The 144,179-nt window shown below is 32.9% G+C and overlaps 1 protein-coding gene across 8 annotated transcripts; it reads left to right on the top strand.

Moving 5' to 3' along the window:
• Positions 1 to 23,900: 23,900 nt before the first annotated feature.
• LOC114329731 (outer dense fiber protein 3) lies at positions 23,901 to 141,928 on the top strand. Of its 8 annotated transcripts, XM_028278921.2 has the most exons (10): positions 23,901 to 24,069; positions 71,321 to 71,436; positions 90,821 to 90,949; positions 97,036 to 97,212; positions 98,926 to 99,024; positions 99,224 to 99,322; positions 100,246 to 100,344; positions 113,272 to 113,376; positions 119,381 to 119,619; positions 141,463 to 141,928. In XM_028278921.2, exons 2-10 carry the CDS (start codon positions 71,328 to 71,330, stop codon positions 141,529 to 141,531), a joined length of 1,125 nt encoding a protein of 374 aa, XP_028134722.1. In that variant the 5' UTR covers positions 23,901 to 24,069; positions 71,321 to 71,327; the 3' UTR covers positions 141,532 to 141,928. The 8 variants fall into 8 exon arrangements, with proteins under 8 accessions (XP_028134722.1, XP_028134724.1, XP_028134723.1 ...); XM_028278923.2 differs by lacking the exon at positions 99,224 to 99,322; XM_028278922.2 differs by lacking the exon at positions 100,246 to 100,344.
• Positions 141,929 to 144,179: the final 2,251 nt, after the last annotated feature.

The raw sequence follows: 144,179 nt of genomic DNA, 5'->3' as shown, positions 1-144,179 counted from the left end.
GACTTTAAGGAAAAATCCCGAAACAGGTCGATTTTTATTTTTAAGTTATGATATTGTGGCATATATGATATACTAGTGACGTCATCCATCTGGACGTGATGACGTAATCGATGATTTTTTTAAATGAGAATAGGGGTCGTGTGCTAGCTCATTTGAAAAGTTCTTCAATTCTCTATTCAGTAATATAAACATTTACATAATTATTTATACAGGGTGTCCAAAAAAATTTTATTAAATTAAATTATTTGACAAAAAAATAAGTAGAAGGACACCCTGTATAAATAATTATGTAAATGTTTACATTACTGAATAGAGAATTGAAGAACCTGTCAAATGAGATACCACACGATCCCTATTCTCATTTAAAAAAATCATCGATTACGTCATCACGCCCAGACGGATGACGTCACTAGTATACCATATATGCCACAATATCATAACTTAAAAATAAAAATCGACCTGTTTCGGGATTTTTCCTTAAAGTCGTCGGTTTACGAAATAGCGAATTTATTCCTTTCATTTGCACCATACTGTCGGTGGAAAATAGTGTCGAGCACGCTTGATTAGCAATTAAAAAAAATAGGAGTTTTGAATATTGTATTGCAAAAAACTCTTCGGGATTTCATCAATCGATGTTTAAAGAATATCTACCTACCTTGGCAACATTCAAATTTTCAGTTTTTCACATAGTTTTTGAGGGTTAAAAATGGCCGATTTCGCAATTTTTCAATTTTTAATCGCTTATATGTCAAAAACTGTCATTTTTAGAGAAAAGTCACTAAAGACCTTTTCTGTTTGGAATGATCCAAAAAACCTAAAAAAACTTTTTTCCATGAAAAAAAAAATAATTTTAGGAAAAAAACAAAAAAAAACGTTTAAAAAATTTTTGACCACTTTTTGGTCCTGGCAACATGCAAATTTGTTAAAAGGAGTCCTTTTTGAGTAAGATTGTGCAAAAAATCTGAATTAGAATATTTTTCCTAGCGGATGCGCAGTGGCTTTCTGGACTACAACACACCAGACACTTTTTGACTGTTAACAATCTGACATCTATTAAATTGGCAATTTCTCATAACCTACTTTAGAGTTCTATATTAAACTAAGCAGAAAATGAGGATTTATTGATGAAAAATGTGGATATGTGTTAACGTATCTAACTTTTTGAAGTTATACTTCTTTAGGCGCGATTGAGGGTGAAATTTTATGAATCTGCGCGCATGCGCACACAGAAAGTATGGAGTTCGTTACTCAATGTTTTAATTTATATATGTATCAGTCCAAAAAGGTGTGGAAAGGATATATTAGTGTTTTTAAATATATTTTTCTATAAACGTGTTAAAAATGCAATTTATAGCACTCTATAGGAGCGCTAAAAATGCTACTTTAAAGCACCAGTGCTTTAAAAATTTTAAGGCACTGCAGTTAAAAGTGAATTGTCAAATTGTGAAACGTCAAAATATTTATATTTCATTTTAGGTGGTTCAAAAAGGTGGTTTAAAAGGTTTTTTAAATTTAATTTAAACTGTATTATTGCATTTTTAACACGTTTGTAGAAAAAAAATATTAAAATTTGTTAGAATATACAAAAATAAAAGTAGATGTTATTCTACAGTTGTTATGATTTACGTATTGACAGTATAGGCAGTTTTGATGTAATGTCAAGAAAAATATAAAAATGGAATGTCAGTCAAGTTCAAGTAAAAGTTTTTGTAGGTATTGTCCTGTAATTGAGAATGAATAACTTATAATTGTTGATATATAAGACGTTTGCAGAGAAATTATTGTATGATATAGGTGTTAAAAAGTACATTTTTACGGCACTCATGTGAATTGCAGAATGAGCGAAGCGAATCTTTCACATACGTGCCTTAAAATTGTGCTTTTAACATTTATATCATAAATAACTATTATTATAATTTTTGTGTATTTGGACTTGTCTACCTCGGGAATAAGATAATAAGTAACATTTAAAATTTTTTATAATTCACTTCGTATGTTTGTCACTATGTCTGAGAAATCTTGTAGCCCGTATAAACAAAAGGGTATAGCTCAGTGGTAGAGCGTTGGGCTGGAGATCAAGAGGTCCCCGGTTCAAATCCTGGTGTTTTCTAATCTTTTTTTAATTTTTGGTATTGTTTTAATAACAATTTTTGGAAAGTAGTAAGTAAAAATTAATTTAATCTTTAAATAAAATACAAATAAACTGTCCGAAAGTATATTTATTTCATTGAAATCATATTTAGAAGTATAACTTCTTACGTGCGTACAAAGTACACACATTCATTTTTTTATTATCCAACATAAGCAAATGAATTAAAAAAGAAAATGTTAATAAAGCCTAGGGCTATAATTGAGTTTTAATTTCAATATTTTATATGTGCTAGAATATTCCAAAGGGTGTTCCGAACTTTAAGGAAGAAACACAGTGTGATTGTAACACCCGGTATAACATGACATTTACCTGTCTAGCAACAATATTATTACATCGATTTTCTTAAATAATAAGGCTATAACATACTAAAAAATCACTCATATAGGACAACAGGTTTAGGAAATTCGAGACATCTAACACGTCCCATTTTTAAGGTGCTCCGTTAATTTTGCCGCTGTGTGTATATACACTCACGGGCCCAAAATTCCGCCAATAATTTTGTTTCTGGGTTTTGGGCTGATTTGGTTTCATACTCCTTTTGTATTATCTCGGAGGCATCCCTAAGATTTTGTTTTTTGAATTATCCGAATATCCATTTTCTTGTAAAAGCTGTAAATAAAAACACTGATTTGAAGGTTCATTTAATTAAACTTAACAACACAAAACAAAATTAACAACAAAACAATTCAATAGCGGGTATGTCCACCTCTCGCAGCAACGACTGCTCTCAATCTGTTTGACATCGAATAAATAAGGTGTGTTATACTTGCATGGGGAATAGCGCGATATTCCTCTACAAGGGCTATAACTGTGGGTATATTTTTTTATACCAAATTTTCTGGAAGCCTAGGATGATGGCGAATAGCTATTTTCAATTCATCCCATAATTGCTCGATCGGATTGAGATCTGGGCTGCATGGGGGCCATTCTAATCTCATCAATTCAATCTCTATTTAAGATATTTATGTTTATGAGTCAATAAGTGTTTTTATTTAGAAAAATTGCGCAGCTCCTACAAGAAAAGAGATGTTTGGATAATTTCAAAAACAAAATAATACGAAAGGATTATGAAACAAAATCAGCTCTTCAATTTTTCCGCAGAAGTTAGGAGAAAATACAACGCTTCCATTCAGCCCCGCATAATGCCATCTAAAGAAATTTTTTTGTTACCGGAATTACCTATATCAAAAGATGTCAATACATGTACCTACAAACTAATGCAAGAATCTTGAAAATCGGAGTAAAAATAATAAAGTTATAAGTTGTCAAACTTAATCAAAAATTTTTAGTGGCGGAATTTTGTGCCGGTGAGTGTATATTTAAGTAACAATCTTTTACAGAAAATATTTAATTAGAAGAATCATTTATCTTGACTTATAATATGTTCATTTTTGACATAGAAATATTCTGTTCTCTTCCAATTTAGTACAGTCATCAGAAACGAAAATGCAGATGAACTTTTAAAAATCATACAAACAAGCTGAATTTTGTGTAGAATGTCAACTTTGGGACCCCAAAAAGATGCAAAAATGTTTACCACTCCTTCCCGACCTTTCCCTAAACCGTAGAAGGAACATTTTTCAAACAAGACTTACAGTTGAGTTAATGTTGAATAAAAATGTTCATTAGAACTTTTTATGCAGAATGAACCGTTCTCTCAGAAACAACGCTTGAAGTGACCGGCGATTCGGTTCCCTTCTTCACGTAGGTTTATACAAGCTATTCGCACTTTGCAGAAGACCAAACCATGTTTTATGGTAGTACCTATTTGCTGCCGTTAGCGTTCTTACGTCCAATATGTAGCTAGTTTTCTGTTAGTTATCTAAAGTAGCACAATAAAAACATTTTAGTTTTATTTAAGGTTTATAAAGGTTTTATTGTGGTAAAGAAGAAGATCATGGTTTTAAAGTTACCTTATAGATATACTGCCAAAACTTTAAAACTGTTAAGCATTTGTCACTAGTTTAAGGGCCGGTTGTTCGAACGCTAATCAACAAAATTATCATTATCAAATATTTAATTACTGTCACCAAACTGTCAATGTCAACTTTGTTTGGGTTGCTGAAAACATAATTAATTAAAATTATGAGATTTATTATCAATTATGTTAATAATTATTGTTATATTAATTGATTATAGTCTCAGAATTGTAATCAATTACGTTTTTAACAACCCAACCAAAGTTGACATTGACAGTTTTGACAGTAATTAAATATTTGATAGTGATCATTGTTGATTAGCGTTCGAACAACCGGCCCTTAATGTATCTAATAAGAGTATCAAATAAGACTAATTAATCTTAATAGATAATTTGTCTTATTGTAGTTTTAAAATGGTATTCTCAGTACACTTTAAAACTAATAAGTTTTATAATGAACTTCCGGACTGTTTGGTTTTATTAGATTCTAGTTTGCGACCTTTTAGTTTTATTGCACTTTTAAAGATTCTCCTAATATAACTAATAAAACCTATTATTAAAACTACTTGATCTAAAGACTATTATGTCAGTAAAACATATGCCTTAAAACTATTTTTTTAGTTTTCGTTAAAGTTGCTTTCTTAAAAGCAATTAGTAGGCTATATTAAAACCAAACGCTCTTGACTGAATCAATTTCGTTATCGTAAAGACTAAACTATGCTTCTTCTTAGAAACAATAAATATAAACTCATCCCCTCTTCTTTTATGTACAAAATTGTCGGCCATTTGTTTTAGGGCGAAACAGTGGTGTAGTGTGTTGTAAAAAGTGGAAGTACAGTTAGTATGGAAAAAATAAGTCGCAAGTACTTACAATATAAACGAACTGGTCATTTTAAAAGAAAAATACAACACACACAGCACTACGACGCCTCGATTTTAGGTTAGATTTACATTAAAACCGAGTGGCATTATTGACAGCAGCATTAAAACTAAACGGTTTTAATTCCAAGGCAACCTTGCTTTTATGTAGAATATATGCTCTTGGAAAAGTATAAAATTAAACCGTTTGATCTTAACAATTCTCGGTCGATAGACTAAATAGTTCTATTTTGATTTCGGCCATATTACTTTCTGGAGATACTGAAAGCCATGATAGATTACAATAAAAGGCTTATATAAAAATTATAAATAAGCGACTTAAAGACATAAATTCAATTTATTTTAACATTAAAACATTAAAATTGTAGATAAAATTATTTTTCTTTCAAATTAATACTTTTCGGATTTAAATTTTTTCTATTTATTTTTATTTTTGAATCGCCAAAAGTCAGAAATTTTACGGCGCGTGAGTTAAATATTTAGACCTATGTATTTTTGTTAACATTATCAATAAAGTTTGGTGCGCAAGTGTTTTTCTATCTTGACAGTCCGAAATAACCAAATACTTTTTATTATTTTATGGTTACAAATACGTAATACGTATCAACCTATCATAACACATGTAAAAAAATTGTTGGCCTATATGGAAGTATATGGGTTTAAAGAATCATTTAATAAGGTAAATTGTCTTTTACAAGGTAAATTTGTCAAAAGTCTCCATTAATACCTTTTTAAGTTTGCTATAAAACTGCCTGCACTTAAAGTGTCTTTTAACATGGTTTTAAAAGCACCTTTACAGCAGCTTTAAAACCAGTTGCTTAAGAAAACAAAGTTTTAGGAACGTTTTGATTTTTGGTTTTATTGACGTCTATCAGAGTGGGCCCTTTTATGCCGAAAGCGGTTTTATTGTAACCTTAAGGTTTACTTAAAAACCAAATAGTTTTAATTTTAGTTTTACTCTACAGTTTTAAAGCATCCTTAAAAGACTTAATAAACCCGTTCGGTGCTACTTGGGTATGTTATTACAAAGTAGACCACGTTTGGCTTCTGATGTTGTTAAAAATGTTTATTTAAGATACGGTTGAATGTTCGTATATATGAATTTTACAAATAACAGGCAGGTACCCAGCACAGCTATTTATTAAATCTTGCCCAAGTACTTCCGTTTTCAGATCATCATTAGGGACAGTTCGCCAAAAAAAGCTCTCCAGCACATCCTGGAATGCCGTAGATATTTACTTAAAACCCTGGATTACTCGCTTAGCAAAATGTTACATGAACGGTCGCGTGGGATTCACTTGTGTCCCAGGATAAATCAGGTCTAAAATATATATTCAATTGCTGAAGTTTGTTTTATAAAATATTTATTAGATTATTTCATTCATAGAGATTCTGGCCAATAGAAAGCTACAAGAATAAAAATTACAGCGGCAATTTTTTTCGATAATTTTCCGTCGTCAAGTTTTACGTCGGATGCCCTTCGTTGCTACGTAAAAATGAATATTCAGTGACATTAATGACAATTAATGTTTTACAACTTGTCAAATAGAACACCTGAATAGGTTTAGCAAATATTCAGGCAAATATATCAATAAAATATTAATTGAAATGATTTAAAAAAACAGTTTTGTTCATCAAATAATCTTACCGAATTACATTCGAGGTCTTAAAAATTATCCTCTGTTATTGTTTTGCTGTATTTGTTTTGCCTCGTGACACTTTGACATAATTTCACTCCTCTTCGGGTCGTGAAATTAAAACTGTCAAAGTGTCACTCGAGATACAAATCGATAATTTTAGAGCACTCGTGTAATTACAACTGAAAACTTTATATGTATTTTGTTAAAAGCGAATAACTACATTTCAAACATTAAAGTTGTATAAAATGGTAACCATATCATTTACCTTCTTTTGTTGCGCACTTTAAGCAGACGACCGGTGATTCTTCGTAGATTCAATTATTGCAGAGGGAACAATAGACACTTGTTTTTTGTCTCTTTTACGAGAACATAATAATAATAATATATAGCATCGACCATTTCCTGTTTTTGTCCCCTTTGGTTGAGGTGTACGTGTAATGAAAAGAAATCTCCATCATCTTTATCTGGATCTGCTACTCTGAGTACTTCTTCCTCTTCTAGCTCTTTGTACCATGCCACCCATTTTTCCGGATCCCCATTTTTCGGTATGCACTTCACCAAAGTCTTGAGTAAACTGTCCGGAAAGCTTACCTAGAAGCTGCTGTAGCACATGCACACACACACATGCACTATAGAAGAACACATTCGCGGTTTTCCGGTAAGTGCTGCAGGCGGGTACTGCAGGGTTAAAAATAATAATACATACTACAAATAAACACACTGGACGAAGGACAAACATATAAAATTAATTGATCGGGGACTACATTTTTGGCGTTTGGACGTAAAATGATTCTGGTTAATAATTTAACGGAAATATTCAAGCGATATCTGACAAAAAAAAATCTTTTTCTTGGACACAACTTCGAATTTTGCGTGGTTTTCTTTTCAGGTTCCTATCGGTTCTGGATGCTGGCGACCATTATAGCAATTCGCAACTTATTGACTGCTGTTGCAAACGATTCTCTGGTTATCATACTAGCCCAGTCGGGATAGCATTTGACCTTGCATTAGAAGCTGCCCCAAATTTTATTTTGTCAATCTTTAGAGGGGGTCAATAGTAGTGGAAATTTAAAATCTTGACTGAATTTCACCGTTGCGTTAGCCGCCATCTTAATTTTAAACGAGAACCGTTTTTGCTCAATATCTCCGCCATTTTCGACTTTTCGATAAAAAGTGTAGATACTAAAATTGTTGAAAATAAGACTTTCTATAATTTCATGTATTATATTTTTTTTCGTGCGGTCTATATTTTCCGAGTTATGGGGGAAAACACTGACAGTTAGAGCCTAATTATTGAATTATTGAATTATCTCGTTTATTATTAGTTTTACAATAAACATGTACGTGTACAAAAACAAAGAGAATTAAATTTTGAACAACTCTGATCTCCTTAATTTTTTTGATAAAATCAATATTTAAAGTAGTACGTACGCCGTAAAGGTGCGAGGGTAAGACCTGATTGATTTTATAGCAATTGTTTTTGTTCAATATCTCCGCCATTTTCAACTTTTCGACAAAAAGTGGAAGGACTGATATAGTTGAAATTACGATTTACTACAATTTTTTGAGAAAACCAGGGGCGGCGGGTCTACGAGGGGGGATGGGGAAATTCTCCCCAACAGGGTCCAAAATTTAAAAAAATTGTTGGAATATAAAAATATATATATATATGCTGACAAGCAACTTAAAATATCGATAGACAAATTCAACCAATAAAACCCGCTAGTTAATAAAATGAAGTGAACTTAATGCATAATATAAGATATTATTTATGTCTTTTTTGTACTTAGTTTGGTTGGTGTTTCATTGGAAGTTTCAAAAATTGTATAAAATATTATTCTCTTTATTTTTGTTTATGTACAATTATGTCGTAAAGTTAATAATAAATGAGACAATTCAATAATTATGCTTCCCCTCCGCTTCCAATATTTCCCCCCTTAACTCGGAAAATATTGATCGAATAAAAAAATTGTGCAATAGAATATGTACGAAATTGCATTTCCAAAAATTTTATTTCCTGCCGTTTTTGTCGAAAAGTTGAAAATGGCGGATATATTAAGCAATAAACGGTTCTATTTTAAAATCAATATGGCGGCTAATGCAACCGCGGAATTCAGTCGCGATTTTAAATTTACACTACACTTGATCTCTTCTAATAAATAGAATTATAAAATTTGGGGCAGCTCGGAAACAAGATTCAATTCAATAATTAAGCTCCCCCGCCACTTTTTACTATTTTCCCACTTATCTCGGAAAATATCAACCGCATGAAACAAATTGTTAAAAATAAATTGTAGGAAATCATATTTGGAACAATTTTAGTTGAAAACGGCGTAGATATTAAACAAAAACAATTGCTATAAAATCAATTGGTTCTTACGCTCGCGCAATTACCGAATACGTACTACCTTAAATATTAATTTTAGCAAAAAAATGAAAGAGATCAAAATTGTGTAGAATTGAGTTCTCCCTATTTTTGTATAGGTACATTTTTGTCGTAAAACTAATAATAAACGAGATAATTTAATAATTATGCTCCAACTGTCACTATTTTCCGCCATAACTCAGAAAATATCTACCGCAGGAAAAAATTGTAATAACAGAAATTATAGAAAATAGCATTTTCAACAATTTTGGTTGGTATATTGTTTGTTGAGAAGTTGAAAATGGCGGAGATATTGAGCAAAAGCGGTTCTCGTTTAAAATCAAGATGGCGGCTAATGCAACGGCGGAATTCAGTCGAGATTTTAAATTTACACTACTATTGTCCCCTTCTACAGATCAGAAAAATAAAATTTGGGGCAGCTCCTAATGCAAGGTTAGGCCTGTTATTCGTCTAACAGTCTAACCCGACTGGACTATACATATATTTTTGTTTGAAGCTAGGAAATTCTTCATGGGCCGCTTTTTCGTTCGTTTCTCATAACGTGACCCAGAAATACCACCTTGCGTGTTCTAATGGTGTTCCTAATATCTAGCACTCTTTTCTCATGATTACGAAACTGTCTTTTATTCCATTACAGTTTCTTGTTTGTTTTAATAGTTTATAAACGGCCAATAGAGATAATGTTAGTAAGGTATACTTGACCCATTTCTTTTTAATTTGAAAAACAACTAACAGGAATTAATACCTTGCGTGGGAGCAATAACATATTGATTGATATTATGAGTGAAAATGAACGGCAGTAGCATTTCATCAGCTAATTTTGTAAAAAATTAAAGAATTAAGGTCAGTATAGAGAATTTCTTAAAATAGTACATTGAAAATGCTGTTTATATATGAAATAACAAATTTTAGTTTTTACCTATTAGACCTATACATTTATAAACGAAGACTTTGATAGATTTTGTCAAGCTTAAATTAGACACGATCAGCATTTTAACTTCTTCTTTTTGATATGATAATGATTGCTTACGATAGTTTAGTGCTAATTCAAAATTATTTTGCCTGTGAGAACATCCTAAGTGTTCCTTACTTACTTACTTAGTCCTAAGCCTTTCTACCTTTAGGTGTAAGACTGCCTAAGTGTTTAAAATTGTATTTAATTTTTATCTTAACTCATCATCATCATCAACAGCTATTCCATCCATCGTTGGAAGTAAGCCTGTCTTAGGTGTGTCCATTCATATCTCTTTGCTGCTTTTTCCATCCATTCGTGGCCAGACATTTGCTTGATGTTATCAGTCCATTTTGTTTGAGGTGTGCCTCTACTTCTTTTGCTTGCCCTTGGTCGCCACTCGAGAATTCGCTTTGTCTAACGGTTGTCTTCCATTCTTCTTATGTGTCCTACCCAGTTCCATTTTGATATGGTAATCTTCTGGATCACATCTGTTACTTTTGTTCGTCATCTTATCTCTTCATTGGCCTTGAGATCACTGAGCTTAATGTTAATGTGTGTTAATGTTGAGCATTTTGTTGAGTCACTTCAAGTTTGTGGACTCTGTTGTTAAAAGCCCAAGTTTCAGTTCCGTATGTCAGAACTGGCAACACGTACTGTAATCTGGGCTGATTATCGGAGAATAGACCATTTTTGGGAAAAGTTATTTACCAGCAATTTTATTGCTGGAATCGAATCTTATGATGGTATATATTAATAATATAGGTATGCAAAGTCCGCAGATAGTGTGCTACTTTTTTTATAAACAAAATGGAGCCCGAAAATCGTGTTTTTTTCAATTTTTGCTATATAACTCCAAAGATTTTAATTTTACACCAAAAACACCCAAATAAAAATTCACCAAAATTAAATTCTGCATAGAGACGTGTTTTTCCCGATTCACTTCGACGAAAACTTTTCCCGGAAAAAGCGGGTTTTTCCAACAAAATCTTTAATTTTCAACTAAAATTTTAGATAAGTAATTGTTAATCAATAATTAAATAAACTTGGTAATATAAAATCCCTTTTTGCATATACTATAATTCCAGAAGCCGATGGAAATTGAATGAACCGTTTAGCAACAATTGAATTGTTAATTAAAAATTTACGGTCACTATAATAACGACAATAATAATGGTGCATAAGAATAACTATGATTTTTTCATAAAAATGCACTATACCTATCTAATGTACTTTACAGAATTGAAATTGGACTATTTAAGCGGCCTCGGGAATATTTTAAAATTATAAAGAATTTTTTGGCTTATAAAGAAATAGAATATCTCGGGAAATATTAAACTAAATTAAATTGTAAAAACGGTATTCGAAAAATAGCGGCAGGACTCTTATTTTAAAAGAAAAACGTTTAATTATGATGAGTAGTTCCTGAGATACAACCGGTCAAAGTTGACCGGAATTTACGACAAAGATATAAACAATAGGATCATAATTTTCAAACCATCACCTTTTTATTTTTGTCCTCTTTCTTCACACTAATTATCCTTAAAATACTCATAACATATATTATTATAATAAAAACTATCGATAATACGCGTGAAAATTGCCAAAAATAGCAAAATTCCAATCAAAAATTAGGTTGGAGAAAATGTAACACTCAAAGTTCAAAATCGGTATACGTTAAAAAAATGCATTTTCTCGGCTTCCCATGGAGCAATTTCCTTCATTCTTTTTTGTTCCCAAGTAACTCGAGTAGAGCCATCGAACTAACGCATTATTAAATGTCAAACTTGCTTTTGTTTTGTTATAATAAATTAATTTATTTATTATAACACAAAATTTTAATTTCTTTAAATAAAAATTGTTTAAATAATTATACAGCTTTCAAATGAGAATATTTATGTTTTTAACTTTAAACGGTACCCTTGTACAGTCGGTTTGCTAAACTCAGACGAAACTGGCTAGATATTTTAGTCGATAATTTTTTTGTTTTTTGCCAACTTTGCAAAAAATGGCAAAATTACTAACTATTTAGTGATTATTAACTATTTAGTAATTATTTTTTGCACATTTTACGGAATTTTGCTATTTTTGGAAATTTTCACACGTATTATCGATAGTTTTTATTATAATAATATATGTTATAAGTATTTTAAAGATATGAAAATTAGTGTGGAGAAAGAGGACAAAAACAAAAAGGTGATGGTTTGAAAATTATGATCCTATTGTTTATATCTTTGCCGTAAATTCCGGTCAAATTTGACCGGTTGTATCTCAGGAACCACTCGTAATAGTTGAACGATTTTTCTTTTAAAAGAAGCGTCCGGCCGTTGAATTTCGAATACCGTTTTCATAATTTAATTTAGTTTAATATTTCCCGAAATATTCTATTTGTTTATAAGCCAAAAAAATGTTTAAAATTTTAAAATATTGCTGAGGCAGCTTAAATATTCCAATTTAATTCTGTAAAGTACATTTAATAGGTATAGTGTATTTTTATGAAAAAATTATAGTTATTCTTATGCATCATAATTTTTGTCGTTATTATAGCGACCGTAAATTTTTAATTAACAATTCAATTGTTACTAAACTGTTCATTCAATTTCCATCGGCTTCTGGAATTATAATCTATACGAAAAGAGCTTTTACATTACCAAGTTATTTAATTATTGATTAACAATTACTTATCTAAAATTTTAGTTAAAATTAAAGATTTTGTTGGAAAAACTTGCTTTTCCGGGGAAAGTTTTCGTCTAAATGAACCGAAAAAAACACGTCTCTATGCAGAATTTAATTGCGGTGAATTTTTATTTGGGTGTTTTTGGTGTAAAGTTAAAATATTTGGAGTTATAGAGCAAAAATTGAAAAAAACACGATTTTCGGGCGCCATTTTGTTTATAAAAAAAGTAGCACACCATCTGCGGACTTTGCATACCTATATTATTAATACATACAATAATAAGATTCGATTTCAGCAATAAAGTTGCTGGTAAATAACTTTTCCTTGTATTTTGCTAATTAGCCCAGAGTACTGATCGAACCTTTTTGCCTTTAAAATATTTGGTAAGTTTGATTTAAATACTGTTTGTAATCGAATAAATGCTGCCCATGCTAACGAACAACTTCTATTTAAATCAGCCTTATGTCTGTGGTTTGTGAGCTTTATGAGCTTATAGTGTATCAGTAGGGTACTCGTTTGAGTGTAGACTCCCGCCTTCTTTCTTCGGGTTTTAGGCAAAGATCTTATACAAAGATCTCTTCTTGACATATCTCTGGTTTTAGGTCGGTAACAGGTGTATTGAGCTACTCGATCCACCCAAAAGTACCGCAGATGGATATAAAGAAGGATAATTGAGAGACATGAGATTTTTCGGTGCTGTGAGGTTATTATCAATGATGTCGAATGACCATTGGACTAATCAATGCTACTGTTATGTCGATAAGATTTATGTATGCTGTTTTAAATGGACTAACCACATGGCATCATACCGTTTTGTGTGGAAATTGTCCTTAAGTATGGTTTTAAGATTAGATCTTAAAACTGCTGATAACATACGAACTCATACACAATTTTCGATATATACCAAATAATCAATAGACATTTTAATGTGCTAAAAGTATTGTTTATATTTGTGTTTTATCTCAATGTAAAAATATCAACTTGTATTGACCAAATGCTGAAAATTAACTCATGAACCATTTGTACGATGATAATTTTGGCTAAGATAATTATTATTATCGCACAGTATGTGAACGGTATGCTTTTGCTTTATTTTTTAAATAAGTTGTTGATTTAATTATGCATATTATGTATTATTTAATTTTTGGAATAATCATAATTTACAATATTTAAAAGAGGAAATGTCAAGGTTAACTACTCCAGTATCAGTAAAAAAGAGTATAAATAAAGCTTATTGTGTAATGATACATACATAATTGAAAACTAAAAATGTGTAAACAATAATCTCAATTTAAAAATGAACTTAATCTTGTTCTGATTCTCTCACTAGCTAAGACATTTTCGACTTTCAGCTGCAATAATTTATGATGTGCTGATTGCTCTATTATTCAAAGGCAATTGCCTAATTTCACTTATATTTATCTCATTGTATTTCTGCATTTTTCTAATCCCTTCAATCACTTTCAAGTTTTTTTTACAATTTACTCTCCCTCTACGTAAGACCCCGCCATCCACTCTCTCAAGCAACTTCTTAAGACAATTCTTAATAGAATCAAGCATAAATGTGAAGAGGCAATGGGAAATCAACAATCCGGTTTCAGAGAGGGATTGGGAACAAGGTAAGCTTTGTTCTCAATGCTTACATTACTTCAACGATCATGGGAAGTACAGAAACCAATTTACGTCTGCTTTATAGATTTTTCGAAGGCGTAAGGCGTTTGATAGGGTTCAACATGATAGGCTGTTTGAATATCTAGAAATGATTGGAATATATGATAATGATCTGAGACTTTTAAAACATCTATATTGGAATCAAGAAACTTCTATTCTGGTAGATGGCAAAGAGAAAGACAAAATTTGCATTCAAAGAGGTGTCAGACAGGGTTGTGTGTTATCCCCAACTTTGTTTAACGTATACTTAGAAATAATTTTTAACGAAGCCTTGGAAGGGCAATGTCGAGTTCGAATCGGAGGAGAAACTACTAACAACATGAGATATGCAGACGACACCGCGATCATGGCTGAAAGTATCGAAGATCTTCAATTCCTTATAGATCAAATCACTAGAGAATGCTCCAATAACGGACTTGGCATAAATACAACAAAGACACAGTTACTTGTGGTTAGCAAACAAGACGTCGGCCCTATGCAACTAATTGTCAGTAATGAACCTTTAACAAAAGTTAACCAGTTTAAATATCTAGGATGTTGGATAAACGAGACACTAAATCCGGATAAAGAAATTAAAACTCGTATAGAAATTGCAAGAGGAACATTTATGAAACTTAAATCTGTTCCGAGCAACTCTCAGCTGAATTTACAACTAAGAATCAAGTTCCTAAAATGTTATGTGTATCCTGTATTACTGTATGGATGTGAAACCTGGATCATGAAGGTTAACATAATGAACAAATTAGAAGCCTTCGAGATGTGGTCATATCGTAGAATGTTCAGAATATCTTGGGTTCAACGCATTTCAAACAGAGAAGTTTTAAACAGAGTAGGTCAAGGCAATGGTGACTTAATCAAGATGATAAAAAAGAAAAAACTTGAATATCTCGGGCATATACCCTACAACAAAAAACAAAAAAATTACCTACTAAAATCACTAGCCAGTTGTGTCTGAGTTTAGCGAACCGACTATAATAACAATTTTTATTTTATAACAAATGGAACAGTCCATTTATCATTAAATACTCCCATTGAAGGGGAGGCCGTATGTGTACTCGTATAAACCTTTTTAAAATTGTTAATAAAGTATTGCTTTCAAAATATACTCAAATTGTATTTTTGAACATCGTATTAATTTTATATATTTATTAAATTCACTATCAAATGTTATTGATATTTTATTAATACTTTATTTAAAATATAGTTTGACATTCAGGAAGTGTCAAACTCAAATAATGTAAATAACTTATGCTTTGCTTAACAAATTCAGATGAAAAAATTAGCCTACTTACTATTTAGCAACGATTTCAGCTGACGTTTAGTGAGTCGGCAGAAAATAAAAGGATTGTGACGTCACATTTTAGACTTTGAGGTCGATTATCTCGAAGACGGTTAGAGATATCGAAATTCCGTTTTCAGATTTGGATTCAGAAGGTAAAACTACATAAGAATCCATTAATAAATCTGCTCTAAGTGTTGCAGAAACGGCAACGCAATAACACACAAACTTTGCGAATTTATAAACGAAAAGTTTTCGTTGAAAAAATCTTAAAAATATTAAGTGTAAATAGAATTGAAGTATTGGAAATATGTATGTATTCATAAACGGATGCTGAAGATACTTTGGACCGTAAATAAAACTAATAAGGAAGTACTAAGGAGAGTCAACAAAGATAGAGAACTACAATAAGTACTGCTAAAGACCAGAAAATGTCTTATCTGGGACATAAGGTGACGGTAAACCGATAAAAACCACTAGGTATAACTTATCCTTAAAGACAAAATAGAGGGCCATAGAAGTGCAGAAAGAAAACAAGTCTCTTGGTTAAAAACATTCGTGAATGGACTCGGATATCAAATGCAGGACAAAATAATTATTCTATGTTTCAGAAGATCGAGAAGTCTTCGCAATGGTGATCGCCAACGTCGGATAATTCTGATATAGCACATGCACGTGAATAATAAGAAGCTAATCATCGAAATACTGTCATATTTGGCAAATTTGTGTTAAAAAAAAGGTTGTAGGTATGTACATAGTTTTTCCAAGTGTCTAATCAGAATCGAGAGCTTTGTTATGTTTATTCTTCAAACGAATTTCTTCTTTTGATAGGGTTTTTTGTAGTCTATATTAGAGACTACGTTCCTATATTTTGTTTTACCAGAAAATATTAAGTACAATTCTTACATTACGAAACATTTATTGACGAACAATTAAAATTATTTTACACCAAGTTGTTTCCCCAATGAACAAATTAAAATTTTCAATCTATTTGTTTGTTTCCAATCTAGTTGCATTATTATACCTACCATATTATACGATATTTATTATATTTAAATTAATTCCTAATATTTTTTCGGTTTCCTCCATCCTTTAGCCCACACGCCAATTACCAACCGATACCTACAACTATTGTCTATAATTTTGAAGGCCGATTTACTCTAGAAATATTTATGATCAGGTGTCATGTGGTCTGTTTGTTGATCTTATGAGATTAATACTAGAATTGGAAAAAAACGATAATTTATTATTTCACCAGATATACAATCTGTAACCATGCGAGATATTATTTGGTGGTATCGAGACTAACACATTAAAACAGATATTTTTTATTTTAAAATTCCGTTTTTACAATATTAATATATCTTTGGAAGCAAGCATTTAAAATAATCTTCTATCCATTATTTAATTTGCTTTATAACGAAAACAGCTACACGTCACTAATCAAAAACACAGAACAAAAAGATACAGAAAAATTCAAGCTTAGGTAGAGGAGTAAGACAAGGAGACAATATTTCACCAAAATTGTTCACAACAGCTCTAGAGTCAATATTTAAGAACACTCAATGGCAAGATATGGGCATCAATATAGATGGAGAAAGATAAAAAAATCATCTGAGGTTTGCGGATGATGTTGTATTAATCGCAGAGTACTTACAGGATACAGTTTTTATGATACATTCGCTTAAAACTCGGTCTGAGAGGGCAGAATTAAAAAGAAACTTTGAGAAAATTAAACTTATGAGAATATTGGTAATGAGTGGAAATATAACTATTGGCAGTAATACCATATAGTCCGTTCTTTAACGGCAAAATATTGCAAAACCTCTAAATTTTAAAGAACCGCTTGGATTGGCATCAAATTTGACATACACGTAGCTAAAAAGTCAAAGAAAAAAAGTGATACGGTGCCGATATGTGCTTTTGCCCTCTTGGGGGTGAAAAAATATTCATGCGAAAATTACCCCCTAATTAGTATCTCAAATGAACTTAATTGTTACGACTTCACAAGTTTTTTGACTCGTGTATGTATTGCTTATATGATCTGTAAGTTTCATCGGTTCAAAGTCATTATTTTTGAAAGGGCTGTAGTTAAAAGGGGTTGAACGAGTCACTAATCATGAATGTATGCAAATGTAGGAACACCAAATCTTAATCAATTTTTGTATAACAGAAAAACAAAAAAATACATAATATTCAGAAAAGCAATGCTGACTTTTTTTTGTTTTTAGAGATTTTTGGTATCTCTAACAATTTTTATGTTATTTTGAAATAAAGCATATTTTTCAAAATTAAATTTTTTAAAAATTTTACTTTAAAACCAAATTTTTTTAAAGATAAGCACTTTGAATCGATGAAACTTACAGATCATATAAACACAACATAAGTAAAATAGTTTGTGGAGCGGTAACGATTAATTTCATTTAAGTTGCTAATTAGGGGGTGGTCTTCCCGATTTTTTTTGCCAAAACAAAAGGGACCAACTTTATTTTGAGCGTAACTTGCTTAAATTTAATGCTAGAAACTTTTTGTAAAAACAGAAATAAAGCTACTAGTGCAGTCACTGAAGGTTTTCACCTCCGATTTCGTTGAACCTCCATCGATTTTCATGAAAATTGGTGAGTAATTAGAGGATACCTCAGAGAACAAAGGTGACATGATGCCAACTTGCGCTTTTACCCTGGGGGTGGCTGCCACCCCTTCTCGGGGGTGAAAATTATTTTATTAAAAATAATACCGTAAGTCGATAGAGGGACAAATTATAAGCAAAATTTGTTATATAAAGTTATTAAAATAAATCAACACTTTTTGAGTTATTAAAGACCAAAGATTTTATTTTTTCGTAAAAAAATACATGTTTTAAATCGGTTTTTCACGTACAAATCAAAAACTATAAGCTTTTACAAAAAAGTTATTATTACTGAAATTTAAAATAATAAAAAATTGAATACATTCCTCACATAAAGAACTAAACTAATGTTAGTTCAAAGTGGGTTATTGGCAATTGAATGTGTATTTTTTTCGACGAGTACTCAAATCTAAATATTTAAGCTTTAATAACGGGAAAACGATGCAATGTATAAAATATTCCTGCCTGACATTTGCCAAAGTACTTCAGAATACCTATCAAATGAGCTTCAGAACAAGGTAATAGCGTCAAAATTAAGCAAGTTAAAATGAAAATAAAAGAACCGTTTCGAATTTTTTAGGAAAAAGTGAAAAATAAAACATACGCCATTTCCACAAAAATTAAAATTTACCGTAATCTTTACAAGAACTTCTTTATATTAGCATAGGTAATATTTTCGATAATTTTTACCGGTTTAGAATGCATATTTTTGAAAAAAAGATATAATTTAAAAAAACATCATTTTTAAAATTATTGTAATTCTCATATTCTTTTGATAATAACTCCAAAAATACTCAATATACGTAAAAAATTATATCTAACCAAATTTTAGTTTTCTCTGTGCCAAATATTTTACCTGTTTTACTATTTCTATAGGGTAAAAAATAACCGAGATAGAAACGTTTCAATCTTAAATTTTGCTGTGGGAACCATGCAACCGGGGTTATTTAACCTTTTATTTTTAAAAAAGTAAGAGATTTAAAAGATTAGATTCAACGTGCTTTAATAGCACTTGGAATGAACTTTCAAACAGTTTTTAGATGAACCTGATATCGTAAACACGAACAGAGTTAGAAAAAAAAAACAATAAAATTTTTTGGAAAAATGTTTAAAAGATAAATTTTAAAAAAATGTTGGAGCATAAATTTTAAGGCTATCAACATGTTCGGGGGCTCATTTAATAGATATTTTTAAGTACTTTGATAAATGTTTAATAAGTTTATGTTATAAAATGCATCAATTTCCCGTTATTTCAGCTTGAATACTTCGAGTTTTTTACTCGCCGAAAAAAATATACATTCAATTACCTATAACTCACTTTTAGTTAACATTAAAAGGTTTTTGTAGTAAACGGTTTATTTCATTTTTTATTAGCTTCAATCTTGATAATAATAACTTTTTTGTAAAAACTTACACTTTTTCAGTTATTGATGAAAAATTGGTTAAAAACATGCATTTTTCTCAAGAAAAATTAAAATCTTTGATCTTTAATAACTCAAAAAGTTTTGATTTATTTTAATAACTTTATATAACAAATTTTGCTTGAAATTTGTCCCTCTATCGAATTATGGGGTTATTTTTAATAAAATAATTTTCGCCCCCGAGAAGGGGTGGCATCCACCCCCAGGGTAAAGGCGCAAGTTGGCACCATATCACCTTTGTTCCTTGAGATATCCTCTAACCACTCACCAATTTTCATGCAAATCGATGGAGATTCAACGAAATCGGAGGTAATAGCTCATATCCACCTTCAGTGACTCCACTATACGTCTACTATAAAAATGTTCTGACGCGCCCCTGGACGAGAAGTTATGTTACCCAGTTTTCTTCCATGTTTCCCTAAAATTTTCCTGCTTTAGTTTTAGTATAAACATATTTATAGATATAAAAAAAAATATTAAAAAAATAATAATAAACAAAAAAAATATAAAGAAAAATAATAATAAACAAAAAAATATATATTATATAATAATGTACGCAAAGCTTTGCTTTGCACGAAACTGAAAAAGGTATAAACGGGCACCGGCTAAATAACATCAGGTATGCAGATGACACCATAGTATTTGCGGACAACCTAGAAGACCTACAAGTCCTCATGAACAAAATCACGTATTACAGTCAACAATATGGACTCAATATAAACGTAAAGAAGACAAAGCTTATGATAATTAACAAGAAAAAGATAACAGAAGGTCAACTCTACAACAACCAAACCCCTGTAGAAAGAGTGAGGCACTACAACAATCTCGGCACCATAATAAATGAAGAATGGACCAACAACTAAGAGATAAGGGCGCGCATCGGAAAAGCTAGCTGAACCTTCAACCGTATGGGGGCCTTTTCCAAGAGCCGCAACCTTTCTCTTGATATAAAAGTAAGAATGCTGAGATGCTACGTCTTCTCTGTCCTTTTTTATGGTGTTGAATCCTGGACCTTGAAAGAAGATATGTGCTGAAAATTGGAAGCATTTGAGATGTGGATATATCGGAGAATTCTTAAATTCCCATGGAATGATCGGGTCACAAATGAGGAGGTCCTTAAAATAATGAGGAAGAACCGACACGTACTAACCACCATTAGATCCGAAAGTTGGAATACTTTGGACACATTATGCGAAATGAATTCAGATAATATGCCCTCCTACAAGGAAGAAGAAGGACATCCTGGTTAAATAACCTCAGAACCTGGTTCAACACAACATCTGTGCAGATTTTCCGCGTTGCTGCAGATAATGTGAAGATTTCCATGATGATCGCCAACATTCGTCACGGATAGGCACATCAAGAAGAAGAAAGTGAAGTTTCCAGTGTGGCGGGCTGCTTAAAGTGAACTACAGTAAAAGCAAAACAATGAGCCAGGAGCAGACAAATATAACCGTACAAAACCGTACCATAGAAACTGTTGAACAATATCAATACCATACCAGTAGCAAGCAAACAGTGGACTGGATTGGCTCAGTGTAGAGAAAGACGGAAGCAATTGGGAGATATCTACATTCAGGAGTGGATGCAAGATGGTTCATGAAGAAGAAAAAGAAGAAGTATATACTTATGAAGACCCACTTTATGGTTATAGCAAGATAAGCAATAGAGCAATGGTTAAAAATTTTAGAACAAACTGATAACATAAATTATTGCAGGTGATCCTTTGTAAGCAGGGCCGCGTTTAGGTAAATTGACGCCCTAGGCAATTCTCTAGTAGCCGCCCTTCAAACATGTACCATTTTTGCAAAAAAAATTGCAGAAATTCTTATTTCAATAAGAATACACTAAAAATGGATTTAAACTACGATGTTTATATAACTATAACAGAAAAAATTATCATTCCAGTTTGATCACAGCATAGACATCTTTTCAAAAAAAAAATTTTTCTTGACAAAATCGATAATTTTTATAACACGTTTTTGCGTCAAACATGATGGGAAGTTATTTTTAATTCTTGACATTTTCGAAAATGACTTTTCAGCGGACATGTTGGCAACTTGGATGCACAAATAAATGTGCAAAGCAATGTCAAAATTAGGGAAAATATCTTTCAATCCACATAATGCAGTTACTGCAGATTTTCACCTCCGATTTCATTGAACCTCCATCGATTTTCATGAAAATTGGTGAGTAGTTAGACGATACCTCAAGGAATAAAGGCGACATGATGCCAACTTGTCCTTTTACCGTTATGGTGGATGCCACCCCTTCTCGGGGGTGAATTTTTTTTAATAATACCATAAATCGATAGAGACAAATTCTATGCAAAATTTGTTATATACAGTTATTATTATAAATCAATACTTTTTGAGTTATTAAATATCAAAAATTTTATTTTTTCGTAATAAAATGCATGTTTTAAAGCTGTTTTTCACGTATAACTCAAAAACTATAAGCTTTTAAAAACAAGTTATTATTACCAAAATTGAATATAATTAAAAGCTGAATACACTCCTTACTTAAAGAACTAAACTAATGTTAATTCAAAGTGAGTTATGGGTAATTGAATGTATATTTTTTCGACGAGTACTCAAATCTAAGTATTTAAGCTTAAATAAGGGGAAAACGATGTATTTTATAAAATATACCTGCTCAGCACTTGTCAAAGTACTTCGGAGTACCTATCAAATGAGCTGCAGTAGAAGTTAATAGCATCACAATTATTAAGCAAGTTATGATGAAAATAAGAGAAGCCTTTAGAACTTTTTAAGAAAAAGTGAAAAATAAAACATACGCCATTTCCACAAAAATGTATAGTAATCCTTAGAAGAATTTCTTTATATTAGCAAAAGTAATGATTTCAACAATTTTGAACGGTTTAGAATGCATATTTTTGAAAAAAAGTTGAAATTAAAAAAAAATCAGAATTTTTAAGATTATCGTAGTTTTAATTTTCTTTTGATAATAACTCCAAAAATACTCAATATACGTAAAAAGTGATATAAACCAAATTTTAGTTTTTTCTGTACCAAATATTTTACCTTTCCACTATTTCTGTAGGGTAAAAAATAACCGTGATAGAAACATTTAAACTAAAATTTTGCTGCGAGAACCATGTAACCGGGGACATTTAACCTTTTATTTTTAAAAAGTAAGGGGTTCAAAACATTAAATTCAACGTGGTTTAATAGCCATGAAAATTAACTTTCAAATAGTTTTTAGGCAAACCTGATATCGCAAAAATTAACGGAGTTATTAAAAAAAACAATAAATTTTTTGGAAAAATTTTTAAAAGATAAATTTTGAAAAATATTTTGTGCATAAATTTTAATGCTATCAACTTGTTCGAGGGCTCATTTGATAGATATTTCTAAGTGCTTTGACAAATGTTTAAGAAGGTTATGTTTTATATAAAATGCATCATTTTCCCGTTATTTAAGCTTGAATACTTAGATTTGGGTACTCGTCGAAAAAAAAAAAATATACCTACATTCAATTACCTATAACTCACTTTAAGTTAACATTTTGTGAAATCTTATAGTTTTTGAGTTATTTATGAAAAATTGGTTAAAAACATGCATTTTTCTCACCAAAAATTAAAATATTTGTGTAATAAAATTTTAATAACTTTATGTAACAAATTTTGTTTAGAATTTGTCCCTCTTTCTAATTCTGGGGATATTTTTAATAGAATAATTTTCACCCCCGAGAAGGGGTGGTAACCACCCCAGCAAGTTGACACCGTATCACCTTTGTTCCTTGAGATATCCTCTAACCACTCACCAATTTTCATGAAAATCGATGGAGGTTCAGCGAAATCGGAGGTAATAGCTCATATTCACCTTCAGTGACTGCACTAACTCTTCTTTAAATATTATGATATGTCAATTGGTGATTTTATTGTGGTATTCAGACGACGTTTTAAGTGAATGCATTCATGTATGAATGTAACTACACTTTATAACGCTCAACAACATTTTTGTTGTTTTTAAAGCAGATTCCTTAAAAATCCTTAAATTTGGTAAATATTTTGAATAAATAATTAAATATAAATCTACCAAACACAGATTTCGTTTACCTATAATTTAATTTTTATTTCTTGTTACAAAAATATCTTTAATAACATTCTTCTCGCATATGGTTATATTGTTTATCATAAATTCACTGAAACTACCTTTCTTAACGGTAAAGCCCTCCTTGATATGTCATATTTCCAAAGGTGAAACTCTTTACCGCGTAGGAGTTCGAAAAAATCGAATCAAGCTGAAGACTTCATAAATGGTCAGACAAACAAGTTATCCTTTGCACGAGTGACTACGCATCGTCCTGGTGGGGACTCAAGTCGCGAGTTTCGTCCTTACACCGCCAAATTCAACCAGTATTCGATTGATTTTGCACGAGGTTGTACATAGTGCTCATACTTTAATTTTTATTTTTGGAATATACATCACTAAAACAAATCGTAAGTTTTAATTTTTTTTTTATCTAAATGAGTGTTATTTTTAGAATAATATATTATTTATGAATAGTAAAAATACAAAATTACAATAAATTAAAAAATCTATATAAATCTGATAAATATTTTAATTTTACGAGAGAAATTATAATTTTCGGAAAAAAACATAATTGAAAACTAGGTATTTAAGGGGGTAGGCGTAAAATTTCGGCTCAAACGTTTTTTAAGTGCATTCATTTTTTTTTGAATCCTGAGAAAACTAATTATTTTTTAAAAGTATTTTTGAAAATTTTAAACGGAGAATGAAAGAGTGCGTTATTACCGAGGGCCGAAAGTCACTGAAACCTTCTATAATGTTTATTTTAATAAGTTACAGGGGTGAAAAAAAATTAGTGTGACTTTTAATTTCAAATATCTCATTTAAAAGGAACTTTTTGTTCATTCTAAGGGACTTTCAGCCCTCAGCAATCATGTAATCTTTCATTCTGCGTTTAAAATTTTCAAAAATATAAATTAGTTTTCTCAGGATTTCAAAAAGAAAGAGTGCATTTAAAAAGCAATAAACCGCCGAAATTTTGGGGCCTACGCCCTTAAAGCAAAACTACTTTATATTAATTTAGAGCTTAACCTTTTCAATTTTGTACGATTATTTTCAAAAATTACCAAACAATTTTTTCATGTTGTTGCTATATCCTATTGATGGTTTAATTATTGTACCTTTATCTATTGATGGTTTCTTCCTGTTGGTGTCCAATCCGTAACGAATGTTGGCGATCACCATGGAAATTTTAATCTCATCTGTAGCAGCACTGAAATGGTGCACAGATGTTGTGTTGAACCAGGTTCTGAGGTTCTTTAACCAGCATATTCTTCTTCTTCCTGGACCTCGTTTTCCAAATATGTATTTTCCTTGTAGGATGGTGTGCAGGATTTCATACCTGGGTTAATTTCGCATAATTTGTTTCGAGATTTTATGGTAATCAGTACCTATCTCTCGGTATTTCCTCATTTTTTTAAGGACCTCTTCATTGATGACCCGGTCAGTACATGAGTTTTAAGTATTCGCCGATATAGCCGCATCTCAAATGCTTCCAATTTTCTGCGCATATCCTCGTTCAAGATCCACGACTCAACATCATAAAAAATGGCAAGAACAGAGAAGACAAAGCATCGTAGTGAGCGGTTGTGGTGCTTGATGAATACACTTTTTTGATTGTGAAGGGGATTAGACTGACCAATATATTAACAGTAACCTCTCTTCCTGACCCATACTGGCTCCACTAGTTTCTTTTTTTATCCGTCTGCTGTTTCTGACTCTTCTATCATGCAGTGCCCTTTAATTTTTTCTCCACTATATATTTTAATTTCTTTTTGTAGCATGCTCTTTGCTTTATCAATTTATTTTCCTGTCTAATTACTCAATTGTTGTGAGCTATTGTGTTTACGCATAATTAAACTGAATGTCGGCTATAGCGTATGTGCCTTGGAGCTTTTTCATCCTTTTATTCACATCTTCAATCTTCTGTGAGCAAGAGACTCTTTCATCATCATCAATAGTGCTATATTAAATCCCGGATCTTTCCAAGTCAATTTGGCCCATCAGCCCCATCTATTGCGGACCTTTGTCAGTTTCTTGCACCTATTTTTCTGGCATCTTTGTCCACACCATCCTTTCATATAAGTTTTGGCCTATATCTTTGTCTACTTCCTACCGGCTCCGACATAAGGATTCGCCTAGGAGGCTTGTTCTGTTGTGATCTTGTTAGATGTTCTTAGTCTTTCTATTTTTATGAAAGTTATGAAGTCTTTACCATCAGATATCTGTTTGTATTTGTGGTTTATTTCATAGTTGTAACTTCTACATTAAATACCGTTTTCACAATATTCCTCTCAGCATTAATTGTTTAAATATGGGTAAAAGGTTTTCATTTGTTTTATAAAAGGTTCATGTTTCGGATCCAAATGTCAGCACTGGCAGTATAAGTATTTTGTATATTGTTATTTTTTTGTGGCTTAAGTTAGAAAGACCCTTTATTGTATTTAAATTTCTCTTGACTCTCGCTCAGATTTTAATGAAACCTCGTCTTCTTAGCCTTCTTGATCTTCACCAACTTTGTTTTGCTTGAGCCTAAGTCTGGGTAAGGGTACATAACTTTTTTGTACAGAAAGTCTCTACTGTCTTTACTAAGTCTGGCTATTGGGTACAAGAACCAATTATTGGGCCAATTTATCTTCTATGAAAGGACAAGTTTCTGTGATCAACGTAAAATAGGCTGCCACGGATTTCCTGCATTCTCCCACATACAGCGGTGATATTTTTGGCGGATCTTGTGCCTCGTCGACGAACGGATGTTAGTTGATTGACCCGTGTTGAGCTGGCCCCCCCACTTGCAAAAATTAAAAAACAAATAGCCCTGATTTATGAGCTATTTATGAGCTTTCATATTCCACAAACTAAAAATTTTGAGCTCGTTCCACTGAGCAGGAATTTAATACTTTAGTGCGGGGGGGGGGGGGGGGGCTGAGCAGCTTAAAAAGCTTAAAGCTTACTTAAAAATAGGAATATTGAATCGGTTTTTGCGGCAGAATTTCGAGCTATTTATGAGCTCTTGAAATTATATAGTTTCGATTTTTGAGCTCATCCCCTTCACCCCCAAACAACCCTTTAATTTATTTAACTTAAGAGAAAAATGCTGAGAGAACTTAAAATATATCGTATTGCGGATATAATTCCTATAGCTTATATACTCTAAGAATAAACTATTAAATCACGTGCATTTCGATTATTGAGCTACAACCCCTTCGCAAGAAAACCACCCTATCTTCCCGGCTTAAGAGACAGTTGTACTTAAATGCATTCAATTAATTATTTGGCGACTACATATCATTTAATAATTTATAAGCTTCCACATTACGCGCATTTAGATTAGTAAATTGCAATTTATTTTGTATAGTGCAGTCACTGAAGGTAAAAATCAACGATTACCTTCAATTTCGGTAAACCTTCATCGATTTTCACGAAAATTGGTCAGTGGTTAGAGGATACCTCAAGAAACAAAGGTGATATGGTACGACCTTGCGCCTTTACCCTGAGGGTGGATACCGCCCCTTCTCGGGGTTGAAAATTATTGTATAAAAAATAACTGCATAAATCTATAAAAGAACAAATTATAAACAAAATTTATTATATAAAGTTATTAAAATAAGTCAATACTTTTTAAGTTATTAAAGATCAAAAATTTTAATTATTCGTGAAAAAAATGCATGTTTTGAAGCGGTTTTTCGTAAATCACTGAAAAACTGTAAGTTTTTACAAAAAAGTTAATAGTACTTTAATTCGTATAGCTTATATTCTAAGAATAAACTATTAAATCACGCGCCTTTCGATTATTGAGCTACAACCCCTTCGCAAGAAAACCATCCCATATTCCCGGCTTAAGAGAGAGTTGTACTTTTTAATTTGCTCATAATTTAAATTATTTATTTGGCGATTAGATATCGTTTAATAATTTATGAGCTCGCAAAATATACGCATCTCAATTATTGAATTGCCAGTTTCTTTCTATAGTGCAGTCACTGAAGGTAAAAATCAACTATGACCTTCAATTTCGGTAAATCTCCATTCATTTTCACGAAAATTGGTAAGCGGATTTTAATGCTATCAACTTTTTCCGGAGTTCATTTTTGATAGGTATTTCTAAGTACTTTGATAAGTATTTAGTACCTAAGTGTTATAAAATGTATCTCTTTCCCGTTATTTAAGCTTGAATCCTTAGATTTGAACAGTCGCAGAAAAAATATACATTTAATTACCAATAAGTTACTTTAAATTAACATTAAAGGGTTTTTCAAGTAAGCAATTTATTATATTTTTTATTAGCTTCAATTTTAGTGATGAAAACTTTTTTGTGAAAACTTACAGTTTTTGAGTTACTTATGAAAAATCGCTTTAAAGCATGCATTTTCTTTCACAAAAATTAAAATATTTGATCTTTAATAACTCAAAAAGTATTGATTTATTAATAACATTATATAACAAATTTTTCTTAGATTTTGTCCCTCTCTCGGTTTGTGGGGTTACTTTTAATAAAGTAATTTTCACCCCCGAGAAGGGGTGACATATACCCCAGGCTAAAACCGCAAGTTGCTATTGTCAATTCGTGAAAATGAATGGAGATTTACCGAAATCGAAAGTCATAGTTGATTTTTACCTTCAGTGACTGCACTATAGAAAGAAAATGGCAATTCAATAATTGAAATGCGTATATTTTGCGAGCTCATAAATTAGTAAACGATATGTAGTCGCCAAATAATTAATTTAAATTATTTTAAGTACAACTCTCTCTTAAGCCGGGAATATGGGATGGTTTTCTTGCGAAGGGGTTGTAGCTCTATAATCTAAAGGCGCGTGATTTAACAGTTTATTCTTAGAATATAAGCTATACGAATTAAACTACTATTAACTTTTTTGTAACAACTTACAATTTTTCAGTGATTTACGAAAAGCCGCTTCAAAACATGCATTTTTTTCACGAATAATTAAAATCTTTGATCTTTAATAACTTAAAAAGTATTGACTTATTTTAATAACTTTATATAATAAATTTTGCTTTTAATTTTTTCTTTTATTGATTTGTGCAGTTATTTTTTATAAAATAATTTTCACCCCCGAGAAGGGGCGGTATCCACCCTCAGGGTAAAGGCGCAAGGTCACCTTTGTTTCTTGACGTATCCTCTAACCACTGACCAATTTTCGTGAAAATCGATGAAGGTTCACCGAAATTGAAGGTAATCGTTGATTTTTACCTTCAGTGACTGCACTATACAAAATAAATTGCAATTTACTGATCTAAATGCGCGTAATTTGGAAGCTTATAAATTATTAAATGATATGTAGTCGCCAAATAATTAATTTAATGCATTTTAAGTACAACTTTCTCTTAAGCCGGGAAGATAAGGTGGTTTTCTTGCGAAGGGGTTGTAGCTCAATAATCTAAATGCACGTGATTTAATAGTTTATTCTTAGAGTATATAAGCTATAGGAATTATATCCGCAATATAATATATTTTAAGTTTTCTCAGCAGTTTTCTCTTAAGTTAAATCAATTAAAGGGTTGTTTGGGGGTGAAGGGGATGAGCTCAAAAATCGAAACTGTATAATTTCAAGAGCCTATAAATAGCTCGTAATTCTGCCGCAAAAACCGATTCAATACTCCTATTTTTAAGTAGTGGGGGGCTGACTCAGCTCCCCCACTAAAGTATTAAATTCCTGCTCAGTGGAAGGAGCTCAAAATTTTTAGTTTACGGAATATGAAAGCTCATAAATAGCTCATAAATCAGGGCTATTTGTTTTTTGATTTTTGCAAGTGGGGGGGGGGGCAGCTCAACACGGGTAGTTGATTGCTTTACCGAACCAATAGACTTAAATTTATTCAACATCTTTTGAATCGTCCTTTTATGACCGATTATGACGATCGTAAAATGGGCAAAGCATGCGAAAAGTCATATTTGTAGGTAATTAGGTAAAACAGACTGCATAAATAACAAACAATTTGGCAGATGTAGCTTAAACAATATGCCCGCTTCTTACTAATGTGCCTTGTCCGTTCCGAATGTTGGCAATAATTAATATGGTTATTCTGACTTTGTTTAGGGCAGATCTGAATAGTTCGGGAGATGACCATCCGAACCATTGCCGCAAATTTTAAAGGCTCGAGTATCTCCTCCTCTCTGGATCCCTTGTCTGATGTCTAATTTTCCTAGAATAATTATATATATAATTTGTTGTTACTCCTTAAAGGAGCATAGGGCATCCACGAAGCTTCTCCATTGGACTCTGTCTCTGGCCATAGCTACTACCTCTCCCCAGATCTTTCTCATACCTTTGTAGTCAGCTTCAATTGTTCTTTTCCAGGTCGTTGCGGGTCGTCCTTGCTTTCTTCGTCCTACTACTGTCCATTTTAGAGCTTTCTTTGTTATGTCTGCGTTGTTATTCCTCAGGGTGTGTCCCAGACAATTCCATCTTTTCCTTTTAATTGCAATTTCAATTGCCTCTTGTTTGGTTTTCTTCCAGAGTTCTTGATTTGTTATGATATTGGGCCAATATACTTTCAAAATTTTTCGAGGGTACCTGTTTACAAATACTTGAGGTTTTTTGACAGTTCCGTCTGTTATTGCTCAGGTCTCGCAGCCATACAATAATACTGTTTTAACATTACTATTAATAGTCTTATTTTGGTATTTGGACTAATTTGTGTTGACCTCCATATATTTGCGGGTGTTCCAAATGATTGTTGTGCTTTTCTAATTCGATGTTTAATGTCTGCCTCGATACCACCATGTATACGCCAACTATATAAGTACTTCATAGGTAGCAAAATTCTTGTACCTGTTTTAATTCTTCTTGATTGATATATAATTTTTCCTGTCGGAATTGACCTATTCTTATCTCTACCGTCTTATCGACATTTATTTGGAGACCAATTTCTCCCGCCTCTTTCTCCAGTTTACTTAGCATGTTCTTCATAGCATCTATTGTATATGACACCAGGCATATTATCATCATCTTGTTGCTATAGCCCTTAGAGGGCCTCGACCTTCTTAAGCTTTCTACGCAATTCTGTTCTGTTCCTTGCTTGCATTTTCCAGTTGCCGACTCCGATTTTCTCGGCATCTTATGTTACCCCGTCCATCCACCTCAGCTTTGGTCTACCCCGTCTTCTCATTCCCAAGAGTTGCGCTGTTAGATTCTTTTTTATCATGTTCGATTCAGGTTCGATTCAGATTCATGTCCTGCCCACTGCAGGCATATATCATCTGCGTATTCCATATCGACCAGTTTTTTACTATCTAAGTAGTTCCAAGGAATTCCGTTTTTTCTATCTATGGTTTTTTGTAAAATGTAGTTGAGACATATATTAAGGAGTGATGAGAGTATACAGCCTTGCTTTACCCGCTTGTCTATTTCTATTTTGTCAGTCATTTGAACCTTATCTAATACCTGGAATAATTGTATTATTATAATGATCTTAGGTGGAATTTTAGCGTTGCTTAAAATGTTCCAAAGAGCTATGTGTTTTATGCTATTAAACCCTTTGGCAAAGTCTACAAACGATTGAATAATTAGCCCAAGTAATCTATATTTACTGTGCCTCATAACTTGACCAAACTATTCCAAGTTTCTTTTCTTTATAGGTATTTCTACCTCTCTCTCCTTACTACTATCCAGCGTAGTACCTCTTCATTGGTAACGTGCTCGGTCCAGGATATACGTAATTTGCGTCGGTAAACCCATATTTCGAAAGCCTCTACTTCTTCTTCTTCTTCTTATTAACTCAGACGAGACTCGTTAGTTTCTGGCACATGGCCATAAGACCTTTGTACCAAACTCTGTTCTTCTCCTTTTTTTTTATTTATAATGGCTTTGGCTTAGACAATTAGCCAGACTATTTGTTTTTGTATGGTATTACAATAACAATTAATTTAATCATCTAAGCATACTTATAATCTAAATTTACAGTGTGTTATAATATTCATGGATACATTTTTCAATTTTGTGTGATATGTTTACAATTATTTTTAATTTTATTACCTAAGCCTATTTAAAATTTAAATTTACAGGACGTTACATATTTGTAACGAGATTTTAACGTCTGCTGATTATTTAAAAAAATAATTTCATTTAAATTAATAGGTAAAGGGCAATTTAGATCAACTAACTCTTTATACATTATTTTAGTATTTTGTCTGTACTGTCCACACTCCAATATGAGGTGCTGTATCTTCTCCTTAAACTCTAATAAGTCCTGTGGCCTCAACGAAGGCCAACAGTTTTCTTATTGGTAGTTGTAGGATCTCTTCTGGTTCAAACCTCATTTGACCAGTGAAGTCCTGCCTTACATCACATAGCACACTGCAATCGCATAGTATGTGTATGGTAGTCTCGTCTTCCATTTCGCACTTTCTGCACCAAGGTTCATTCACCTTTCCTAGTTTGTATAGGTGATTTCTTAAGCGGCAATGTCCAGTCACCATTTCAGTGACCGTTTTGATCTCTCGTTTTTTGAGGTTCATCAAATTGTTCGAGAGTTTTTTATTAATATTCTTGATTATTTTTTTAGTCTCGATTTGCCCTTGAGTGGTTCTCCATTTATTTTGATGGTCCTTTATCAGCCATTTCTAAACCTCGTTTTTCGTAGCATCTTTAGTGATAACACAGAAAGTTTCTGGGTCTTCAAAAGTTTCTCTCGAGCCTTGTTTCGCTGACATATCTGCCCGTTCGTTCCCATGCACCACTTCACGACCCAGTACCCACATTAAATACACTTTATTGCCTTTTTCCAGGTTATTGAAGAGATCTTTGCGGTTTCTCACCATTTTTGATTTGGTGAGAGGGTTCTTTACAGCTAGAATAGCAGATTGGCTATCTGTGTAAATGATGATTCTCTTAACTTTAGGGTCTTCATTAATAGTTTCATCAATGCAGGCCACCAAAGCAAAAACTTCAGCCTGGAACACCGTAGTATGTTGACCTAGACTGTAAGATTTATTGTAGTTACACGTTTGCCCAAAGACTCCTGATCCAGTACCATGGGCCGTATTAGATCCATCAGTGAACCATATTAAGTCTCCATTAATATTTGGGACTTTTTGTTCTCTAGATGGTATAATTGTGTTAATCTTCTCAGTGAAGGGTAGTTCTGGTGTCATCATATCTGAGTTCATCATAAAGATGGATTCCTCAAGTATAGTCCCAGTAGTATTTGTGTGGCTATTCAATACATAATTCGGCCTCCAAGTATTGTTTGCTTTGAGTCTCAGGATGGTCATAAAGGCTACCCCCGAAATATATAATTCCAGCGGAGGGAGACCTGTGATAGCCTCTAATGAAGCCGTTCCTATACTATTCAAGGCTCCTGTTATATTTAGAAGCGCTTGTCTGTGTAGGGTGATGACAGTGGTCACACAAGATTGCAAAGCCGTCTTTTTCCACCAGAGTACTGACCCATAAGTGACTGTCGGTCGTATCACTGATGTGTATAACCAACAGACCATCTTTGGTTTCAATCCCCAGGTTTTACCTACAACTCGTCTGCAGTTCCAGAAGAGTCGCTTAGCCCTCTTGGTTATATTGCTAATATGAGTATTCCAATTGTGTTTCGAATCCAGGGTTACCCCTAGATACTTAACCTCATTGGTTCTTTCCAGTACCTCTCCAAATAATTTCAGCTCCTTCAGTCCAGTAAGCTTCCTCTTATTTGTAGCCTCTACTTTCCTCTACTTTCTTCATTAATGTTGCGGTCATTGGCTACGCCTCCATTCCATATAACAAAACCACTACAAATTACCAAAGTTCGGAAATCCTTATTGGAAGACTTGTGATGTTCCTATATTGTAAATGCTACCAAATTTGTTGTTATTGTGGCAACTAGTGTCCATATTTAATAAGTTTTTGTTAAAATTTTTAATTCTGGTTGAAATTCCAGAGACCCCAGACCATAGTTAAATCCTGTATAATAATGTTTGAAAAATATCTGATCTATTAGTCCCTCCATTGCCACTTTAAAAATTAATTAATATTTTATGTTTTAACTCTGTGTTTAATACTTTTATTGATTATTTTTAATTCAAAATGAGTGCATACATTTTATATTATATCAGAAAACGCCCACGGATCGCATTTGTTATTTAGAAACTAATAGAAACTGAAATATTCCAGCAATAAACAATAATTTAAACAAATAAGTATACATAATTCTTTATTAATAACAGTATCATTTTAAGTATAACCTTGAGATTGTTGGTTGATCCAGTAATTATGCAGAAAACTGGAACGATTATAAAACAAATCTACGTGACTTGCATTTGTAGCCCCAGTTGGCGCCGCGTAAGTAGTGAAAGTATGTGTTGGTAATTACATAGTCTTTGTGTTATAGTATCTCAATGAAATACTAAGTAGCCAAAAATTCAATTAAAAATTATAAAAATGGACTCCGCTATTAACTTTACATCTTTTGGAAGATAAAATATAAGAAAGCAACCGGCCAATGATTTAGAAATTACGAATATTGTCTCTACGTGCCCCTTTTGGAGGGATTATATTGGACATTAAGAAGCTTGTGATATTTCAGGACGTTTTCGTTGATGTTTTTCTTAAACATTATAAGAAATTGTTAGACGAAGATCGACCAGAATATTTTCATTTTCAGCTGAACAAAAATACGTAAGCAAGAGAAATACCTATACAGGAATGAAACTGTAGATAAGTAACTTCATAATTACGGTACCATATATTACAAATATATTAAAAGAAGTAAAAAATGTCAGTATCAGGAAATGTTTTCAGATATTTGGTCAAATATAAACCAAATGTGTTTTGGGAATGAACTACAAAGCTTTTTAATAAATGTTTATGCGAAGGTTACGATTGTTCACAGATTGAATCCCAGACGATTGAAAGTAAACGTATGCAACCTCAATACACAAAAAGGGAGATACAAAGTTTCTGCTAACTACAGAAGCATTATTAGCCTTAAAAGCGATGTAGTATGGCCGCATAATCAAATAGATAATGAAAAACAATAGAAGAGGAAGATGAGAAACGTCGTTTCAGGGTGGTCATATCGTGTCTAGATGGAAAATCGCCAATTATGGAAAACCATTTTGTTTTGGGATATAAAAAGTACCTTTATAGAAATGAAAACAGTTTAATGTTATGACAAATCAGTGATACATTTTTATGTAGTAATTGAAAGCCTTCTATTAAATATCTTAATTAACAAAAAAATCGAACAAAAAAACAAAATCCCAAATGAGTAACCAAATATGGAATAGGTACCCATATATGGAATATAGGCATAAACCAACATATCAATAACAAAAATAGACGTAAACATCTGAGATCAAATAAACTTAAATAAGAAAATTTTGAAAAATGAAAGAAGTAGCTTAATTCACTTGCAGACATCACAGATACATGCATGAAACTCTGGACCAGCACAAGCATAATGTGCCCACACATTATGCACTTAATCCACTATTCCTTAATTAGGCACCATCGACTGTCCATATTTAGATTTGTACATTAGTTCAAACTTGTATCAACATTTCTTCAAGTCGTAATGTTTTAATTACAGAAGGTCATAAAATATCACAATAAAGGTACTATCGAATAACTCAATAGCATAACAGGTGTGTATTCCTGCATAATAACCAATAATATTCGTTGAATATATATACCTTTGAAATTTTCTGCGAGACGATAAAACAAAACGCGCCTGCCAGACACGTATCGTTCGCGCATCTGACACAGAGGTGTGAATACGATAATAAAGAGAGCGACTGAAATAGAAGATGGTCTTGTAGTGAGCTTCCAACTTATATTTTCGGAGAAATCAAGAAATTTCATATTAAGACACTATTCCATATTTGGTTATTTTCCATATATTAAAATTTGTATATTGAATGGGTTACATATGTGAGTCCATATTAAATGTAGTAATGAAACACAGACTTACTCACAATCATTTAATTATACTTTGACGACCGGTTTCGATGTCTACATTATACAGATCATCTTCAGGTCGGCGTTACAAGTAGTTAAATGCTACAATAAATAAAACCAGAGTTAGAACATTATCTGGTTGCACAAGTGTTAACAAAAAGCCAAATTCGAAAAATTTTTTTTGAAATAAAGGTTTTCAACTGTTGACATTTTAGAATATTAATACCTACAAATGCACACCTATGAGTTAAAATGCTCATAAGCATATATGAGCAAATGGGTGCATGTAGTTTGTGAATATGTGTTGAAATTTAAATTATTAACAATTAAAAACAAATTAAACCATTAAGCAAACTTAAATATGCATCCAAACTCAAAATAGTAATAACAAATAGATAGTAATATTGTTCAAACCTACTTACATGCCGTTACAAGGGATGCGTTGCCACTTAGTTGTTATCATATTAATTCGTCCAACTTATGCTAATTGGTTTGCTGGTAGGGTTATACGGTAAACAACCGTATAACCCTACCAGCAAACCAATTAGCATAAGTTGGACGAATTAATATGATAACAACTAAGTGGCAACGCATGCGGTAAACAACCGTATAACCCTACCAGCAAACCAATTAGCATAAGTTGGACGAATTAATATGATAACAACTAAGTGGCAACGCATGGCAGATATTTGGTCAGATATTTGGCCTTGGCAACGCATCCCTTGTAACGGCATGTAAGTAGGTTTGAACAATATTACTATCTATTTGTTATTACTATTTTGAGTTTGGATGCATATTTAAGTTTGCTTAATGGTTTAATTTGTTTTTAATTGTTAATAATTTAAATTTCAACACATATTCACAAACTACATGCACCCATTTGCTCATATATGCTTATGAGCATTTTAACTCATAGGTGTGCATTTGTAGGTATCAATATTCTGAAATGTCAACAGTTGAAAACCTTTATTTCAAAAAATTTTTTTCGAATTTGGCTTTCTGTTAACACTTGTGCAACCAGATAATGTTCTAACTCTGGTTTTCTTTATTGTAGCATTTAACTACTTGTAACGCCGACCTGAAGATGATCTGTATAATGTAGAGATCGAAACCGGTCGTCAAAGTATAATTAAATGATTGTGAGTAAGTCTGTGTTTCATTACTACATTAAAATTTGTCTTAAGGGAAATATTTGAAAGACGTTCAGTAAGAAGTAGCTTGTGTTCATCGATATTCAAAAGTCTATAGTCATTCATAATTATATCATTAACTTTGTCGGTCCTGTGCCACTATTTCCCATTATCATACTCCCATTTTCTCCAGATCTTCTGTGACTGCATCTTTTCACCGTTTTCTAGGCCGTCCTACAGACCTTCTCCCATCTGATCTTCTCCAATACACATGGTTTATAGACGATTGTTGTTACTGCATATCACATGTCCTGCCCATGGCCCATCTTAGTCTACTGGCCTTTTATATCTCACTAGGGGAGAGTTGGATAAAACGGGATAGTCGGATAAACGGGATCCCTAGCCTAGAGACCCAGCTAGTGCTGCTATCAATCAGACAACGACGAAAAGTTGTTCTCAGTCGTCATTTTAACATTCGCAGTTCGTTTAACCTCGATGCCACTATTTGACGAAAAGTTGTTGTGGTTAGAATTTCTTGACTCTATTTTTTGGTACTTTGTACTTTTAAGTGCGTTGTTTTCTACATTATATTGCCTACATATCTAAAAATATAGTTCCGCTGACTATTACATTTAATTAAGCATTCATTAACGAATATTCTCATGTGTAGTCTATCTAATTTTACTTTTACGTTTTAGTCCAGGGCGCATCTGTTTTGAGATGGACGTTGAGAGGTGACTCAAATTATTTTGCAGAAATTGCTTGAAAATAAATCAAATAATAATATTTGAGTTATCCTCCCTCTCAAAAAGGTCCGGAACATTGTTTAAATAAAAATATGTAAAAAAATGAAAGAAAAATTCGATGTTTTTCTTCGTTTTTTGATTATAACTTTAAAAGTATTCATTTCCGAGAAAAGTTGTACTGACATATAAGTTGCGTAATTAAATTTCCTACAATATAAAATTGGTTGAAAATTTAAAAAATAGTCATCCTAGTTGCAAAATAGCAATAATTGCGAAAAATCCATACAAAAACAAGTATTCGCATTTTACGTTTTTCAACCATTCATGCTACACTTAGGACCTTCATATTTCACCCAGAAAAACTTTATGACACATTCAAACAATACTGTAAATTTCATTAAGATCGGTTTAATCAATTCTGCAAAATAAATTTTGCAATCCAGCTTTCGCAAAAAATATTCATTTTTTCAAAATGTTACAGGACTGAAAATAAAGCAGATAGCAAGTTGAAATTTTTTTTGCTTATAGAAGTGTACTGTACCTTTTATTTGCAGTATGCAAAATGGAAATCGATTAATTACCACGGCGTCCGGAAATTTTTTAAATAAACATTAATTTTTGGTGCTACGCGCAGGACAGCGGTGTTCGATTCACACAAGTTGATTTCCACCAAAATTTTTTACAATTTTTATCTAATATATTATTTTCTTACTCTATATTTTGTTGTACTTTAATATTTTAATTCCACAAAAATCAAACTAATTTTATTATTGTTTGTGAAATATTGTTTAAACAATTGCATATGTTTAAATATAATAAACTTTTATTCTCTAAGTTAAAATATATGAACAAAGAAAGTTTTTGCTAATAAAAGTGTTATTTCAAATGACAAAGTATGTGTTTTTATTTTGCAATAAACAAATTTATTTATTTATATCGAAATGTAATAAAAATTAAAATGTATCAATCATTATCAAAGGTCATTGGAATGCCCAATCAGGGCAAACTATCCGCTGTCCTGCGCGTAGCACCAATAATTAATGTTTATTTAAACAAAATCCTGACGCCGTGGTGTTAATTGATTTTAATTTTGCAAAATTGAAAATGAAAGGTACAGTACACTTCTATACGCAAAAAAAAATTTCAACTTGCTATCTGCTTTATTTTCCGTCCTGTAACATTTTGAAAAAATGAATTTTTTTTGCGAAAGCCGGATTGCAAAATTTATTTTGCAAAATCTGTTAAACCGATCTTAATGAAATTTACGATATTGTTTTACTGTATCATAAAGTTTTTTTGGGTGAAACATGAAGGTCCTAAGTGTAGCATAAAAGGTTGAAAAACGTAAAATGCGAATACTTGTTTTTGTATTTTTTTTGCAATTATTGCTATTTTGCAACAAGGGTGACTATTTTTTAAACTTTTGACCAATTCAGTATTGTAGGAAATTTAATTATGCAACTTTTATCTTAGTACAACTTTTCTCGGAAATGAACACTTTTAAAGTTATAATCAAAAAACGAAGAAAAAAATCGAATTTTTCCTTAATTTTTTGACATTTTGATTATTTAAACAATGTTCCGGACCTTTTTGAGAGGGAGGATAACTTAAATATTATTATTTGATTTATTTCCAAGCAAATTCTGCAAAAAAATTTGAGTCACCTCTCAACGTCCAAATGTAGTAATATTTTTACAGATCGGCCCTGGTCTATTTAGGCAAGAGCCATTTTTGTTTTGAAAAAGTCGTTGGACAGAGTTGGACAAAACGGGACAATTATAAGTTGGATACAATGGGATACAGTTTCTTATGTCCCGTTTTATCCACCTATTTATTTGTTGGCCTATTCATTTTTGAAATAGCGATATGAAGCGTGTTCTCATGCCGCAGAAAAGAATAACATATTTTAATGTGACTTTTGTTCTGACATGCGTACCTAGTCTTAAATAAAAGGTCTTATTTCCCATTTTGCAATAAAACATAAAAACGCCTATTTTTAAGTTTCTGTAAATTTTGCTTGGCAGTCTTATGTCTACTTACTTATACTTTTTAGATAATTTTATACAAAAAATTAAATACAGTGCACCTATACCGTTTTATCCAACCGTGGTATGCTAAAACGGGATGTAGGACTTTATTAAATATTTTTTTACTATTCTCCAGTCATTAAAAATAGCTAAAAATATGTTTTTTGTGTGCTTCAATAAATGTTATACCCATAAAAAATAATAATATGATAATTTCTTTAACATATTTTCCGTAGTAAAAATAAATAAGAATGGTATTCCGTTTTGTCCAACTCTCCCCTACATGTTTTCCTTTCCGAAGAGAGACTCTAACTCGTTATTGTATCTGCGCCTCCATTCGTTTGTCATGCTATCTCTGCAAGGGCCACATATTACTCGAAAGATTTTACGTTTAATACCGGCACTTTATTTACTTACTTTTTCATTAGCGTCCATGTTTTACTTCCATACGTGACTCCATGTCGTATTATGGTATTGTACATCTGGATTTTTGCACATCGGGAGAAGTTTTGATATCATTGGATTTTGCGTTCCATAGAAAGATCCCTTTCCTGTCATTATTAGAGTTACAACTTCTCGCTTTACTTTGTTGTCCACTTCCAATTTCTTAAAAGCTCGAGAAAATATCGTTAACTTTAATATCGACTGTGCTACTGTATTTACGTCATCGGCAAAGGCGATATAATAATATGATAATATCAGCAGAAAAAACCAAATGTATTTCAACATCTAAATACCCACTACGATGTAAAATCGAATTTGATGGGAAAATAATAAAGCAGGAAGCAAGGTTTAGATATCTAGGAATAGATGTAACCAGGTACGAAGATGTTGAAGAGGAAGTACGACAACAAAGCTTAAAAGCAAGTAACGCGGCGGAATCTCTTCATGACACAATCTGGAAAAACAAACACCTAAGACAAGACACAAAAGCAAGAATCTATAAAGCAGCAATACCTATATTTACATACACGGCGGAGACAAGACCTGGCACATCTAAAACGAGACGACGACTAGAAACAACAGAGATGAAAATACTCCGACGAATATTAGGTAAAAGTCTGTTGGATAGGGAGAAAAGCGAAAACATAAGAAGATCATGCAATGTAGAAGACATAAATGGATGGGTGACAAAACGGAAGCAGGAGTGGAACGAACACATTAGTAGAATGGCAGAGGATATGATAGTACGAATAGCACGAGATAAGTCACCAAATGGACGAAGAAGTATTGGCAGACCAAGAAAAATATGGTGCGATAATTTAAACAATTTAGGAGTCTAATATTGAAGAAGAAACAGGCTTAAAGCCTACATACAAGAAGGAAGAAGAAGGCAAAGGCGAGAAAAATCTTTGCTCCCCGAGCAGCTATGTCTGGTTTGATTTCCAGATCATTTTTTCGTATGACATATATTTTTCTAAGGCCAGGTTAAACAATAATGAGGATAGCGGATCTTGTTGTCTCTTGACTTGTCTTGTCTTGTCTTGAGTTACTTACACACATTTGCGTTAGTGCAGCTAGTTTCTTAGGTATGACAAGGTCAACTATTGCATTCCATAGTTTTGGACGATTAATTGAATCATCAGTATGTTTGCCTGTTTGACATAAAGAAGTATAATTCTACAAGTTAATAGCTTCAGAACAATTATTGCTAAAAAAGGATATTAAATGGAAAAAAAGCAAAAAATCATATTTTTTTTCTAGTTATTTATTTATCTATTATTTATAACTAACTACTATTACCGTTTTCTTCCAATTATTATCTTTGTTACACATGTAAAAACATAAATCCAGGTATTATCCTTTTTATTCTATTAACCTACTTAAATTCTTTAAACCATGTAGTGGAATGCATAACTATATCGTTCAACAACTCTATAGTGGTATCGATTATTTTATTGTATAGCTGTCCATGTTTCACGATGCGGATGTTATAAGGTTTTTGCGACAGAAATTGATTTGGTACCTGGCACGTGAGTAACTGAAATAACTGGATAATTTTCAGGCAAATCTCCAATATTTTAACAAGTATTGGTATTTCCCTATTTCAGTATTTTATACAGTGTGTAGAATATAACAAATGGTAATCTAAAGAAGGTATATCTCAATTATTATTTTATATCGTTCAGGCTATCGTACATAATAAACTTTTTTGGATTTCAACTTGTATAGGTAGGTGCACACCACTTCAGATCAAATTCATAACACCGAAATAGTGAAATCCCCGAAATAAGATACAATTAGCTCACCTATATTTTCCAGATATTGTTTAAGCATTTGACGGAATATATAACCAATGCTAAGTAAGCCATATAAAATATTTCCTCTGAAACTTGTTGAAATATTGCCGTCACCCTTATACCAGCGAGTTAAATTAGGAAATTATTATTTTAGACTCAAACCAATAAACGCAGGAAAAAGCATACGTTTAGATACGTTTTTTGATAATACAGCAGTTTTCGAGTTTGAAAAATTGAGGCAGAATCAACAGCCGCCCTCAAAATGCAGTTAATATTGACGCTAGTCAAAAACAGGCGCATAAAATTACATAATAAATTTACTAACAAAAAATAAATTATCTTTCAACTTGTGTAACTAATATAGCATTGTTTCGAAAAAGAAAACAGCAAAAACCAAGGTTTCTTCTTCTTCTACGGCACTACAGCCCAAATTGAGCCTTGGCCTCCTTTATTTTTTGCCTCCACTCTTGTTAGTTGTCTGTGGCTGTTCTTCTCCATACACGGACTCCTAAAAGGGCTTGTGCGTCGCTGTTTACTGTGTCTTCCTAGCGCTTTCTTGGCTTTCCAACCGGTCTCCTTCCCTGCATTCTAGCATTCAGTGCTCTTTTTGGTAGCCTATCCTGTCCCATTCTTATCACATGTCCGGCCCATTGCCATCTTTGTATTCTAATGAAGTCTGACAGGGGTGCTTCCTTATAAAGTTGATAAAGTTCGTTGCTGTATCGACTTATGAAGATTCCGTTTTCCCTCAGAGGTCCTAGTATTCTCCTCAGTACTTTCCTTTCGAATGTGTCGAGTTTGTTTTTGGATGTTTCTTTCAGGACTCAGGCTTCACTGCCATAGCATGTTATTGGTCGAATTAAAGTTTCATAGATTCTCATCTTTGTATTTCGGTGGACACTTTTAGACCGAAATATATGGGAGAGGGCAACATAAGCTCTGCTTGGCTGCATTACTCTGTTCCGTATTTCTCCATCTTCTGATCCGTCGGCATATACTTCTAATCCCAAGTATGTAAACTTTCCAACCGTTTCAATGTCATGTTCATGTATAATGTTTTGTGGGACTATATTTCTTCTCGTCTGAGTCATTACTTTTGTTTTTTCTGTGTTAATTTCCAGACCTAGCATTTTTGTTTGTGTTTTTAACTGCGTATATTTCCTGTGCTCCTGTTGATGTCCTACCCATAATATTAATATCATCGACATAAGCATGCAGCCAGTTGAATCGTTCGGTTGGTCAGTAGGTTTCCTCGTCCAATTTGCATTTGCTTAACCGCATACTCCAGTGCCAGGATAAACAACGTTGGGGCCAGTCCATCTCCCTGCTTTAGTCCCTGCGAAATTTTGATAAAGTCTGTCCGACAGTGTCCGATGGTTTTGTATTCGTACACATGCCTGAGTTTCATCCATTGTGGCTTTAATGAGTCTTATTAGCTTGTGTGGTATTGCCAATTCAGCCAATATATAGTATAGTTTGTTCCTTTTGACTGAGTCGTATACCTGTTTGAAGTCTACAAACACGTAGTGAACATCAATATCGTGTTCCCATGATTTGCTCAAGATCTGTTTGACTGTAAATATTTGATCCAGTGTCGATCTTCTCCGTCGGAAGCCCGTCGGGCTTCCCAAGCTTTACCAAGGTTTACATCAAGACAAGAAACTCGACTGGAAAAAATATGAGAAATAATAAGAAATATAAAGTATACCTACCTACATGGTTGTGATGTAGGCACCCGAAGCTTCCCATCCAGAACAATGTACTGATTAATAAAAAGATTTTGAAGTCGGTCTGAAGTAATGCCATATAATTATGTACGGGGCTATACCAAAGAGCAATTATAGATATGTACCTGATAAAGTTTTAGAGTGAATATTAAAGAATATTGTATGTTCGTTGCACAACGTCCGGGCACAACGATTTATTTATAGGCGTCCTCCTATCTAGTCCAAATAAAATTAAGAAAGTCACTAAGTTACATGAAGAGAGTTTCCAAAATTTTCTCAACTTCAAGAAAACTAAACCGTTTATAATAAGTTTTTGCAACTAAGGAGTTAATATAAGGCAAATACAGTGCTGAGTATTGTAGCCACAAGGAATTGAGCAGTTACTAAAAAGTAGATTTAGTGTTGTGCAGTGCAGCTACAAGAAAGAAGTGAGCAATTTAGGTAAACAAACAACGATTAACCACAAGTGACCGAGGTAATTTTGAAAACTACGTTTATTCCCATTGCTAATAAAAAGCTGACGTGTATATATATAAGATATATACATACAATATTTACTCAATTTAGAAAAAGTTTCAAGACATAAGTTGAACCTATTTGATCTCACAAAACCAACTGAAAATGCAAATATTAGTCCAGGGTAATAAGGTTTTCTCCATGACACTCGAGCAGCCAGGGTTCTGAAGCGTTTTTAGACAGGTAATACCTATAAGAGCAAATTGTAACTATTTCCTGCGTAGGATCTGGCGGGCATTTTTATTTATAATAAACAACTAAGTGTCAAAAAATGTCATTTTTCCCTTTTTTTTCAAATCAATGGAAAACAGTGAAACTTATGGTTCTTTTAGTACAAATATCTTTGATATTATGGAAAAAGCTTTAAAATGACGTATTACAAAGTTTGATATACTCATTTATTGTTAAAATAATTGCGAAAAAAGGTCGGAATTGCAAAAAAAATTAATTTCTCAATATCTATTGCAAAAATTAGTGTACAGCTTTGAAATTTTTGTCATATAAGGGCTCTTTGGTGCTTAATATGTGATAAAAGTTTCAAAGCGATTCATTCAATTGTTTAAATTTTATTCAAATTGTTTACCGCAGAGAGCATTTTTTTTGCAATAACATAAGTCAGAAAAAAATGACGTTAGAACCATTCCACAGGTGCCAAATGAAAGAGCATGAGCTATATTTTCAACTTGGTTTAAAAAAAGCGAATAAAAAATGCATTTATTAGTAATAAATAATTATGCAAAAGTATCGTAAATCTTTCCTTTTAAACTTTTTATTTTGTTATATAAGAAATTATATATATTTATTACAATTTTTTATCAATTATGATATAAATAACATTACTTGGTAGTTGTGCACTTAAAGCAGGGTAAAAAAGTTAATTATTTTGGAAAAAGTTATTCAAAAAGTTTATAAGGAAAGATTTACGATACTTTTGCATAATTATTTATTATTAAAAAATGCATTTTTTTATTCGCTTTTTTTAAACCAAGTTAAAAATGTAGCTCATGCTCTTTCATTTGACACCTGCGGAATGGTTCTAACGTCATTTTTTTTCTGACTTATGTTATTGCAAAAAATGCTCTCTGGGATAAACAATTTGAATAAAATTTAAACAATTGAATGAATCGCTTTGAAATTTTTATCACATATTAAGCACCAAAGAACCCTCACTTGACAAAAATTTCAAAGCTGTACACTAATTTTTACAATAGATATTGCAAAAATATTTTTTTTTGCAATTCCGGCCTTTTTTCGCAATTATATTAACAATAAATGAGTATATCAAACTTTGTAATATGTCATTTTAAAGCTTTTTCCATAGTCTCAAAGATATTTGTACTAAGAAATCATAAGTTTCACTGTTTTCCATTGATTTGAAAAAAAGGAAAAATGCCATTTTTGACAGTTCTTCTTCTTCAGGTGCCGTCCTCGTTCCGAAGTTTGGCTATCATCAAGGCTATGCGTATTTTTGATACCGTAGATCTAAATAATTGGCAGCTGCTGCACTTGTACCAATCTCTTAAATTCTTAAACCATGAGTGTTTTCTTCTGCCAATGGATCTTTTACCTATTATTTTTCCCTGAATAATTAATTGTAGTAGCTGGTACTTTTGTCCCCTCATTATATGTCCCAAGTATTGCAGTTTGCGCTTTTTAATAGTAAGCGCAAGTTCTTTTTCTTTCTGCATCCTTCGCAACACTTCCATGTTTGTCACTCTCTCTGTCCACGATATTCTCAGTATCCTGCGGTACATCCACATCTCGAATGCTTCTATTTTCCTTGTATCGATCTTTTTCAGTGTCCAAGCTTCCATTCCATAGAAAATAACTGACAGCACGTAACATCTCATCAGGCGAATTTTAAGATTTAAACTTAGCTCTCTTCCGCATAAAACTGTTTTCATTTTGGTAAAAGTAGCTGTAGCTTTTTCTATTCTGATCTTGATATCTTCAGAGTTGTCGTTGTTTTCATTAATCACAGTTCCCAGGTAATTATATTTTCTAACACGCTCAATTCTTTGATCATGTACGGTTATGTCAGAAAAATTTTGTGGAGATTTCGACACCATCATTATTTTTGTTTTTTTGATGTTAAGTGATAAACCGAACTTTTCGCTGCACTCTACTATTCTGTTTATCAGTGTTTGGAGATCTTCCGGGGTTTCTGCTATTAATACTGTGTCAACAGCGTATCTCAAATTGTTTATTAAAGTGCCATTTATTCTAACTCCTATATCTTGGTCAGCAAGGGCTCTGTTTATAATATCTTATGAATATAAGTTAAACAAGGTTGGTGAAAGTATGCATCCCTGCCTTACGCCTTTTTTGATCTCGAGTTCCTCGGTTGTTTCCCGTTCTACTCTAATATTCGCCTTCTGGTTATAGTAAATATTGAAAATAATTCTGAGGTCCCTTTTATCCAAGTTTTTCTCTACCAACAGTCTCATCAGGTGTTCGTGGCGAACTTTATCGAACGCCTTGTTGTAGTCAATAAAGCACATATATATATCCTGGTTAACATCCAGGTATCTTTGGCACATGATATTAAGTGCAAATAGTGCTTCCCTTGTTCCAAGCCCGTTTCGAAACCCGAACTGAGTATCACTGATGTCAGCGTCTAGTTTTTTGTGAATTCTTGTATGTATCACTTTAAGAAATACTTTTAGTGTGTGTCCCATTAAGCTTATTGTGCGATGGTCGGTGCACAGTTTTGCGTTTGTTTTCTTTGGAATAGTCACAAAAGTTGACAGAAGCCAGTCCTTAGGTATTTCTCCCGTTTTATAAATGCAGTTAAAGAGGTCAACCAAAACATTTACTGTTTCATCTTCCACAAGCTTAAGAAGTTCCGATAACAGTTAATTGTTTATAAATAAAAATGGCCGCCAGATCCTACGCAGGAAATAGTTACAATTTGTTCCTATAGGTATTACTTGTTGAAAAAACGCTTCAGTACCCTGGCTGCTGAAGTGTCACGAACAGGGTATATTTTTGTCTTATTACCCTGGCCTATATGTACAGACTATAAACTTCATGTCATCAGTAGAGAGCAATTTTTTTTATTAAAAATCTAAACTCTGGTTATACCACTCAAATTCGGTCACATATTACCAATTTTCAATTCTTCTTTGACTTAAATTACTCAAGTATACTTACATTCTAAGAGCTTAACCCTATTATGTCCTCTTATTTAACATCTTCTCACTATGGTGAACATACAACACCTGTTTTAACCGTAGTTGTGCCCTAGTTAACACTTTACACCAACTTAAGTAATTTTCTTCATTTTTGAGTTTTCTTTTTAGCCCCGTGTTATAGAGTATAGAGGAGCTGAATGGCCTCGATGTTTACGCCTGTGGAACAGTTTTGTTACGTGCGGTGGCTGCCTGCCATCTTGCTAACTGTATGTACGTCGCCCATCTCAAGGTCCTTGTAAAGGTCGACATTTCTGATGTACCAAGAAACATCAACGATGTTCCATAATACTTTATTCTGGAGTCTCTGGATGATCTTGATATTACTTGAATTGGCACAGCTCTAGAGTTGGCAATGGCAACCATACATTCGTACTAGTCTCAGTATTTGTTTGTATAATAGTTGTTTGGTATGCATTGAGAATGCTGAATAATTTATTCCCATTAGTCAATATATTTTCTTGCAACTGATAGCTAATTTTCCTTTTAAAATAGGCTTTCCACCATAGGCGTAACCAGGATAATCCTAAGGGGGGGTTACATATACTGGAAGGTCTCCGAGGGGCATGGTGATAAGCGTATAGAGCACAAAGTACATCCCAATGGGGGGTTATAACCCCAAACCCTCCCTGGTTACGCCTATGCTTTCCAGCAAAGCCTTCCATCAAGTGTGATATAAAGTATTTTGCGGAAGATACGTACCTATAGATTGGGGTTTTATTTATTCTAATTAGAGTTTGAGTTTTTTATTTACAAAATTAACGAGAACTGAGGTAAATTCATTTAGTTTGCTACTTCATTTTTATCCAACCTATGGATGTTATTTTTGACAATACAGCTTTTCTTTGGTCTTTCTCTACTACCTACTCATCCTAGAAACTTGCAAATCGCCAATTTTTTATATAGAGTGATTAACGACTCAACGATGAATATGTAAGAACCATCTTAACCTTTGCTTCTACCTCTGTATTTCCCCATTACTTTGTAACACCGAAGAACTAAAAACTATTATTTTTTATCAATCGCTCCCATACCTATTCTACTACTAGTTGTTATTCCCTCACATATTATTATGGCTCTCCCAATCTTTACGTATTCACTGGTATCTCCTTTGTTTCTTTATTCCTGAATTTGTCCATCAGCTATCTTGAATAAAATCAAGTGATTATTTTATAAATGTTTGTAAATACCTACATACAGGGTGATTGATTAGTAGGGTAAAACTCAATAGCTCCGCTATAGTAATAGATAGCAATAAAAGTTAATAACAAAAATTTTAGCCACCTTTGAGCTCCATATTACAAAATTAGTTAGAATGTTACAGGGTGTTCGATAACACAATGACAGACCAAACTTATGTTTTTTTAAATGGAACACCCTATATTTTAATTTAAATTCGAAATTCTGTTAACTTCTTCATCACAAAAATATAAAGGTTTGCTATGTTATACTGGGTATTTACAAAGTTATAACCAATTTTATATGAAAATCGTAACAAGTTTAACTCCCTGTATAAATAAAAATAAGCAAAACAACAATGGTTTATTAATGCCATATTTTTTAGCGTATTGTCAAAATTTTCAAGAATGGTCGATATTGCTAATTTTCTTTATATCAAATACAGGGTGAGTCAAAACGCAAGTACATTATTTTCTCAGCAATTTTAAATGGAACACCCTGTATTTTATATTACTATTGAAAAGTACCATTACCGTACTTTAATTTTTAGACAACATTCCCTATGTCTAAATTTATTAGTTTTCGAGATATTTTCATTTTTCAATGGACCAGTAGCGTGGCCACCCAAATCACCAGAATTTAATAAATTGGACTGATTTTTTTGGGGTTACGTTAATAATGAAGTTTATAAAATACCTCCAGCAACAAGGGATGAGGTGAAAAATAGAATACAAAGTGTATTTCGACGTGTTAATTTACAAATGCTCCGTAGAGTAAGTAGCTCATTCAATGATCGTTTTTAGGAGTATATAAATGTGTTAGGAGATAATTTTGAACACCTTATGTAATTAAATATTAAAAATATTTTATTAAAAGTAGCTTCTAATTTTTTAAAACATTTTTTTTGCAAAATGTATTACTGATTAATTATGTTTTGTTCTTCATTTGTTACATTGTTATATTTATACATACAAAAGTAGTGTTTAATTGTCTTCACAAAATATTGTATTTTGTGTTTGTGTGTTTTTTTGTAAAATTTATTACTAATTTTCTTTGTTTATTTGTTGCATTTACATAAAAAGATAGTTTTTAATTGTTTCAAAAATGTTGCATGTAGTGGTTGTGTTTTGGTTTGTAAAATGTATTAGGTACTAATAAATTATTTTTATTTCTTTATTTGCTACAGTGTTACATTGATTACCGGATTGATAATCGGTAATCTTCAATTGTCAATTCAGTTATGGCTTACTTAAAATTTAGATAAATTTAAACACCTAAAATAACTTGCTCTGAAAAATGAAAATATCTCGAAAACTAATAAATTTGGACATAGGGAATGTTATATAAAAATTAAAGTACGTTAATGTTACTTTTCAATAATGATATAAAATACAGGGTGTTCGATTTAACATTACTGAGAAAATAATGTACTTGCGTTTTGATTCACCCTGTATTTGATATAAAGAAAATTAGCAATATCAGTAATTCTTAAAAATTTTGACAATAAATAAAAAATATGGCATTAATAAACCATTGCTGTTGTGCTTATTTTTATTTATACAGGGAGTTGAACTTGTTACGATTTTCATACAAAATTGGTTATAACCTTGTAAATACCCTGTATAACATTACAAACCTTTATATTTTTGTGATGGAGAAGTTAACAGGATTTTGAATATAAAATAAAATATGGGGTGTTCCATTTAAAAAAACAAAAGTTAGGTCTGCCACTGTGTTATCGAACACCCTGTAACATTCTAACTAATTTTGTAATATGAAGCTCAAAGGTGGCTAAAATTTTTTTTATTAACTTTTATTGCTATCTATTACTATAGCGGAGCTATTGAGCTTTACCCTACTAATCAATCACCCTGTATAAATTGTCCAGAAATATCTTCAAAATATTTTGATCATTGAGATATGTTTAGATTGTGATCTGAAACGTTCATTGCCAATGTAGAAAGTGATCAAATCGTAATTTAAAACATCCAAAGTGAAGGTCAGAAGTGGTTGAAGAAGGTAACGTGAATAATATACCGTTAAAACTAAATTTTAAAAAAGATTTGTATACAGTTAGATTATAATATTTTCTACACATGTATGATTATATTAATATGAAGATATGCACTCACTTGGATATATGACTGAACTGTTCTTAAACCATTTACTTGTTGTTGTTTTTTTTTCAAAAATATTGAAAAACAAAGTCGCAAAAGCAACTGAAGGTTTCAGAAAAATTAATTTGAATGCCACAAAAGTACCAAAATCATTGTTTAATACCGTAATCAGATATTTAACGTGTTGGAAAAAGAAGATATCTACAATATTGTAGCAGTAATACAAGTAACACTTAACAGCATTAGAAAGATACAATAAACTATACTTACACTTATTAATTCTAAGGCGAGACGTGTAAGAATCGAATATTGGACACAATTTATTTAAGATCTGTGAGAGAAGAAGAAGGAACCAATGATGAAGTCAGCCTAGAAGTAACAAAAGAAGAGATCGGGAATACGATATGTAAATTAAGAAAGAGTGGCACCAGAAGCACAAAGGTATATCAAATAAAATACCACAAGCACATCGGACATATACCGTCGAATATCAATAGGTCAGCTACGATTTTATCCATTATGTCGTCTAATATCGATAGGTCAGCTACGATTTTATCCATTATGCCTTTGAGAGTACCGAAACATAAAACCAATGAGAATAAAATACGTGAAAACATTGAGGTTTCTATATAAATCTGTGTGAACATTGAATTTTCTTTCGTACAGAAAATTGCACTTACTGCGATTATTTTATCCCTTAATGCCATTTTATAAAAATCGTCAGTTTAATCTCCCTGTTGCTTATGTCTGGACCGTCAACTACTTTTTGTCATAATTTGGTAATCATTTGTCATTGTAATAACAACAAGGGAAATTTTGTAACCTAAATAATAATTTGGTGTCTATAAATATGTATCAATGTATTTAACGATATCTAATGCTCACACATTTATGAGTGTCTAAAGATAGAAACCTATGAATAAGTGTAATCTCTAGTATATTTTGTTGCCTGCCAGTATTCGCTCCTTTACTTTTTCACTTCTATTATTTTTGCCATTTACAGTTACTCCCAAAGATTTCATTTGTTGAAATCTCTCAAAAGTGTGTTTTCTATCTTGATTTCTTTCGTCTTGTTATCTTTTCTTCTAGAGCAAAGTAGATATTTTATTTTTCCTTCCTTCGTTAATTTCTAGACCTCTTTTCCGTTCTTCATTTGAGAGGGTTGTTACTGTTTCTTTTAATCTTTCCTTGTCTCTTCTCATAAGAATTATGTCATCTGAATAATATGCTACTATTTGTATTGAGGAGAGGGCTATAATATTTGATGATGAATAGTGTTGTTGACAAAAAATCGCCTTGTCGTACTCCTGTTTCTATTGCAATTGATTTTGTGCTAATTTCTTCTGTTGTTATTTTAGCTCGAAATCCATCCAGTCATTTTTGGTAATCTGATAAGCTTTGCCGAAAAAAGCTAATACAGTCGGAAAAATGAAAGAATACCCATGTACGAACATATAAAACACGCTGTATTTTCCTGTCACCGTGTCACAAAGAAAATTGTCCAGTGCAAATACATGTAACAATAATTATTACATGTACTTGCGCTGGCCAATTTTTTGTGTGACACGGTTACAGGAAAATACAGCGTGTTTTATATGTTCGTTCACAGTGGCGTGCTGGCCATATAAATGAATCGGTGCAATCACCGAGAGGCCGCGGCCTCTTGAGGCCGGTCAAATAGGTTTTAGCACAAAAAATTTAAGATGTAACAAAAAAAATATTTTTTAATTTCGAAAACAATTATTTACATAAATTATTGCTATATAAATTATATTGTACATAAATTATTGCTACAGATAATATTTATTTTCATACATACAAGTAGTATATTTATGATTTTCCAATTTTCTTCAAACATCTAAATCTAAAATATGTACTCTGCAGAATAAAAAATGGAAAAACGTCTTGCAAATTTTTGACCGAATTATTGGAAGTATCGAAAAACGATTTGTCTTGGTCATGACGATTTGATCAAGACAAATCATTTTATGATAATATAAGCACTCTACATCTTAGAAATTTTGATAAAATGAAAAATGGTATATGTACCTTTAACGTCATTTAAATCATTTACTGAAAAATTAAAAAAACATTATCATATCATATTATCTGCGACTGCAATTAGAGAAGAACTTCTGGATTTTCTGATAAATTGATTGTATTAAAAAATAGGATTTTGCAAAATACTGAAATTATTTAGTGATGAATATGTTCAGTCTACAGAAAACATGAAGGATGATATTATTAATCTAAGTGATAATGAGCATGAAGTAACACATGAAAGTGTTGTTAATATCGTGAAAATTCACCTCCGTGTGGTACTAAAAATTGTAAAGATTGTATAGCTTGCTGTTACGCTGTTTTGCATAAGTAAAACGTATATTAGTGTGCTTATCCAAATTTAAATATAGTACAAATATTGTACATATATAAGCATTTATTCACTCTTTTAGTGACACAAGTATCTTGCTAAAAAAGCTTGTAAACGTTGAAATACATAAAAAATTGGTTAAGAAGTACCTACTTTAACACAAGATCACTTGGAAACATTTATGCTAATAGTTATAGAAAAAAAGTATTAGCTTTGTATGAGCTTAAAAATGATGAAATAACGTACGAATTTGCTCAAAGATCTATTTTAATGCGGAAATTATTGATCGAGAGCTATGTAACTATTTTATAAAATAATTGCAAAATAATGTTTAGATTATTGCGTTTAAGTGTTATTTTAAATATTGTTACATTAAAGTATTTGCACTATACTTGAATTTGTACTATCTTGTATTATTGATTTACTAAAATTCAACTAAAAAATTCTCAAAACAGAAGGTAAAATGAGGATGGGAGGCCGCTTTTCTATAAAATCACCGGACCGCTTGAAACGTTCCAGCACGCCACTGTTCGTTCATGGGTATTCTTTCATTTTTCCTACTGTAATAATAGCTGAGCAATTAATAGATAAAGAAATAGCGCCAACATAAAAACAGCGATTTGGATGAGTTAGTGTGAACGGTCAACAAATAGAAAGATTAAAAATATACATCTTGGTACGAACATCAATGAACATTGGGACCATTCCCTAGAAAGAAATCAAATGCAGGATAGACAAAGCCAGATCTGCATTTCAAAAAATGGCTAGGGTATTCAAATGTCATGATTTATCAATACCCATAAAAAGCAGGTTACTACGATGTTATATCTTTCCTATGCTGCTATACGGAGTTGGAGACTCTCACAGACGCCACCTGTAAGAAAATTGACGTTTTGGAAATGTGGCTTTATCCTCGAAACCTGAAGATATCTTATACCGACCACGTTACTAATCAGGGCGTTTGGCTGAGAATGCAAAAAGAGAAAAAGCTGTTAACCACGATAAAAAGAGCCAAAATCGAATACCTCGGCCACATCATGAGGAACAGCGAAATATATGGACTGCTGCAACTGATCTTGCAGAGAAAAGTTGAAGAAAAACGGGAACCAGGAAGGCGAAGGATTTCCTGGCTGAAAAATCTACGTACGTGTTTAAACACAAAAACCACAAATCTTTTCAGAGGAACAGTGGGCAACGTACAGATTCCCATGATGGTCGCCAACATCCGAAACAGACCGGCACTACAAGAAGAAGAACATTAAAAAATATCATTTTTCTACAACCACTATTCAAAGTGCACTTTTCTGCACGGTTTTATGTTAGCAAACTTGACATTTTCTCACAGTATAAGATATTTGACATTAGTGTGCAGAAAAGTGACGTTTCTGTGCCGCAAAGTGACGTTTCTGTGCCGCAAAGTTCTTTTCTGCACAGTTGACTACCTCATTCTGAGTAACGTTATATTCTGTTTACATCCGTGGACTACCGCATTCTGAGTAACGTTATATTCTGTTTACATCCGTGGTTAAACTTTAGACAAATATATAACCTATAAGACAATTATTATATTTAACTATAGCATAGAAACTAAATTATGGATGTTACAACTGTTATATTTTACAATTTTATTCTTATTAAACATTTTATAATTATCAAATAACCAATAAGGATTTAGCAACCTGTGCAAGAGACGTCGAATGAAGTAGGTTTTGTGTAAATCCGTGACTGCATAAATATAATGTCAATAATGTGTAATAATTGTTTAAATTTAAACAAATTAAGGCAATGCATTAATTTTTTCACTGATTTCTGTGCAATTTATTTAGGTATAAGGAATTTAAATTTATTAGTAGGTATTAATTAAATACAGTTTAAAATTTATCACATAGGTACCTATTATAATTAATCGTCGTTTGGAAATTGTGATTTTTATTTTTAGGAAAAACTGTGCTTGTAGAAAAAGTATAGTGTGAAACACGTGCAGAAAGGTAATTTCTCACTCGTTTGAATTGCGGCACTCGCTTGTGCTCGTACCGCAACTTTTCAAACTCGTGAGAAATTAGTACCTTTCTGCACTTGTTGCACAATATACTATTCTTATTGATATTCAAAAAATGTAAATATTATTTTTATCCTTAACCTTCTTCTTCTTAACGTGCCCTATCAAGTCCCCTTGACGTTGGCGATTAACATGGCGAAACTGTCTCTGTCTCGAGCTATTCTAAATAGGTGTTCTGCTTTCTTTATTCCTGTCCACTCCCGGATATTCTTCAACCAAGAGGCCTGCTTTCTACCAATTCCTCTGCGTCCTTCGATTTTACCCATCATAATAAGTTAAAGAATATTATACCGGTATCCCCTTACTACGTGTCCAAAATAGGCCATCTTTCTATATTTGATGTTATCAAGCAGCTCGCGGGTAGCATTTGCTCTCTTAAGGACTGCCACATTTGTCAGCATAGCCGTCCATGGTATTTTTAGAATACGTCTGTGCAGCCACATTTCAAAGGCCTCCAAACGGTTAATGGTGGATATTTTTAATGTCCATGCTTCGACGTCATACAAGAGGACTGACCAAATGTAGCATTTAATCATGCGCTTTCGAAGTTGAAGTTGCAAGGTATTATTACAGAAGAATGACCTCATTTTTAAAAATGTCGTGCGGGCTATCTCGATTCTACATTTTATCTCTTTATCTGGATCTAGTTGTTCAGTAATATGGCAACCAAGATATTTAAAACTGGGTACTCTTTGAATCATATGACCATCAACATATAACCGTGAATTTTGATGGGCCAGACGGCTAAATACCATGTACTTTGTTTTTGAACAGTTTATTTTTAGGCCAAACTCTCTTCCCACTCTATCAATGGCAGTTAAAAGGTGTTCCATTAAAAGGTGTTAAAATGTAATCCATTCATATCATCACTTAAAATAACTGTATCGTCTGCATATCTGATTGTATTTATCAGAATTCCATTAACCTTCACACCCCATTCCAAATTATGCAGCGCTTCCTTAAATATTCTATCTGAATACAAATTGAACAACAGTGGGGACAGTATACAACCCTGTCTGACGCCTCTTTGTATTTTGCATATTTCTGTTGATTTTCCATTTATGCAAGCTGTCGCTGTTTGACGCCAGTATAATTTTTCTATGATTCGTACATCTTGACTATCAACTCCTTTATCCTTTAGTATTTTAATTAATTTGTGATATTGTACTCGATCAAAGGCCTTCTCATAGTCAATAAATACAGCAAAGACGTCTTTCCTTTGATCTCGGCATTTCTGCAATAACACATTTAGTGCAAAGAGTGCGTCCCGGGTTCCCAGTCCATTTCTGAAGCCAAATTGTGTTTCATCCTGGTCTTCTTCACATTTATCTCTGATTCTACTGTGGATGATACGTAGAAAGATTTTCAAGGTGTGGCTCATAAGGCTTATCATTCTATAGTCGCTACAGTTTTTCGGACGTTGTTTATTTGGTAGGGTTATGAATTCGGACTTTAACCAATCTTCAGGGATATCACCAGTCGAATAAACATCATTGAAAAGTTTAACTAGTGTTCCAATGTTTTCCTCATTTATGAGCTTCAACATTTCTGTAGGTATGTTGTCGGGACCAACGGCTTTCTTGTTTTTTGCCAATTTTATAGCATGTTGTATTTCTGATTTTAGTATTTCTGGTCCTTCACCTTCATCTAAAGTGTCCAGTTCTTCGGGTCTATCATCATTATACAGTTCATTTATATAATTATACCAGGTAGTTCGGATTTCGTGTTCGTCTATTATCATTTTTCCCGACGAATCGGTTATAGTATGTGGAGTTTTCTTATAATAAAGACCAGCTATTTCTCTAACTTTTTTAAACATATTAAACGTATTATGTTTTTCATTCAACTTTTCTAATTCCTTGCATTTATCCTCCATCCATTCTTCTTTAGCTACCTTTATTTTTTGTTTAATTAGTTTTTGTTTTTCTTTGTATTCTGTTATCCTTAACCACTTTGATTAAAATTTGTTCAAATTTATGTTCTTAATTTGGCAGGTAGGTACGTCTATGATACAAATATGCAAATATGGACCAATCTATTACAGCACAGGTTAATGGGTTTTTTAAGTTGACACTAAGCGGTGATCACCTCTAAAAATAGTTATGCCATAACAATTGAATCCAAACGACTCAAATTTGAAAATATTAAATGCCTACATGGTTCGAGTTGATATATAGGATTTGTTTAATCGGGTTTTTATGTTTGTGGGTGTCGTAATTGCCATATAACTATTACAATAAAAATATAACCAGTTTTGACGACGATAAAATTGGCACAAGTGGCAAAAATTTAAGATTCCTATTTAACAATAAAAAAAGATATCAATAAGGAACTTTAAAGGCCGTTGGTAAGATATTATTTTCAAGACACTGTAATTCTATTTATACTAGTTTTTAAATTGTAAAATTCTGCTTATTTCTTAAAGAATTCATTTTGAAATTTAAATTATACGAAGGTGTTTACTTAGGTGTTAATTAAAATATTTTCTTCTTCTTCTTCGTCTTCTTCTTCTTCTTCTTCTTCTTATTCTTCTTCTTCAGTTTTACCCAATCTGAATTTTCTCAGACGTTTTCGTCCTCCACAGCACTCTATTTTCTGAGTCACCTTCTCTGAAGTCTCTATCTATCATAGCATTTCCTATGTAAGTTTTCCATCTTATAGCAGGTCTTCCTCTCTCTCTTTTTCCCTACGGGTCTCAGTCCAAGATTCTTTTCGTCGGCCACCTGTGTTCTTCAACAGCACAACAGAGAGAGTCAACGGAGAGTCAACAAGAGCTGCACAACTAGCCACACACGAATTCGACGGTTATCACTATTTAAACAGATTCTGGTCTCGTCTGAAAAAAGCACAAAATTCCAAAACTGTTGGGGGAGCTGTATGTGTTCTTAAGCCCACTGGTGGCGGTCCAAAACATGTCTAGGTTGTAGCTGAGGAACTCTTATTGGTCGAAGACTCCTTAAACCTGAGTCTAAAATTCTTCTTCTTATTGTAGCCAACGATACTCTGACTCCTGTAGCATGCCTGAATTTTCATTGGAGGGCTGGTACAGACATAGAATAATTTATATGGATAAAAATTCTGATATATCCATTCCGTCGATCATTGGTAACTCGGGGTCTACCAGACCGAGCTCTATTCCGTATCGAGTTTGTCCCCAGGAACCTATTGCATATCCGTGAGACATCACTCTGAGAAACACCCACTCTTTCCACCACGAACCGCTGTGAATGGCCTTCTTCAACTAAATCGATAATTCTTATACGGTCCAACTCAGAAATTAAAGTACGATTCATTTTTATTAACGTTTTCAAAAATTTCTCCAGAATAAATTTTTCAAATGTTTACACCTTGTATAAATGGGTATTCAAATAAAATAAAAAACCAAAAAGGTATATTTTCTATAAAAAAAGGCCCATTAAATATGTGATAAAGATACGGATTTATAAAAGCGTAAACATCGTGAATACGAGGGGTACTTTTGAAACTATGTGTAGTATTACGAGGATTACAACAAAATTATAAAATATGGTGCAAGCTCTAGTCTTCTAGAAACGGCGCAAAGAGTCCAATGGTGGATACTTAATTCTGAATAAAGATAATAAGAATTCACCAAAGCTCAAGGCTATCCATTAAGAGCTAGATTAGAAAACTAGAATTTCATTGGACCATCAATTTTATCAACTGGTGTTCTACAAGGTTAGATAACAAGTTATTTCCTAAATTCTTCTATGCACACCACTCAAATGATTCCAATATTTGTATTGATTTTGCGTTCAAGGTTCAAGCTTCTATTTCACAAAACAAAGTGGAAAAAACATAGCACCTCGCCAAGTCAACTCCCAGCTAGAACTTTAAATGTCATCTGCAGAGCACTCTCCTTATTTTGTTGAAGTTTGCCCAGAGTCTTTTCTGTCCTGATTTTAATTTACTGGCAGTAATCACGTGTGGAGGTAGTAATTATTCCCAGATATGTATATTATTCCACTCCGTTATATTGGTTTAATAGAAATGGGCGCACCAATGCACCTGGTGACACTTATTAAAAATCTGTACCAGTCCAATATAGCGACAGTACGACTAGATCATAAGTTCTCAAACCAATTCAAGACCGAGAGGGGTGTTAGACAAGAATGCGTGTTGTTACTTGACTTATTCAACATTTATGGTGAACATGTCATGAGAATGGCTTTAGAAGGATGGGTTGGTGGAGTAACAGTAGCTGGTAGGAAAATCTCCAATTTAAGATTTGCTGATGACACTACACTTATAGCAACAAATGAGCAAGAAATGTTTGATCTGCTGCGAAGAGTTGAGTACGAAAGCAATAAAGTTGGTCTAAAAATCAATAAAGCTAAGACAAAAATAATGGTGGTCGACAGATTTGACACTATTCAACTGACTAACATGTTACAAGAATACCAGATAGTAAACACCTTTGTCTATCTCGGGTCTAGTATAACTAAAGAGGGTAAGTGTGAAGCAGAAGTTTGGAGACGTATTGTTATGGCAAAAAATGCGATGAGTCGCCTAACTAAAGTTTGGAAACACAGATCTATCTCTCAAAATATCAAGATGACACTGGTGAATGCCCTTGTGTTCTCAATATTTCTATTCGAAGCAGAGACTTGGACACTTCGCGCATGCGAGCGCCAAAAAATTGATGCCTTTGAGATGTGGTGCTGGAGAAGAATGCTGCGCATACCTTGGACAGCTCATAGGACAATCGTTTCCATTCTAAACCAACTCAAGATTAAAAAAAGGCTGTCCAAAATATGTCTGCAACGAATACTGCAATTCTTTGGTCACGTGGTTCGCAGAGGTGACGACAGTTTGGAGAGATTAATTGTTTCTGGAATCGTTCCGGGGAGAAGCTCAAGAGGACGATCACAAACTAGATGATCCGACCAAATAAAGAATTCAGCTTTAAACTCATTCTGCGAAGCTCTTAGAGCAGCTGAAGATAGAGACCAATGGAGAAACATTATTAGAAATATTGGAAGAAATTACGATCCTCAGTAATGGGGAAACGACAAGAGAGCGAGATATTGGTTCCATTTATTAGAAGATTATCGTTGTTTTTTGAGTATCTGACATTCTTACAGATGTTTTCTTTTTTACTTTTAGTGTAAAACCGCATACTTATCAATACTTTTCTATTCTGGTCAGCAGTCTCTGAAAATCTTCAATATTTCCGCTGATATGATAGTATCATCCGCAAATCCGCATTGTCTAACGTTGTTAATGGTAACTTCATTTACCTTTATTCCGGTTGCTTCGCCATCAAGAGCATTTTCAGGATCTCTTCGGAGTAAGCATTAAAAACGATTGGCGATAATACGTATCCTTGTTTCACCTTACATTTAATTTCAATTTGTTTTGAAAGTTGTTCATTATTGCGCACTTTCGTTTTCTGCTTATATTATACATTCTATATGATTATAAGGTTATCATTATCTATAGCCTGTCTTAATTGCCTATCACCTTTGAATAAAAAAAGATGATGTCATGCCTAGGACTTGGCGAAATCCAAATCATGTTTTATTAATTATCCAGTTTATGATATATTATACCTATACCAAACATTTATGGTATGTATGTTATAGTCAAAGCCCGAATTTCAGGCACACCTAGGTTTGACTAGACAATCCTCAGGTCTGACTGACGGTCTTAGTCAAAGACCGAAATAAATTACAGTTTCGGCCTTTGACTAGTCAAACCTAGGAGAGACTAAGTTGGTCAGGCAAAGGTCGAAATTTAATTTTATGAAATCGGGGTTTGACTAGTCAAACCCCGATCAGCTATTAAAATGTCGTAAATTGTGAAATTAGGTTTAATACAACATCATTTTTTAATTGTAATGTTTATTATTGTTATATTGTCGTAATTAAAATAAAAAAAAATAGTGTTTATTCTCGCATGTTGAGGCATTATGGCATTTAGAGTTGCACAATACGTTAGACCTTTTACACTTACATGGTTTTGAAAAGCACTTCTTATTGCAGTGGTATTTTATAAATCCTTGTCCTTCAAATTTAGAATCTTTTGTGCTAATTTTTCTTAGGCTAATTTTTCTCAGAGACAGCTTAACGTCTGGAACATCTTCGGAATTAGGAAAATTCTCCTCGTATTCTCTTATTGGATTTCTTTAAAAAAGTGTGTTTATTGTTCCGTATTTCGTACAAACTCTATATAAACCGTCAATTATTTGTTTTATCTTGTATGATACCCAAAATATTTCAAGCATCTCCTTGGCACGCGTTCGAGCATGCGTTGTGCACAGACAGAAAAGATTAAAATAAAAATAAAGGATATGCGATTGAAGGTCTTCATGCCTAGGCTAATGCTATGAAACAAATAAAGTAAAAAAAATGTCCTCCAATTTCGATCGGAAAAACTGTACCAATACCTATCCCCAGCTTTGATAGAGCCAATGAACATGCTCGAAATATTTTGAGTAGCATACAAGATAAAACAATTGACGGTTTATATAGAGTTGGTACGAAATACGGAACAATAAACACATTTTCTTGAAGAAATCAGATAAGAGAATGCAAAGAGAAATTTCCTAATTTCGAATATTATGTTCCAGACGTTAAGCTGTCCCTACCTGTAAGAGAAATTAGTACAAAAGATTCTAAATTTGGAGGACAAGGATTTATAAAATGCTACTGCAGTAAGAACTGCTCTTTCGTAAAACAAACTGGGAAGCATATCAAGCAGACATAGAATATAGCTTAGGCAGGATTAACGGGAAGATAAGGCATACATTGGACCTAGACATGGCTGCCGAACAATTTCAAGAGATTGTCACGTCAGCGTTCGAAGACAACTGTCCGGAGATAGTCAGGAATTCCAACAGGAAAGTTCCCTGGTGGAATCATAATCTTGCAAATCAAAGGACAGAGGTTAGACGAAAATTTAATTTCGCCAAAAGGTCAGGCGAGTGGGGCGATTATCGCAAAGCTCTGACTGACTACAATAAGGAACTGAGAAGGGCAAAAAGATAATCGTGGAGAAGGCATTGTGAAGAGATAGAAGGGACTTCAGAAATGGCAAGGCTCCATAAAGTTCTCTCAAAGGACCCTCAGATAAGTATTCCCTCGCTCCAAAAAGAGTCAGGTGAATACACTCAGAATGGTGAAGACACCCTGAAAGAGCTTTTCAGGGTGCACTTTCCTGAGTCTGAGACAAAACTGATACCACTAGACACATGGCAAACCGGACTGGATATCATGAATTATGGTTCTAGGGAAAACTGGCATGTGGCAAAAGAAGTTATAAACCAGGACAAAATCAAATGGGCAATAAACTCATTCGAGCCATATAAATCACCGGGTCCGGACGGGATTTATCCAATACTTCTACAGAAGGGAAACGACCTTCTTTTCAAAAAATTGTGTAAGATACTGCAGGCTAGTTTAGGGCTGGGTACATACCAAAAGCATGGAGGCTGATAAGGGTGGCTTTTATACCCAAACCTGGCAAAATCGGACAGGAAAGGGCCAAGTCTCTGCGGCCATTAAGTCTGATGTCATTCGTACTGAAGACCTTAGAAAAACTGCTCGATAGGCATATCAGGGATGGTGTATTGGTTGAAAGTCCGATACATCGGGGACAATATGCATATCGAGCGGGAGTCTCCACAGAAACGGCACTGCACCATCTTGTACAGAGAGTGGAGTACGTTCTAGAAAACCAAGAGGTGATGTTGGGTGCATTTCTCGATATTGAGGGAGCATTTGACAACACCTCTTACGAAGCGATCACAAGGGCGATCCGTCTAAAAGGAATAGACGAAACAAGCTGTAGATGGATAGACTGCATGCTGAGAAGCCGTGTGATATATGCTACGTTGCTAGGGGATACAGTGTCAGCTCAGGTAGCCAGAGGCTGCCCACAGGGGGGAGTCTTATCTCCTCTATTGTGGAATCTGGTCATGGATGGCCTGATAGCTAGACTCGACAACGATAGGCATCACGTCCTGGGCTATGCGGATGACCTAGTCATCTTAGCCCACGGAAAATTTAATGGTACAGTCAGAGATCGAATGCAACAGGCTCTGACAGTAGTTACAGAATGGACTTCAAATGTAGGGCTTAACATCAGTCCTCTAAAGTCCAAAATCATGAAATTTACTAAAAGAAGGAATTCAGAGGAATTGGGTCCTCTAAGTCTAAATGGTATACATTTAAATCTGGTGAGTGAAGTAAAGTATCTCGGGATAATATTAGACTCAAGAATTACTTGGAATCAGCAGATAGAAAGAATAACGAAGAGAGCGGTATCTACGTTAATGGTAGCCAGACGTACTCATGGAAAAATGTGGGGTTTGAGACCAGACATGGTATATTGGACTTATAACATGGTAGTAAAACTCACAATTACATATGCATCAGTGGTATGGTGGCCAAAAGTGCAGCAAAAAAGTGCCATCATCAAATTAAGCAAGGTGCAAAGACTTGCTTGTCTCGGGATCACGGGGGCTATGAGGGGCACACCTACGGCAGCTATGGAGGCACTACTGGATCTCCCTCCTGTACATATAACAATAAGAGGTGAGGCGAGAATGGGCTATTATAGACTGCGAGAAAACCTGAGCAACGTACCAGTTAAATCAGGACATAGTAAAATAACGAATGAAATTAATGATGCCGAATGGATGATGATTTATGACCATATGACATCAAGATATATGCCTGAAGTACCTTTTCAAGTGGACATTTGCCCACGAGACGAATGGGACAGAGGAAACTCTCGACCCAGACTGCAGGGTTGCACCTGGTATACGGACGGGTCTAAAACTGCAGACGGTTCGGGCGCAGGAATATTCTATAGTGGTGGAAATTTCAACATTTCTATTCCACTGGGAGAATGTACCTCCGTATTTCAGACAGAGATTTTTGCAATCTTGCAGTGTGCAAGAGAAAACAACCTGAGGGCATTCGAACTGCAGCGGGTTAACATATGCACAGATAGCCAAGCAGCCATTGGGGCTCTTATAAGCCCTAAGGTGAACTCTAGGCTGGTGTGGGAATGTCGACAAGAACTTGATAGACTGGCACAACATAACAGTGTTATACTGGTATGGGTTCCAGGTCATCGGGGCATATACGGCAATGAAAGAGCTGATGCACTTGCCAAGAGAGCATCAGCTACAAAATACCTGGGTCCAGAGCCGGCCGTGGGAGTGCCAAAAAGCACCGTCCGTGAACGAAAAAAAGCCTGGATCCGAAGCCAACACAACTCACACTGGGAGAGTGTACCCGGTCAAACACATGGCAAGATGTATATCGGACGGACATGTGCTAGTAGAGCTGAGTTACTGCTGAAAACAAGCAGGAATCAGCTCAGAGTCATAACAGGTTTCCTCACTGGACATGCGCCAGTTAAGGGTCACCTGCATACAATGGGGCTGTTTCATGGAGACTTGAGCTGCAGACTCTGTAACAGAGAACCTGAAACAGTCAACCATATTTTGCATGACTGTGAGGCATTGGATCGGAGGCGGCAAACACTTTTCGGAGACATCGAAATGACTCCAAAATTATATGGCACCCACCCACTAGACCTGTACAAGCTGGTACAGGGTTTCAGAATTCTGGAATGGGTTTCATAAACAATGGAAGATGTACAATAAGCCAAGTGGCTGCAGTACAACCGGTTCACAACAGACGGCTTCCAGGGAAAAAAAAAAAAGAACTGCTCTTTCATATTACGTAAGTGTAAAAGGTCTAACGTATTGTGCAACTCTAAATGCCATAATGCCCCAACGTGTGACAATAAACACTAATTTTTTTATTTTAATTACGACAATATAAAAATAGTCAACATTAACAAAAATGACGTTTTATTAAACCAAATCTAACAAATTACGACATTTTAATATCTGATCGGGGTTTGACGAGTCTAGGTTTGACTGTAATTTATTTCGGGCTTTGACTAAGACCGTCAGTCAGACCTGAGGATTGCCTAGTCAAATCTAGGAGTGCCTGAAATTCGGGCTTTGACTATAACATATATACTAACTTTTTGGTAGAGTTCGTAACGAGGTTGTTTTGCAGAAGATGGGAAAAATTACGGAAGTGGTCAAAACAGTCAATAATCGCAAACTGGAATATCATGACCATGTTAGGCCTCACCCAGAGAGATATAATATAACATAGGTACTTAATTTAATAATACAAGGCACTATAGTAGGAAGGAGAGGGACTAGGTCGACGAAGAACGTCATGGCTTAGAAACCTGAGGGAATTGCTTCCTTTTTTTGAGCTGTCGTCAACAAAACTTGTATAGCCAATTTGAGAGCAACGTACGATAATCGAGCATGGCATAGGAAGAAGATGATAACTTGTAGTAATAATTGTAGCACATGGGATATAAGCTGATGGTGCGGTAACCATCACATTCTCTTGCGTTTTTCTTTTTGGGGAGATAAATCAAGATCGACGTCTACCAGTTTTTGGATAGTATGCCCAAACTATGACTTTGGTTAAAGAGTGTCACGACCTGGTTATGTTGTCATGGGAGGCTTTGCATGCCGCTTGATGTACGATGAACGGCTCATCATCAACGGGTATCATTTTGTTTTCACCCAATTTTGAAAAAATGTGAAAACTTTCAATTATCCACGTCCGTCTGTCTGTCTGTCTATCTGTCTGTTTGCCTGTCTGTCTGTGAACACAACTCCTCCGTCATTATACGTGGTAGAATGACAAATGAGGTGTCAAATGAAATCTTATAATCCAAGGATGGTACTAAAGGTGAGAAATTTGATCTAGGCTGTCGGTCTGTCTGTCCGTCCGACCACGAATATAACTCCTCGGTCATTATACCAGGTATAATGACAAATGAGGTGTCAAATGAAAGCTTATATTCCAAGGATGGTACTAAAGGTGATAATTTTGGCCTAGGACTTCCGGTTTTAGAAATGCAACCAGAAGTACTGTTTTAAAGTCAGCGGAATAGTACAAGTGATATATTATTCGACGCGCTTTCGCAAGACGAAAACAAATATATACTTCCGGTTTCATGACTGTCTGTCCGTCTGTTTGTCCATCTGCGAATACAACTCATCCGTTATTAATACAGATAGAATGAAAAATGAGATGTCGAATGAAAGCTTATACTCCAAGGATGGTGTTAAATATGAGAAATTTGTCATCAGACTTCCGGTTTTAGAGTTGCAACCGTAACCTACTGTTTTAAACTCGAAAATAGTATAAGCGATATATCATTCGACGTGCCTTAGCAAGATGAAAACAAATGTAAAATTGTGGTTTTTATATAATTTCCGGTTAAAAAGTTCTGACCAGAAGTGCCATTATAGTCGCAGAAATAGTACATGTAACACATCAATCGAAGCGTATTGAAAAGTTGAGCTTGAATCTTTAAGTCCGGTTTTGAAGTCGTTTCTGTTTAAATAATGATGAACCAAAGTTTGGTAAAAATGACTCAAAATTAGTAAAATCGTATATCAATCGACGCAAAGTTACACGAAGAGTTCAAATATCGACTTCCAGTTCTATTTTCGATTACTTTGGGTGAAAGAAAACCTAGGACCTACGAAGTCCAATTACTTGTTTATAAATGAAAGTCATATCGTTTGATTGATAAAAAATATACAAATTTATCATGGTCATATATTGGTCAATATTTATATCTCGAAAAGGTTAATATATAGAAAATTAAACGCTTGTATAATGAAAGTACTTTTAAGTCGAATATTGTTGGGAGAAATGGGAAGTCCCAGATCAAAACAATAAATCTTAAACTTCTCGTAGACTCACTTTCTGGTAACATCCTTAATATCTCCCTTTTACAATTTATAAAGCAAGGAGACAACGAATAAAGAAGACGAAAGGGGCTCTAAAATATGCAGTCACATTCTGTCTATTCGTCTAGGAGAAAATTCCAACGAAAGTTGATCCCGTATACTCAAAATATGAGTAAAATGAAATATTAAAAAACAGCTTATGTTTCATTTCGGTTCAGAAGTGATCCACCATCTCATACGTAGGTACGTTTTTGTCTCCCCAGACGTCTTCAGTGGGGCTATGAACACCTCTGAATCGAATATTGTTTCGGTAATTTTCAAATTTGATTAGATTATCTATTATTTATGAGTATGTCCGCTGAGCAACTTCCGTCCACAATACAGACAATAAAGAAAAGCATACCGTCTTTGTGTATGTAGCGTGTAAAAATAGTCATTTCCTTATTTGAAAACATTCTACATTCTGCATATATATGATTTAAATATCTTTGATCTTTGCATTAAATTAAGAATGTTTACTTAGTAGTATTGTTGCTATATACACAAAGTTCTTTTAAAACTAGTTTTTGCAAGGATTTTCTAAGAATTTAGTATGAAGTCATACGCTTGGTCTTATATAATAAAAAAAATATGAATTATTAATACCTAATGTGGTAATAAATCGTTTAAAACTTGAGATAACGTGTTAAATGGATAACAACTGTTTATATACTTATTTTTTATTTATAAAAATCCATGGGTTTCAAAATTATCATATTTTTTAAAATTATTTTTTTAAAATTTAATACTGATTTTTACTTTATCGTACTATATACGTAGTATAGTATAATAGATAAAGTTATAGGATCGTGCAAAAAAATTTTTTTCAGATTTCACTTTTTTTTCGACGTTTTGAGTCCCGCTAAGTCTAAAAAGCAAATAAAAAAAAAACATGTCGGAAGTATGATACATGCGTATACATACGTACACATACGTACGTACGTACGTATGTCGCCACCGCCCAGCAAAAACTACCGGACCGATTTTGATGAAATTCGGTATGAGTAAGTTTAAGAGAATTTTGTCGAGAAACTAAGCTTTAAAAAAACCTCTCAAGGGGGGGCCGAAATAGGGGAGTTATTTTTGCAAATTTTTACCGAAATGAATGAAATTCAACTCAAAGTAAGCTCATCGATAGGTAAATAAAAATACGGAATTTGACATTTCCAAATTCAAAATGGCGGCCAACATGGCCGACCGCCCACCCGACACATTTCGCTCCCTATCTAAAAACTTGTTTAAGATAAGTTTAATTTGAAAACGTCGTTATATAGCCTAAAGATGGGGCTATAAGAGGAATGTTATCGTTTTTCAGAAAAAGTTACGGGTTGCCTATATTTAAGGGGTCAAAATTTGACATAAATTTGAACTAGATTTTCTCAAAAATGGCTCCAAAGAATTTTTTTATTTTTTGATACGTTTTTGATATCCTATCGGTAAATGGAATGATAGTCAAATTTCTTAACTCCCTATAGGAGGCGAGTTATGAATTTTTTATTAAAAAATGTTTGAGTGCCCGTAACTTCCTTCATAATAGAAACTTAAATTTTAAATTTTGCAGACATATATGGTACTTTATTATCTATTATCACAATAAATTTTACCAAAAATATGGCTTCCGGTTGAACCGGAAATGAATAAAAAATCTTAATTTTTTAGATGCGCCCTGTATATTTTTACATATTTTGAAAGAATGCAAAATTACCTTTCCAATGACATAAAATTCGTTGCTGTACCTCAAAAACTCGAAAAGTTACGGTAAATAGAAATTTTGCTATAATCTTAAGTGTGTCCTCTCTCACGCGATCATAGCAGAGCATTATTGTAGGGCAGTCAATGAGGGTATTTGGCTCCGAATTCCATCCTACTACATTGATGTACTTGATATTTTCACAGTAAGTAGGGAATAGCTCAAGAAACAAAATCTACCCTATATGCTATGGCGCTTTTATCTTGGGGCGGTTCCCACTTCTTCAAGGGGGTGGAAAATTTGTTGGTCAAAATAAGCACGGAAGTGGCTAAAGAACCTATGTCTAAGCAAAAACTGGTCTATACTTTTTTTTGAGAACTCAATAATTTTTGAGTTATGCGTAGTTGAAAATTGGCCATTTTCATTGAAAAATGACACCTTTTCCGACGGATTTTTTGTGAATACCTTAAAAACTATGCATCGAACTAAAAACACTATATAAAACATTATTTAGATTATAAATAATAAAGAGATTCGTTCCTTCGTAAATGTTCTATTTATAATACAAAAAGAGATATGGTAGCTGAAAATAGTTTGTTTTTTGGTGCATGCTCAAATTTGAAAGTTTGAAAAGGCCTTTACAACGAGCACCGTTAAATGTCGGTTACATACAAATTAAGCGAGATATGGTGTAAAAAAATATATGACTAATGTACTGTAAGGAAAAATGAAAAGTATATACATTTAACTCCCCATCCAACATAATTTAAATGTATTGTTTTTCTTTTGCAATACCTTTTAATATAGTGTTACTTCTACTTTCAAAAAGTTGAACGAGTTTAAAATGAATGGTTTTTGTAGAAAATGTGATCAAATTATAGAATGAATTTTTAAATTTTCTTAAAAATCTTCCTTTTTCTCCACGTAATTCGAAAATAAAAATATTTCACCCCTAAGAAGTGGTGGGAACCGCCCCCATGATAAAAGCGCCATAGTATATAGGATTGACTTTGAATTAGGAGAATGGGCTAGTCCCAAAATTTCCTTAAAACCCATGCAGTAGGATAGAATTCGGAGATAATATCTTGACTGGCATAATCGAAATAGAATGAAATGTAAATAATGTAAACTATTAATTTCTCAGAAAAATGAACTAATTTGAAATTCTAAAATATCAAAATAACGAGTAACTTTGTTATTTTTATAGAATGCCAGTATCTAGCACCATAACGATAATAGATCGGTACGATAAAGTTCTCGGGCGACCCTTCCGTAAAGCGTTTTTTGTTACTAGGTAATTTCAGCTTAATGTTTTCAGTGCGTCTTATTGTTCTAAATTTTTATAAGAATATTTTTAGTTCGCTAGATTTGACTTTTTGTTTATGGATCTGCCTTCCGTAGACATCTTTCACCACATTGGCTAGGACAGCTTGACAGCCAGAAGTTCTTGGCTGTCAACAGTCAATCAACAGTCCGTTATGAGTTTGCGTGTATTGATCTGTTAATGCTTTCATACCTATAGATTTTTTTTTCGAATGCAATTTTCTTTGTATTTTTGTGATAAATGATTAACAGAATTTGCTACAGGCTGCGTGTTTCTGTTTATCAACTTTTTCTTGTCTTCACAGTCCTTCATTTTCTATACCAACTATTTTTATTTATGTTTTTAGCAATTTTTTTTCCGGTGTTTGTTAACGACATATTTGATTTTATAATTCTTTCAATTCTGTTGTGTTTCTTTTTTCTAGTAGTACATATTAACGGACATGTCTTTCAATAATATTATTTCCACAATTATTGATGTTACCAACTCCCTATCATTTTAAAAAAAATTCATTACGTACTCTTTATACTTGTAGTGAAACCTACAAGATTTAGGGTAAAAAAATCATCCTTTAATTCTAGACCTCTTCTTCTTTCTGTGTAAACAAGACTCTGTTTGTTTTTTAATGTGTCTCTAGTCAGTTATCGTTTCATCGTTTTCGTGGTTCTTTCCACTAATCGGCTTCTTATTGAGGAACCGCCTCTCGCCGCCTTTACTACTCTATTTGTTGTTATATTATGACTTATAGGATCGCTTCATTATATTCTTCTCTTTCTTATCCACTCATTGATGTTCCCCACCTTGCATCACCGTCATATCTGTACCTTTAGTTCTGTCCCATAGTGTCTTACCATCTGCATCGATTTTTGTAAGGATTTTCATATCTGCTATTCCTAGCATTTTTTTGTCCTGTCTTTGTCAGGTCTTGTTTTTGCCGCATATGTTATTATTGGTCTGATGACTGTTTTTCTGTGTAACTCTGCCTTTTATCTCTTTACCGATATTTTTATTTCTCCATATTGTTTCATTGAAGCATCTGCGGCTCTGTTTGCTCTATTTACTTGATCTTCCACTTCCGTTTCGAGCTTTCCGTAGCTAGATAATGTGATGCCTAGATATTTAAATTCTACCACTTGTTCTATTATCTGACCGTCCGGCTTTAATTTACACCTAAGTAGATTTGCTTTTATAAACATGTATTTTGTCTTTTTTCGAAAAATGAACATAATATGTTAAAGTTTCTGGTGGTTATATTATGTTGGTTCAGCGATAAATAAAGAAAATGTTGACATGTTTTTAGTTTTTATAATATTTCTACTTTATATTTTCAAGAGTTTTTTAAAATATGTATGTCCCAAATGCCAAAATGTCATTCTCTCGATAATACAATTAAAATAGATATACATATTTTAAAATTTAGAATTTTAGAAGTGATACTTTTTTTGATACGTAATTGTTTTTATTTACTGATGAAAGAATAAAACAGTATCAATCAATTTTGCTTTCCGCATTATGGTTTTTAAAAATTAATAATTTATTCGTTTGCGTTGGAAACGTATTTGGTGATTATGTTACATAAATTTTACAGGTTGTTAGCTCTTATAACAATTTTTTATTGTGCACAGATTAATAATGGGTGGAATGACACAGCGACCTTGGACCCCAACAAAGCGTCGTGGCCCCATCGCTGCTGAATTCAAAGGTCCTGGACCAGCATGCGTGGCGTTACCGTCCTATATAGGTAAGCAATAACACAGACAAACAAAGAAAAAATAAATCTGCACTAAAGTTGAAACATTGGACGAATGTAGGTTTTTATGGCCGATATTCTATAATATTACATTATTTCATACAGTGCGCTGGAATACGTGTTACCCCCCCCCCCCTTATTAACTTATTTATTTTTAGCACATAAGCAAAACCCTCGGACAGATCGATTTTTAAAATAATGAAAGCATATTATAGTATCAATGTTTCGGACTTTTTACCCAATCCCTCTTCAGGTGACAGTCATAACTTTGATTTTTTAAATGGGAAAGTACATGATGTGACACCTCATTTAGAAGCCTTTGAAATACTGATTACAAAAATGTATAATACTTTAATATTTTTTAAGAACTTATGCGTACAATTTCAGTTCAATTCATTTTAAATGCATTCTTTTCTTTCGAATCCTGTGAAAACTAATATTAGTCTAAGATACGATATAAGGTCGATTTGCACCGATCCGTTTAATGGATAAAAATTATTGGATATGTAATTTAGCATGTTAACAATTACAAAAAACAAGGGTTGCCCGATCTAATCTTGTTCTAACTATACATTTTTTTATAAATTAAAAAAAATTCGACTCTGGCAGATATTTCAGATTTTTCAGGTCATTCTAAACAAAAAAGGACTTTTGTAATTTTTTATCTAAAGTTGATCGTTTTCTAGTTATAAACAATTTAGAACTGAAAAAAGAACGAAAGATAACGATTTTTAAGGCTCAAAAACATGAGTATAAAATATAATTTTTGGAATTACGAAGTACATAAATTCAAGTTCAAACCTTATTCTATCAGTTCTTAAGTCTTTTAGACTTATTTTATTCTCAAACATTGTTTTTTAGTTGTTAATGCCCGTCTCCCCATAAGAGGGGCACATGAAAGGAGCCTCCACGTAGATTGTGATCACTTGTGAATACAATCGGGCGTCCCCTGGAAACGAGTAATGTCGGCTAATCCTTTCAACACCGGTGCACCAACAACACAGATGCAATCAAAATCAAAACGGTCTTTATCAAGGCCATTTTTGATGACGACCTCAATTAATATTGAAGGACTATCAGCAGATAAAGAAGACCTATTGTCTAATATGTGCAGAGAACATGGTGTCGATGTTCTACTGGTTCAAGAAACCCATAGAGGTACTGCAAGCCGCAGACCAAGGATTCGGGGTATGAAGCTCATACTGGAGAGACCACACGACCAATATGGTAGCGCAGTCTTCGTCAGACCAGATATCGACGTAACATCCACATCTCTAACAGATCAAAATGACATCGAGATCCTCACAGTGGAGATAAACTCCTGTACAGTAACGTCAATCTATAAACCACCAAACGCTGACTTTGCTTTTGAGGAATCGAATAACTTTCAATCACAGCAAATCAAATTCGTACTGGGTGACTTCAACTGTCACAGTGTCGCGTGGGGTTACAACGAAACAGATTCCAATGGCGAAGAACTAGAAAAATGGGCTGAAAGCATGAACCTAAAACTTATTCACGATCCAAAGCAGCCTGCGTCGTTCAACAGCGGAAGATGGCGCAGAGGTTACAACCCAGACAATATATTTGTCAGCGACAGAATTGGAGACCAGGTGACAAAAATCGTTGGAAGCGCCCTCCCAAAGACACAGCACACACCAATAATTTGTCTTTCCAACGCGGCAATCAGATACGAAATTGTTCCTTTCAAGAGAAGGTTCAACTTTACTAAAGCAAAATGGGAAAAATTCTCTGAAACATTGGATCAAGAAGTTTCCCAGCTAGAACCTTGCCCTGATTCATACGATAAATTTGTAGAAATCGTAAAGCAAGTATCACGGAAATTTATCCCTAGAGGTTGTCGAACTGAATACATAGCGGGGCTCAATGAAGAATCTAAAACCCAAAAGACACGAACAGCTATATGAAGAAGACCCTTTCTCGGAAGCGACAATACAGGCTGGAGAGGAAATGTTACATGCGATATCCTCCAACAGAACGGAAAGGTGGTGCAAGCTGGTCACGAGTCTGGACATGAAACAAAACAGCAGACGTGCCTGGAAGCTGATTCGGAATCTTGGCAACGATCCCGCTGCTCCGGCAGTCAACATGACAGGAGTCACACCCGATCAGATAGCCCATCATCTTCTAATGAACGGTAAGACGACATCAAGAAAGAACAAGTTGAGAGCTCAACGGAATATCGACGAAGAAAGAGATGTTCTAGGTACCTCTTTTTGTCTAGAGGAGATGAGAGGCGCGATCCATCAAATGAAAGATAATAAAGCGGCTGGCCTGGACGACATACGAACAGAGCAAATAAAGAACTTTGGACTAAAAACCGTAGAGTGGCTCGTAAAAATGATGAATTGCTGCATCCGTACATTACAAATCCCCAAAATCTGGAGAAAAGCTAGAGTGGTAGCCCTCTTAAAACCAGGGAAGGATCCGGCGGATACAAAGAGTTTTAGACCTGTATCTCTCTTGTGCCACCTTTTCAAGGCCTTTGAAAGAATGATACTGAACCGGATCGCAGAATATGTGGAGACTAAAATTATTCCAGAACAAGCAGGATTCAGGCCCGGAAAGTGCTGCTGCAGTCAAATTCTTAATCTCACCCAACATATTGAAGATGGTTTTGAATGGAAGGAAATAACAGGAGTAGCGTTCATAGACCTAACTGCCGCCTATGATACAGTTAACCATCAACGGCTACTCGCAAAACTCTACGAAACTACAAAGGATTTCCGACTAACAAGGTTAGTGAAATGTCTCCTCCAGAATAGACGCTTCTGCGTAACGCTCCAGTCCAAGAACAGTCGGTGGAGGGACCAAAAAAATGGGCTACCACAGGGAAGTGTCCTCGCGCCGATTCTATACAACATATATACCAACCACCAACCCATACACCAACAAACAAGGCAATTTATTTACGCTGATGATACAGCGGTGGCAGCTCAGGGAAGAACCTTCAATGAAGTCGAAGTGAAACTGACATATGCCCTGGGAGACTTAGCTCTATACTATGATAAAAACCATCTGAAACCCAATCCCACAAAAACCCAGGTATGTGCTTTCCACCTGAGAAACAAGCATGCCCGAAGGTCGCTGGAGGTGGAATGGCGTGATCAGATGCTGGAACACAACAAGACGCCAAAATACCTTGGCGTCCGTCTAGATAGAACTCTGTCTTACCGATACCACTGTCAAGATGTCAAGAAGAAAGTAAGTGCCAGAAATAATATCATCCGCAAGCTAACTAATACAAAATGGGGAGCACAACCACACACTCTTCGCACTTCTGCCTTGGCATTATGTTTTTCGGCCGCGGGGTTTGGAGCACCAGTATGGGCAAACTCTGCTCGCGCAAAGAACGTCGACGTGGCTCTAAATGAAACGGTCCGTATAATATCGGGTTGCCTGAAATCGACACCTATCGAAGAGGTATACCCCATTGCTGGAATTGCTCCACCACCTATCAGGAGGAAGGTCGCGTCAGAGGTAGAACGGAAAAAGCAGGAGACGGACCGAAGACACCCCTTATATGACCACCAAACTCAGCCAAGCAGACTAAGATCTCGGAAAAGCTTCCTGAAAACATCAAGATCCATCCCCGAAGCGCCAGAGATGCGCCGAATACACCTATGGCAAGCGTCAGCTACCGCGACACATTTTCCTCCCTCGGAGGAAATGGCTGCTGAACACAATTTACCGTATCCGACTTGGAAAGCGCTAAACAGACTAAGAACCGGCGTTTCACGTTGTGCTAGTAACCTGAAAAAATGGGGATACCAGGAGGACGATACCTGCGACTGTGGCGCGGTTCAGACCAGCCGGCATCTACTATCATGCACAGAGATGAGAGAGACCTGCACAGAACAAGACTTAATTATAGCAAATGACAGGGCCATCTATGTGGCCAACCATTGGAAATACAGAATTTAAAGTTGTTGGTGTTCCGGACACGGAAAGTAAGTAAGTAAGTCCCCATAAGAAACCTTCTTTATTAACAATTAAAAAAATATGTTTTATAATAAAACGTAGCTAAAATTCTTATCGAGACTTGACAGAAAAAGGTTTGAACTTGAATTTATGTAAATACTTGATGATTACAAAAATGATATTTTTTAATTGCGTTTTTGAGCCTTGAAAATTGTCATCTTTCGTTCTTTTTTCAGTTTTAAATTGTTTATAACTCGAAAACGATCAACTTTAGAGAAAAATTACTAAAGACCTTTTTTGTTTAGCATGATCCAAATAATCTGATACAATATGTGCCCGGGTCGAAAAATTATTTTTAAAATTCATAAAAAAATGTAATTTTTTAATTATTAATTAATAATATTTAGAACAAGATTAGATCGGGCAACCCTTGTTTTTTGTAATTGTTAACATGCTAAATGACATATCAAATAATTTTTATCCATTAAACAGATCGGTGCAAATCGACCTTATATCGGATCCTCTACTATATATATTTTAAAAAAATTTAAACGCAGATTGAAAGATTACTTTATTACCGAGAACTGAAAGTCCCTTAGAATAAACAAAAAGTTTCTTTTGAATGATATATTTAAAATTACAAATCATACTCATTTTTCTCTTCTCTTCCCCCCTGTAACTTATTAAAATAAACATAGAGTTTTCAGGTACTTTCGGCCATCGATAGTAATGTAATCAAGTCAAGTCAAGTCAAATTTATTCATCACATGCGACATTGTCAGTACCGGTGCTAGGGTATAAGGCGCCCGTCTGCAAAGCTACAATAGGCGCCCTTCTGTTTCTTTTAAATTAGTATTTTGTATAACACCAGCAGAAAAAAGCTCATTTTGGCGCCCCCCTAACAGGGGCGCCCGCCTGCAGTGCATCCTTTGCAGGCCCGTTATCGCCGGCCCTGGACATTGTACAAAGTACATGTATGAGACAAGTCAAAGTTACAGACATACAAAAGTATATAAATTAATAAATATGACAAAACATACTTAAAAGTTATTTTTAGAATATGGCTCTAGCTCACAAATGTATTGATGTACACTCCTCCGAAAGTTTGGCTGATGTAAATTCATTCGTATATCTATTGGCAATTTGTTAAAGAAACTTATGGCTGCATAATGTGTGCTACCTTCCAACAAAACAGAACGATGTTGTGGAAGCATAAAGTGATTGTCTCTGAATCTCGTTGAATAAACATGGTTAAATTGAAATTTATTGAATTCATAAATTTTGCAATGTAAATACATTATACACGAAAATATATACAGACCAGGAATAGTAAGAATATTGTTTTGTCTAAAGATGCCTCTACAAGAATCTCTAAATTTCATTTTATAAATTATCCTAATAGCTCTTTTCTGAAGTACGAATATCTGCTCTAATTCAGAGGTACAACCCCAGACTTCAATGCCATATTTGGCTATTGAGTAAAAATGGGCAAAGTATACTGTTTTTAATATTGATGTATTAAAGAGACGTGAAAGAATTCTCAATGCATAACATGCGCTACTTAATCTGGATTTCAAATTAGAAATGTGGTTTGACCATTTAAAATTACTGTCTAACAGGATCCCCAGCAACTTCGTGCAGTCTGTTTTATCTATTGCTGCTTGTATAGTGGCTTGATGGTTTAATAAATTATTTGACGTGAAAATCATATACTTTGATTGCTCTTCATTTAAAACTAGTTTGTTGGATAAGAAATAACTGTTGATGGTGGATATAGTATCTGTGTAGTTTTATTTTGCAAATTTTTATCAGATGTTGCTGTGACTAGAATGTTGGTATCATCCGCATAACTGATGATGTTAACTCCACTCAGTGAATTAGTTACCAAAGCTATATCATTAATATATACTATAAAAAGTAGAGGACCCAATACACTACCCTGAGGGACACCATAATGGATATCCAATGTGTTTGATTCGTTTACAAGTCCATTAGATGTTATCTTTACTTTTTGTCTTCTATTTTCTAGGTAGGAAGTAAACCATTTTAGAACTACACCACGAATACCAATCCTCTCAAGTTTTGTTAGCAACAAATTATGATCCAAAGTATCAAAAGCCTTGGACAAATCGAGAAATAAACCACATGCCTTCTCTCGTCTGTCCAAAGCATCCAGCACTAAGCTGACGAAATTTGCAAGAGCTGTAGTTGTAGACTTAGAAGATGTAAAACCATGTTGAAAATTATGCAAGACACTATGCTTTTTTAGGAATGCGTTTATTCTAGTATAAACCAGAGTTTCAATTATCTTTGAAAACACAGATAAGAGACTTATGGGACGGTAGTTGTTAAGGTCATCTTTATCACCACTTTTGAATAAAGGGATTACAATAGATAGTTTAAACATACTAGGAAATATTCCTTGTTGAAAAGAGGCATTACAAATATCCGTCAGTGGATCTGCGAGAGCGTGAATGCATTGTTTTAATAACTTAGGGGAAATCTGATCAAAACCACAACTGTGTTTGGATTTAAAACTTCCGACTATACTAGTTATTTCCTGTGGGTTAGTTGGATATAAAAACATAGAACAACTATTACGGTTTTTTGATGCTGATGTAAACCCACCTATTTTAGTAGAATCCAAAGCGGCAAGTAACTTTGAAGCCATTTCAACAAAATGGTGGTTAAATTTGTCTGCTAAATTATTATTATTATCACTAGGTACTTTTGAGTTGTTTTGTTTCCCGACTGTTAAGTTTACTAAATGCCAAATACATTTCATTTTATTTGATAATTCGTTTAACTGTCTCATGAAGTGACTAGTTTTTGCTGCTTTTAATTTAATTGAATATTCTGTAAAATGGTACAGTTCCTGCGTAAACCAATTCGAACGTGTACATTTTTCAGGTTTACATTTAAGTAGTGGAAAATGGGACCGAAAGTAATTTTGGATAGTATTTAAAAAAGCTAATGATTTATCCTCAGCAGAAATTGTATTAAATACCTCTGACCAATTTGTTGACTCAAGGGTTTGAACAAAACAATTTATGTTCCTTTCACTATATGAACGGATGAATATATAGGCATCATTGTCTGTGTTAATGCTACATTGGAACAATTGCGCACGATGATCAGAGATAAAACTTTCCACAACCATTGTTTTTTGTTGGTGATTTATGTTTGTAGCAATATAATCAATTTGAGTTTTACTAGTTGCAGTTACTCTTGTATAATCATTCACAGTTACGGTTAAGCCATAAGAATCTAAAACATTTACCAAGTTCTGCTTACTTAGTGAATTTGATTTGAAATCTATGTATATTAAAGTCACCTGTTAATATTATAGCCTTACCTTCGGAGACTAGTACATCAAGTATTAGATCCAGTTTTGAAATAAAAATATCAATAGAGCCACGTCCAGGCAGATAAATATATAACACAACACAATTAAAAAGGCAATAGTCTATTTCCACAGCACTCATTTTAAAATTATATTTCTCAGATTGAGAACATATACTAAAACGTTCCTTTCAAACCACACCCTCTTTTACATAGATTGAAGACCCTCCATGTTCCCCTTGGTCACGGCAGAAAGATGAAGCCAGAGAAAATCCATTTATATGGTGTAGTTCTAGTTGTTCTTTAGATTTCCAGTGCTCAGTTAAACAGACACATACATTATGTAGACCTTCGCACTGCAGGAAGAACTCTAGTTTTTCAATGCTTGTTGATACACATTGTATATTTTGATGAAGTAAGCCAAAACTTTTTTGATTGATAGTTGAAGCATTTTTACCAACTGTGTCAAAATTAGGAGAATTGAATACTTCTAACCTATCCAATTTAAAACCAGTGTTCTGACTAACACTTGGGATATTTAATAATGTAATATCTGGATCAAAAACTAAGCTTCTTCTGTCTGTTTTTTCTTGTGGTAAAAAAACGGCTTACAACAGCTCCGTGAGGCCAAATTTCGGGATTCATGGCCTTGTTGAAGTTCCCTGAACATATATTTACTTTGAACGATGAGTAAATTTTTGGATGTTTCGATTGAATAATTTCACATGTTGCTTCAGGAAAATTCACTTTAATTAACTGGGTTAGAGAGTCAGTTGTAATTTCTTTATTAATTCTTGTAACATGTAGAGTTGAAATTTTTGGAACACCCTTAACCTCATCGCTATTTCTATTGCTACCTACTATAATTTTTCTTCGTCCGTTAAACTGATGTCGCCTAGGCCTAATAGTTTTCCATTCTTGATAATTTTCTGCTTCATTTATAGGTATTTCATCGTTAATAAGTATTTCGTCCTCTACTAAATTAATCTTTCATTCTCCGTTTAAATTTTTTAAAAATACCTATTAGTTTTCTCATACCTATTCGAAAAAAATGAATGCACATAAAAAAGAATTGGACAGAAACTTTGTGCCTACGCTCTTAAAAAGTAATGAAGTTTTATACATTTTTGTAATAAGTATTTCAAAAGCTTTTAAATGAGGTGTTACATGATGTACTTTCACATTTAAAAATCAAAGTTATGACTGTCACTTGAAGAGGGATCGCGTATAGTTCGAAACATTAATGCTATTTTACTATAATTATTTTAAAAATCGACCTGTCCGAGCGTTCTGCTTATATGCTAAAAATAAATAAGTTATAAGGGGGGGGGGGAGCGTAACATTAAAGGAAGAATCATAATATTATCCGTTCCAGCACGTAGCGTTTTGTTTCCGAAAAATATTGATTTTAATGGTTTTAAATATGAACAATTCATACTGTCCGGAGCGTATAGTATCAGACAACTCTTTGTAAAATCAGGTTTTTCGGAACGTGCCGGAACGGAGCGGGCATGATAATAATATGATTCTTGCTTTATAGTCTAAGAGCTAGAGGCGAGAAATCATCGTCATAAGTAATATGGAGTTTGGCATGTGAAATGTGTCTATTGTATTTTGATAATTATGACCCCTTTCAGGCTGACACCTCAGTGGCTACAGGGAGTAGCAATAAGGGATGAAAGGGGAAAGTTAACGCAGTTATTAAAGGTTTCCACCTCCTATTTTGTTAAACCTCCATCGATTTACATGAAAATTGGTGAGTAGTTAGAGCATACCTCAAGAAACATAACTGATATGGTGCCAACGCGCGCTTTTACCCTGGGGGTGGATGCCACCCCTTCTCAGAGGTGAGAACTATTTTATTAAAAATAACCCCACTAATCCATAGAGGGACAAATTTTAAGCAAAATTTATTACCTCTAATTATTTAAATAAATCAATACTTTTTGAGTTATTAAAGATCAAATATTTGAATTTTTCGTGAAATAAATGCATGATGTAAAGCGGTTTTTCGTAAATAATTCAAAAACTGTAAGTTTTATCAAAATAGTTATGATTACCAAAATTGAAGATAATAAAAAATAAAAGAGATTTGTTATTCGAAAAACCTTTGAGAATTAATAAAAAGTGAGTTATAGGTGATGGAATGTATATTTTTTTCGGCTAGCACCCAAATCTATGTATTCAAGCTCAAATAACGGGAAAACGGTGCATTTTATAAAATATATTTACTGACACTTGTCAAAGTACTTGGAAATATAATGTATCAAATGAGCTCCCGGAAAAGTTGATACCATTAAACATTATGCTACAAACATTTTTCAAAGTTTAGGCTCCAAAAATTTGGAGCTTAATTATTATATTATTTATATAAGTTTTTAAAATTGTTTTAAGACATTTATATAAAATATACCAAAAATATATTTGAATATTATGTCAAATGTGCCCATTATTGGACACCCTCAGTTTCTGTACATATTCAGTTTATACAGGGGCGGTTCTAAACCAAAAAAAGTGGGGGGGGGCAAGGGAACACAACCGGTGAATAAACAAGATAACGTGCCTTTTTAACGAAAATTATAGTACAAAAGTACTGTAAAAACTGAAGGGGGGGGGGGCAGCTGCCCCCTGCCCCTGGCTAGAACCGCCACTAAGTTTATATCGAAAGAAAAAATTCAATTAAATATCGAAATAATATAAAAATAATATTTTAGTAACATACATTTAATTAATAACAATATGTTCTTTTTATCATTCGTAACTTCACGCATGTGCTCTTAAATTGACGGATTGATGATATTTGATCAATATTTCCTACCGTCAATTAAAGACTATGAAAGATCTACAAGAGGTAACAAAGAAGCCGATCGCGTTTTCTGTATATCAGGACCCAATCAAAAGAGACGAGTCGATTTTATTAAAGAGTTAAGAAATAACAAATTCAAAGAGGCTTTGGTTCGATTTTTTTTGACTTATTGGGCTGATAACGAAATAGCACCTTTTCTGCAAGGTAAAATAATATATGTTAATTTTGTTGAGTGTCACAAGTTTTTCGTTAGTAAAAATGGAGAAGGGCAGAAAGGCGAAGCTCCATATTTTAGTTGTCCAGCTCATGAGGACGCAGACACTAAAATAATATACCACGTATGTCAACTACAGAAAGATGCCAATGTAATTATAAAGTGCTCAGATACAGACATTCTGGTTATTGTGTTAAGTAATATGCATCACTTGAACAGTAATTTACACATTTGGATACAGTCTGGAACCGCAGGAAAAAAACATAATATTGATATCTGTAAAATTTACGAACATTTTGGAGATTCAAAATGCAAAGCTTTAGCCGGTTTCCACGCTCTAACTGGCTGTGACTATAATCCATGTTTTCATAGAAAGGAAAAAAAAACCATTCAATATTATGAAATCATTTGAGCAATATAAGGAAGCATTTTATGCGCTTGGAGATATCGATTTTGACGAAGAGACGATTTTTGAAATTCTAGAAACATATATTTTTCACATATACGGTACAGGGATTACAAAAAGAATTCTCCAAAGAAAAGTCAATGACATACGGCTTACAATATTTAATCGTCGATATAAGCTAAAAGACGTAAATGAACCATTTTTTTTAAAATATCTGAAAAATTTTGATGCATCAACTTTACCACCATCTCAATCTGAGCTATATCAACATCTTTTACGAGCACGATACATTACAAGTATTTGGTTGAACGCCTGTAAAAAAAATCCAACAGATCTGGTTATTGAACAAAATGGTTGGGAACTTGCTGAAGATAACACATATAAATTCAAATGGTTTGAAGGGCCTCAAATGCCAGAGATTGTTAGAGATATTACTTTTGAGAATGAAACAGACGATGAGATGGATGATGAGCAAGCTGATGATGACATTCATAATAGCGAAAGTGATGAAAATAATTATGATAGCGATTTTAGTAAATGTGACAGCGAAAGTGAAAAATAAATAGTATTTTCAACGAAAATTTTGATTTCGTTTATAAATTCGCAAAGTCCGGTCGTTCGTTCCTGCGTTGCCACCCCTGCAATATCTGGAGCTTATGTACCGATGTCAATGTAGTTTTGTCTCCCGAATCCAAATCTGAAAACGGCATTTAGGTATCTCAAACCATCTTCGAGATAACCGACCTCAAAGACAAGTTGCATCTCGGGACAGCAATTTATGATTTTTTAGCAATTTTAGATAGCGAGATAATTCTAAAATGGAGACACTGTACGTAAAAATGTTAATGAAAATTTCATATTATTTCAAAAATATATTACTTCATATAAACTGTAAAAGAATTGAAATATCAAATAAATAAATATTACTTATTAATTTTAATGTAAGTAATGTTAAATGGCAGGTTACAAATTTTTGGTGCTGTCTACCCAATGATTTATGTATTATGTATATTATATTGTATAATATACAGTGTGTCTACTTAAGTTGGACACATATATTACGGGACACTTTTTTATTTTTAATTTACCTACCGAAATAAAGTTAAAATTCATAAAAAGTTCTGCATCTTCTAAAACCTACGATTCAATCATCAGATAGCAAATTTTACTTATATTATAGGAGGTATTTTAAAAAATATGAATTTCGCTCAAGATTAAAGTACCTTTTTTTCACACTGTTGTAAATTATTGTTACTACGAAAATGGTTTGGAATTAAAAACTGTGTTCTAATATATGCAATAGTTGTTATTATTATAATTAAATAATTAATAATTATTATAATAATGTAACTATTATCTACATTCTTCTAATAAAAAGAAAATATTTAATTTTTTTCTCAAATTAGAGATACCTACCAATCATCATTTTCATTTATAACTCTTTTATTATTAATTTTACGAACAAAAATTACTCTTCATAAAAAGATCTGCACGGTCTAAAATCCAAGATGCAATCATAAACATAAGATTATATAAAATTGTATCGATTTTAGTCGATGTGTAAAAAATATGAATTTCGCTCAAGAAATTCGCTCAGAAAAGTGCCTTTGTAGCTCACAATATTTAAATAGTAGCATATAATTGCACATTAAACATAATTTTTAATTCTAAACAACTTTTCATAATAGCAATTTTACATATTAGGAATTTAAATACATAAAAAACAAAGTTTTCGTTATAATAATGCTCGCATTTTTAACTTGTTTAAAATATTTAAATTGTAATAAAACGAACTTGATAATAAATTATAATCCTAACTTCATTCCCGAAATTCCATTAAAAACTATTCTGTTAACAAATTTCAAAATAAATATATAAATAGCGTATGTTTTAATTTTCACTTTTTCCTAAAAACTCGAAAGGGTTCTCTTATTTTCATCATCACTTGCTTAGATTTGATGTTATAAACTTTATCTGGAGCTCACTTGATAGGTATTCTTGAGTACTTTGACAAGTGTTCAGTAAATATATTTTATAAAATGCACCGTTTTCCCGTTATTTGAGCTTGAATACTTAGATTTGGGTACTAGCCGAAAAAAATATACATTCCATCACCTATAACTCACTTTTTGTTAATTCTCAAAGGTTTTTCGAATAAGAAATCTCTTTTATTTTTTATTATCTTCAATTTTGGTAATCATAACTATTTTGATAAAACTTACAGTTTTTGAATTATTCACGAAAAACCGCTTTACATCATGCATTTATTTCACCAAAAATTCAAATCTTTGATCTTTAATAACTCAAAAAGTATTGATTTATTTTAATAATTAGAAGTAACAAATTTTGCTTAAAATTTGTCCCTCTATCGATTAGTGGGGTTATTTTTATTAAAATATTTATCACCCCCGAGAAGGGGTGGCATCCACCCCCAGGGTAAAAGCGCACGTTGGCACCATATCAGTTTTGTTTCTTGAGTTATGCTCTAACTACTCACCAATTTTCATGCAAATCGATGGAGGTTTAACAAAATAGAAGGTGAAAACATTTAATGACTGCACCAACTTTCCCCTTTCATCCCTTATTGCTACTTCCTGTATCCACTGAGGTGTCAGCCTGAAAGGGGTCATAGTTATCAATATACAATAGACACATTTCACATGCCAAACTCCATATTACTTATGACGATGATTTCTCGCCTCTAGCTCTCCGTCTATTACGTGAGCAAACAAGATATGTTGCTTTTTCTGAAAATTGAAATTATGAGTGAATACAAAGACAGGATGAAAAAGCTACAAACTTACAATAAATAATGTGTATATTAGCAACGTATTAGCCCATATAGTAGATCGCTTATATAAATAAATATAAAATAAAAAGTAATAAAAGCGATTGGTAATAATATTCAGTTTTTGTAATTAAATTAATTAAGGTGTAATGTCAGTATATAACCTTGTGCCTAAGGTTATCCGTTATATAAACATTTATAATATATTTATGTATTGATACATATAAATAGACGTGAAATCATATGTCTGTCTTAACTGTATTATTGTTTTTGTATACCAAAAAGTTAGATGTAATAATTATACAAAATATGGCTTATCTTTTGGGCATATGCATCTTCTTATCTCTATCCAGTGTTGTTGATATTTATTTTTTCCAACAGGTTTCTTAATATTATTTACACATCTTCTTCTTCTTCTTCTTCGCGCGACTAGGATTACTCCTGTTTGTCTGCCTCTTATTCTGTTTCAGTTGTTGTTGACTGTACATTGTCTTTCCACCTTTTCGGCGGCCTTCCAACGGGTCTTCTGCTATAGGGCTTGTTGTTTTTACAGATGTTCGCTAATCTATCTGGTTCAATTCGGTTTACATGTTCGTTCCAGTTTTTCTTTCTTGTTTTTTTCCACCTGTTAATACTTTGAATTTTGCATCGTTGTCGTATACTTCTGTTGCTTTTTCTGTCTCTTAATGATGCCCGCTATTGATCTTAATGCTTTCGTTTCAATATTGTTGATTTGTTGTTTCGTCTTTCTTGTATCGGTCCTTGTCTCCGCTGCATATGTTAGGATAGGTCTTACTGTTGTCTTGTATACTTTTATTTTGCTTTCCGTGGTCAGATATTTGTTTCTTCATATGGTTTCTCGGAGGCAACCACTTACTCTTGCCGCTTTTGTTGCTTGTGTTGTGGTCTCTGTTCTTATATTCCTGTCACTAGTGATCTCTACTCCTAGGTAATTGAATTTCATTACTTGTTCTACAATCTTGCCGTCTAGTTTACAAATCTGTTTTATATAATTATTATTCTCACCAGCCTGATTATCATCTTATCATATATTATAGCTTACAGTGAGACAAATGACATCTTACAGTGTTTCAATTGCAGAAGTTATTATAGCAATATGTTATCCTGAATCTGATTACCAGAGGTTTGCATTGTCTTCTGTTTCTTGCTATCTTTTCTACTCAATTCCATGTGCCATGATCCTTTACTATTCTTCTTTTCAATATGTATGTTCGACTACCTTTTCTTATTTTTGTATGCTACAGATGAAAATTCTGTAAATGAAGTGTATTTTTCTATAAAGGATTACAATCCGACAAACAGTTTTTTATGGCATTTCCGCTTCATATAGTTAAACTGATTTTATGTTGGGTCTTTTTGGTTAGAAAGATGTTTTGATCTCTTATTTATTTTTTTGGAAAACCAGGATGTTTTTGACCTAAGTGCATATTGTTTTTGTTTTTTTGTGCTTTACTGTTAGTCCAGTTTTTTATTATATCTTTAAGTTTTGTTTCGAATGTGTTGCCTGTTTGAGTTTGTTTCAAATCATCTTCAAACTCTAAATACTATATTTGGTCTAATGAATTCCACTGCATTTCTCTCCTTCACTCTGTATGTTTAATGTATGTTTTTATATCAGCTATGCATATTGTGCCGTTAGCTTATTGTAAATGACCCATATATTGCTTATTTATTATATATATAAATTCGGGTACAAAACGTCCTCCGACGTTATCCGATGCCTTGCTGCCAATATCTTCTATCATTGCAGTTTTCATCTTCTAATCCTCGTACACTCATTGATCGTCTTACTCCTTGTATCCACGTCGTTCTTGGCCTTCCTCTTTTCCTGTTGTCTGTAGGTATCCATTTCATAATTTTCTTCGGCAGTCCCTCCTCCCTCATTCTCTGAACATGTCCGTACCACGTTAATTGTTTCTTCTCAATGCATTCTACGACGGTTTCCTGTAAATTCATTCTTCGCTTTACTTCCTCATTTCTAACCCGGTCCAATCTCGATGTTCTACTTGCTCTTCTTAGGGCGTCCATCTCAGTAGCTTCTATTTTGCTTTTTTGGTGTTCCTTTATTCTCCATGTTTCGGACCCGTATACCAATGTGCTCTTAATCATGGTGTTGCATATTCTCATTTTTCTTTGTTTGCCTATCTCGGTACTCCACAAAACTCCGTTCAATGATTTAATTATCGTTTTTGCTTTATTTATTCTGCTCTTAATTTCTGCATCGTCCGTACCTTCCTTATTGAAATTAATTCCCAAATACTTATATTTTTCACAGCTAGTTATTTTCAGATTATTATCCAATATCATATCAGTTGAATCCTCACCTAGGCATAAATATTGTGTTTTTTCTACATTCATCTACAGTCCCCATTTTTCGTATTCTTCTTTCAATTTGCGAGTCATATATTCCAAATCTTCTTTAACGTTTGCACATATTATCTGATCGTCTGCAAACTGAAGGGTGTACAGGCAGGTGTTGTCGTGGATTTGGTTGGGCATTCCACTGCATATTGCTTATTTATTACAGTAACTAATAAGATAATAGAAATAATCCTTCAAGGCAAAGTATTCGGAAAGGGAGAAGATTATCATGGTTAAATGGTATAGGGAGAAGATTATCATGGTTAAAGGACATGAGGAAAGGGTTCTCCACAACAAATAATCAATTTAAAGCCTCAGTTGATAAAATAATTATAGCCAGAATGATCGCCAATATTCGAAACGAATAGGCACCAAAAGAAGAAGAATTCCAGTAACTCGTAGTTCGTAGTTCCTAATGTAATTCTTGTACACCCTCCAATCAATGCTCAAACAGTTTTGGATTTACTGCATCTTCCTATTTAACTTCATGAATTACTTTAATTCGTTCTTCCTCTTCTTTTTTTTCATACGACTATGACTTGTATTTATTGAGTAATATTTAGTCTTATTTGTGATTCCGAAGGCCAGCTGTACATTTTTTCTTCCATTCAGCTTTCCAGAATTTTAAAGAAGGTAATCCCAGTTGAATATCTATAAAATATACTAAGGGATAAGGGTAAAATAGACTCATTCATAGCAGTGGCGTAGCTGAAGATTGCGGGGGCCCCCGCAACAATTTTTGTGGGTCCCGTATTATAAACATAACGACAACTAATAACAGTGTAATTACTAAAATAAGTGTAAATAACAATATTTGGCCTTTCTTTGATAAGTCTTCATTAGTTAGTGTTAATAGATTTTTTGGGAATAGACATGAAAACCTATTATACATGTATCTTAATCAGACAAACCTATTAGTTAGTTGTTGCAATATTATATCTAAATTTACATTGAAAACATTAAGTACAAAACTTTTTGAAGTTATACTTCTTTACGCGCGATATGAGGGTGAATTTTTATATGTTAAAACCTACGATCCCGGCGCATGCGCATTATAACTTTGTTCTGATTGGATGTTCAAATGACATGTCAAAAATTATCCAATATGGCAGCTGTAGCGCAGCTGTGGTTTGGGCGGTTGACGGTTTGGTTATGTATGGTTGTTGCGTTTTAAAATTTGTGAAAAGAGAAACAACAAAGGTTAATTATTAGTTAAGCTGCCTTTTTAAATAGTTTTCATATTATATTTTTGAAGTTATACTTCAAAATGTTTTAATTTATGTATGTATCAGTCCAGGAAAGGTGTGGAAAGAATATATTAGTGTTTTTAATAGTATATTGTGCAACAAGTGCAGAAAGGTACTAATTTCTCACGAGTTTGAAAAGTTGCGGTACGAGCGCAAGCGAGTGCCGCAATTCAAACGAGTGAGAAATTACCTTTCTGCACGTGTTTCACACTATACTTTTTCTACAAGCACAGTTTTTCCTAAAAATAAAAATCACAATTTCCAAACGACGATTAATTATAATAGGTACCTATGTGATAAATTTTAAACTGTATTTAATTAATACCTACTAATTTAAATTCCTTATATCTAAATAAATTGCACAGAAATCAGTTAAAAAATTAATGCACTGCCTTAATTTGTTTAAATTTAAACAATTATTACACATTATTGACATTATACTTATGCAGTCACGGATTTACACAAAACCTACTTCATTCGACGTCTCTTGCACAGGTTGCTAAATCCTTATTGGTTATTTGATAATTATAAAATGTTTAATAAGAATAAAATTGTAAAATAAAACAGTTGTAACATCCATAATTTAGTTTCTATGCTATAGTTAAATATAATAATTGTCTTATAGGTTATATATTTGTCTAAAGTTTAACCACGGATGTAAACAGAATATAACGTTACTCAGAATGCGGTAGTCCACGGATGTAAACAGAATATAACGTTACTCAGAATGAGGTAGTCAACTGTGCAGAAAAGAACTTTGCGGCACAGAAACGTCACTTTGCGGCACAGAAACGTCAATTTTCTGCACACTAATGTCAAATATCTTATACTGTGAGAAAATATCAAGTTTGCTAACATAAAACCGTGCAGAAAAGTGCACTTTGAATAGTGGTTGTAGAAAAATATATTTTTTGCACTTTTGTCTAACATGCGAATAAATGCCAAAAACTTTCAACAACTTCTGCTTTAGAAGATAAATTATTTTCATCGCAAGTTACATACCGGAAAATAAAATTAAGCTGATCGTGTTTCGAAATATCTTGAGTGGAATTAAGAATGATTGAATAAAATCAATTTTTTTTTAAATAAATGAATCAACTTATTTTTAAGTTTCTTGAGCCAGGAAATTTATAACTTTGTTTTGTATTTGGGGGCTCAAATAATTTGTTTTTTTTTAGTTATTGTTTTTATCGATTAATTTAGCTAACACAGGATCATATTTAGCTAGTAAAAGAACCACCGACAAAAATTACCTTTTTGGGATTCACTTTCATCTAAATTACCAACATGTCCACGAAACTACGAAACGCTAAATTGCACTGAGTTACATCATTGCAAAGAGTTACATCAATTACCCGCTTCATTATTTCCGTCCAAATTATCTATTTTGATGCTTATTAGGAAAATATGTTTTGGTCCCCAATTTAAAGAAAGTAGAAGTATTAAGCTTGAAGGCTTTAAGGGGCCCTTCCTAACGTCGGGACCCCCGGCCTTGCGGGCCCTGCGGGCCTGTCAGCTACGCCACTGATTCATAGCTAAAAGAGGAAAAAATAACAGTAAATTTTCGGACAAAAGCTTATAAAAATGAACATTCAAGAAAAATACGTAAGCAAAGTGTCAATAATAATAATATGTTGTGACGCATATGAGTTGTTGGCAAGCATGTGAGAGGTGTAAAACAGAGGAAATATAAAGGAATAATTATTACAATAGAGATGCAGCGTTTAAGAACAATGGCAGTGAAAACAAAATGGAATGAACTAAATATTGATTAGAAAAATAACAAATAAAACTACAAACCAATAATAGAGAATATAAAAAAAACAAATAAACTGATATGGTCATATTAATATAATGTGACCAGCGAGATTTCAAAGTTAAATTTTGTATTATGGGAATATCTATATAATAGGGAAGATGTAGAGGTAATCTACAAGGACATGGATAGATCAGGTATAAAATAGAGAAAAAGAAACAGAAAATTGCTAAATGATTACTAGATGAAATTTGATAAACTGATAAAACAAATACGCAAAAGAAGGATCAAAACCTCAATGCGACACCGGAAAAAAAGTAAGGTTATGAAGAATCTAGAAAGCTTTGTATTGTAGTTTGTACCTTTGAGTTCTTTCTGTCACTTAAAAATGATTATGTTATATTTTGTTATTTTTTTTATTAATGCAGTATTTTAATGCTTAATTGTTTTGTTTATTCCTGTGTGCTCAAATATAAATGTGTTTGCTTCCAGGAAGAAGAACTACCGAATCAAGATCTGAACGAGCTCCAGCGTTTAGTTTCGGATCAAGGCAAAATGGAAAATTAGAAAGCATCGGCCCAGGTCCGGGTCAATATAACATAACAGGAATGAGTGCAAAAGGTATGTTTTATATTCATTTTATTTATTAATAGGAACTAAAAGTGTAGCTGCAATAATATATAACTTAATATGGTTATGTTAAGGGGACATTTAGATAAAGAAGCTAACTAGCTAATCTAGTTTATTTGACAATATTTGTTTATATATTCGTATCTTAGGAACATTTAAATTAACTTAGCCTCTACTTATGGTATTATGCTGCTAAATCCCTTATTCCTTTTACCTTTACGATTAGGTCCTTTACTTATCCGTAGGTCATTTACTTATCCATGAATTTCTCTTTTTTAGTATGATTTTGTTCTTCCATACTTTTTCTGTTTTCCAGGCTTTTCTCAGTATTGTATCGCCTTCATCCCTTCTATATTTGATTGAGGTTTTTCATTTTTTTTTAATATCCTTAGTGTACACTTTAACTTAACACAATAATTGAAAAATACTATAAAATTTTTGGTTGGCTTCATATTACCAGAGAACGGCAGTTCTCGCCAGTGGCGCACACCCAAACCCCCTACATGCGACACTATATATACACGAAATTTTCGATTTTCTAAATCTGACTGAACTAAAAATTGGGCCAACTTCCATCTTAAAGTTCAGGAAAAGACTCACACATTCATATGTCAACCATCCATTTTGGTCCAAGGGTGTGGATTTTATGGCCCTTCCTATTTAGGGTCTGTTTTTCGTTCTCGTCCCCAAAACTCCTAAAAACTTAAATAATTTAAGTCCGGCCTTTGCGGCTTCTCATAGTAATGATCATTACCTTTCCAACGCATGTTTAATTTTGAAAATCGGTTTTACCATTCAAAAGTTACCGAGCTCAGAAATATGACTCAATTTTTATTTAAAAAAGGGAATATTTTTGTGGATATGTATGTATGTGCGTTGAAAAGTTAAACCGATTTGAATTTTTTTCTGTATTTGAAGAAGGGGTCAGGGCCGATTCAGAACCAGTGTAGTTTGTGACTTTTGACCACCCATAAGCCAGCTACAGGACTTGGTAGGCACAAAATGGCATATTTTTTGGGGTACATATCTTCGGATCAAGAATAAACAGCAGAACCGTAAATACATCAAATCAATAGTGTTGAGTTAAGCTTTCAAATGGTGTTTAAGCCGTTAGGATCAGGTATACACACGGCTCAGTAGAGCCGAAAAACTGAAAAACTAAACTTTGAAAATTTTGGTTTTTCGATAATTACTCAAAATTTCAACCTACGAACTTCGCTAATAACTGAGCGTTTGTAGAAGGACTCTAGACAAATCTAATGGTGTATACCTCATATGCGGGAGAATTCGAATTTTTAAGTTATAGGCTTTAAAAATATGATCAAATCTATTTCCTATGGGAAAAACGGTTTCTCAAGCTCAATAATTCCTGTAATAGCTTCAGTTATCATACTTGACCTTAGATCCATCAGATACTACTGGTCAATATGTTTAAAATTCATGTTTACTGATCAAAATCGGTTAAGCCGTTTAGAAGTTATTAAGCTACAAAGGTATAATCCAATTAACGATTATTCCCGAAATGGTTTATGTCCAGTGGTGCTCAGACTTAAACTGCTTGGGATCTACCACATAAACTGCAAGCGTGCAGCGATCGACTGCTAGTAAAAAAAACAGTTTAGAAAATAAAAAGCTTGATTGCTCATTTCTATTTGATAAAAAGTTGTAAAGTTGCGCATGCCGTGAGTCTGCGCAATCCTCGTCCTTTCCATTTGTATTTTTCCCATGAATCGCGATCAACTTCAAAAACTTTGGTGATCGACCGGTCGATCGCGATCGACTCTTTGAGCACCGCTGAATGTGATTGTAGTGGTTACGACGCTAAATTTGATCTGGCAACGGGCAATCCGACTTCATTTACCGGCTATCATAATATTTTTTTTTCAATCTATTTCGAATAGAAAAAAATCTAGTGTACATTCGATGGACACTAGATCATTTGGGAAATAATGCAATAAAGGTTACCATTTATAAAGCTTAAGAGGAAACAGTAAGAGCGATATTTGGCACACGTATTCGTAATATAATAAAGAATGGCGGTACAGAGCCCAATTCGAAAAATATATTAATATGTGGAAATTACTCTGTAATTAAATACAATATTAAAAAAACGAGCCTGTACCGCCATTAAGAAGAACAAAAAAATACACTTTCTTCAAATAAAATTTTTTATCCGATGCCTAGATTTTGTGTCATTTTGGAACTATTAAAATTTTTTATTTCATTAGTAGTTCCAAACTGACACAAAATCTAGGCATCGGATAAAAAATTTATTTGAATAAAGTGTATTTTTTTGTTCTTCTTAATGGCGATATAGGCTCGTTTTTTAATATTGTATTTAATTACAGAGTAATTTCCACATAATAATATATTTCTCAAATTGGGCTCTGTACCGCCATTCTTTATTATATTACGAATAAGTGTGCCAAATATCTCGAAAAAATATTCACTAGTAATACCACTAGAGGTCAAATTATTTCCGGAAATTTTTTTGAGATCATGAATATTTTGAAAATTTCCCGAGTCGCAGACGAGGGAAATTTTCTAAAAATATTCATGATCAAAAAAAAATTTCCGGATATTAATTTGACTTCGCGTGGTATTCGGTAAGAAAATTCCACACCAAATTTGCATTTGAAAATCCAAAGCTGCATGAACAGATTAATAGCGCGCCATAGCTTTGTCAGCAATTATTTAGGCTTTCAAATTCGTAATTTCTACTCATTGTAGTTGCATGGGAATACCATTTCAAGATAGAAAATAGTATATTCTTCAATTTTACATAAGTTTTGAGTAACTACAAGTGATAGAAAATTATTTTTTGGCGTATTTGTCTAAACTACGCAAAATTGAAAGTACTGAATGGGAAAAAGGTAAATAAATTAGTGTCTAAATATTATATATATTTTATTAGACTTAGAAACTTAATTGAAAACATTCAAAGTCCTGCATTTTCGCCATTAAGAAGAGAGGAGGTGTCCGAAGAATATAGAAAACATCTTAGCTTTGTAACTAAAATGAATCAAAACTAAATTATGTAAACAAATAAAAACCAGTCTGTCAAAAATGTTCTGTTATTGTAAACGTCAAAAAATTTTCACTATAATTCGCTGTTGGGTACCCCACGAGCAAAAAATTTCCGATAAAATACCTCCGTTGCCATGGTGATCTGTCAAAATAACGTATTTTGATTGGTTCAAAATTACAGGTGTGGAATTTTCAAAATTACAGCCGCAATCTTAGAACGCGTTTTTGCTACTTGTTGATCGCTACTGTATCACCTTAACGTGTAATAGAGGAACATTGCATTCAACTTCAAACATTTAGTTTATAAATATCTTTTAAAAACTCCTGATACTAGATTAAAAAACCGATAAACGCCGTAAAAATGAGTGGCGCATACAATATTCCAGCTACAAAAGATCTGATATGAATATTACGTGGAGCGAAAATGTATTTTCATTTTGATGCAAAACAAAATTTTAGTTTTATTTTAAAAGATTTTTCCATAATATTTGCTAAATTTGAATAAACGCGCCACAAAAGATTGTCAAAGTTCAAACTGTACCAAAGTTACTCTTTTGTGGCGCGTTTACTTCAAATTTAGCAATTATTATGAAAAAATCTTTTAAAATACTTATAACTAGAATTTTGTTTTGCATCAAAATGAAAATACATTTTCGCGCCACGTAATATTCATATCAGAGCTTTTGTAGATGGGATATTGTATGCGCCACTCATTTTTAAGGCGTTTAGCGGTGTTTTATTCTTGTATAAATAGGTATGTTTACATAATATTATCATCTGAATTTAGAAATAAATAAGCAATGCCATAGCGATGGCCTTGCTTAGTGTAATATATTTGAATATTTTGGTATAATACTAGATAGTATTTATGTATTTTAGATTTTTTGACAATTTCATAAATACACCATACTCTCCAAAACCAAACTAAACAACACACATAGTGCAGTCAGTGAGGGTATTTGGCTCCGAATTCCATCCTACTGCATAGATTTTAATGAAATTTTGGGAAAATCCTCTACTTAACTCCTAATTCAAAGTCTACCCTATGCCGATGTGCGCTTATATCTTGAGGGTGGTGCCCACCCCTTCTCGGAGCGGAAAATTTTTTGGTAAAAAAAACCACGGAAGTGGCTAGAGATCCTAATTCTACGCAGAAACAGTCCTATATTTTTTTTGAAAACTTAATACTTTTTGTGTTATTCGTGGTAGAAAATTTGCCATTTTCATTGAAAAATGTTACCTTTCCGGACGATTTTTTGCGAATACCTTAAAAATTATGCATCTAACGAAAAAACTGTATAAAACAATTTTATAGCTTATGAAAAATCAAATAGATTCTTTCTTTATAAATCTTCTAGTTATAATACAAAGAGTGATATGGTAGGTGAAAAAAATTTTTTTTGGTGCGTGCTCAAATCAGTGTGTTCAACTTAAAATAACACAGAAATGGTCGATTTTAGGGGTATAATGCTACAACTACCTTATGTGGTGGTTGAAAAGATCTTTAAAATGAGCACTGTTAAATGTCGCTTACATTTAAACTAAGCGAGATATGGTGCAAAAGAATGATGACTAATGTATTTTAAGGAAAATGAGAACTATATTAAACCCCTCATCCACCAGAATTTAAATGCATCGTTTTTGTCTAATACCTTTTAATATAGTGGTATTTCTAGGTTCAAAAAGTTGGACGGGTTTAAAATGAATATTTAAAAAAATAAGATCTTATAGAGCACATTTATAAATTTTTTTAAAAAACTTCTTTTTCTCCATGTAACTTGAAAATGATAAGAGATACGAATTAAAGATACAGTGCAAAAATATAGATTTTTTCAGATAATAATTTTGTTTTGTCTTTCATTATTGTTTCTCTTTATCATTTTCGAGTTACGTGGAGAAAAAGAAATATTTTTAAGAAAATCTAAAAATGCGCTCTAAAATTTAATCTTATTTTTTTCAAAAACTATTTATTTTAAACCCGTCCAACTTTTTGAACATAGACATAACACTATAAAAAAGGTATTGTAGAAGGAAAACGATGCATTTAATTTCTGGTGGATGAAGGGTTAAATATATGTACTTCTCATTTTTCCTTGAAATACATTAGCCATCAAGTTTTTTTTACCATCTCTCGCTTAGTTTGAATGTAATCAACATTTAAATGTGCTCATTTTAAAGGTCTTTTCAAACCACCACAAAAGGTATTTGTTGCATTACACCCATAAAATCTACCATTTCTTTGTTATTTTAAATTGAACACACCAATTTGAGCATGCACCAAAAAAATTTCTTTTCACCTACCATATCTTTTTTGTATTATAACTAGAAGATTTATAAAGGAACGAAACTGTTTGATTTTTAATATGCTATAAAAATGTTTTGTATAGTTTTTCGTTAGACGCATAATTTTTAAGGTATTCGCAAAAAACCGTCCGAAAAGGTGATATTTTTCAATGAAAATGGCAAATTTTCAACTACGAATAACTCAAAAAGTATTAAGTATTCAAAAAAAAAATTATAGAACAGTTTTTGCTTAGAATTAGGTTCTCTAGCCAATTCCGTGGTTATTTTGACCAAAAAGTTTTCCGTCCACGAGAAGGTGTGGGAACCACCCGCAAGATTAAAGCTCACTTCGGCATAGGGTGGACTTTGAATTAGGAGATAAGTAGAGGCTATTCCCAAAATTTGTTCCCTGTTTTCCTCTCATTGACTGGCGTAAGAGGAGAGATTAAAGAACTGCATCTATAAAATATCATGTGGATTCAACAATTTTTATATTGAAGTAACCGAAAGGGCACTCACAAATTTAAATTTTTTCATCAATTTTTAAATTGGTGTAGCATTTCCAGATATAGCGATTTTACCAAAAAGCCTGCAAATATATTATTTCTAGTTGTTAAGTTTTTTGTTCGAATAAATATGATTTTAAACTGTACAGTACAATCACAGTAAAACATGAAGCTCTGTTCTTCTCTTTTCTTTATATAATTTATTACACTGTATTACTTTATATTATATACACGGTATGAAAAATGTTATTTCTTTTGCAGGTAAAGACACACCCCCAGCATTAAGCTTACACAGCAGGCCAAAAGACCAAAAGCCTGAAAATTTTCCGGCTCCCGGAGACTATAATCCAGATAAGGCTGAAAAAGTGATACACGACAGTGCTCCAAAATATACATTTGGGCTAAAGACTAACGTAGATAAACCACTAGACACTCCAGGTAAAATTATATATCCTTTCAATACATTTATTACGATTTATTATTAAGATTTTATTTTATTTAAATTGGAATTTATAAATGGTTATTTATGATATAAGTGTTAAAACTACACGTTTAAGGCACGCATGTGAAAGTTTTCTGAATGAGCGATAGCGAGTTCTGCAATTCACATGAGTGCCTTAAAAATGTACTTTTTAACACGCATATCATACAATATTTTTTCTACAAACGTAATTACAGGACAATATCTACAAAAACTTTTACTTGAACTTGACTGACATTCCATTTTTATATTTTTTTTGACATTACATCAAAATTACCTATACGGTCAATACGAACTGCAGTGCCATAAAAATTTTAAAGCTCTAGTGCCTTAAAGTAGCATTTTTAACGCTCGTATGGAGTGCTAAAAATTGCATTTTTAACACGGTTGTAGAAAAAATATTTTATTTTTGTTAAGAATATAAAAAATCCAAACTAATTTCTTGGATAGGGTAATAGATACAGATTATATAAAACAATTAGTATTTTTGGAGTAGATATTCATACAGCATATCTCATAGCAAAGGCATTATAATTTTGTACTCCAAGAAAAAAACGGAAAAACAGAATTTTATAACTACATATTTTTGCAATCAATATTCCTTCGTATATGATTATTTGCATTTGCAAAGTGTATTACATGTGTATTACAGCCTTTTTGAGATTATATTTTTCAATTAGAACATCCATTTAGGCAATCATTAAAATGTAAAAAGTCTAAAAAGTTTCATAATATAGCCAAGAATAAATTTTATACTTTGCTGATATGTGTGTAATTTTAACTACAGTTTGTATCGCAATTTTTTCAAAATTAAAAATAAGGACGTGGTTTAAGTAATATTAAAACCAGCTCTGCTTTACTTTTCTTTTATTGACATGTGATATTGTATTGTAAATATCAAGAATCTTTGGGTTGATGCATTACTTCGACAGATACCTAAGCCGTATCCTCACCGAATATAATCACTTGTTGGAACGTTATATATATATGCCTTTGTTGAACATCTGTCAACGAATAAACACGTTATTTATACCCCGTTTAGGCCTGAGCCTCTTCACTGAGGGAGAGGGACTACTTTTCAGTAGTTGTTCTTCCTTTTTTTTTTGGAAATACGGCCTATAACAAAACTCAATGAAGGAAGTAAGACATGTTGTAATAACTATCGGGGCATAATTGTTACCAGCCCTCTTAGAAGATATACGGCAGAAAACGGCTTTACAACAGGTCGATCAACTGTAGACAGTATTGTCTACATATCTCAAGTAATTGAGAAGAGAACACTGAGATCACGAGTATGCATCTGCTGCAGTATTTATTAAAAGTATACGATACTGTATCTGTTGAGAAACTATACGAAGTATTAGTGAAAATAAAAAAAAAGAAAAAATAAATGTTACTCTAATAAACGCTATTAAAAATATACAGAATATTGCAAGAAACAAGCATGTCTCCAATCCTATTCAACATATCAACATATATACATGTACATAGATGAAGCATTCTGTTAGTTGTAAAGGAAGTGTAACGTCAAAAACACACATCAGTACTAAAAGACAAATTACATTAAAGGCCAAAATTTATCTAATAGGACAAAAGATAAAAATGTACAACTTTATATTTTAAGGATATTGTTTTTTAGTTTTTTTTTTTACTTTTATTATTCTATTTAGCTCCCAATGTCTACAAAATAGCCGAGACTCTAACAGCCGATGCTCCAAAATACACGTTTGGAACCAAGGTCAACGTAGAAAAACCAGATATTGTGCCTGGTGGGTGAAAATTTATTAAAAATTTAATCATAAAGCTATATTAACCCTATTATAAAAATTAATACTAAAAGTCTCGTCGAAAAACTCAATCTACAGGACTTTCTATACCAATAGGACAAAAGATAAGCATGTACAACTTTATATTTTAATGATATCATTTTTAGTTTTTTTTTTGTTTTCACTTTTTTATTCAATTTAGCCCCCAATGTCTACAAAATTGCCGAGACTCTAACAGCCGATGCTCCAAAATACACTTTTGGAACCAAGGTCAACGTAGAAAAACCAGATATTGTGCCTGGTGGGTGAAAATTTATTAAAAATATAATCATAGAGCTATATTAACCCTATTATAAAATTTAATACTAAAAGTCGCGTCGAAAAACTCAATCTACAGGATTTTCTATAGAATTAAGTTCCGTTACATGTCTGCAACAACCTAGTTGATACCAAAAATACAACAGAAACCGCTTATATTAAATATTGGATAACACAAATTGAAAATAAATTTCTTTCCGTTGCCTATGTGCTATAACTACTACATCATAGAAAGACACATTTTCAACAGTTTAATACCCAAAGAGAACTATTAAACATTATTAAGCAGTAAAAGGTCTCTATTATGGGAGACGACAATTACAATCTGTTAATATCATCTAAAATGGAAAAAATTTAAGGCGTCGATACATAAGAAACCGGAGCGGCATACTTAATGTCAGTAAAATCATAAGAAGAGCAGAAGTGGATCCCTGCGCATCCTCTAATCAGCATGAACATATCTACATTTATAGTATATTGTATCAGAAAAAGATTTGAATTCTATAGTTTAGAATTCATTAGATGACTGTCATTAAGTCCGATGTAGTTAAAATATACTATGACATAATATTATGAAAGGAAATCCATGCTAAATTGGCCTTATCTAGGTTTGAAACTAAGAAAGAAAGTGTTGGCAAATCGCAAACTTAAAAATAAACATTGCATTTTATATATTTTCTAACAGTTTCTGTCTTCAATGTCAAAACAAAATACATAACAGATAGGAACCCCCAATATTAAGAGAAAAATGACATGACAGTGAAAGACAAGCCATAACATTATTTGCAAAATTTAAAGCTACTGGTATTAATTTTCATGCAGTAACATACACGCATGCTTAGTAATATGTATTAACAATTTATTTTTAACTATGTATTCTTTTTGTAAAATATTTATCCAATTTAGCTCCCAACGTCTACAAAATATCAGATTCAATTATCGCCGACGCACCGAAATATAGTTTTGGATCAAAAGTAAATCTGGAAAAACCACTGGATGTTCCTGGTGGGTTTAAAATTTTTTTAAATCTAATAACATTGCTTAATTTCTTTAAACAACAGTACTAATATAGCCGTATTTTTGGTATAAAGTATGAATAATAACAACAATAAAACCTTTCTTGCGTTAAACCTAAAAATAACCAAAAATTATATACGAATGATCAATCAAAGTGGTCATTCTTACTTTTGGCTTCCGATTATTTTAAGTAGGTAGGTAATTATGCTATAATTGTTTTCACATCAGTGTAGAGTGTAGAGTGTAGACTAAAAATACAATCTTTATTTGGGCATCTTATGCCTGGTTGCACCAACAGATCTTAAGCTCCAGCTTAGCTAAGCTCTACGTATAGATAGGGCCTCCTTGAGTATCACTTACGTTGCACCATAATTTTAGATTCTTACCTTATTATCAATTATACATATTAGTATAATATGGTATTCTTATTGTAATATATTATAATTATATTATATTAATTCTTATGATATTCTCCACTTAAGCTTAAGATCTGTTGGTGCAACCGGGCATTAATATCTTAATTATAATTTTTTACTAGTCTACACTAATGTAGAAAGGATTAAAATTAATATATAAAAAATTAATATCGAACAAAAACATAATAGGGCTGGATCCCGCGTATGAAAAAAAAGTTGATTAATAGCAAGCTGAAAATTTGTTAATAGCTTAAGGGTTTCTAGTCGGACAAACTTTAATATATGGGAACACTGGAACAGGAGAAGTTTTAATTGTGGAACAGGTTAAAAATTTGGAACGGTCAGACCACGAAAACGTCACATGTATTGTTGTAGAATGGTTTTTTTGGAAACATTCAGAAAATAAATTTATATCATGGACCACGAGATCGTAGATTTTCTTCACCCTGTATATGACCAAAAATTGTATAGAGTATAATTTAGTTAATAAACAGTGCTTTTTCGGGGAAGGTGAAATCGTTAATGTGGTTTTCGTTAATGGGTTTTTTGAAAGGATTTACAGACAATGGTTCGAAAATATTGGAAAGTGCATCAATAGGATTTTTTAAATAATTCGTAGAAGGTTTAAACGATAAACAAATTTTATTGAGTTTAGAATGTAAGGCTTTTGTTTAGTTTTTTGAAAAAATGATAGTAATTTGATGTCTCTTAGAATTTAAAAAAAAATGGAAAGTTGGGCACAAATTAAGTTGCTTATGAGTAAAAGTATGAATGTTTTGGGTAGAGAGGTTGTTTTTGATTTGTGGAAAAAGATTGATGGAAGGGATGAGAATGTGGAGTCGGAATTTCAGAGAGAAAAGTTAGCCACTCTGTGATGAATATCGGACGAGAACAGTTCCGTTTTTGAAAAGTGAGAAGTCAGTGTAAAGTGGTGAAATCGGCCTTTGCGAGCAGAATCAAGTTGAAACGAAATTGTTGAACGGTTGAGAAGTAAAATTTTCCTGTGTACGAGGAAGATTCCTTTGTTCTGTCTAGAACGAGTAGCTGATTAGTATCTATTTGCACAAGTTATCGAGCAAGAAGAAACTGAGGAGAATTCGAGCGAGTCCTGGTTTTGTTTATTTTTGAAACAGTTTGGACGAGAGTGACCTTTTCGCAACATCCAAAGAATACGTGTGGGAGAATCAAGGACGAAGCAATTAGGGAGAAGAAGATGTGAAGAAACAAAAAGGTTAGTCAAATCATTTGTCGAAACGGAGAGAGCTTGTTTATATCCACACCATATATGCTCATTTTTTTTTGTATTGAACAGTTCTATAACACAGTTAGTCATTCCAACTTTAAGTAATCAAATCAAAAGGAGAAAATTAAATTTTATAAAATTTAGTATGAATAAACAATAATTTATTTAAGTAATTTTTTTTGCTAAAACAAGGAGATATCAGAATTAAAGCTTAATTTATTAAGTAAGAAATTGTTGCAACAAATTTAGATTTTAGTATATAGCATATTGGATAAATAAATAATAGATTATATTTACATGATATTGAATGTGTTTAATTTCCCTGTTTTATCCTGGAAGGAGTAAGCAACTAGAGATACTAGAAGTCACAAATCAAAGATATTGCATCGAATACAAAATTAGCCCTGAGAATAAAGTTTATTAGAAAATTTAATTTGAATTTGGTTTTGTTTTTACATAGGCAGAAATTAAAATAATTGAGTAATTAATTATATTAAGAATTTGCTAATCAATCTAATAAAAGGGATAAAGTAGAGCATAACATTTGTCCGACAGAACTTCCAATTGATTTGTTACCCTTTCATTAAACTCTCATGCAAAAAATCAGACTGCTATTTATCACCTGTCATAATTCCTGTCATTTGACATATTTTAAGTGTTTCACTCATTATAATTCCCACTTGGTGATAAATAGAAGCCCGATTTTTGCATGAGAGTTTAATGAAAGGGTAACAAGTCAATTGGAAGTTCTGTCGGACAAAATACATGTGACGTTTTCGTGGTCTGACCGTTCCAAATTTTTAATCTGCTCCACAATTAAAACTTCCCCTGTTCCAGTGTTCCTATATATCAAGGTTTGTCCGACTAGACACCCTTAAGCTATTAACAAATTTTCAGCTTGCTATTAATCAACTTTTTTTTCATACGCGGGATCCAGACCTATAAGGAGATAATCCGTATTTGACTATGTATATATAGTATATCGCATCTTCCAGCAAGGTTCTGGTGCATTTTGTATAGGTTATACATATAGGTTGTATATGTATGTCAAAAGAATACTTCCGGAAGAAAGTTCTAGACGTATAAAAAAATGTGTTCTTTTCGTTTTAATATAATTGAAACGGCAATCCTAGAACTGCTATAGAAATTATTAATAAAGCTTTTAAGCAATTCGAGCACTTAAATTTATGGAAAACAAGAATTCAAACTATTGTTACAATAAAACAATAAAGAAAATATAAATTGTATATATAATACACAAAAAACTACTACACTGTTAAAAAAATGGAAAACAAGAGAATAAATACATTAAAAAACGCTACTAATCTAAACAATTATTTAATCTTCTTAGCTGTCGACATAGAATCTGTTCTCATAATATTAAAATTTACCTTGTCTATTACTATATCAAATCTGTCATTATAATCATAATTCAGGCTGTGCAACCCTGTTCGGTCTAATATTTCTCGAAATATACTTTCGGTATAATCGGAAGTCGTAGGTGCCTCTAAATATTTTAGAATAATAATTTGGCATATCCAAAAACCCCACATTCTAAATTTTCTGATATTATTTTTGTCAAGTTTCTTTAACACGTCAAATTAGAACTTTAAATAATCAACCTGTATAAACTACAGAAGTGGCAAAACTTGCAGCTTTAACCACTCCCGTTGGTATTGATTCACCCTATGTATTGTATACTTTTGAATCATGGCCGAATTGACCGCTGAAACTTCCAAAAATGGTAATGATTTATGGTATATACGTATGTATGGTATATACGTATAATGTAGTTTGTTAATATATTTGGCAACTAATATCTTAAATCAACATTCACTACCTCTACTGCTATCGTACGAATAGACCTATTGTTTATGGTTCAACTACTAACATTTTCTGTAACCAGTAATTACTTAAAGATTTTAGCAGACAATTATGTTCATTGTTATTTAATAAGGTAGTTCCGAAGGTCGTGATCTGACTCACACCACAATAAAAGCTTAAATCTCCAAATTTGGTAATGATTGAACACACCGTTGTTTACTGGTTATTGATTCAAGTATGTGCATATTTTGTAACCGATGGAAAGTGAGTTTATTAAATATTAAACAGATGTTCAAAATATGCGTTTATTGGAACTCTTGCGCAAAAAATACCTTCAATACCTATGTTTTAAATTATTGTGCGTTAAAATCGCAGCTTTATACAAATTCTACACACATAGGTAAAATTAACGGAACACCTTAAAAACGGGACATGTTCGATGTTGTCTCAAATTTTCTAAACCTGTTGTCAGATTTGAGTGATTTTTTTAGTATGTTATAGCCTTATTGTTTAACCCGCCATTACACGCGCTATGAGGGAATCCCTCACCATATTTGTTTATAACCAATGAAATTGTGTAAACTAATACGATAACCTTAAGCACCCAGGAATGCCTTTAGCATGGTTCATGAGAGGGTATGAAAAAGTTGTAGAATATTTCAGGCGGTCAGTGTGCTGTGTGATAGCTGAAAGAAGAGACATCCCTCTTCAAGTGAGGGAATTCCTCACTGCGCGTGCAATCACGGTGAAATCACGTTTCTGTTATCTCAAAGAAACTTTTAGGTTTTTATTTAATATTTAGTTAGGCTTAATTAAAATATTATTGTTTGGATTAGGTTAGGAACAGTGGCACACCGAGCGGGGGGTTTGGGGGTTAAAATCCCACCCAGAGCATATAGAAATATATATAAAAGAAAGTAGGAAAATATAACTGGTCATTCACAAATAATACAAAACACTTTCGGTGCCCAAGCAAACCCCCTCCCCCCAGAGAAAAATTCCAGGCGCGCCACTGGTTAAGAACCCATTTTTAAATTTACCTATTCTAATTGGGAAATAATCCCAAATTTAACTTGAAAAATTGATTTTATTGACGTTTCCCATTCCACCTCGGACGTCGTTATCAAAATACAAAATATTAATAGTTAATTACATAAATGCCACAAAGAAATAGCTTCAGAACAGTTGTTAATTTTAATTGGTATTTTTAGTAAAATGAATTCGCGTAAAGAACGTTAATTTATTCAGTGGCTTGCTGAAATTGAAAATTAAGAAAACTTGCTTTTGATCTAAGTATATTATTTTTACTTTTGTTTTGTTAAATTAATAAAAAAAATTGGTTTACGAGACTTTCTATAATATGTGAGTACAACCCATTTTATATTTCTACATGTTGACATTCATTCTTCCTCGAAATAAGTCGAATTGATGTAGGTGAGGGCGACGCTCATACGCGTGCAACCACGTCACAATAGAAGACGCGTGTAACGGCGGGTTAAGAAAATCGATGTTATGATATTCTTGCTAGACAAGTAAATGTCATTGTATACCTGGTGTAACAATCATAATGAACAACATTAAGAAAGTACTGTGTTTTTTCCTTAAAGTTCGTAACACCCTGTGGAATATTATAGCATATTATTATAAAAAATATTTAAATTAAAACTCAAAACAGGAAGATGTTAATAAAGCCTAGGGCTATAATTGGGTTTTAATTTCAATATTTTATACATGCTAGGCTAGAATATTCCACAGGGTGTTCCGAACTTTAAGGAAAAAACACAGTATGATTGTCACACCCGGTATAAAATGACATTTACCTGTCTAGCAACAATATTATTACATCGATTCTCTTACTTAAATAATAAGGCTATAACTTACTAAAAAAATCATTCAAATCGGACAACAGGTTTAGGAATTTCGAGACATCTAACATGTCCTATTTTTAAGGTGTTCCGTTAATTTTGCCGCTGTGTGTATATTTTTTAATAAAATATTCGGTATCTTGTTTTTTTTTCTATTTAGCTAATGCCCCGACAACTGATAGCCATTGGCATGGTAGGTACGGTGCATTTTTGAAGTTAGGTACCTATAGGCCAGGGTAATAAGACAAAAATATACCCTGTTCGTGACATTTCAGCAGTCAGGGTACTGAAGCGTTTTTTCGACAGGTAATACCTATAGGAACAAATTATAACTATTTCCTGGGTAGGATCTGGCGACCATTTTTATTTATAAACAACTAACTCTCAAAAAAATGGCATTTTCCCCTTTTTTTTTCAAATCAACGGAAAATTGTGAAACTTATGATTTTTTTAGTACAAATATCTTCGAGATTATTGCAAAAGCTTTAAAATGACGTATTACAAAGTTTGATATACTCATTTATTGTTAATATAATTGCGAAAAAAGTCGGAATTGCAAAAAAAAATATTTTCTAAATAACTGTTGTAAAAATTAGTCTACAGTTTTGAAATTTTTGTCATATAAGGGTTCTTTGGTTCTTAATATGTGATAAAAATTTCAAAGCGATTCATTCAACTGTTTAAATTATATTCAAATTGTTTATCCCAGAGAGCATTTTTCTGCAATAACAATAATACGGCAGAAAAAAATGACCTTAGAACCATTCTACATGTGTCAAATGAAAGAGCATGAGCTACATTTTCAACATGGCTTAAAAAAGTGAATAAAAAATGCATTTATTAGTAATAAATAATTATGCCAAAACATCGTCAATTTTTCTTTACAAATTTTTGAATAACGTTTTCCAAAAAAATTAACTTTTTTACCTTGTTTTAAGTGCACAACTACCAAGTAATGTTATCTATACCATATTTCGTAAAAAATTGTAATAAATATGTATAATTTCTTATATAACAAAATAAAAAGTTTATAAGGAAAGATTTACGATACTTTTGTATAATTATTTATTACTAATAAATGCATTTTTTGTTCACTTTTTTTAAACCAAGTTGAAAATATAGCTCACGCTCTTTCATTTGACACCTGTGGAATGGTTCTAGCGTCATTTTCTTCTGACTTATGTTGTTGCAAAAAAAACTCTCTGGGATAAACAATTTCAATAAAATTTAAACAATTGAATGAATCGCTTTGAAATTTTTATCACATATTAAGCACTAAAGATCCTTTATTTGACAAAAATTTCAAAGCTGTACACTAATTTTTACAACAGTTATTGCGAAAATAATTTTTTTTTCAATTCCGAGCTTTTTTCCCAATTATATTAACAATAAGAGTATATCAAACTTTGTAATACGTCATTTTAAAGCTTTTTCCATAATCTCGAAGATATTTGTACAAAAAAAAACCATAAGTGTCCCTGTTTTCCATTGATTTGAAAAAAAAGTGAAAAATGCCATTTTTTGACACTTAATTGTTTATAAATAAAAATGGCCGCCAGATCCTACGCAGGAAATAGTTACAATTTGCTCTTAAATTTGTATTACCAGTCGAAAAAACGCTTCAGTACCCTGGCTGTTCAAGTGTCATGGAAAAAACCTGATTACCCTGAACTTCTAGTGTCATGTGTAGTGTGTGTGTTGAGTAAGTGTCTTGTTACTTTGCAAAGTCGACGTCATTCGGTATTCTGTTTATTTACACAAGAAATGTCTTAATTTCACTTAAGAGCGTAGGTGCAAAGTTTCGGGCCATGGCTTTTTAAATTAATTCATTTTTTTCGAATCCTGAAAAAACTAATAAATATTTTTGGAAAATTTAAACGCAGAATAAAATATTACATTATTAGGTACCGAGGGCCGAAAATCCCTTAGAATAAGTAGAAAGTTTCTTTTAAAAGAGACATTATACATTAAAAATCACACTAAATTTTCTTTTATTTTTCAACCATGTAACTTATTAAAATAGACATTATAGAAGTTTTCACTGACTTTCGGCCGTCAGCAATAATTTAATCTTTCATTCTGCGTTTAAATTTTTCAAAAATACTAATTAGTTTAAATGTTGAATGGGTTGCATATGTTAGTTCATTTTAAATGAAGTAAAGAAACACAGACTTACTCACAATCATTTATTTATACTTCTACGACCGGTTTCGATCTCTACAATATTCAGATCATCTTCAGGTCGGCGATACAAGTAGTTAAATGGTGCCGTTACAAGGGATGCTTTGTAAGTTCATCGATAACATGTTTAAACGTCCCGATTATGCTAATAGGATATGTTTAAACGTCCAGATTATGCTAATAGGATAGCTAGGTGAGGGACTGAGTAAGCGGACATGCTTCGTAGGTCAAAACACAGTGAATTGGAATGGATCCTGAAGGCAGATGTGTGATGTGAAACAGAGACAGATGTATTAGTTATGAGAAAGACAACGTTCGGATGGGAATGTCCATAAATGCAGCTAGGGTGTAAATTGACTTATTGTAAACACTTGTACGATTGTGAAAGTCTTTGCTCTTAGGTGTTTTGAGCTATGGGCAAAGGTCGAAGTAAGGAAAAATGACAAATAGGAATAAATTTCAAGTTTGTATTGTTTCCAGTCACAGGACTAAGGGATGTCACTTATTTTGTATCATTGTGGGTGCCTAATACTAGGAAATCTATGAAATGTAGAGAACTATAAGAACCGTCACCTAGCTATCCTATTAGAATAATCTGGACGTTTAAACATATTATCGATGAACTTACAAAGCATCCCTTGTAAAGGCATCATTTAACTACTTGTAATGCCGACCTGAAGATGATCTGAATATTGTAGAGATCGAAACCGGTCGTCTAAGTGTAATTAAATGATTGTGAGTAAGTCTGTGTTTCTTTACTTTACTTATTAGTTTTCTCAGGATTCGAAAAAAAAATGAATGCATTTAAAAAGCATTGCCTCGAAATTTTGCGCTCACGCTTTTAATGAAAAATCCACTTTCAGTACAAGGCGTTTTTGCTCCATTTTCTTAGTGAGTTATCAGGTTTGGTATCCATAAACTATAACGCTTTTAAAAATACTGTTATATAGTTGTATTTTTTTCTGTTCAAAGATAGTTTTTGACCAGACTAGTGAGCTTAGTGCACCTATTATTTTCTTCCCTTTTCTTATCCATTCTTCAATTTCTGTTTCAGTGCGTTCCTTTCTTTTCAGCTGTCCTCCGAAGTAGATATATTCCTCAATTCCTCCTAAGCATATGTTGAGTTAATCCTTTTGTTGAGTTAATATTTAGACTCCATCGCTCGTATTCTTGTATTAATTGCTTTTTTATGAATTACAGATCTTCCTGGTCTTGTGCGATGACTAATTGATCGTCCGCGAAACGAAGTGTATATAGGGTTGTGTTGTCGTTTAATGGTACACCCAATCCAGAGCATGCTCTCGTTCATTGCTTCAGTGCTTCATTCAGGTAGATTTTGAAGAGTGTCGGAGGTAGACTGCAGCCTTTCCTTAGCCCCTTATCTACCCTTAAATTCTTGGAGAACCGGTTATAATTTTTATTCCTGATCGAAGGTCGTTGTAGGGTCGTTGTATTGCTTTCACAACGGTAATATTAATAGATAACCTTTCCAGTACTTACCATAGTCTACATAGGGGAATTGTATCATAAGCTTTCGTCAAGTCCACAAATAATAGATCTCTAAGTTGATTTATCCTTAGTCATTCTTTTTTTTATTTAGTTGGTTAAAAGGGTAGATGTAGTCGATGTAAGATCGTCCAACTCAAAATCCTGCTTGCTGTTCCAGGTCAAGTGGTACCAATTTCCAACCTTGTAAAAAGTACATTTTACAAGTCTATTTCGGTGTTAAACAATTCCCACAAAGTATTATTTATTTAATATTGCTCTGAGAGAACTTGAATCTGATCTTCTAAAATTGCCACCTGATATAGCTTGATTTACGAAATATGAAAGGTGGAAGATGTAAAACTTATTGACCGTAACTTGTACCTAATAATCTGATATAATAATGAAAGATTTTTGGTTTTGCATGTTGTCATGCCAAAAATGCTTTGCAATCGGTCAACTATTGTTAACTATTCTTTAAAATTTTAACTATTTATAATGGGAAATAAGCCACAATATTATTAAAAAATGATTTTTATTAACGTTTCTACGCTCAAATCGGGTGCCGTTGTCAAAATACAAAATACTACTAACATAAACAAAAATTTTGTTGCTTAGTAAAAAAAATTCTTCTAATAATTTATTTAATTTGACTCATTTATATCGGCAATTCAGATACATATGATACATTTTAAAGTAGAAGATTTTAAAATGATATTGCTAACGTTTATGAGTTGCGTTCCTGGGACGATTTTACTGAAAGATAGTTCATTCGATTACATGAAATCAATCCCAACTCAAGAATATCCGTCACAAAAAAAATCATAGCATGCGATCTGTCTTTAAAAAGACAACCACATGCAACGGTGACATTAAAATTCTCGCGTTAGAGATCTCATAGTAAATCACGAGGGAAAACCAGGAAAAACCTCGTGATACTATCCCGACATCGGAAGTATTTGGTCTTACATTTAATTTACTCTCAAAATTAATATCAAATTCTGACTTTACTATAATTTTGTTTAAATTGTAGATAATATCAATAATACATGGATATATAAGTAATACTAAAATATAAAATATGTACTAACTCGACTATTGACTTACTAATTGTGGTATTTTCTTTCTATTGACTTCCTCTTTCAGTATGGGTATCCACATCCTACTGCATTTCACCGAGGAATTTGCGACACAATTGGTTTCGTTTAGCATAATTAGAGCCGCTTCTTTGATTTTTCCCTTTTTACTTTCTGTTTCTTTCAGGACTATACTTGAATCTCTCCACTGAACTCTATGTTCATTATCCCGAACATAGAGTTCAGTGGAGAGATTCAAGTATAGTCCTGAAAGAAACAGATAGTAAAAAGAGAAACATCAAAGAAGCGGCTCTAATTATGCTAAACGAAACCAATTGTGTCGCAAATTCCTCGGTGGAATGCAGTAGGATGTGGATACCCATACTGAAAGAGGAAGTCAATAGAAAGAAAATACCACAATTAGTAAGTCAATAGTCGAGTTAGTACATATTTTATATTTTAGTATTGCTTATATATCCATGTATTATTGATATTATCTATAATTTATACAAAATTATAGTAAAGTCAGAATTTGATATTAATTTTGGGAGTAAATTAAATGTAAGACCAAATACTTCCGATGTCGGGATAGTATCACGAGGTTTTTCCTGGTTTTCCCTCGTGATTTACTATGAGATCTCTAACGCGAGAATTTTAATGTCACCCTTGCATGTGGTTGTCTTTTTAAAGACAGATCACATGCTATGATTTTTTTTGTGACGGATATTCTTGAGTTGGGATTGATTTCATGTAATCGAATGAACTATCTTTCAGTAAAGTCGTCCCAGGAACGCAACTCATAAACATTAGCAATATCATTTTAAAGTCTTCTACTTTAAAATGTATCATATGTATCTGAATTGCCAATATAAATGAGTCAAATTAAATAAATTATTAGAAGAATTTTTTTACTAAGCAACAACATTTTTGTTTATGTTAGTAGTATTTTGTATTTTGACAACGGCACCCGATTTGGACGTCGAAACGTTAACAAAATCATTTTTTAATAATATTGTGGCTTATTTCCCATTATAAATAGTTAAAATTGTAAAAATGCCACAAGAAAATAGCTTCAGAACAAAACTATTCTTTAATTTTTTGTACATTCTACGAATTTGTTTTCATGTAACTATCATCTCCCCTGGATTGCTTCGGCACCCGCAGAGGGCAGTGGCTTCTAATTTAGGAATCACTGCTATATACGATCATCATCTGATTTAATAAAATATTCTAATAGACTAAGAGCCGCTATAGGTGAAATTTCTTAATCATTTTAGGCACGACGGGACCCTATAACTTAAATAGTATAATCTAAAAGAAAACGTTTGAGCACTCTGCCGTCACTTTTCAGTGGCACATGCGGCTACAGTGGCGCATCAAACTTTCCACTTATGGACGGGATACATAAATTAAAAAATACCCTCCCTCATTACCAGAATTTAATTTTTTTCATTTTTTTAAGTTCTATGTGATTAAGACATAAGATTCATCGTAATTTTAACCCACTACCCCCTTCTCCCTGCCCCCACCATCAAAAACTTTATTTTTCGATTTTATTTTTTTTTAGTGGGATGCAATCAATTTTAAAATTTCAAAAAATTCACACACATAGTTAAGGCTTTTGCCACACAAGGCACACTGTAGGTTGAGTGTACATAACCTCAAAAAATGTAAAAAAAATTTTTTTGGAAAAAAGTATATAACTTTTTTTTGGGGATAGCTGCAGATCTAATTTTTTCTTAGTCTTATGTATTTTGTCAAACACTATATTTCTAATTTTTTTCAGATTTTTCTGTAACGTTGGTCACCTTCAAAAATCAAAAAAACTGTTTTTAAGGGGGTTTTTGGGGGGTTTGAACGTGTTTTTCTGATTTTTAAATATTCTAAAGGTCTCAGTTACTTCAATTTACATATAACCTATAAAAACAAAATTGATTTGATATATTATGAAGTCTATAAAATAGGGAAAATCCCCCAAAACCCCCCAAAAAACAGTTTTTCGGATTTTTGAAGGTGGGGAGCTCTACGTAAAAATCTGAAAAAACTTAAAAATATAGTGTTTGATAAAACACACAAGATTAAGAAAAAATTAGACCTGCAGCTATTCTTAAAAAAAAGTTATGCGCTTTTTTGAAAAAAAAAAAAAATTTCTTTTCATTTTTTGAGGTTATGTACACTCTACCTATGGGTCTATAAAAAATAGGCATGTTTTATAAAAGCCTCAGCTATTCGTGTGAATTTTTTGAAATTTTAAAATTGATTGCATCCAACAAAAAAAAATAAAAACGAAAAATGAAATTTTAGATGGTGGGAGCAGGGGGAAGGGGGTGGTGGGTTAAAATTACGCTGAAACCTATGTGTTAATCACATATAACTTAAAAAAATAAAAAAAATTTATTCTGTTAGTAAGGGAGGGTAACTTATAATTTATTTATCCCGTCCATAAGTGGAAAGTTTGATGCGCCACTGTCGACGCATGTGCCACTGAAAAATGACGGCACAATGTTCAAACGTTTTCTTTTACGTTCTACTATTTAAGGTATGGGGTCCCATCGTGCCTAAAATGATTAAGAAATTTCACCTATAGCGGCTCTTAGTCTATAATTGATTTACTAATGACTGGTTTACTGAATAAAAATACGTAGCTAGATCAGATTTGTTATTCTCAGCAATTTTATAAAATCTGAGGTAATCCAAGATTACAAAAACTTTATTGTAAAAAATATAATCTTTTGCATGTTTCTAGTAATATAAGTAAGGTCTATAAAAATATATTTATTTAATTTTTATACGTTTGAATATAGGATTTTTTTATAATTTTTTAGCTCCAAACAGTTACAACGTTCCTAGAGCAGATAATGTTTTAAGAAGGTCTCTAAGGTATAGCTTTGGACGTAAAACTAATAGTAAAAATTATAGTGTAACTCCTGGTTAGTTGTTTCAAATATTTATTTTTTCATGGAGAAAATGTTTCATGTCCATTGGGGATACTGCACCGTGTCGGTTGTAGAAATACTGTATTTGAAAACAGGTTTAAAATATTTTTTCAAAAATATAATCATATATGAGTCACTTTGTTAAAAATTTGAATGAAAAGCTTTTCGATTATTTGTATAAAAAAATAGAGGAATGTAAGACAAATATTAAGGCAGCCACTTCTCAACAAAGTCCGTATGTTTATTATATTCTCTGTTAATGATAAAGTACTCGTAAGAAATGATAAAATATATTTGAAGGCATTAGAATTGTCAACAGTACAGCTAAACTTTCTGTTAAAGTTAATAACGAGGGTAAAGGGAAACATGAACGCAATGAAGCTATTATGAACGGAAGCCAGAAGGTAATAGTATTTATAGCAATAATGAAAAGAGGATTACTGAAGATATGTAGGTATACTATTCTGTTATTAACACAACTCAAAAAACAGAAAACAGAAAACTATGACTACCGTAAACAGTAGAGCTTATTTCGGAAGATGAAGTAAATTAGAAGTTAATGGGAAAGTGAGAAAACCAAAAAATATATCGAGATTGAGAAAGATATCAAGAGGGATAGAGATTTGAAGATCGAGCCACGATCGAGACAGCTACGACAACAAGGGTATATAACTAAGAGAATGGTACGAATGTACATGAAATATGAACTTTTCAGAGCAGCCGTCTTTAAAGTCTGAATAGCTACATGATTGCTAACCTTCGTCGCGGAGATAGCACTTAAAGAAGATATGAAGAAGTACATGTTAAAATGTAGGTACGTAGGTATCTATTCCGATTAATAATAATTAAAATATACAGCCTCTCATGGGCTGCAGATTTTTTTTCGTATGTCATAATATAATGAATAATTGGTAGAATTAAATTGAAATCAACAATTTTAGGCAATATGCCTTTCAAGAAATATGTTCATAATTCCTAGTGTTGAAGTTTCTCATTTAACTGGTTTTTTATACAAAAATCATATGAACAATAGTACCTGTTTTCAAATTCTGTGGAACAACTATAACGACTGTATATATTTTTCTCAGCTTATGCTTTTTCTGGTGTGGCCTGCTTCTTGACTATTATATTAACCAATATTTTTATCAGTTTTCTTCTATTTATGATTTTGTGTACATATTTTATATTTTTTCCGGAGTAGGTATATAGATGACATAATATTCCTAAGAGCATAATGATACATAGGACTGAAAATATCAAAGGTTATAAGAATTTATGCTTATTACTTTTTACATCAAAAAGGAATAGGGTACTAATAAAAGAGCTAAATGAACAATGGGATCGCAACCATGAAATAAAATGACGCATTGAGAAGTGCTTTCAACAGGATGAAAACAGTATTATGCAATGAAAAACTGGGAATAGAAATTAGAACTGGAGTATCGAGATGCTACGTATTATCTCTCCTTGTATATGGAGTTGAAGCCTGGACAATTACCGACGCAACTGAAAAAATACTTGCCAGCTTTGTGATGCGGTGTTATCAAATAATATACATAGAAAATGTCATGGATACACTACGTAACAAACACGGAAATATTAAGAAAGATGAAAAAAGAAAATGAAATACTCAACACTATGAAGGAAAGAAAAATGAGCTACTTTGGTCACATACTAAGATTAGTTATACCTATAAGGGGAAGTCGAAGGAAAAAGATGACCGGAGAGACAAAGCACGTTCCTGGTTGAAAAATTTAAATCAGTGGAGTAGAAAAACAACAAAAGAACCCTTCAGAACCGCTGAAGATAGAGTAATATGGGCCATGATGATCGCCAATGTACTTAAAGGATGAGACACATGAAAAAGAAGAATAACAGATAATACGGTAAATTTAAATATTTTGGAGTATATATTTATAGCAGTACGGAAGATTATTTTTAGCAAAAACTGGATTAGAAAAGATGAGCTACGAGAAGATAAAACGACATCCCAGAGACGGTGAAAAATGAAAATATTTTGGAAAAAATTGATTGATGGTATTATTTAATTATCTCTTCTCAATTACTTTATCGACAATTCCCAGTTATTAGGCAAGAAAAGATGGATTTAATTATTTTTAAGAGGCAAAGCTACCGATCCAAAGCAATCCTTTCTGTTCGTGAACACTTCCCACCTATTGTCTCTCTTCTGTTCACTTCTGTAAAGCACAACTATATCATTTTCATTATCAATTTATTATCTCAAAATATATTTAATGGTGTAGATCTATTTAGTAGCACTTTTATATTTTTATTTTGATAAAATTTTAAGAAACAGGTTAAATTTTGTTAAATTTTTTTATCAGGTGTTGGAAAAGAAGAATTTGGTCCCTAAGATTGAGGATATTGTAAATAACAGTTTATATAGAAAAAACTGAATATGGTACAAAATGAAAAACTTTCACAAATTTATTTTTATTTATTTTTTAAATGTGTATCATCATCTTTAATATACACTTAAAATTAAAGAAACTAGTTATTAGTATTTTTGCTAATTATACTTCTCCATACGTTTTTTATCTTTGGTCATACCAATACCAATCCTCTTTACTGACTCGTCGTGCTTAAGCTTCTCTCCATAGGCCTTCTTTGATCTTCCTCTCCTACTCCTCCTAAGAACCTGAAGATCAGCATTTTTAATATTCGGTGATTAACGTCTCGACGTTGAACATGCATAAACCATATTAAGGTATCCCCCATCATTTTGGCATTTTTAGGTGCCTTCCTAGACTTCCACTATTATACTAGGCCTTAATTTTTATCTTTTTTGCCACTACACTCATTCATCGAAGCTGTCTCATTTCCATTATATGCATTTCTTGTTGCTCTTTCTTAACTGCCCAGCATTCAGTTCTACATATCATAGCTGGTTCTATGGCGGTTTTATATGTCCCTTCATGTTCATTGGAATGTTTCTATTACACAATACACCACTCGTTACATCAACTTCGTCGATCCATCTATCTCCATCTATTTCCTTATGTCCCTAAAATACCAATCCTAGGTATTACAGAGACTTATTACAGAGACTGTTACATATCAAATCAAACATATTATTTTATTTGTAGTAGCTCCATTCTTAAATGAACCATTCTAAATATTATTAGTCCAGGAACCGAAGCTTTTCGCCTCGCAATTTTTACACAATGGATCGATTTGCTTGAAAATTTGAGAATAAGTAGTGGATAGTCCAAGGATCAAAATCTATATGATGCCGAAAGGCGCTTTTACCATGGGGGTGGTTGCCATCCCATCTCAGGGTGGAAATTTTTTATTATATTCTGACCGCAAAAGTTGGTAAAAACATTCATTCTAACCAAAAAACGTTCTATACATTTTTTTGATAAAATTAATATTTATCGATTTATTCGCTATCGAAAGTGTTAGTTTTATATCGAAAAAACCAATGTTTTTAATAAGTTTTCTGCTAATAACTCCAAAAGTTTTCGTTTTATCAATACAACTTTACTTAACAAAAATGTACCTGTTGAAAAAATAAACAAAACCGTTTTTCTTAATTTTCTTTAAGACCAATAATAATAAAGATATACTTTATTATATGTTAACTTTTCTTTGTCAAATGCTAAATATTGTAGTATCAAGGTCAAAAGACGGGAAAACTATGCACTTTTCGAGGATAACTTGTTTAAACTAATTCAAAGTATTTAAAAATATCTATCTCTAGAAATAAAATAAAGGTCTCTAGCACAAAATTAAGTGACTTATAATGAAAAGAATGTCAGTCGATTTTTTTTCAGCGAAAAATTGGTCGGAAGCAACCCCTAATCACCACCCTAATTAAAATTCGTCATTGACCTTATTTGGTCTTCTTTATTTATGTATTATTAATAGGCTCTAGAAGTTTGACCGGCTTACAATGATTAGTTTAAAAAAAAGTGGAGTTAAAAGCGAATAACGAATTTTTGTAGTTTGGAAAAATGGCCTTTTCTTCAGAATAGAAAAATTAGAATCAGAGATACGAAAAAAATTTAAAGACGAAATTGTAGCTTATTTATTTCCCAAGAACCCAATTTGCAAAAATTTTTTCTACGGCAAAAATTGAGTGAGCTATTGACAATTAAAACTTGTAATAACATGCAAAAACCACCTTTACCAACCCTTTCAAAGTCACCTCTTTTTGCGACTGAGGACTTTAAAAAGATTTAGTATCAATAGGGTTCAAGATCTTGGAAAAACCTACACAATTTTTCTTTGCCAAATTTTTTAGGATAAAAAATAAAAAAGTTACGGTTAAAAAATCAATATATTTATTTTTGAAAAAAAAAAGGAGAAATCCAATTGGAAGCATAATAATGTAAGTTAGCGGTGTTTTTAGTCATTGGCCTTATTCATTCTTCTTTATTTATGTATTATTAATAGATTATAGAAATTTGACTGGCTTAGAATGATTAGTTTTAAAAAAGCTGGAATTAAAATCGAATAACGAATTTTGGTAGTTTGGTAAAAAATGGCATTTTCTTCAAAATAGAAAGATTAGCATCAGAGATACGAAAAATGCTTAAAAATAAAATTGTAGGATATTTAATTCACAAGACGCTGGTTTGAAAATTTTTTTTTCTACGGCAAAAATTTAGTGAATCGTAAATGAACCTATTTAAAAAAAAACATTGATTTTTTTATACAAAACTACCACTTTCGATATAGGTCTGGATCCCGCGTATGAAAAAAAAGTTGATTAATAGCAAGCTGAAAATTTGTTAATAGCTTAAGTGTGTCTAGTCGGACAAACTTTGATATATGGGAACACTGGAACAGGGGAAGTTTTAATTGTGGAACAGGTTAAAAATTTGGAACGGTCAGACCACGAAAACGGCACATGTATTTTGTCCGACAGAACAGACTTAAACTCTTCGAACAGAGATTAAACTCTCATGCAAAAATCATATTGCTATTTATCACTAAATGGGCGTTCTAATGAGTGGAACATGTAGAATATGTCAAACGACAGGAATTATGACAGGTGATAAATAGCAGTCTGACTTTTGCATGAGAGTTTAATCTCTGTTCAAAGAGTTTAAGTCTGTTCAGTCGGACAAAATAAATGTGCCGTGTTCGTGGTGTGACCGTTCCAAATTTTTAACCTGTTCCATAATTAAAACTGCCTCTGTTCCAGTGTTCCCATATATCAAGGTTAATCCGACTACCTTTAAGCTATTAACAAATTTTCAGCTTGCTATTAATCAACTTTTTTTCATACGCGGGATCCAGACCTAATAGCGAATAAATCGAAAACTATTAATTTTATCAAAAAAATGTATAGAACATTTTTTACTTAGAATTAATGTTTTTATCAACTTTTGCAGTCAAAATATAACAAAAAATTTCCACCCCCGAGATAGGGTGACAACTATCCCCATGGTAAAAGCGCCTTTTGGCATCATATAGATTTTGATCCTTGGACTATTCACTACTTATTCACAAATTTTCAAGCAATTCGACCCATTCTGTAAAAATTGCGAGGTTTTGTCCTATTTTAAGCTTCATTACTTGGACTATAATATGTACCTACTCTGTTTTTGTCTTTCTAATGCTGGGGCCACAGTAATGCCGTTAATTAACGCATTATTTGCATTACAGAGATGGCAAATAATGCGTTAATTAAAGGCATTAGACGGTAGTGTGGCTCCAGCATAAGTTTTAAACCTTTTTCCCCAAGAGCTTCTTTGCACTGTTGTAGTTTTGGTCTAAAAAGTTTCTACACATTTTACTATCATCGATTAGAGAGTACTAAATATAATATATCTTAAAATATGGTGTTACAGATCCAACTGAAATGTCCTAGTTTGGATTAAAAATAATAATAATTCTTGGACAACAAACTTGTTACGTGAACTTGCATATTTCATTCCCTAAATATTTTCTTCAACGTAAAATATAAATGTGCTACTTGAGATTAAGTTTCTTTACTATTTGTTCACCTATTTCTTTTATATTTTAGCACCAAACGTATATAATATCCCATCGGCTGTGGGTGACAGAGGATCACCGGCTTATACCATATCTGGTCGGACTAAGGAACTTTTAGACGAACGTGTTAAAAATCCTGCTCCAGGGCAGTACAATAATGTAGATCCGGAGTTCTATAAAAGCCATTCTCCAGCATACACGATGAGCGGACGAATTAACGTTCCCAAAGATGATAAAATTCCTGGACCTGGTGTTTATTCTCCTGAAAAAGTTAGTATTTTATGTTTTTATGAAATAGCGTCAAATAAAAACCGAAGTGTCTTTCCGAACCAACATAAGTTTTAATTGGAGTAAACTGTGGTAACTGTATTTGACTAACACTTTAGCTGCTTTGATGTAATACGTAATGAAATTTTAATGAAAAGGACACACTTTCATAATAACATTTTAAGCAGTTACTTCAAACGATTTATAGGCGTTTAAAAAATATGTTCAAATGTTCAGAAAATTAATTTTCTTTTTCTTCTTTTGGCACCGTAACTTTGGATTGGTCTCTGCCTGAATTTGGTTTGCTTCTGGATGGGTCGGATTTTGTCCTTCCATTCAAATCTCTCTTATGACCTTCTCGTATATTGTCTTATATTCATGGTTTTTAGGTCGTCTTTCACACAATCAGACCATCCCGTTCTGGGCCTTCCGTTTTTTCGTCTTCCTATCTACTTTCATTGTAATATTTTCTTTGCCGTTTTTGCATCTTCTTGTCTCTGGGCATGTCCCATCCACGACAGTTTTTGACTTTTCACAAATCTTACAATATCTCCTGATTCTCCATGTGCCGTCTTTGTCTTGGACCGGGCCATATACTTTTCTCAGTATCTTTTTATCGAATGTCCTGAGTTGGGCTTCATATTTTTCGTTATTACCCAAGTTTCACAACCATAGGTTACTACGGGTCTAATCAATGTTCTGTAGATAGCCATTGTGGTTTTCTTGTCTAATAATATCGATGTCATCAATCTTTTATTAGTATATAGGTCTGGATCCCGCATATGAAAAAAAAGTTGATTAATAGCAAGCTGAAAATTTGTTAATAGCTTAAGGGTGTCTAGTCGGACAAACTTTTATATATGGGAACACTGGAACAGGGGAAGTTTTAATTGTGGAACAGGTTAAAAATTTGGAACGGCCAGACCACGAAAACGGCACATGTATTTTGTTTGACTGAAGAGACTTAAACTCTCCGAACAGAGATTAAACTCTCATGCAAAAATCAGACCGCTATTTAACACCAAATGGGCGTTTTAATGAGTGGAACATGTAGAATATGTCAAATGACAGGAATTATGACAGGTGACAAATAGCAGTCTGATTTTTGCATGAGAGTTTAATCTCTGTTCGGAGAGTTTAAGTCTGTTCTGTCGGACAAAATAAATGAGCCGTTTTCGTGGTCTGACCGTTCCAAATTTTTAACCTGTTCCACAATTAAAACTGCCCCTGTTCCAGTGTGCCCATAAGCCCATATATCAAAGTTTATCCGACTACACACCCTTAAGCTATTAACAAATTTTCAGCTTGCTATTAATCAACTTTTTTTTCATACGCGGGATCCAGACCTAATAGTATGTGTGATTCCCACTGGAAATACGTGCATTAATTTAGCTACTTACGGAATTTTTCTGATTGATTTCTGCGCCCAGATATGTGAATGCATTCACACTTTCAATAGTTTAGTTGTACACTGCGATATTATTTTCATTCTCAGGTGTTCCTCTGACGGTCATATACTTCGTTTTTGTTTCATTTATTTTAAGACCCCTTTTTCATGCTTCAGGATCAATTCCCTTGAACGCTTCCATTAGTCGTTCCTTCCTACTACTAGTGATAGCTACATCGCATCGTCTGCATATGCAATAATTTGAACTGTTTTGATATCAATATGGCCGGTTATATTGATTTTTCTGATGACTACCTCAAGAACTAGGTTGAACAGCACGGTTTATAGTGCATCTCTCTGTCTCATGTTGATGTCAAATAGGCAAATAGGGGTGTCAGTTCTCCATGTACTCTAACTGCGGCTTTTGAACCTTAAAACGTCATTTTTGTGAGGTCAATATTTATATTTTTTAGTTATACCCAGATTACGTAGGTAATTGTATCGTTCTTACTATGAATATATTGTCTCTAGTGGTATACTACCTATATTTGGTTTGAATCAACTTTGATAAACAAGATACCTACAGTTAATTCAGCTAGTAAATATCAATGAGATAAACAGTATGACAGATATATACATGCTCGATTATTGTCAAGAAACTGTTGAGATGACATTCTAAGACATAGTAAAATATCATATCACAATTACATGTATTTGATAAACCAAACATATCTAATATATACTCAATACATCAGACAGGGATGCATTCTATCCCCTCTACCATTTAATATCTACTCGGATATAATAAATAATTTTAGATAAGCTGACCATACTATTATCTTAAGCGATAGTCCTCAGGGTATCTAACAGTACCTAGGTAATTGGATTGCATAAACACGGCATAAAGAGAAATAGGTCTAAAAATGAATGCTTTTAAGATAAAATTAATGATATTGAGTCGCTAGCCTTACGACAATGCTTCCTTACAGATATAACATAAGAAACATTTCATACCTAGGGCATGTTCTTAGAGGAAACCGGTACAGAATTCTTCAGCTTATTATGAAAGGTAAAATCGAGGACCGCAGAAGAATTCGAAGGACTTAGATATCAATGCTTAAGAACATTCGCGATTGAACAAGAATACGCAGTGCTCAACTGCCTGCAGGCAGCAGGACTTGACCACTACGATATAAGACTGCTGAAATACTTATATTACAATCAAGTAGCCTCTATCCAAATTGGAGACAGTCGTACTGAAAAACTGCCGATAAAACGTGGAGTACGACAAGGTTGTGTTTTATCACCCACCCTTTTTAATCTGTACTATGAAGAAATCTTTAGGGAGGCTTTGGATGACAGGCAAGAGGGAGTAAGGCTAGGCGGAGAAGTAATCAACAATATTAGATACGCTGACGATACAGCCATTCTTGTTGAAAATTTACAAGATCTTCAGACACTACTAAATCTAGTCAGTGAAGCAAGCTATCGGAGAGGCCTTAAAATCAACATTTCAAAAACAAAGTGGATGGCAGTTGGAAAGATTAATATAGATCAAGGTCACCTTTCTCTTGATGGAGAGGAGTTAGAACGGGTAAATCATTTCAAGTACCTGCGCTAACAGAAGAAGATCTAACAGAAGGTCTGATAGCATTTCAAGTACCTTGGCAGCTGGTTAAATGTAAATTGTGACTCTGATGAAGAGATAATAACTAGGATCGAAATATCACGGAAGGCTTTTATGACCTGGAAACCAGTTTTATGTAATAGAAACCTGTCGATGAATATTCTAAAGAAGGTGCTGAAATGTTATGTGTGGTCTATCCTATTGTATGGTTGTGAGACATGGACGTTAAAAACCACAATGTTAAACAAAATATAAGCATTCGAATTGTGGTGCTATCGACGAATCCTAAAGATATCGTGGGTTTCGCACACTTCCAATGAAGATGTTCTTCAAATGATGAATTCGGAACGTCTGCTCATAAGCATCATAAAGAGGAGAAAAACAGAATACTTCGGCCATATAATTAGAGCACCTAAATACCATCTGCTTCGCGTTATAATACAAGGAAAAGTGGAGGGAAAGAGATGGATTGGTCGAAAGAAACTTTCATGGCTGCGTAATATTAGACAATGGTGTGGCTGCACAGTAGAAGAATTATTTCGCGCAGCAGCCGATAGAGAGAGATTTCAGGAAATTGTAAACATGATGACGGCCAACGTCTGAATACAGACACGGCACCTAAAGAAGAAGAAGATATCAATACTTAAGAACATTCGCGATTGAACAAGAATACGCAGTGCTCAACAACTATTACGATAAGCTGAGAACTGCGAACAACTTGCCAATGTCGCAATTGCCAACGTTAGAGTGGCCTAAGATGGCACCTAAAGAAGAAGATCTAACAGAAGGTCTGATGAATTTCAAATGGGTCCACACTGCTAATTTTAAATACTGTTATGATTTTTTACATTTAAAACGTTCGTCTGGACTGGATAAAATATTAATACTGGTTAAATATGGTGGTGACACATTAAAGAATGAAATACAAATTATATTTAACAATGTATATAAAAAGACAAAGGTGCCAGTGACAGTGAAAACAAAATATAGCTGTTCCAAGTTTTTAAAATAGAGGAAAGTAGCTCCTTAAAATTATATACGGCTAAGCTTCTTAACACGTTCTGTGCACATCTTGAAGAGAACAAGCGCCACGTGGCTGGTACCACGTACTTAAATCGTTCATTAATAATACAGTACTACCGACGCCACTTATGCGTAATGGGCACCGAATGTGTTAAGCGAAGCCTCAAAGCTACTTCTTCTTAACGTGCCCTATCAAGTACCCTTGACGTTGGCGATTAACATGACAAAACTGTCTCTGTCTAGAGCTATTCTAAATAGTTGCTCTGCTTTCTTTATTCCTGTCCACTCTATAATCTTCTTCAACCAAGAGGCCTGTTTTCTACCAATTCCTCTGTGTCCTTCAATTTTACCCATCATAATAGGTTGAAGAATATCGTCTTGGTCTTCCCTTACTAATAATAGATCCACCATAGACGCAATATTCAATAACAAACAAATAGCCTAATAAAAGTTGCCTTCATGTACTTCATGGACCTTATGTGAGCTTTTGTTAATGTAAGACTTGCCATTGACGGTTAAACTGCAAAACCTCGTAAGTCGATTTTTGATCCATTATGACTTATTATTATTTTATACTTTATTGGTTTATACTTTTAAATATCTTTTAAACTACGGAAGCTTGTAAGTCAATATTTAAATTTAGTGATACTAGCGATATCTAGAAAAACCTCGTAAGTAAGATTTTAAGTTACAAAATCTCGTAAGTAGCATTCTTATAAGACACAACCTCGTAAGTTTAATGATAGTTTAAGATTTTTAGTTACAAAACCTCTTCGCTTTTTGACAAAAAAAATCAATATTACTGAATTTTACTTAATACTAATGGAATCGTTACCTAAAAAGAAACCTACAAACAAAAACGAATAAACTGAATCTTACATAAAGAAGCTAGCATGTTTTTCGTCTCTCCTCTAAAGTTATATAAAACTAACTTACGAGGTTTTGCAGTTTAACCGTCGCAAATGTTCTGACACTATTCAAGGAAACACAAAAAACTTCTGACTTGAACAAAAAAATAAAAATTAAATTATTCGACAATTGAGCATTGAGAACAGCCCTTTCATAAGAGCTAACAATAAGCTGTCCAACAGTGTCAAGGGCAATTACGCAAGGGGATAATCTCAGCCCAGTCCTCTGGTGTCATCTAAACTCCTTTTGGATAACATTTCCCACGAAATAGAAATCTCTTTCAACCGCTGAAAGAGGTTATAGACCTGGATCCCGCGTACCAAATAAAGTTGATTAATAGCAAGCTGAAAATTTGTTAATAGCTTAACGGTGTCTAGTCGGACAAACTTTGATGTATGGGAACACTGGAACAGAAGAAGTTTTAATAGTGGAACAGGTTAAATTTTGGAACGTCAGACTACAAAAACGTTCCATGTATTTTGTCGGGCAGAACTTCCAATTGATTTGTTACCAGTTCATTAAACTCTAATGCAAAAACCAGACTGGTGTTTATTACCAACTGGACATTTTAATGAGTGGAACACGAAGAACATGTCAAATGACAGGAATCATGTTGGTTAGTAATATCAGTCTGATTTTGGCATGAGAGTTTAATGAAAGGGTAACAAATTAATTGGATATTCTGTCCGACAAAATACATGGGACGTTTTCGTAATCTGACGTTCCAAATTTTTAAACTGTTACACAATTAAAACTTCCCCTGTTCCAGTGTTCCCGTACATCAAAGTTTGTCTGACTAGACACCGTTAAGCTATTAACACATTTTCAGCTTGCTAATAATAAACTGTTTTTGGTACGCGGGATCCAAGTCTATTATAGAATGGGCAATACACAATTTAAAATATTTTGCTATGCTGATGATGCGGTCAAATGAATAATTTTTGATATGTATGTCTATAACCGAGAGGTAGTGTCCTATATATTTATTTATTAAATACTTTACTTATCTTAGGTAATCTCCCATTTACGACATGCTCCAAGTCATTCGTTTGGTATTCGACATTCGCCATATTTGGGAACCCAACACGGATGCTTAAGGAGAGAAAGTACATCGCTACTTTTCTAAAAATATTATTGCAACAGTAAAGTTTAATCCCATTTAGTCCTTGGAATGTCGTTCAGTTATCAGGTGCAGTTTGCGTGTTGTAGAGTAGAAACTTAGCTTGATCACTTTTTTGTGTTTTGTGCACTTTATATCGCACACCTAGTTCAATTGTGCCACAACTGCAAAAAATTCGAATTTTGGGTTAAGGCTGTAAAATATTGCCCATCTAATGCAATACAGCCTGAACTAAAATATTGTTTTGGATAATAGTTCAGAGAAATAAGGAAAAAAAATATCATGTTGGTGACACAACCCCCTCCAGGCCGAAACCAAATTTTTTGAGTAGTATAGACGTCTATATTCATAGTTATAAACAAATGAAGATCAAAAAACGGTAAATTTTCGCTTTTTTCGTCTATAACCAAAAAGTTAAGTATTTTAAACAAATTTGAGAGTGAGAAACTCATAAATCGTATAAAAAACTTCAATATGGCGTTTGCTGAATATGTTTATCCTTATTGTTTGCTTAGGAAATTGCAAAATAAATAATAAATTTTGAGTTTTTATATATATTCATAACTTATGTAAAAATTAACGTAAAACGTTCTTATTACACGGAATGCTGAGACTCCTGATGCTTAAATCATACCCTAAATTTCAAATCAATTGGTTCTAATAGTTTAAAAGGTATTTAATTTGTTTATCCCAAATTAATTTTTTTTGCAACGCTATAAGTCATAAAATGATGAAGTTACACTAATACTTTGGATAGTTTATGAAAGAAGAAGATTTATAATATTAATTTAATTTAAAAAAAAATGACAAAAAATAATTCTAAATACTGTAAAATTATTTTGCAAAAACATGTAAATTAAAAAAAGGGGGGGGCTAACTTCGTCCCTAATTGTGCTAGGACAATTGTTTTCCTTTCTAAATGTGTATAAAAATTCATTCTTTCCAAATATGAAAAAATAATTTTTCTACGGGTAAAGGTTAAAAAGGTATTCTTAATTGTTTATAAGTAAATAAAAAATTCAACGTGTTTTTGCAATATAATTTTACACTGTTTAAAATTACTTTTTGTCATTTTTTTAATTAAGTCAATAGTATAAATGTTCTTCTTCCATAAACTGTCGGAAGTCTTATTGTAACCTCATAATTTTCTGACTTATAGGGTTGCAAAAAAAATTAATTTGGGATAAACAAATTAAATAACTTTTAAACTATTTGACCAATGACTTTGAAATTTAAAGTATAATTTAAGCACCAGAAGTCTCAGCAATTCGTGAGATAAGAAGGTTCTAAGTTAATTTTTACAGTTAAGTTATGAATATTTATAAAAACTCAAAATGTATTATTTATTTTGCAATTTTCTAAGCAACCGATAAGGATAGACATATTCAGCGAACGCCATATTGAAATCTTTTAGACGATTTATGAGTTTCTTACTCTCAAATTTGTTTAAAATGCTTAACTTTTTGGTTATAGAAGAAAAAAGCGAAAATTTACCGTTTTTTGATCTTCATTTGTTTATAACTATGTATATCATCAAAATCGGCTGCAGGAAACATAAAGGTTATTAATATATATGTCCATACTACTCAAAAAATTTGGTTTCGGCCTGGAGGGGGATGTGTCACGAGAAAAATTTTATTTCTCTGGACTATAAGTATAAAGTAAGTTAATTCGGTATTTCACTGTAGGGTTTTTGGAGGTTTTGAAAATGCAATACGGCCATAACTGGGAGATGTGGCGATAATATACACTGCCACAATACAACCGATGTAATTCAATACGTTCAATACGGCCACAACTGCAAAAATCAAGAGAGATGTGGCAATAATGTACACTGCCACAATACAACCGGTATAATCCAATACGGCCACAACTGCAAAAATCAATTGATTTTTTCATTATATTGCCGCCGTATCTCCTAAGTATTGTTTTATAAATGACTTTCCTCACAATGCAATATCGCCATAACTATCAAAACAATAATAACGTTTTATTTTTAATAAATTGTAATAAGATCCAGCCAATAAGTGTATAATTTGCTACCTAAATTGTAATTTTGAAGCAAGTAATTCTCAAAATAAATTATTTACAGGGCAAAACGCGTTTACTACAGAACGGTTTGCTCATTTCTCGAGAATATTGTGTTTTGCACTTGTGGCACTATAGAACTAGGTGTGCGATATATAGGTTTGGTGAAAAAAAATTTTTGGTGTTTATTAGTTTTTTGTTATTTAATATTTATTTCTTTTTGTTTTTATCTTTGTATCTGAATATATACCCTGTATATAACAATAAAACACTGAAAATGTTTGTTTTCTATACTTCCACAAAATCTATTATAACTATGTGACTACAGCTGTTTTGGCAGAGTGCCTTTCTCAAGTGATTTAGTTTACTATGGGTTTGCCTTTTGAAGGTCTTTAACTGAAGAGGTTGAGGAGTGGGAAGCTGTTTGTTTCGAAATCAATATTAAATACAACAGAACAGAAATACCTTAATATTATGAACTCACAACCCCCTAAATTATACTCTTTGATTAAACTACACAAACCTGACTACCCAATAAGGCCTGTAGTTTCTTTTTATACAGCTCCGTCATATAAACTTTCAAAAAACTGTCAGATATTATTACAGATTACACTAAATTTTCACCTAAATTAATAATAAATAATACGAATAAAAAATACAAGAGAACTAGTTAATAAAATACAACATTTTCAATTGCCCAACAACTCCAGACTAATTTCATTTGACGTAAAAATTTTTTTCCTAGTGTTCCTCCTACAGAAACTTTTGGTCTTGTTAAAAATCTTTTAGACCATAATAGTACAAATCCGATCATTTCATCTGAAATTTTACACCTTCTTGAAATTTGCATAAATCAAGACTATTTTGAATTCAATAATCAAATATACACAAACAACAGTGCATAACTTATTATGGGTAGGTAATCCTCTAAGCCCGTTGCTATCAGATATATTTATGAACCAGCTTGAAACAATAATTTCTAAATATCCCGTATTTAAACAGTTCTTATATTGGTGGAGATACGTGCATGATGCTACTAGTATGCTTTACAGGAACTAACAGGCAACTTGACCAATTTCTATCATACTTTAATTCACTTCATAGTAATATTGAGTTTACAGTAGAAACAGAACAAAATAAGTCCATAAACTTTCTAGATGTAACAATTACCAGACTACACAACAAACATGATTTATCCGTATATCATAAACCTACCCATACTCACGGTACACAGAGAACCGGTATGTTCGCACGCATGGAAGGCGAACGCGTGACGTCATATGGGAACCTTAATTTTCATCCGGCAATGCTAAATGAAGCGGCAATATTGTTTGAATTTTAAAATTATGTATCTGTCATTGCTTTTTAAATAAGAAATTGTTTTTACTGTCATTTTCCAATGTGCATTTAATTTAAACATGAATGTCCGTTGAAAAATAAATATTTTAGGTATCTGTTGTCCAATATACATTCACCATAGTGTATTAAAAAAATAAAACAGAAATAATATAAACATTCACTTTACTACTGGGTCTGTAAAAATGTTTCACATAAAATTGTGTCTACTTACTGTTATTCTAGATTGTTGAAAAATATTAGAATAAAAATAAAAACTTAACCACAATTCAATTAAGAAATTTGAAGTTTTAGATGAATAGAACCAATTATGTACTTGATGACTTTCAAACTTTATTTACAAAATAGAAAAATGTTGATTTTAAGTTAAACCAGGTTGGGAATCTAAAAATTTCAAGTGCGAACATTTTATTAGACTGTAATATACATACATATACAGAGTGGGCCAAAGAAAACAGTCCACCTCGATATTTGGCAGTATTTATTAGATTTTAAGGAAATGACGAAACAGGTCGATTTTTGATCTAAGTGGGACACATTTTTACGGTACATACATTTGTCATTTGTCAACCCCCTCCCTTTCACTCCCCCACCTTTATTTTTAAATAGTGAATAGGGGTCGTGTGCTAGCTCATTTAAAAGGTTACTCGATTCTCTATCCAGTAATATAAACATAAGCATAATTATTTATACAGGGTGTTCAAGAAAAAAATATTTTAATTAAATTAATTGACACAAAAAGAAGAATGTATGTAAGAATTTATTTAATTCAAAATACATTCTACTGCTGTCACAAAACAGAAAAAAATATTTTTTGATAAATAAACATTGCTCTTCGCTTAATTTCAATATTCAAGCTGCCACCCATCTGCCTCTTGGTAGGTTGAATATTGAATTTAGGCAAAAAACAATATTTATTTATCAAATAAACATTTTTCTTTGTTTTCTGTCAGTAGTAGAGGGTATTTTGATTTAAATAAATTGCATACATTCTTCTTTTTGTGTCAATTAATTTAATTCAAAATAATTTTTCTTGGACACCCTGTAAAAATAATTATGTCAATGTTAATATTACTGAATAAAGAATTTAATAACATTTCAAATGAGGTAGCACACGACCCGTATTCCCTATTTAAAAATAAGGGGTGGGGGAAATGGAAGGGAGGGGGTTGACAAATGACAGATGTATGTACCGTAAAAATGTATGCCCCTTAGATTAAAAATCGACCTGTTTCTTTATTTCTTTAAAAAAATCTAATAAATACTGCCAAATAACGAGGTGGACTGTTTTCTTTGGCCAACTCTGTATATGTATGTATAAAATGTTCGCACTTTAAATTTTTAGATTCCTAACCTGGTTTAACTTTAAATCAATTATGTATATTATTACTATGTATAATACATATTATGTATATTATTAAAAAAAACAAATTTGCGGGAAAAGTTTTATTAATATTAGAATTAGTATCTATAAATAAAATCATTTTTTTAAATTAGAAAATTTAGATATTTTTTTGTCAAGTGATCTCTGGCAGTTTTTAAAACTTTTTTTCTGTTAATATCCCTCATTCTAATATAGTTCGTGTTCTGCATATGCATAATATCACTTCAAATGGCATTAGAGTCTCGGTTTTAATAAATTACTATAAAACTAATAGTTATATTATAAGAGTTTTAAAAATACACAGTTATACTAATAAACAACAATTTGTAACTAAAATAATATAGAATTACTTCAATCGTTAACAGCTTAATATTTTAAAACCGCCTCAATCACTTTCAACGCCATCACATACGAAATAATGCATCCAAACAATAAGCAAATATCTGTTAGGTTCCCACATGACGTGCTGCGCGGCCGAAACCAAATTTAGCGACGACAATCAGCATACCGGTTCTCTGTGTACCGTGCCCATACTGACAAAACTATACACAATTCATCATCCCATCCTACAAAACACAAATTAGCAGCCTACCATAGCATGATACATAGACTGACAGAAATTCACATGTCAAAAAATAACTTCGAAATAGAACTGAACATCATTAAACAAATGGCAGTAAACAATGGCTATAACGAACAAACGATTAATACAATTTTAAACCAAAAACTCCATAAGAAAGCCCTGCAATTAGTCTATCCACCACCACAGAAAGAACCCAGTACCTTCTGCTCTATCACATATACTGGCAAGATAATAACAAAAATAGCCAGATACATAAAAAAAAAGGAATAACACCAGCTTTCAGAGCTAATAACAACTTAAGCAAATATATTAAGAACAACAAGAGCCGAAAGACAAAACAACTACAGAGTGGTGTCTACAAACTAACTTGTGGTGACTGTCCGAAAACTTACATCGGTCAAATTGGCAGAACCTTTGACAAACGGATAGCAGAACACAAAAAAGCTTTCAACAATAGAAAAACAGACACTTCTACATACGCACTTCACCTTCTAGATCATAATCATTATTTTAGTGACGAGTTTCAAATTCTGCATATTCAAAATAAAGGCCTTAAGCTATCTTTATTAGAATCTATGGAAATTAATAAATTAAAAAATACAGATATAATTCTAAATCTGAATGACCAACTCGCGACAAACAGCTCCGCACTCCTCAACCTCTTCAGTTAAAGACCTTAAAAAGGCAAATACATTGTAAACTAAATCACTTGAAAAAGGCACTCTGCCGAAACAGCTGTAGTCACATAGTTATAATTAATTTTGTGGAAGTATAGAAAACAAACGTTTTCAGTGTTTTATTGTTATATAAAATGAACTTCCATCAAGTAACGGTCGAATCCAACAATTATATACCTTGTATTCTGTATCCTTAATGAGTCACGCCGATACGATTTTTAGGCGAATAACTTATAACCGAATTCACAATAAGTGTGAACAATGTCTGAGTCGTTCACAATATGGTTTTAGAAAAGGTACAGGCACCAGAGAAGCAATTATGGGATTGACACTGATTCAGAAAGATATCTTGACGTTCAAAAGCGGTTGTATGTGTGCTTTGTCGATTATAGAAAGGCCGTCGATCGTATCAGACAGGAAAAACTGATTGAGGTACTAAAAGAAGTAGGGTTGGACGGGTATGGGTAGCCACGACATAGCTATCACAAGCAATACATACTGGAACCACACAGGATGCGTTCGAATAGAGAACGGAAACACCAATTACCTACATAAACATAAAACGAGGAGTGCGTCAATGGTGCATTTTGTCCCTCTATTATTTAATGTCTATGCCGAACATATCATCAGAACTTCTCTTGAAGATCGCCCTGAAGGTGCCAGAGTCAATGGAATCATCATTAACAATGTAAAATATGCCGACGACACCGTAGTATTAGCGGAAACAGAAGTCCAACTAAAAATATTGATAAACATATTATCAAAAGAAAGTCACAGGCTGAGCTTGGACATTAACTTTTCCAAAACCAAAATCAAGGTATTCCATAAGAACGCCCATGAACAAATTACACTTAACATACAAATAAATGGTATCAACCTTCAGAGTTCCCAAAGCTTCATATACCTGGGTAGAGAGCTAAATAGTCAGCTAGACCACTCAAAAGAAATTAGAAGACGCATTGAGTTGGCAACGTCTGGTTTCATGAACATGCGTAAAATGCTCTATAACCCCAAGCTATCAGTCACAATAAGATTGAAAACACTAAAGTGTTATGCGTGGTCTCTCTTACTATATGGCTGTGAAACCTGGACATTAAAATACTATGCCGTCAACAAATTGAATTCATTCGAAATGTGGATGTACCGCGTAATGCTAAGAATAAGCTGGACCAGCACAACTACGAATGAAGAAGTACCGGAAATAATGAACACACGACATCCTCATCTGGTCAATACAATCAAAATTAGAAAGACGTCATATCTAGGACATATAATGCGCCATAGGGAGCATATAAAGTAGCTCCAGGTAATATTAGAAGGCAAAATCGAAGGTAAACGGGATATAGGAAGAAAGAACAAATCCTGGCTCCCTAACATCAGAGATTGGATCCACACAACTTGTTGCATTCGATTGGAGCAAGATTCAGGAAAGTAGGTATGTGAATAAAATTTATGGAGGTAAAATTAAAATTGCATTTTGTGCAGAAGGAAAAATCATCTCCAAAGTGCATAGAAAATGAAAAATTTGCAACTCGGAAAATATCGGCAGAAATGAGTTCAATTTTGTGTGCTCGTGTGCTTTTGGGTTCTTTTATTGTCTCACTCAGTTGGCGGAAATAAATCGGTATAGGATGTATCTCATGGCTATTTCCAAAAATAAGGTGTCGATGTAAAAAGATGATATTTTACAAGTTCAGACTTCGTAACACGGAGGAGGTGTTTTAAATGTAACATACAGGAGATGGAAGCTCAAAAAAAATTCCTAATATCCACTGAAGATGAAACAGCTTCCTGGTCCACCAAATGTCATGAATTAAATTTTTTGCAGATGCAAAAAAGATTGTGGTAACCCATGGATGTCACACGTGGATGTAGAAAGAATGGCTTATTTGGTAATTAAGAATGTAAAAATTTTTTCCAATTTCATGAATCGGGAAAAATTTGAAGAAAATTAATTATCGGATAGAGAAGATGGGGAAGAAATAAATTTGAATGATACGATTATTTGTTAACCATCTTTATTTCCTCGAGAACCATCGTCGTAGTTATATTCGTGGTCAGCGATCTCGAAAATCCCCGAGAACTGTCGATGTTTTCCGAGTTGCAAATTTTTTATTTTCTATGCACTTGGGAGACGCTTTTTCCTTTTGTATAAAATGCAAATTTCATTTTACCACCATGAATTTTGTTTACAAAATTTCCTGAGGCTTTCACCAATCGAATACAAAAATTTGTACAGCGATTCATCTGGCTGCAGAAAATTGTTAGGTTTAGTGTTTTATTTCTTCTTCTTCTTCTTCTTAGCGCAGCCGAGACTCGTTAGTTTCTGGCACTTGGTTATAAGGCTTTTGTACCATACCATGTTTTTCCCTTAAACTCTAATAAGTACTGTGGTGTCAACGAAGGCCAACAGTTTTCTTATTGGTAGCTTTAGGATCTCTTCTGATTCAGTTGACCAGTGAATTCCTGTCTTGTGAATCACTTAGCACACTGCATTGGTAGTCTGTTCTTCAATTTCGCACTTTCTGCACCATGGCTCATTCACCTTACCTAGTTTGTAGTGCTTCATTTCCTCGCTTATCTGCGAAACCTCAGATATAAAATTTTAACAATCGGGTACAAAGTATGTCAAAAAATATGAATTTCCCCGAGATTAAAGTACCTGTAGGTATATTTCACAATATCGAAAATTGTTATTATGAAACGTGGTTTGGAATTAAAAAGTATGTTTTGATATGCAATTACATCCTAATCATTATCAATCCTATGAAAGAGCCTCGACCTTCCCAAATCTATTACGCCAGTCAGTCCTATCATTGATAACCGTTGCCAGTTTGGTGCGCCTATTTTTCTCCCAACCTCATCTACACCATCCTTTCATCTGTGTATTGACCTACCCCTATTTTTACTTCCCACATGTTGTGATATAAAGATTCTTTTAGGATGGTTGTTCTGCTGTAATCTTGCTAGCCGTCTTGTCCATCTTAGTCTTCCTATTCTTATAAGAGATAATACGTCTTTACCACCAAATATATGTTCATCTCTGTGGTATACCTCGTAGTTGTACCTCCTCCTCCAAACACCATTTTCACAGATGTCACCGAATATTCCTCTCAGGATCCTTCGTTCAAATATAAGCAGAAGGTTTTCATCTACCTTGGACATGGTCTATGTCTCCGAACCATATGTCAACACTGGTTGTATAAGGGTTTTGTATATGGTTATTTTTGTTTTTTTGGCTTAAGTTTCTGCTTCTCATATGTCTACTCAGTCCAAAATAGCATTTGTTTGCTAGGATTATCCTTCGCTTTATTTCTTCCGTCATGACGTTCTCCTTGGTGATCAGGGAGCCTAAGTATGTGCATTTTTCCACCACTTCAAAGGTAGAGTTATCAACCGTGAATTGGTGACCGATGTTTCTGGCTCTATTGTTGGGTGTCGATGCCATAATCTTAGTTTTCTTCTCGTTTACTTACAGGCCCATATTTTTTGAGGCATTTGAGAAGGTGGTATACATTTGTTCTAGCTTGCGTGTTGTGCGAGCAACTAGGTCCACGTTATCTGCAATTACATCCTAATTGATTTTTTTTTAAATTATGGATACTCAACATTATTTTTATTTGTACAAATATCTATGAACTATTTTATCATTAATTTTACGAAATAAAGTTATTCTTTATAAAAAGCTCTTCATGGTCTAAAATCTTAAATGAAATTATCGGATATCAAGTTTTATTACTGTTATACGAGGTATGTCAAAAACATGAATTTCGCTCAAGAGTAAAGTACCTTTATATTTTACAATATCGAAAATTGCGATTATGAAAAGGTATCTGGAATTAAAAAGTATGTTTTAGTATGCAATTGTATTCGCGACGCGCTTTAATAAGACGAGGGTAAATAGATATTACCGGCTTTTATATCACTTCCGGTTAGCATATTTACAAATGCTCCTATACTACGGCACCAGAGTGCCGAAATCGGTTAGCCTTTGAAATACACTATTACGCTACAAACCCTCATTGATTTCGGCACCTATTAAATTATGAGACTTCTATTAAATTTTGGTGTCTAAGTTTTTATTGCAATTAATATTATTGTAAGTATTGTGTATTTCAATTTATTGTATTCAAATAGAAATGTCGAAACTGCAATAAACCTAGCATACTTAAGAATGTGTCTTTTTGACCATAACCCGAGAAAGAAATAAAACAAAAATTAAAATAAAACGCCAATGAATAATTATTAGAAATTACCAAAACAGGTCGATTTTTGATTTAATTTATGATTTTTTGGCATATATTATATGATACTAGTGACGTCATCCGTCTGGACGTGATGACGTTTCTGATGGTTTTTTCAATAAGAATAGAGATCGTGTGATAGCTCATTTGAAAGGAAATTCAATTCTCTATTCAGAAATATAAACATTAACATAATTTTTTATATAGGGTATTCAAAAACAATTTTTTAATTAAATTGATTGACACAAAAAGAAGACTTTGCGTAGTTTATTTAATTCAAAATACATTCTACTGCTGTCAGAAAACAGCAATAAAATGTTTATTTCAAATATAAACATTACTTTTTGCTTAAATTCAATGTTTAAGGTGCCACCCACCTGCCTCTTGACAGTTTGAACATTTAATTTAAGCGAAAAGCAATATTCATTTGCCAAATAAAAACTTTTATTTCTGTTTTATGACATCAGTAAAATGTATTTTTAATTAAATAAATTGTAGTCCTGTCGCCAGGGGGGTACAACGGCCTCCTTAATTAAGACGGACCTACCCAAGTTTATTTTATGTATTTTGACCCGTAGAACACGAATTTTTTGGGTAACAATTGATCCGGATGTCGATAAGTTTGTTATAAACAAAGAACTTGAGGAATTACATAACAGCGATTTTTTGCAAAACAAAACATATTTTTGTATTTTTTGGGTGATTCTCAGCAAAAAATGGTTTTACAAGTTTTTTCGTAGGAGGCATAGTTTTAGAGATAAACGCGGTTGAACTTTCAAAAAATCGAAAAAGTGCAATTTTTGAACCCGAATAACTTTTGATTAAAAAATAAAATAGCAATTCTGCTTACTGTATTTGAAAGTTAAAGTCAAATTCTATCGGTTTTGATTATCTGCCTTGCTAAAAATTAAGTTTTTATTTGTTAAACAAAGCCATAAACACATAGTGTTTCCCGTGCCAATGCATGCGTTTTAATGTACGTAATCTACGTAGAAATTGTCTATATGCGCCTACTCGTTTGATTTCAAATGGGAAATGCATTGAAAACATTATTCAATCACTATGTGTTTATAGCTTTGTTTAGCAATAAAAAAATTAATTTTTAGCAATGAAAGTAATCAAAACCGATAGAATTTGACTTGAACTTTCAAATGCAGTAAGCATAATTGCTATTTTATTTTTCAATCAAAAGTTATTCGGGTTCAAAAATTGCAATTTTTCGATTTTTTGTAAGTTCAACCGCGTTTATGTCGAAAACTATGCATCCTACGAAAAAACTTATAAAAACATTTTTTGCTTAGAATGACCCAAAAAGTACAAAACAATGTTTTGTTTTACGAAAAAACGCTGTTATGTGATTCCTCAAGTTCTTTGTTTATAACAATCATCTTATCGACATCCGGATCGACTGTTACCCAAAAAATTCGTGTTCTACGGGTCAAAATACATAAAAAAACTTGGGTAAGTCCATCTGAATTAAGGGGGCCGTTGTTCCCCCACTGGCGACAAGACTATTACGCACATTTGCCTTTTTTGTCAATTAATTTAATATGAAATAAATATGAAAACCTTGTATAAATAATTATGTTAATGTTTATATTATTTAATAGAGAATTAAATTGCCTTTTAAACGAGCTAGTACACGACCCCTATTCTTCTTTAAATCCTTTAAAAAATCATTGATTACCTCATCACGTCCAGTCGGATGACGTCACTAGTATGATATATATGGCAAATATCATAAATTAAAATCAAAAGTCGACCTGTTTTGGTAATTTCTAATAATGTTGTTTATTTAGTTAATAATGAATTTATGCGATACTTTATGGACGCTCTGTATACGAGTAATTATATCTGTACCTATAAATAAATAAAAATAAAAAATATTTATTTCTTTTTTATTTAATGGCTTTTTTATAATTTTTGTTCTATTTGTTTCTCGGATTAGGGTCAAAAAACACATTCTTAAATATGCTAGGTTTATTGCAGTTTAGACATTTCTATTAAGAATTTCGACATTTCTATAAAAAAAAAAATAATAAAGCAACAAAATGTACCTATGTATCTATAAAAATAATATTGTCAGTAGTAGTTATGTTACAAAATAAGAAATTTATGACTATGAATCTGCAATCAATCACAAACAAGTCTGGCTAATTGGCTCTGCCAAAGACATTTTTCAGAAAAAAAGGCATTGAAATATAAATATACAATGCTTACAATAATATTAATTGCAATAAAAACTTAGACCCCCAAAATTTAATAGAAGTCTGATAATTTAATAGGTGCCGGAATCAATGAGGGTTTGTAGCGTAATCGTGTATTTCAAAGGCTAACCGATTTCGGCACTTTGGTGCCGTAGTATAGGAGCATTTGTAAATATGCTTCCGGTTAAAAAGGTGTAATCGGAAGTGCCACATTATAGTCGCAGAAATAATTAATATCAATAATCGCGTATTGAAAAGTCGAGCTCGAATATTTAGTTCCGGTTTTGATGTCATTTACGGTTAAAAATTTATGACACAAAAATTAGTCAAAATTAGTGAAATCGTATATCAATGGATGCAAAGTTACACGAATAGTTGCACGAATATCGACTTTCAGTTCTACTTCCAGTCACGTTGGTTGACAAATTAGAAGTTACTAAGTCCAATTGCTTGTATTATTCTTTTTTATATATCGTCGTCAACACAAGAAAAACTCGTAACTTCATTTTGCTAAATTTTTCAGAAAAGGCTAAAAACAGTAACATGAAGAACATGTAACTCCAACATGGGTTCATAAAATAAAATATGGAAAACCATGTAACTCCAGCTGTAGTTTAAATCAACAAAAATCCCTTTATTTTTAAATCGTCCTAAAAACATTTATTACCCAAAGCAACTTACTTTATCTTATTTCCTTAGGCAAGCCGCACACCAAAGAAACATGAAATGAAAAACATGAAACATGAAACGTGAAACATGTTTCATGACAATAAAACACTGCTAAACAAATCTCAAAGTCCGCCTACCAATGAAACGAGTGTGATTCATGCTCATGACACATTTTTATTTTCGAAGCGTTTCATAAATTGCCGGACGTATATTTGTTTAGCAGTGTTTTATTTCCATGAAACGTAATTTACGTTTCATGTTTCTTTGGTGCCTTAGGCAGGCCGCACATCAAAGAAACATGAAACGTAAATTACGTTTCATGGAAATAAACCACTGCTAAACAAAGAGACGTCCGGCGATTTATGAAACTCTCCGAAAATAAAAATGTGTCATGAGCATGAATCACACTCGTTTCATTGCTAGGCGGACTTTGAGATTTGTTTAACAGTGTTTTCTTTTCATGAAACATGTTTTTCGTTTCATGTTTCATGTTTTTCGTTTCATGTTTCTTTGGTGTGCGGCTTGCCTTACAGATGTAAAATTAGAACTTAAAAACCTCTATTTCACTCCAAAAAAACAAATCAAATCAACGGCAATAATCACTTAACTGACTTACAGAAAATGCGCGGGAGTTGCGTGTTTTACTAACATTACCAGAGAACGGCAGTTCTCGCCAGTGGCGCACACCTACACCCCCTACACGCGACACTATATATACACGAAATTTTCGATTTTCTAAATCAGACTGAATTGAAAATTGGGCCAACTCCCATCTTAAAGTTCAGGAAAAGACTCACCCATTCATACTATGTCAACCATCCATTTTGGTCCAAGGGTGTGTATTTTACGGCCCTTCCTATTTAGGGTCTGTTTGACGTTCTCGTCCCCAAAACTCCCAAACACTTCAACAATTTAACTCCGACCTTTACGGCTTCTAATAGAAGCGATCATTACCTTTCCAACGCATGTCTAATTTTGAAAATCGGTTATACCGTTCAAAAGTTACCGAGCTCAGAAATATGAGTCAATTTTTATTTAAAAAAGGGAAAATATTTGTGGATATGTATGTATGTATGTGTGTGGAAAAGTTAAACCGATCTGAATTTTTTTCCATGTTTAAAGAGGGGGTGAGTGCCGATTCAGAACCGGTGTAGTTTGTGGGTTTTGACTACCCATAAGCCAGCTATAGGACTTGGTATGTACAATACGGCATATTTTTTGGCGGTATATATCTTCGGTTCAAGAAGAGACAGGAGAACAGTAAATTCACCAAATCAATAGCGTTGAGTTAAGCTTTAAAATGTTGTCTAAGCTGTCAGGATAAGACATACAGACGGTTCAGTATAGCCGAAAAACTGAAAAACTAAACTTTGAAAATTTTGCTTTTTCGACAATTACTCAAAATTTCAACCTACGAATTACGCCAATAACTGAGCGTTTGTAGAAGGACTCTAGACAAATCTAACGGTGTATACCTTATATCCGGGAAAATTCGATTTTTTAAGTTATAGGCTTCATAAATATGATCAAATCTATTTCTTATGAAAAAACGGTTGTTTAAGCTTAAGAATTCCTGTAATAGCTTCAGTTATCATACTTAACCTTAGATGCATAAGATACTACTTACCAATACGTTTCAAACCCATGTTTAGTGAACAAAATCGGTTAAGCCGTTTAGAAGTTATTAAGCTACAAATGTATAATCCAATTAACGATTATTCCCTAAATGGTTTATGTAGTTGTAGTGGTTACGACGCTAATTTGATCTGGTAACGAGCAATCCGAGTTCATTTACCGGCCTTCCCAATATCTTTTCAATATATTTCGAATAGAAAAAAAATCTAGTGTACATTCGGTGGACACTAGACCATTTGGGAGATAATGCGACAAAGGCGACCATTTATAAAGCTTAACGTGTAATCGAGAAACATTGCATTCAACTTTATACATTTAGTTTATAAATAACATTGAAAAACTCCTAATACAAGAATAAAAAACCGCCAAACGCCGTAAAAATGAGTGGCGCATACAATATTCCAGCTACTAAAGATCTGATATGAATATTACGTGGCGCGAAAATGTATTTTTATTTTGACGCAAAACAAAATTCCAGTTTTATTTTAAACTATTTTTTCATAATATTCGCTAAATTTGAAGTAATCGCGCCACAAAAGAGTTCCAAAATTCAAATTGTATCAAAGTTACTCTTTTGTGGCGCATTTTACTTCAAATTGGGCAAATATGAAAAAATCTTTTAAAATAAAACTAGAATTTTGTTTTGCATCAAAATGAAAATACATTTTCGCGCCACGTAATATTCATATCAGATCTTTTGTAGCTGGAATATTGTATGCGTCACTCATTTTTACGGCGTTTAACGTTTTTTTTTTCTTGTAATTTTTTAAAAGATACCTGCTTTTCTAGTATACATTTTAAAATTAGAAATCTTGAAATTTAAATGACGTATTATTTGTCGGATAGCTAGAATAGGCGATTGGCTAATGGATGGCAGTAAAATCTCATTTTAAGTAAAAATTGGAGTTACGCATTTTTCTGGTGTCGACGACGATACTTATATGAATATTAAAATGTTAATGTTTAACGATTATTTTAATATTTTTGTATATTTCAGGTTACTTTAGATGCTCCGCCAGCACATAGTTTTGGAATAAGACATTCCCCATTCTCTGAACACTATTGATCAACACCGTCAAACCGAAAACACCGACCGACTGTGTAACTTCCATCCGAAGGACACAGAAATCATCAAAGAACAACTATATCGGTTCTTAAAATATTATAAACTTATTGAAAGCGTTTGAACGGGTTTAGAATCTTTTAAAAACTGTCTCAAGAGTAGCATTTATATACCTCAACGTGAATATTATTTAAATTAAATATTTTAGGTTTATTACTGCAGGATTTGCTTTTTTTCTAATACGTTGCTATTAATACATGCTTTGAAAAGTTTTGAGATGGTGAATTTTAAATGTACAAGCTTGTTTGCCACTTAAATGCTATTTTTGATAGTCTCATACCTGTCACTTTTTCGAAAAAGTAACATTTTTATCATTTTTTAAATAAAATATTTAAAATTTTTCCTGTGTTCTGATTATTCCCCATTTAACCCATTAATGCCCAAAATTAAAATTTTATCAAAATGAAAACAAAACTTCAGAATGAAATAAAGATAAATTGTTTTTAATAGCAATGTGTAAAATTTACTTTTTTTTTCTTTGTAACTGTTTTTTTTTTGACGTATGATATATCATACGCTGGGCAACGAAGGAAACAAAATATCATAAGGCATTAATTTATTTAAAAGTTTTTACAACTTGTGATATTTAACGAAACATTGCTCGGGATGAAGTCCTACATTACATTTAATGCACCGATATTAGGTGCACTTGCCACATTTGCCACACCTTCATTGTTTTTCAATATAATCCACCAAATGACCCATATTATCCAAGCGAATTTCCTCACCAACATGTTTTGAGGAGTTTTGACGTACACCACGTAGCGTTGGAATATATGATCTGAAGCTGTCAGCAGAGCCTCCACAATTCTCTGGCAAAATTCTAATAAATAAATTGCCTTATTTTGCGGTAAAGAAGCCATATGTTCAGTATTGCCCTATTCAAACAAAATCTGAATGTCGCCCAATATATTTTTTATATTAAATGCAAATACTATACAAATATCTTAACTTATCGAATAAATCTACACCACCCATTCCCTTGTTATATATTTGCACAACGTTTGGTTGAGGAACCACCATCTGCTTCTGGACCATTACATCGGTTACAGCTTCCTACAGTAAATACATATTTCTGAAATTGAAATATTAGTTGCCATAGTAACTTCATTATTACTTATCATTCCAGGCAATAAAAGTGAGCTATTGTTTTTCGGTATATAAAGCATGAAAAGTTCCACGAATTTTTTTATCTCTTTGATTGGGGTTCTTCCAATCCTGTCTTACCTAATTTTGCCGGTACATACAATGAATCTCTTGATCCCTCAAACTTGTCAGTAAAAGTAAAGATGTAAAAAAATTAAAAAATACCTATGTAGATAACAGATTCCTGTGGTATAATAAAAAGCCTACGCAGCTTTTCTGAGAAGAAACTTTATAACGAGTTACCCTGTAGTTTATCTCCACTTTGAGTATAGGGATGAAATTGTGCAAGGTAACCTTTACTGGTTGCAATACACCGGAATTTATGTCCATAATGGATGGGTTTTCCCCGAGTAGACCGCTGCGTTAAATTATGTCCATAATACGGCTCTTCTACTGAACAATTTCCAGTCACTACTGGAGGTAATAACGAAAACTTTAATTTAGATTTTCGTTGTTTGGACAATGCAAAGTGAGTTGAACTTCGTTACACTGGTAAATTTTCTGTTCCAAAGTATCGTCACCTATAACATTAATTTCTACATTACATTCTACATTCTACATTAAACTACATTTTCAACAATTCAACACATCCTTGGGATTGTTAGGATCATACTTTTTCGTCATTTTTTTCTAAAATCGAAACAATGTTGATTAGTTACCACGAGTGCCTAGCGTATTATACATCATACGCAAAAATCAATAATCTTCAAAATACACACCGGTATAAATTTCAACAAGGTTTATATCACTATTCGATATTTAGAAGCCTTATTAGTTGAGTACTACAAAAGTTTTCTCAAAATAAGTCGAAAAAGTCATACAAACTCATTTGACATGCAACTGGTGCACTATAATGTAACCTAAGAAAGCTTAGCACAAATCTAATCACGCTTTACTGCCAAACGATAATAAATTTTTAATAATACGATAAACAGTTACCTTCTAACATCTACTCTGTGCCGTATATTAGGACAACAACTATTGTTTACTTTTTTTTCTGATAATTAGATGGCGAAATATGTAGCAGTGTCTTGCGTATTACATAAAATACGGTGGGCATTAATGGGTTAAAAGATATTGCACATATCACTTCTGAAATTATTTTGGAGAAAGGACTCCGCAACACTCCTTATAGTCTAAGAGCTAGAGCCGAAAACTCATCGTCATAAGTAATATGGAGTTTGGCATGTGAAATGTGTCTATTTTATATTGATAATTATGACCTCTTTCAGGCTGACACCTCAGTGGATACAGGAAGTAGCAATAAGGGATGAAAGGGGAAAGTTAGTGTAGTCTTTAAAGGTTTTCACCTCCTATTTTGTTAAACCTCCATCGATTTGCATGAAAATTGGTAACTAGTTAGAACATACCTCAGGAAATAAAAATGATTTGGTGCCAACTTGCACTTTTACCCTGGGGATGGATACCACCCCCTCTCGGGGGTG

Source organism: Diabrotica virgifera, chromosome 1 (assembly GCF_917563875.1).
Source record: "Diabrotica virgifera virgifera chromosome 1, PGI_DIABVI_V3a".
Classification (NCBI taxonomy): domain Eukaryota; kingdom Metazoa; phylum Arthropoda; class Insecta; order Coleoptera; family Chrysomelidae; genus Diabrotica; species Diabrotica virgifera.
The sequence above is the reverse complement of the archived record's forward strand: the minus strand, read 5'-3'. Positions and strand labels throughout refer to the sequence as shown.

Excerpts from the sequence above, each read along its gene's own strand:
- LOC114329731 (XM_028278921.2), top strand. The coding sequence starts at position 71,328 with ATGGGTGGAATGACACAGCGACCTTGGACCCCAACAAAGCGTCGTGGC. Across the intron at positions 97,213-98,925 it reads TAAACCACTAGACACTCCAG|CTCCCAATGTCTACAAAATA; the intron begins GTAAAATTATAT and ends TATTCTATTTAG. Across the intron at positions 99,323-100,245 it reads AAAACCAGATATTGTGCCTG|CTCCCAACGTCTACAAAATA; the intron begins GTGGGTGAAAAT and ends TATCCAATTTAG.